The sequence below is a fragment of the Mesocricetus auratus genome, unplaced genomic scaffold, assembly GCF_017639785.1.
Source record: "Mesocricetus auratus isolate SY011 unplaced genomic scaffold, BCM_Maur_2.0 Super-Scaffold_100011, whole genome shotgun sequence".
Lineage (NCBI taxonomy): Eukaryota > Metazoa > Chordata > Mammalia > Rodentia > Cricetidae > Mesocricetus > Mesocricetus auratus.
This window is the reverse complement of record NW_024429195.1, coordinates 83585710-83707605: the sequence shown is the minus strand read 5'-3', so window position 1 is coordinate 83707605 and position 121896 is coordinate 83585710. Positions and strand designations below refer to the sequence as shown.

Genomic DNA, 121896 nt, shown 5'->3' with positions numbered 1-121896 from the left:
TATGAAAAAGCCTGGAAGCACAGAATAGGCTCCAACTCGAAACTTAATTTTAAAACTATGCATTTTTATTTTTTCCAGACTGACCATCTTAAAGTAAAAACAGCAGGGCCGTTCACAGTGGTGTTCAGGAAAACGGACCACCTAGTGAGGTTGAGACTGGCCTTGAAGGCCACTGGAGTCACACTGTATTGGACAATGCTCAGAAACGCACAGGTTCTCAAATGTTTGTTGAATTTCTGAGGAATTAAGCGAACACAGGTAATGTGTGAGTGTCTGGCACTCGGCACACATGCACCTCCGTCATCACCACCGCCTCCCTTGCCGTATGACATTTACGGTGGCCGGAGGGTGGCCTCTACCTAAATTGCTTTATCAGTTGTGGTTCCTTGGGACTCCACAGAGAACTGTGCTCAATTTCCCACATTTCTGCTGCCTTAGTGCACAACACAGCTGCAACCGGGCGAGAATTCCAGACCCTGAAACCGCTAACTGAGCATAGAGGAAGCTCAGCCTGCGCTTGACAGCTCACACCAGGGCCCGGCAGTTTCGCCCTCGCTAGTCAGTCCAACCAGCCACGTCTGGTGCGGGTCAGCAAAGGGGAAAAAAACCTAGCCCGAACACAGTTTAGACCCTCCTACTAACGGTCCCTCCGCCTCTGACCGGGCGGTCTCAGGATTCTGGTTTCCGGCCATCAGTGGACTACAATTTCCAGCATGCCCTTCGTGGGAAGTCTTTCCCGATGGACGACTACCAATCCCGGCAAGCTATTCGGCTCACTAATAACTCAGATGACAGTGTGGGATGACCCCGTTGCCCGCCGGGAATTGTAGTTTTCTAGCCGTGGATTCGCAGATGGGTGGGGAATAGCCCGCCAGTTCTTGTCCGCTAAGGGGAATGATTCATAGAGTGTCAGGAGGGACAGTTCTGCTCGTGAAAGCTCACTACGAAGCTGAACTCTTCTCAAGGCTGGTAGACTGATGAGAGCAGGCAGGGGCTGGGCCTGACCCCGTCTTTGGAGGCTCGTCAGGCCTCCGCCGAGCCCTGGGCCTTGCAGGGGGAGGCCCCAAGGCGCCGGTTGCTGGGGGAGCGGTGACGTCTCGGGGTGAAAGTTGAGGGGCGGTGACGTACGGCCTGCCCGGGCGGAGGCTGGCGGGTTGGAGACTGGAGGGAGGGAGGGAAGGAGGGAAGGAAGGAAGCTGGGAAGGAGCGAGGTAGCGGGGGCGAGAGGCGTTTACCTGGGAGGCAGCGGCTGGGGTGCGCACAGCGGCCGCGGCTCCCCCGCACCTGCGGCCATGGATGAAGAGCGCGCCCTCTACATCGTCCGGGCCGGCGAGGCGGGGGCTATCGAGCGGGTCCTGAGGGATTACAGCGACAAGGTAAAGAGCTCTGGCCCTGGGCGTTCGCTGTCTCGCCCCGGGCCGCCCTCGGGGCTTGCACTTCGCATCCTCCCCACCCCCCTCATTCCGGGGATGCGCTTTGCTCTCCCCCGAAAACGTTTCCGGCTTTGGGCATGCGTGTTTGTGCCCCCAGCCTTTCCCACCCGTGCATCCTGCATCACCCCCACCCCGTACACACTGTAGCGCCCAGCGCCCACTCCTCCGATTCTTGGCCCAGCAGCCTGTCCTGTGGTCTTCTTGCTAAGCGTGCAAGTCACACCCCCAGAATCCGTAGATGCACATCTGTCCAGTGCCTCACTCCTGGATTCATACAATGCATGCGAGGCTTTCTCACCTGCATAATGTAAAAATACATGCTTCTCTGCATAAACACGGCCCTTGACATGCATAAAACATACCAGCAACGACGGCAGTCCTTTTTGTACCAACACCATTGAACGGCTTCTCAGGCATTGATGTCCTATGTGTGCTCTCCCTTGATCCTCAGTGTTTATAGGGTAGATGGTATCATCCTTCCCATTTTATAGATGAGGAAACCGAGATGCAAAGAACTGAAATCATGCCCAAGGTCATGGACATATGTTGTAAGTGGGTGGAAAATCCAACTCCTAATAATACCTGTTATTTGTATCGCATTAACAGCTTTCCTATTCATTATCTCATTTAATCCTGACAGCGGCCCTGTGAGGTATTACCTGTGTTTTGTAATGGAGACTCTAGATGGGCTAAATAACTAGCCCAAGGTCATTCTTGGGAGCCAGAGTCTTCCCACCTAGGTCTTCAAACTATCCATTCATTGTTCTCCCACTTAACAGTGAAATGGTATCTTGTTATAAATACCACTTCCTTCTCTGGAGAGTCTCTCTCTGTCAGGAACCGTTAGCTCTCCCTTTCTTTTCCTTCCAGCAATTTCACGTTCACTTGAGGAAGTGGCCAACCTAGCACCTTTAGTCCTTTAGGAGGCTAAGCTTGTATGAGAATGGTTGATGACTCTCTTCTGTGAAAACACACCCAGCACCAAGGTACACCCTGGATATCACTGATACCTTATTCTTCATAGTTCCCTTCCTGTTTATCTGCCCCATCTGAAAGCCACGTGGCATTGCGCCTGTGTTCACGGTCTCACCTCCTGTAATGTGTCTACTACTGCACTTTGAGAATATGCCATTTCTGCCTTTAGTAGAAAGCACCCCAAGAAGGAGACGTACAATCTTCCCCACAACCTAGTGAGCAAAATAAGAATATTCCTCATTTCACAAATATTATAAGTTGGGATGATAATGAGGTCCCAAATTCATATAGCCTATGGAAGATGGAACTGAGATTTGGGTTTGGCTGTCTATCTCCAAGTCTAGTGCCATTTTGCTGCATTCATTCCTTGGAGCATACATGAGCCCTATTCTGGTCACATCTTAGCCCCTTCACCTTCTAATATGCTTCAGGGTTGAGCGTATCTGCCTAATTTAGGAGAAACTCATTAACATATTTCGTAGATTGTATTATTTCAACTTGATTTATTATTGCTTTCTAGAGAAGAGAAGATGTGGGGGAGCGACAAACTAATTTTCAAAAGGAAGTATAATAATTTGGCTATTGTGTTGAATTAACTAATGTTTATTTAGCACTTACTATATGCCAGATATCCAGCAATAATAGAAACTTTCTTCTACAAGGAAGGGAGGAGGAAAACCTACACTGGGATCTTAGTCCAGTGGTCACTGTTTTGTGTCCTATTCATTTGCTTCCTCCAGCTTATCCCTTCCTCTCCTTGCTCTCCCTTCAGCTTGGTTTCTTCCTATCACTCATGGCCACATCTTGTTTGAACTTAACTCCCTTTCAGATTGTGTTTTCAGTACCATCCTCTCATCGTTTATTGTTTAAGGTGATGTCCTCAAGTGCCTCAGAGGGTTCCCAGACACCTTTGGTGGCCAGGCCAAGACTAAGAATGTTTTGATTTGGGTAAATGGGACCAGATAGCTCTTTTAGGAGAAAGCACTCATGTTTGCATTGGTTACAGTAAAGTAACTAATAGTAATGTAATAGTTATTAGTAGAGGAGCGCTGATTGGAGCACAGAGGGGACAGGTGACCTCCGTGTTGCGCTGCAGCACTGTCCCTCAAAGGGAGGAACTGGTGACATGGATGGGAAGGTGATGTATGATATCCGTAGTCAGTCTGGAAGAATAGATAAGCTATTCAGATTCAGGGTGTATGGGTCTGAAACTCCTAGAAAGCAGATGGATAGCATGCTCTTCAGATTTCTTATCTGGAAAAACGACTTGCAGAATGTTTAGAGGAAGACGTGATTGGGGCATTGAAGGGTCCAGCTGAAAGAGGAATGAGTGATGAGGAGAGAAATTAGTTGTTTGGAAGAGGAGCTGGTTGTTGCTAGTACAGCAGGAAGAAGCTGGGGTCTGGTATCAGATAAACCTTGGTTCTAATCTCACCTCTGCTGTTAATAGCTTCATGACTGTGGATAAGTTATTTCAAGCCTCTGGGTCCTGGTTGCCTTATCTGAAATGGAGGGATTAAACTCCATTGTTTTTACTTATTGTGTGGATTAGATCCATTGAAATATAATGCCAAGCTCTGAGCACAGTGTGTCTATTAAGTCTTCCCCGTTAAGTTATGAGGAGCTAATAGTCCAGATCCTTCCTAAGGTGGTGTGGCCAGAGTACAGGCTCTGGAGCTAGACTCCCTGGATACTGATCCTCAGTTTACAATGCATGTGGCCAAGTCCAAGTTCTTAACTGTGCTGCTCTCTCTGTTCTCTGTCAAATGAGGAGAGTAGCGTCCATATCCTAGGGCTTTGGTCAGGATTGGCTGGGTTCTGTGTGTAAAGCACTTGGAACACGGCCTGCTGCTGAAGAAGCCCATGACTGTTTGCTGTCAACAAAGCCTGTGGCACTGAACTGATGTGGAGAGTGGGGATTTTCCCACTCTTTATCTTAACCTTTGCACCTCCAATGGTATCGTTACCACGGTTTATCTCTTACTGCTTTCAGAGCAGCCAGTAGCTATGTGACTCCAGAATATACCTAATTCTTATGTTGTACAAGGGCTCTTGCTTCATTTGCTGTCCCTTGTTATCTTAGAGAAATATCTGTCCCAGAAAACAGAAAGGAAAAAAAAGTGTCTGTTTGTCAAGGCTAAGTTGCTTCAGAATAGGAAAATAATTCTTTGAATTAAAGTGGTGACGACACAGGCCTCTAATCTTAGCACCTGGTAGGCAGACACAGACAGATCTTAAGTTCGAGGTCAGCTTGAAGTTCTAGGACTACCAGGACTACACAGGGAAAACCTGTCTCGAACACCTCCTGCCTCCCTCCCCAAGAGTGGCTGTTTTTCAGTCTTAAGTTCACCAGCTGACATGCATTGAGCATCTTGTGGGCACCATGACTTTCCTAAGAACTTGTACACACAGTCCCTACATTAACGTTATGAGAGGTGGGAGATGGAGGGTCAGACTGACACGGTGATTGCACACAGGCCTGAGAGCATGTGGCTACAAGTGGCAGAGGTGGCCTTTAGATTCTTCACCAAGTCAGTTTTGCAGGGCTGTGCTGCCTTTCTCTTGTTGACTCTGCTTTTGAGCCCAGGAAGGGCTTATTTTCAGGAGCAGTGTACTACATTCTTTGAAACTGGTGAGCCCTAAGCGCTCTCCTTTAGTTACAGAATGAACTGTTTGTTTTGAGATGTGTTGCTATAGTTTAGGCTATCTAAGCTCTTGGTCTTCCCTCTGGGTCTATTCTGATAACAGGTTTAGTAAAGAGAGGCTGTTAACCATCATTAGCTTCACTGTCATGGGCCCTGAGGTACATCGTAACATTGCAATTTTGTTGTTCTTTTTCAAGACAAGTTTTTTCTATGTAGCCCTGGCTGTCCTAGAACTCCCTCTGTAGACCAGGCTGACCTCAGATGCGGAGATCACCTGTGTTGTCTCCTGAGTGCTGGGACTAAAGGCGTGTTGAAGAGGTACTAGCCTTTGCGCCCAGGGTCTTGCTTGTAAGAAAACACTCTCACTGAGCTGAAAGAACCAAACTTGTCACTTAATAGATGAAGAAACTGAATTGATTAACTGTGACTGGTAGATCCAGAGATTACATAGCATGTTGTAGAGGCAACCTGGACATGTCCTATCCCACAGCCATCTCCATCAGGATTCCATTTTGGAAGCATGGAAACTTATGGTCAGATGAATGATGAAAAAATTACTTAAGATACTGTACCTTAAGTAGGTCTCCAAGAGTTAGTTCCAGGAAAGGTAGCCTTTAGCTCATCATTTATATGTTAGAAGAATGCGACTGGTAGAAAACTAACATGGAAACAGCTGTAGAAATGCAGCCTCTGCATTTGAATGGGAATTTAAATATTCTGGACCATGTAGGAAGATATTTTGCTTTCCATTTTTGAGGTTGAGCTTTGACTTTGGGCTTGCCCTAGGATTTTACATAGAGATATCCTTGTTACAGGTTGTATTTACTTCCAAATTGTTTAACAGTCTGTTTTGAGTTCTAAGATGTAGTCTTTGAGTGTACCTGTAGACATGATTGCACTGACTCTGAATTCTGTAATATGTCAGCATTTAGCCAGACACTAGAACAGAGACCATGCAGTAACAACAGTAGTGGGCATTTAATGAATACCTGCCGTGTGCAAGGTGCCAGCTACAACATATAAAAATCAGGACAACCTTAGGGATCGTAAAGTGCAGCCTGACCAGGGTTGCCCTCAGTGAGCAGCAGAACTGGGCTCATATTTGAGGTTATCTGATGGCTGAGTTTTTTGTGGGGCCTCTCATAGGCGATAAAATCTGCGGTCATGAGTGAGGTGTATCACTGAGAGATTCCAGCTTGCCTGGGCTTCAAGGTGAACAGTGATTTTTCTCTGTGATTTATACTCAGTGTGCCCCTGTTCTGGAAATGAAGTGGATAGAAGGCCATGCTAGTTGGCTAACAGCTCTAGTGAGGCATGTGCACCTGTGCTAGCTCTCCTCCCACCGTTTGAACTACAGGAAGGGGAGTGAGGCAGCAAGACTGGAAAGCTCCATGCCAGCCTGGGACACTAGGAAAGTCCTGACTCAAAACTTAAAAGTATTGCTGAACACTGAACTGAACTCCTGGAACCCAGTGACAGAGAAAGAGGAGTGATGAGCAAAGGGGTCATGACCGTGCTGGTGAAACCCAGAGAAACAGCTGACCTGAACAGGGGGGGAGATCTTGGACCCCATACTGATGGCTGAGAGACCAGCATGGGACTGATCCAGACCCCCTGAATGTGGGAGTCAGTGAGGAGGCCTAGGAAATCTATGGGGCCTTGGGTAGTAGATCAGTGTTTATCCCTGGCATACACATGGGCTTTGGGTGCCCATCCCACAATGAGGGATGCTCTCTCAGCCTGGACACTTGGGGGATGGCCTAGGCCTTGCCCTGAATGAAATGACAGACTCTGGTGATCCCCCATGGAGGGCCTCACCCTCCCTGGGGAACGGAGTGGGGATTGGGTGAGGGGCTGGGGGCACTGGGAGGTGGGTGGGGGAGGAGGGGAGGGAGAGGGACCTGGGATTGACATGTGAAGCAACCTTGTTTCTAATTTAAATAAAAAAATAAAAGCATTTAGAAAGTATTGGAAGGAGAGGTGGGAGAGTCTGTTAAGTCTGGTCTAGCTTGGGTAACTGAGCTAGCCTCGTAGAATCCAGCATCTCTGGATACAGTGATCTTTGGGGTTGGTCCATTCAGAGTTTAATTTCTCATGCCCCCCCATGCTAGTATATTTTCTAATTAAATTAAGCTTTCATGCTGGCTAGATAGGCCCTGAGAAAATTTTTATTATTTTTAAAATGCTGTTTTTATTATTATTTTAAATTATTATTATTATTTTCAATCAAACTTGTTGTGAAAAAGCAACAGAAAAGTAAAAAATTAGCCCTTGGTACTATTCTAAATTCTCACCTAAAAAACAATTCTATTTAGGAAATAGATAGAAGATATTTTTGTAACTTACTGAGTATCTTTTCAAACAAGAATTACTTTTTTCCTGTCCTCTCCTTACAAATGCCAAAAAATTTTGGAGAAGTATTAAGTTTTAACAGCTAGACACATTTATTCCAAATAGCTACAGAATTAATATTTTATATAGAATGACACAGACTAAGCCTTCTTGGTTTCTGATGTAATTATGCCCATTTATAGGGGCCTGTACTGAACTTCCACTCAGAGTCCTGGCCTGCCGCCTCCTTGTCTGCAGTGCTAGATTTCAGTGAACTCTGACTCTGTGAATTCTCAAGTACAGGCTCAGATTCATGGCCTCCTCTTCTGCCCTCTCCCCCTTTCCTCCCTGTTCATTTACTTAGGGTTTTTACTATAAAACAATCCCAGTGATCCACCTTTCTTTCAGTTGCTACACAGTATTTTATCAGATGGATATGATATGTTCTGTAGAACATTGTGACATACATATTTTTTTCAGTATTGTGTATTCAGCTTGCCTCTTTAACTGTATTATAAAACACTGTCATGAATGTGCTTACATAGATACTTTTTCTCTCACTCTAAATGACTTCATTAAAATAAACTCATAGAGTAGGAGCTCTGGGTCAAATGGGGTAAATATTGTTATGGCTTCTAGTATATGTTGCCAAATCACTTTCCCTTTTTAAAGGTTTGTGTCAAATGGAACGAAATATACCGGCTTGTGATGCCCACCTCTCTCTTGGCTTTCTGCCTTCCATCCTGCTCTCCGTGAGCTGGCCTACGGGCTACTGCCCAAAATACTCCGTCCAGAATGTTGTTTATATTCCATCCTAGACTTGTCCAGGTCATGCGTAGCCTGTTGCCATTTCAGATGTAAAGTTTTACTTCTTGCCCTTCTCTCTCATTTCACCTGTTTCCATTGGGTTGATCCATGTTTGAGTAGCCATGTTGAGGTTTTCTTAAATGAACCTTCTCTCTTAACCTCTTGTCTTCCCTTTAACTACTTCTTACACTCAAACTGCCTCCCTCCCAACATTTCTGTAGCTCATTTTGTTTCAAACACTGGTTCTGCAAAGCTATAAAACAGAAGTACCAAAATGATGCTGTCCTTCACACTTAGTGTACTTCATTTGTAGTGGGTTGCAGTCATGTGGGTCAGTATGGACAGCGAGATAAATAGGAGAGGTAGTACAGCACTCAGAGGAATGAGTGGCTTGTTGGTTTGCCTTGGGAAAGCTTCAGCTGGGATTCAGGCAAGCATTTCTGGCTAAAATGTGAGACAATCATACTTGTGTGGTCTTGGTCTTGTGACCACAACTCCTTATGCAGACAGGCTGGTTCTCTCCATTCTCCTGTGCGTCTGCTACAAAATAGAAAGTACACTGTACCAGTCATTTCAGGGGAACCATCACTTCCTTCCTTCCCAGCAGCATCCTAATGTCCAGTTTACTACTGGTCAGGCAGCGAGACGGTGTCTTATGTGCCATGGCCACCGGAACCCTCACAATCACCCTTTAGTTAAGTACTGTCGTCCCTAGAGGAGCCCTGGTACAGTTTACTTGCTTGAAGTCACAACTAGTAAGAGTGAGGAGCCTCCTTTCCACAGTTTTATCTTTCTCTGCAGTTCTCTGCTCATTTCTTTTTTTCTTTCTTTTTTGGTTTTTGGAGACAGGGTTTGTCTGTGTAGCCCCAACTGGCTGTCCTGGAACTGGCTCTGTAGCCCAGGCTGACCTTGAACTCAGAGATCCGCCTGTCTCTGCCTCCGGAGTACTGCCTGTCCTCTGGTGATTTCTTATGGAATAAAAAAAAAGTCCAGCACAATGACAGGCATTTCCAATCCCTGTCCAATGAGAGTTTCAGTCTCATCTTGTGTGTGCCATCCCTGGTGTGCCCCGTTTTTCTCCCAGAGCTGCGGCTTCATGGATGGACGGTTCACACACCCACAGCAAGCACGTGACGCCTCTCAGCGTCCAGCGCACTCAGTTATGCAGTGCCCTGTGCTTGGCATCCCACCTCTGCCGTAGTCTTTCCATGCGGTTTTCATTTGTTTTTATATTATTACGTTTGTCTTTAATGAGAATATTGAGATGAAAAAGCAATATTTTATAAGAAAAATGGTTTATACATTTTGTTTAAAAATCTTTAAAAATGTATGTATTAAAATGACAATGTTTCCTTTTCCCCCTCAGCATAGGGCTACTTTCAAATTTGAATCAACAGATGAAGATAAAAGAAAGGTAAGATTTGATGTGTGTGTGTGTGTGTGTGTTACTCCTGGATGGTTTGAGCACTGAGCTTGTTTTCATCTGGTGGTTGTTGATTAGTTTTTTTCTTTCACTTTAGTTTTTCAGGAATTCTGAGAGGAAAGAGGTAGCAGGTTTAGGATGGTTACACACAACTCGTCCTGTTCATCCCCACAGGATCCCTGGACTTACTTAAGCAGTGGAAAGGTTCAGGTGGGACTGTCACTAGATTTTCTTACTGCTAAAAGTTTTACTTTTCTTGGTGGCAGAATTCCAGGTTGTACACAATGTCAGGCTATTGTAAAGCATGGCTATGATGGGCAGATTTTGGGGAGAGCAGCTTCTCCTGCTATGGTCCCTCAACCTCGTCACGCATTCCTGTCAGCACTATACCTACTGATATTGTCACAGTTGTCTAGGTCATCATAGTCACAGGAATGGAATCAAGAGACTCACACACAAAGGAGTTACTACAAGAAAGGGTGTATCAGATGTATGACTCTTCAGTGTATGGTTGCCTTTCTCAGTGGGTTAAGGCGTGATGTTAATGAGAATAAACCAGTCCTGCCTTGTTGTTTTTCTGGGTTCCATACCTGTATCCCAGCCTCACAGATTCCAGGATCAGATAAGACTATGGCTGAGTCAGTATGCATCTCTTGGTGCTGAAAGGCATGGCTTAGATGCTAGTAGTGGATTGGTGACCTTACATGTGCCGATTTACCTCTCTCTACATACAATACCTGCTTCTCTACCTCCTAAGATTTATCCTATTAATTCTAACCTTAATCTGGATCACTACATTCGTTTATTAGTTTATTCACTGTATTGTTTTTGAGATAATGTTTCTTTGTGTAGCCCTCCCTGCCTGTCCTGGAACTCACTCTGTAGACCAGGCCGGCCTTGAACCCAGAGATCTGTTTGCCTCTGCCTTGAGTGCTGGGATTAAAGGTGTGGGCCGCCACTGCCTGGCACTTCTTGAGCCATCCTCTCACTTTCTGTGACATGTGGTTCTAGCTGCTTGTTCCTAAATCTAAGACAGCAGGCTGGCTGTATCATTCTTAGCACCAATCATGTGTATATCTCTAGACAGTCTTCAGATAAGTCTTCCTACAAAACGGCCCAGTGTCTGTGGAGGAGAAACTGGTAGTTAGCTGTTTAATTAAGAAGACCTTTGCCCTTTGACCAAAATATGTCACTTTTGGGGATGTTTTACATTTAGATTGAACCCAAGTGAACAGTTTTTTTTCATTAAAATGTACATAAACAGCAAAAGATTGGAAACAGCCGTTTAAGGGATGCTGGGAAGAAACAGTGACACGCTGACCGAATACTGTGAAGTAGCAAAAGTTCTATCCTGTGCTTTTGAAAAAGAACAAAGTAAGGCATTTGAGCAAAGCATATTGAATGATGGACTCACACTAGAAATTCAGGTTAGGAAGGCAGCAGCTGTAGGTTTGATTGGGAGAACCATCCTACGTTTGTAACATTAATGCTGTATTAGGGTCAAACTCCAGAGTCTCGATAGTGCTTTACTCGTCATGAAGGGCAGAAGAGGTCACCAAGTCACTGAAGTGTTTGCTTCACAATCAGGACTCAAGTTCACTTCATAGAGCCAATGGAAAAATTCCAGGAGCAGTAACACACGTTTGTGATCCCCAGACTGGAAAGAGAGACTAAAGGAATCCTGAAACACATACATACACCCCTGCAATACATACACGCATATACACATGTGCATAAAAAGCTAAATACTATGTTTTACCAATACAAATATTAGTTAAAAGGGAATTTTCCAATGTTAATTGTATATGCTGTTTGTTTTCTGTACAGTAGTAAAAAAACCCTGATTTTTCTAACCATTCTACCCACTTGCTCTCTACATGGGTTTGATTCCAGCAACATTCCTTTGATACACACACAACTCCCAGATATTCAAGTTTCTCATCTTCCTAGTATTTGCATATAAGTACACATCTTCCCATATACTTTAAATAATCGCTAGAGGCCCATTATGATGTGAATGCTTTGTGAAGTTATAGTGCCTCAGGAGTAATGATAAAATAGTCTTTGTATGTTCAATGCAAAGATGGTGTTTTTTCCTAGTAGTTTTGATCCAAAGGTTGTTTGAATCTGTTGCTGTAACGATTGCCCTCTGATACTTTTAGATCTCTGGAGAGAGTAACTTCTGCACTAGTGTTTATTTCAGTTTGTGTGTAGGTTTCTGCTTCCTGGGAGGTCTGTTATAAACAAGTGTCATTAGGGACCTAGCTAGGTAATCTTCATTAATGGAAAACACTGGCAAACAAATCCATTTCAGTCTCAAGTGGTTAAAACCATTAGTGACTCTTTGATGCCTACAGTGCCTTTCAGACACTGATAGGGAAACTGTGGGGCAGCTCCAAGGCTAACAGTATTAGAAGTTCTCTGTGGAAGCAGTAGTTAGCACTTCTCTACATTGAGTCCAATATGAAAATACAAGGAATCAAATTACTATGTAGTTTCTTTTGCTGTCCTTAGACTACCCTAATTGTGCTTCTAGAGCAGTGGTCCTCAACCTGTGGCTCTCTACCCCTTTGAGGGTCACATATCAGACATTTACATAACAGTAGCAAAATCTGGATACTAAAGTAACAACGAAATAGTGTGATGTTTGGGAGTTACCAAAGCATAAGGAACTGTGTTAAAGGGTTGCAACATCCGGAAGATTGAGAACCACTGCTCTAGAGTCTCTGTCAGTAGCTACTTGGTTACAAAAATTCAAGACCTCCCCTCCTTTTATAAAGTACAGTACTTTGATAAAAACATCAACTAAAAAATCCACCCATAGTAGTAATCTTTCTTATATTAAAAATAAAATTTTCTGACAACCTAGAATAGTGTAAGCAGTGCCCTTCAAAGAAAAAAGAAACTTGATTATATTGATTTTGTGTATGTGATGACAGATGATCTCTAGATCTGGTTCCTGACACTTGTGTCATGGTTTTCAGTTTGCATAGATTTGCTTTTCCTGACTAGTGCCATGGAGCATGGTGAGAATATTACAGTGAGATTCTGAGGTTTATGCTCACACTGCCAGGATGTGGGGAAGCCTCATTTAGAAAGGATGCATGGAGGTCTTCAGTGAGCAGTGCTTGGGAGCTCTTCTCTTCATTACCTTTTGAAGTAGATTCTGAAATACTGGATATTATGATCTTTTTTTTTTTTTTTTGGTTTTTCGAGACAGGGTTTCTCTGTATTGTTTTGGAGGCTATCCTGGAACTAGCTCTGTAGACCAGGCTGGTCTCGAACTCACAGAGATCCGCCTGCCTCTGCCTCCCGAGTGCTGGGATTAAAGGCGTGCGCCACCAACGCCCGGCTGGAAATTATGATCTTTTACCTTGTCTTATCTTATTTTGCCACTGTGGAGATGGCATGTAAGCATGAGTTTGAGTTGGGAGCTAGCAAAGGGACTTAGCAAATGGGGATGTGTATATTTTCTTAAGGAAGAAAGTCAGATGCAACTCTAATGTTTGTGACTAGGATGCAAACTGTGACAGGTCATGTGGATCATTGTGTATTTGGGCAGAAGCACCTGTACTTGCTTTGCATCTTCACCTAAAACGCTGGGCTGTGATTACCTGTCAGTACATAGCAAATGTAGCATGCAAATGTGTGAGACGAGGAAAGGAAATGGGGAATAATTTGGAAACCCACATCGAGACAGTGAAAGCTCTTACTTTGGTTTTAACACAAAACATCCCTCAAAACCCAGAAAAGACTATTGCAGTCACAGTTGAAAAAGATATGTCATCAAATGACTAGCGCTGGATGACAGCTCAGGGACACAGTTTGCCTAGCATGTGTTAGGCTCCACGTTCAGTCCTCAGTACTGGGGAGTGGAGAGAGGAGTAAACACCTGTGATTAGGAACATAGATAGCATTGTCAACTGTGCAAAAGCTCCAGCTGTCTATAATAACTGCGTATAAGATCATTTTCCTCGTGCTCGCTTTGGCAGCACATATACTAAAATTGGAATGATACAGAGAAGATTAGCATGAGCCCTGCACAAGGATGACTTGAAAATTCATGAAATGGTTCATGTAAAAACAAACAAACAAGCAAACCATTTTCCTCAAAAGGATGAGTGTTTCACACCTAAACTGCAAGCATATTTTATAACTGAGACTCATTTCTGTTAAGGCGCCTGGTAGTTGCTGATTTGAAATTGTGAGCTCTTTAAGGGGACAGAAGCCTTTATTACTCGCCTTGTGCTCTCAGCTCCTTCCCCTGAATGCTGCCCTGTAGTGATGTATGCTGGCCTTGAACTCACTGCTGAGATTAAAGGCGTGTGCCACCATGCCCAGCCCTTTCCCTCATTGTGTTGACATCACTGCTGTGCCACAGTGGAATAGCCTGAGGCATGGGTTCTTGTTCTGATAGCTTTTGTCAAACTTAAAAGAAAAAACTCAATATGGCTTGTAAATTTGAATCAGAGTTTACTTGACTCTGTCTAAGGGAACACATCGGTACCTGGTACAAATAGAGTGTTCACTCTGAAACTAGTCTCATCAGAGATAATCTTCAGGCTGGGCACAGAGCTCGGTTGTAGAATGCTCTCCAGTGTAGCCAAGGTTCTCAGCTCCCTCCCTGTCTCCCTCCCTCCCTGTCTCCCTGTTTCCCTGTCTCATAGTTCAGTTGTAGAATGCTTTGTAGCACATCCAAGGTTTTGGATGTCCCTCCACCAACAGAGAGTAACTTTAAGTATTTTTTTTTTTTTTGGTTTTTATGAGACAGGGTTTCTCTGTATTGTTTTGGAGGCTGTCGGTCCAGCCCAGCCTCGAAGTCACAGAGATCCACCTGCCTCTGCCTCCCGAGTGCTGGGATTAAAGGCATGCGCCACCACCACCCGGGGACTTTAAGTATTTTTTTATTCCATTAAAACATGTGCGGGAGGAGGGGGGAGAGGGAACTTGGATTGACAAGCTATTTAAAATTAAAGTAATAAAAAAAAGAAACATGTGCATACAATACAAAATTCACATCTCAAGATTTTGTTTTTAAAGTTCTTATCTAGCAGGAATCTATTGCAGTTTTTGACTGTTAGGCAGAATGAATGTCTAGTAGTAGTTCAAACCAAACAATTTGAGTTTTATTCCAAGCTGTACCTTCCACTGTAGATGTTTGGCCAGAGAAGTGAAGGGATAAATCTAGGGGGAAAGGACAGAAAAGTGCTTCTAAGCTAGGAGATATATAGGTGTGTGTGTGTGTGTGTGTGTGTGTGTGCAAGTGCATACCCATGTGCCTACATGTGCTCATGGGAATGGACATGACACTGTACATGTGGAGATTGGGGACTTGAGAAGTGGACTCTGTCAAGCCCCATCCCTGGTGTGGTGGCGGCTGCACTCCTCCACCTGCTTAAGTCTGTCTGGTTTCTGTTGTGCACTGCATGCTACCCTGGGGTTTTTGCAGATCCTCCTGAGTCTGTCTGCCTGTCCTCTCTGCAGATCCTCCTGAGTCTGTCTGCCTGTCCTCTCTGCAGATCCTCCTGAGTCTGTCTGCCTGTCCTCTCTGCAGATCCTCCTGAGTCTGTCTGCCTGTCCTCTCTGCAGATCCTCCTGAGTCTGTCTGCCTGTCCTCTCTGCAGATCCTCCTATGTCTGTCTGCCTGTCCTCCCTGCAGATCCTCCTGTGTCTGTCTGCCTGTCCTCTCTGCAGATGGAGCAGGGACTCCCCAGTGCTTTCCAGCACACCCTGCTTTCCCAGGCTCCAGCCTGCAGCTCAGCTCAGCAGGCCGCCAGCAGTGCCGGCACTTATCTGTTGAGCCCTCTCCCTGGCCACCCTGTGATCTTTGTGCTTCTTTTTCCAACTTCTGATGGGGTGATAGGAGTAGTGTCCCTAATTGACATTACGGAGTTTGGGGTGTACTTTCTCATCTAAACATGCCAGTGAGTTTGTCTTTCAGTCATGATAGTGTATGGGGCTCTATAAACCCTCATCCAAATGAACCTTTGAAATTTATTTTTTAAAAATTAATCACAAGGGTTTTTTTTTAACTAATCCCAAGAGTATGTAATGAAGAGAACGTATACTGAAAATTTTCTGAACTCAGTAAGAAAAGTAAATGGGTGGATGGCATGTGAACTGATACCTCCACCAAGCAGGTGCAAGCGGAGTGCACTCCGGCTGTTAGTTGGAGGGCTTCTTCTCAGGAGGCATGCAATTTATATTTTTAGTCTTACTTTTCTCCTGCTGCCTTCAAGATTTTCTCCTTTAAGTTTTAGTAGTTGGTTTTCTCCTTCTACCATGGACTCTGGGGATCTGATTCAAGTTGACAGGCTTATTTTCCATGTGGTCCCTTCAGTGATTTTTTAAAGGTATCCGTGTAAAGCAGTGTGTCTGTAATGTGATGGTGAGCTAACAGCATATATAAATACGATGCCTTTGCCAGACTGCCACAAATGTCAGCAAAGCTGTATTGTCCTACAGTGACTCCAGATGGTAGCTGGAGTCCCCAAGGACAAACCAAAAGAAGCAGAAATTATTAATTTTAATTGTTGTATTTGTGACTTTGTAGATACAGTGTATACAAAAATATTTCAAAAGACAAAAGGAGGATTACTGTACAGGAATGATACTTGTATGCCTTCCAGAAATTAATTTAGTCTGGAGCAGATCCGTAAAGCGCATACAGAAAGCCACAAAGCAGTGTTCTCACCTTCCTAACATCCCACCTTTACCACAGCTCCTCATGGTGCTGTATCAAACATAGAATTATTCCATTGCTACCTCATAACTGTAACTTTGCTACTGTTAGAAATTGTAGTATAAATATCTGTGTCTCAGGTGCCCCCCATGAAACAGTCATTTAGTGCCCAAAGGGGTTGAGGCCGCAGGTTGAGAACCACTGCCTTTAAGCAATAAGTATATAGCTCAAAGTTAAACATTAAAGACTATAAGACTTCACTGAGAGTAATTAAAGAAGATCTAAGTAAATAAAAAAACCCATGTTTATAAATTAGAAGGCTTACTATTGCTAGAATGTCAGTCTTCTCACCGATCTACCAATTCAGTGTAATCCCTTCTAGAGTTCTAGGTGGCTTCTCGTTAGAAGTTGACAGATCAGTTCTGAAATTAAAACAGGCACAGAATATCCAGAAGAGTCATGGGAGAGAAAAATGGCAATGGAGATGGTATGGTGGGGTGTGCTTGTGATCCAGGCATATGGGAGGTAGAAGCAGGAAGGTAAGGGGCTCAAAGCCAGCCTTGGCTACTTTGAAAGTTTAGGTGCATCCTGAACAACATGCCTCAAAGAGGGGTGGGGGCAGAGTTAACAGTTTCAAAGTGCACAGAGTGGTGGAGGCCAAGACTGGGAACTAGCATGGACACGGCTGTGGCTGTTAACAAGCGAAGCCGTTCCCAGATAACCATGGGTAATGATATGGTTGGCCCTCACCTAACTCCACTTCTTATTAAAAAATGCAATTGGAGGCTGGAGAGATAGATAGCCCGTCTCTTACAAGCACTGGCTGCTCTTCCTGAGGATCCAGGTTCAATTCCCAGCACCCACATGACAGCTCACAACTGTCTGTAGCTCCAGTTCCAGGATATGACACCCTCACACAGACACATGTGTAGGCAAAACACCAATGCACATAAAAATAAGTAAAAAATTTTAAGAAATGAAAATGGATCAAAGATCTGAATCTAAGAGGTAAAGACTTAAAGCAGGAATTTCCTTGCTTTCAGAAATGATACCAAAAACATAAACAAAAAATAGAAACAGACAAACTAGGCATTGTCAAAGTTAAAAACATTTGTACTTTAAAACATACTACCAGGGAGCAAAAAAAAAAAAAAAAAAAAAGATAATCTGCAAAATATTGGAAAATAATTTATCTGGTAAAAAGTTCACCTAAAATATGTAAGGAACTCTTTAAAACATTTTTTGAAGTTTTATTTAATGTTTTTTTTTATGTGTATGAGTGTTTGCCTGAATGTGTATTTGTATACCATCTACATACTTGGTGCCCATTGGATGCTCTGAAGCTAGTTGCGGATAGTTACAAGCATGTAGGTGCTAGGAACTGAACCCTGGTCCTCTGCAATAGCAACAAATACTCTTTAACAGCTGAGCCATCTCTCCAGCCCTAGGAACCCTTTCTTAATCAGAAGACAACTAAAATGAACAGAGAACTAAAGAGGTAGGTTTCCAAAATAAAAAATTGACATCATTAGCTATCAGGCAAAGGTAAATCAAAACCTCCATAATAAAACAACTGTCCTCTAGTGGGCTAGAACAAGAGATAATAACAAATATTGACAAGAATGCCAAAATATCCAATCCTTCACACGCTACTTGTAGGAAGTGGTACAGCCAGTCTGGAAAATAATCTGGAAGTTACTCACAAAGTTAAGCTAGCTACCATCTAACATACCTGTTGCATCCCTAGGCATCTAGAACGGTTCTCATGAATGTGTTACAAAAAAAAGAAATGTGGACATAGCCCAGGTAAAACCACACACACAGGTTTGATGCTTAATAATCAAACAATAGATTGCCCATCAGCACATCAGTGATGAACAGAATCTTTTTATTCCTACAGCAGAATATTATCAGTTAAAAAAGAAGTAAAGTGACTAGTATATGCTAATGGTGAGTGGACCGTGAAAGTGTGCAACGTGAAAGAGGCCAGACAGATGTTGTGTGATTTCTGTTAGTGTGAAGCGTCTTGGATAACAGATCCTTAGTGACAGAGAATAGATTAGTAGTTGCCAGGGACCCTGAACTAGGGAAAGAGAGGAGCCAGGGCTTCCTGCTAATGGGTATTGAGTTTCTTTTGGGAGAGATGAAAATATTCTAAAATTAGATAGATGGCTGCACAAGTATGAATATGGACTCTAACAGGCTGGCCTTTATGTAAATTATATTTTGGTAAAATTGCATAAAAAGAAGTATTACTAAACTATGCTATATGCCTTTCGTCTTAGAAGCCCCATCTGTCTGTGTGCACATTTAAGCCTTACAACAATGCTTTAAAGTCCATACTACGGTTCTTCTTGTTTTACAGGAGAGGAAACAAAGCATACAGAGAAAATGCTCTGAACTAGTGAAGTGGTCAGACCTCAGCTGCCTGGTTCATAGCCCTGTGTCACAACGTATCAGGCTGGACTACCCATTGTGTGACTTTAACCTCCTTTTTGCCTCTGCTGTCCAGGACTCGAGTTTGCTGTGGAGTGTAGACAGACTGACCCTGAACTGATCACCAGCACTGAAGGGCACAAGAGGGCATGCTTACCATGAGGAGCTGGGTGGATAACTAGAGGACTTGGCCTCTAGAACTTAGGTGTGTTGCAGAGTTTTTCAGATATGTCAGAATTTTGTTGCTGTTATTAAGTGTAAGGCTCTCTTTTCCAGTACTTCATCCATGTCTCAGAACTTTTGCTCATATGTCAAGGAAAGTGGAATGTTTATGTCTGTACTTGATAGAACTCGTAGGGACCAGACATTGCAGTGATCCTTATTACTCCAGTTAAGGATGGAAAACTGAGATAGCTTTTACCTAAGGTCCCAGCTTGGCGGTAGAGCTGGGGCCAGAGCAAGTGCAGTTCCTCTTGCCTTTGGTGATCATCACTGTGTGGTTCATCCTCAGAGAACTCCCGTTGGAGTAAGGAGCATGAGTAGCTTCCCACACAGGGCCCTGAGGTACTTGCACCAAGGACATCACACTCTGAATACTGCTTCAGTCCCAGTTTCCCAGCAGCCATTCTGCATGTGGATGACATCATCAAAAAGGCTTTCACCAAGGTCTGCTCTGGTTAATTCTCTTAGTTGCTCCATGGTCCTCTCTGATTCTGTTCATGTTTCTCCATTCTTCTGTTACCTCCTTCCAGCTACTCAACAGCCTTGTTCTCTTGCCTTAATAACACACCCGCCAAGAAGCTTGTCTGACTAAAACCCTTGGATTATTTTTCAGTATTTTAGCACAGAGCTTAAGTTGTTGTATATTGAAAGATACTTAGCATCTAGTCATTTTACGTATGTTAAATCTCTCTAATATTACAAAATATTTGAGTCCTGTTCTATTATTGCTCAATAACCCCAAAAAGATGTTTCTTCATTTAATATGTCTCTTAAAACTTTTTACTCAATTGGAGAATTCTGGTATACAAGAAATGAAGATACTTCTGTAACTGCCAGTGTTAACTTAAAAACCTAATTTTTTTTAAAGACTAAAATTTTGCATCTGCACTGGATAAAAGGACATTTTAGAAAATGAAGACACTTAAATAGTAAGAGAAACAGTGGTGTTATGTTTGAAGAGAAGACATTTTTACATGTGCTTTTCTACCCTCAGCAAGAAAGGAGGAGCAGCTAAGTGGTTTCTAAGTTTTGTTTACACCCAAGCTGTCTTTGCCATGTGTCAGTAAACGTTTGATGTACAGCACACCATTTGCAGGACTGCTAATTAGCAGGGAAACTTGAACCAAATCATTTTAATGATTGTTTCTCACAACTCTTTTCCATTTTTACGATAGACACTGAACCTAGCCAGTGGGTCTGTATTACTGAAAAATGAACACCCAAGAAGGGAAATAAAACTGCATCTGTTAAATGAATGAGAATTTGTCTTTCATAATATGAATTAGGGACCCCCCAAATTTATAAATAAAACATTGCTATAAATAAACATGAATTAAGATGAGTATTTATTTAGAAAAATGTGTTTGGCTTGTTTTTTTTTAATAAAAAATATTCAAGTTTGACCCCCAGAATCCTTTTCTATAGCCTTTATTAAAAGCATGTTTTACTATTCTAGCAGTAATTTATTAACTGTTTAGTATTTTTAAAATACAGGTTTTGAATAGTTCTTTTACAGAAGGGACAGTTACTAACTTATTTTCCACTACTGATGTAGTAACCCTCCCTCCCTCCTCCCTCCCTCCCTCCCTCCCTCCCTCCCTCCCTCCCTCCCTCCCTCCTCCCTCCCCCTCTCCCTCCTCTTTCTCTCCCTCCTCCCTCTCTCCCTCCCTCCCTCCCTTCCTCCTCCCTCCCTCCCTCCCTCCTTCCTCCCTCCCTCTCTCCTTTCCTCCCCCCTCCCTCTTTCCTCCCTCCCCTTTCCCCCTCCCCCATCACTTCTGTTTTTCTTTCTTTCTTGCTCTTGCTCACTTGCTGTATACAGAGGGCAAACATTTAGAACTATCAGCTTCAGGTGACTGACCTTCAGTTCTGGTTAAGAACTAAAATTAGATCCCTGTGGAATATATATCCATTGATGTCTTGTGGAGAGTATGGGCATAACCTTGAGTGACCAAAAAGACATCATCCAAGGATTTTGGTTTGACTATAAAAATTCCTTGAACATCTCTCTTCTTTAAAAATTCCTGTGACTTTTGTATTGCAATTTGCAATGCATCCCAGTATTTTAGTATCACCATGGTTCAAAGGATCCCCAGATGAATGTACAAAGTTTATTTTAAGGTTAGAGTCCTATCCTATCACTCGAAAGTTACTTGGTTGATTCCAGTGAGTACAGATGAAGTAGCACTGTAGGCAGAATGGGAAAATAGCAAGGGGAAAGTCCATGTTCATTGGAGAAAGTGGCAGGCTGGAAATAGAGCTTATTTAGTACACTACAATAGAAGAGCAAAAATGGTTTTTAAAAAAGATGAAGATTATAGGACTGTGTTTAAGGACTCAGATCTGTTGAAGGAGGGGGAAAATCAGCCACCATTTCTCTTCACTGTCCTAATTTAATGCAGAGTCATGTTTAATGTTAAGAATGGCCACTTGTCTTTATTTCTTATATATGACAAGTAAACAACCCACAAAATAGGTACTCCTGACAGATGAGGAAATTGAAGAAGCTTGCCTTTTTTTTTTTTTTTCCGAGACTGGGTTTCTCTGTATTGTTTTGGACCCTGTCCTGGAACTCACTCGGTAGACCAGGCTGGTCTCGAACTCACAGAGATCCGCCTGCCTCTGCCTCCCAAGTGCTGGGATTAAAGGCATGCGCCACCAACGCCCAGCACCAACACCCAGTGAAGCTTGCAGTTTTATCTGCAGTTGTGAAGCTGGGCGTGAAACCCAGAGCTTTAGCAGCCTGTTAAGTAGTGGGAACGTAGCACTCTGTAGCTCACAGTGCTCGAATAGTAGCGTGTTCTGCTTGTGTATTTGCAGGCAGTGTGTCAGACATACCTAGGGGAGAGCAGAAATACATCACAGAGCTTGCCTCCTTCCAAGTTGATAAGAGAGATGACTCTCCACAAATACAGTTCAAGGTCACAAGTGGTCAGTTCTGAGAGTAGGGATTAAGTACTCTGGACTTAAAATTGTAAGAGACTACTTCCTACTCTGGGATGGTGAAAAAGATGGCATTATTTTGAAGATAGGAATAATTTAGCAAGGTGCAGCTGAGAGGACACTAACTATGGGAAATAAGAAAATGGAGAGCAGAGGGGTTCATAAAGGTATTAGGGAGTTACTGTGCCTGCACCAAGGATATTGTCACACTAAAGCACAGTTATAGGGACTCTGAGCTCTTTCTAGTCATTGAGCTTGCTGCCAACTCCAGGAAAAAGCCCCTCCCTCAGTGAGTACTACTAGCTGAGTTTTCCAGTTGGACATCAGGAAACCTTTCTGACTTTACTTTCTTCTTCGCCCTTTTCAAATCATCCAGTTCTGCTTCAGGAAAATTTCTTTGTCACAGGCCAGGCAGTGGTGGCCACGCCTTTAATCCCAGTACTCGGGAGGCAGAGGCAGGCGGATCTCTGTGAGTCAGAGACCAGCCTGGTTTACAGGGCAAGTTCCAGAACAGCCTCCAAAGCAATACAGAGAGACCTTGTCTCGAAAAAAACAAAAGCGAAAACATCTGTGTCGCTTTACCCAGTTTCACCTCCACGATCTTAGTTAGACCTCTGTCATTCCTCCCTGCGCCCTGCACAACTGGCCCTGCCTCTTTTTGTTGTTGCTGCTTATCTGTGTTCCAGGTTAGGTCAGCATCAGCTGTTCCCAGGGTACAAGAGTAACCATTCTCCTGCTTAGCACTCTCCACAAGTTCCTCACCTCCCTCTGGAGAAAGTCCAGACTTAGCATCCTCTCATCATACAGTCTGGTCTGTCTCCTCTTTACAGAAAGAAAGGAAGACAGCGTCTCTCCACCAGACAGTCCCTCTGCATATCTCCACGTTTCTTTTATGTGTCTTGAGAGCTCTCTACTGTTCACTTTCCCTGCCTCCAGCTATACTTTAGAAAGGTCTTTATGAAGATACTGTGGCCTAGCATTGCCAGCTCCTGCTTTTGAAACACCTGAGCATTCCATCCGTAAAATGCTTTCTTCTGTCTCCCAGAACACCCACACTTTAAATTCCCTCTTAAAAACTAGTCATGGTCTTGGCATTTTCCAAGGCTCTTGTACCTTTCTTTCTGTTTTTCTCTATTCAGTCTAATGCAATCATAAATGAAGTGTTCCTTCTCGTACAGAAAGTATAGCTTCCACGGCTGCTTATGGTTCTACCACATACATTCAGCTTCCTCCTTGACATTTTTATAAGTATTTCAAGCGTATTGTGACCTCACAGAGTTCTCTAAGCCTGTCCTTTCCCTAGTCATCCTTGCTTTGTAAGTGTGTTGGTGAAGCCAGAAATTTTCTCTCACACGGCAAATGCTGTCAGTCTCTTAATGCCACTGCAGCGGGAGCTGGGCTTACTCTCCAGTCTCTTCTCCGTAGACAGCCAGCTTGGTTTACTTGTTTACTCTCCAGCTTCTTCTCCGTAGACAGCCAGCTTGGTTTACTTGTTTACTCTCCAGCTTCTTCTCCGTAGACAGCCAGCTTGGTTTACTTGTTTACTCTCCAGCTTCTTCTCCGTAGACAGCCAGCTTGGTTTGGTTTTTAAATCTTAACTGGGTTTAGCTCTCCTTTGCATCGACTCTTAAGCGACTTTTCCTAGCAGTTGAGCTGTGAGGCTCCACATGGCTGGTTCCTGCTCACGTGGAATTTCTTCCCCCAGCAGCCCACTGCTACGTAGCCTTTCAACTCTGCAGACATCCCTGACTCTGCCTGTGCTGCTCTGCTGCACTCTGTGGTTAGTGTTTCTATAGTCACAACTAACCTGAAGCATCGCCCAAGCTGGTGTTTCTCCAGCTCCTTAGCAAAGCATCCCGCCTCCTTCTTTTACAATGCTTTATCATATTTTAGCTGTTTATATTTATTTCTGCTTTCTCCATTAGCCTGTGATCCTCTTAGCATCAGAATTACACCTTTTCCACCCCGCCCACATCACCTTGAAAATACCACATCCTCAAAATATGTGCTAGGTGGTTGCTCAGTGATGCTCAGTGAGGGGTTGATTGTGTTTCTCAGGAGACTTGACAATTCCCATAGATGTTTTTTATTGTGATGACTTGGTGGCAGTGTTGGTATGTTGTTAACATCCTGTAGAAAGCTAAAATTCCCACAAATGTTGTCCTAAAACACAAAACAGTCTTCCAAACAAAGATTGTCAGTACAAGAAGCTTGTGCTGTAGGTCTGTGAGGAGCACTTGCTACACTAGCATAGCCTGTATCTTCTTGTACCTCTCCACTCCACTCTGCGTTCCTGAGACCTTCACCCTTGTCTGTCCTCATCACCTGGGATTTGTAAAATAGACACTCAGGGAATTCTTGATTGTGGCTAAAGAGAGGAGCAAATGAATGTACAAACTAGCCAAGGTAAAACTAGCCTGCCTTTTGGTATTAACTAGAAAAAGTAGCTGTTAGACTCAGTTGTGTACAAATTGCTGACCTAGAAAGATTGTGGGAAGAGCATGCATGAGACCCATATTTCAAACGTGCATTCTGTTTAGGTGATAACTAAATTGTAACAAAAGAATCAACACATTTAAAATGACAAAGAACAAGATGGACTTGGTTCAGGGAACTACGGTGTTAACTTCTACCTTTTCAAGCAACAGTTCTGAGGTAACATCTAGGCATGCTAATTGCTCTTTCTCTGTGAATTGATTTGGGGGAGCTCATTTCCTTCCAAGTTGTCAAGTCAGAACTCATGCCAAGACTGGGCTGCCATTTCTATGTTGTACTGCAGACAGGAACAAGAAAGAGAAAAAGCCAAAGCCACTGTCAGTGGCATTGTCTCTGAATAACTGGCAAAAGTGGTGTAGCCAAACAGCATGGGTTACTGCTGCTCCGCTGCTGCCTAAGAGAGGGAAGGTGGATTCACTGGTGGGAAGCTCTCCATGTCTACCTCAGTGCTTAGTGATGAAACCCTGGTCAGCGTGCATATGACTCTATCCATTTTAGTCTCTGGATTCCAGTTTTAGTTTGTTGTTACAGACAACTTACCAAAGACAGGATGCTTATCTGTAACAGTGCCTAACCGGTGACTTGTGATAAGGGCTCAGGCTTTATTGTGTTCATTTCCTCCTAAATGCTGGAGCATAGTGCTTTTATGAAATAGTCAAAATTAACCACTAAAATTAATAACCATATTCTTAGTTGTCCCAGCAACATTAACCTACTGTGAAGATTGCTTAGTTGAGCACTCTCAACTTTTGTTTTTGTTTGTTTGTTTGGTTTTTGAGACAGGGTTTCCCTGTGTAGCTTTGGAACCTGTCCTAGAACTTGCTCTGTAGATCAGGCTGGTCTCAAACTCACAGAGATCTGCCTACCTCTGCCTCCCGAGTGCTGGTGTTAAAGGTGTACGCCACCACCCCTCTGCTCAAACACTCAATTTTTATATCTGTTTCAGTTTCTATCTTCATCTCTCTATGGTCTAGTAACAGGCTATGAATGGGCAATTACCCAACCGACATGGTTTCAGAGGTGTTTTCTGAAAGCCTATTTTGGAATCACATGTAGACCGTGATGTCTTGTTTTTAAACAAAGGTGTTTTTTTTATGTTTAAAACTTGAAATTTGCTTTTAAAATAGTTTTAGAAGACACATCCTAGAATCGACTGCATTTCGTGTTAAAGTTGCAGCGACATCAGGAATTGCATTCAGTGTGTTCATATAAGTTACATTTGTGAAGGCCTGGAGAAATGGCTCAGCAATCAAAAGTGCTGCTCTTCTAGAGGACCTAAGTTCAGTTCCTAGTGAGTGTCTGTAACTCCATTCCTAGGGTATCTAATGCTCTTTTCTGCCCCTGAGGGTACCCAGCATGTATGTGGTACACATACATATATGTAGGCAAGATACTTTTAAACATGAAGTAAAATTAAATCTTTTTAAAAATTGCATTTATATAAGGACCCTGTGGCAACTGGGAAAATGAGGTGTTTTTTTAAATGTTTGGAAACAAAATTAGGTATACATGATTATAATTGTTTGTTAAAATAATATGCATGTTATTAAAACTCAAATAACTTGACTCAGGGTAAAACCCTTTGTGTGGCATATAGAACATAGTATGGTTGTGAGGATTGTTTTTATTATTATAGTTTTGAAGAGTTTATACATTCATACAATGTATTTGGTCACACTCATTTCTTCACCTAATTCCTCCTGATCCATACCCCTGCTCAATTTCTTGTTCTTCTTAAAAAGATAGGTGTTTTTCTTTAAATTTATATTTTAAATAACATGTGCATTGGCATAATCTAAGCCCTTCTGGAAAAGTCTCCTATGTGGAAACCTTTTTCACAAGATAGAAGTGGCCTTTCCCTATTTGAAAGAAGTGTTAAAATGATGTCAGGAAGATGCTAATGTTTGCAGCCTGGGAACTTCCATTTGTTTTGTGGATGTTTCTTGTGCTCCACTCGCTCTGGTAACAGTTACAGGAAGATAAAACAATGAAAGTCACCATGAAGGACTGTTTTTATGTCTGTTTCAATGGCATTGCTTATATGACATACTTGGGAAATTATTCCCATTAGACAAGTGGGAAACTGAAGCTCAGAACATAATATGTCTAATTATACAACCAGCCCCCTAAAGTAACCTCATAATGGCAAAAGTCAAATATTAAGGCAGGTCTTCTTGATTGAAACAGCATTACAGTACATTTTCTTCTTTTATAAAAGCAAGTCCTTGTGCTGCCAGACAGCCAGGCAAACCATAGGAAAAATGGGACAGATATACTAAACACAGGATGATAACTAAAAATTGTGGCTGGATATTCCTTGGGAAGGAAGAATGTTTGGGGTTACAGTGGTTATGGAAAACTTAAAGTGAAATTTAAACTTAGTTTAGAAAATGCCTAAACTATAAACAGTAAGATTGATGTACATAGAGGGGCTAAATGTGAGACAATTTATCAAGAACGTCAGTCTCAGAAGGTACCTTTGTGCCTTTGAGAAAACTCAAAAGACGGACTAGGCCAGTCAGAATGCTGTGCAGGTAAAGGCGCTTGTTCCCCAACACTTAACATGTTCACATGTTGGAAGGAAAAAAACACCTCCCAGACTTGTCCTATGACCTCTGCCTGTGTGCATGCACACGCGCACGCGCGCGCACACACACACACACACACAAATAAATGTTTCAAAAATTGTAAAGACAGATCAGAGGGTCTTAAATGCAAAACTGAAGACTTGATGATTTTTTTGTCCTGTGAGTGTGCATACTAGAAACCTGTGCTAAATGTTTATGACATGCCAGGCATTGTCCTAAGTGCTGTGTATGTATGATATTAAAGATAAGTGTAATGTCCAAAGAAAAGAATAACTTACCAAGCTCATACCAGGAGTGAGTACAAGAGGCAAGATTGGAATACAGCTCCTGTTCCCAGTTACACCATCTTATTCTGGTTGTAGGGTCTTTGGTAACATGAACAGGTTTCAAGCCCAGAGTCAACCTTAGACAACTAATGTGCCTCACACATGAATGGTCTCTAACATTTAAGAAAAGACTTTTGATCCAACAACGATACTTATTCCTACCCCTGCTCTGCTTACACATCAACAGCCAAGGCCACTAAAGAAGTTATTGTATTTGTGCCATGGGCCTTCAGCTCTGCTTACTGTTCTATGCTCCATTTGTCTGCATTTCTGCATGCATTTGAGAATGAATGTTAGTTAACCTCCTAACACCTAAAGTGTGTCAGTCTGTGTTAACTATTCTGTGCCTCTCAGAGTGTTTCTGTTCCTGGTCTTATACTTTGACTGTAGACATACAATGTATTTTAAGTGTAAAATAAATTTGAAGAGTACCCATCTTTGACTCAGTGATAGAGCACTTACGTGCCATTCACAAAGCCCTAGGTTCAATCCCCAACACCACCACAAACTTGATAAATACTGGCATGCGGAATGAAAGAAAAACACTAGAGGGCTATTGAAGTCTGTAAGTAGTTCGTGGAGTCAGGCAGAGTCACAGAGAAGGCTGCCTCTTCAGCCCCTTGGCTTGGTTTAAACATAAGCATCCCGTTTTCCTGACTGATCCAAATGCGGTACACAGTTGTTTTCTTCTAAAATCCTTTGAGTAGAATTACTACGTTCAGTAAAATAGTAAGTATATCTTTTAAATACTGCTTGCTTACTTTTATATGTTCTTTTTCATGTGTTTGTGATGTGCATGCTTGTGCGTACATTTGGCATATATGGATTATACTTGTGTGCAAGTTGGGTGTGTGTGTGCCCAAAATTGATGTCAGGTGGCTTCTTAGTCACTTTTCATCTTATTATTGAGGCAGGGTCTCTCATTTGAATCCAGAGCTCACCACTACAACTAGTTCAGATAACCAGGTTGGTCCAGCAATCCGTTTCTGCCTCCTGCCCCTGGAATCCAGGCAGGCTGCCACGCCCACCCAGCATGCATGTAGAGTCTAGGGTTCCAAGCCCTGACCCTCATGGCTTGCATTACAAGCACTTGTATCACAGAGCTAACTACCTTTCCAGTATTACTTTTCAAAAAACAGTAGAAAACTGTCTAAGGGTCATTATATGAGGTGTGTTGGTCACGAGAAGTGACATGGTCGGGAGAAGGAAGGGTTGGCAGCTGCTGGAGAACAGAAACGCATGTCTTTAGATGCTGGGTGACCTGTGGGAGCCTTTAGATGTAAAGTATGAACTCTGTAGGCAGCTCTGACTTCTTGACCTTTCTTCATAGGCTTCAGTTTCCCAGTCCTTTGTCGTTTTGTAGCCTGGGCTATTCTAGTTCCCCTTCATGCTGTCTTCCTTTTTGTGTCTGAAGAAGAAAGGGCCTGTGTAGATTTTTGTTGCTTTTGTTTTGTTTTGGGGTTAGAAGGTAAAGATGTCTGTGTACTATACCATATACACATGTTACGTTTTATATTTATTAATTTCATAGTTATTTTCTTATTCTTTTTATTATGTGTATGAGTGTTTTGTTGGTGTGGATGCCTGTACCATGTGCATGCAATACCCTTGGAGGCCAGAAGACAGTGATGTATCCCTGGAAATGAGTTACTGATTGTTTTAAACCTTCATGTGGTTACTGGGCCTCTGGAAGAGCAGCCAGTGCTCTTAATGGCTGAACCATCTCTCTAGTCCTGTATTCTAGGTTTCTTATGCAGAAAGATAGATCATTTCTTTCTTGAAAAAAAATTGTGTGGTGGTAAAGATAGTTTGTTTTTACTCCAGGATCGTACCATGTGAAAAATAGCATGCACAATGTGTATGTTTGTTTTCGATTTGACAGATCTGAAATGGAATAATTTCTCTGCCCTATATAATTTTAATGACTGCCATACTTACTGTAACTCTAGACAACACCCATTTAAAAGACTGCCTTAGCAGTGTTGTTAAGACTTTAAAAGAAAGCATTGTACCAGGTGAGGCAGGTAGAGTTGACATGGGTACAGGATGTTTTTTTCACCATGTCACGTAAAGCTCCTTTAATTTAGAAGGCATTTACATTAGAATTAGTATTTCTATTAGTTGTGTGAATAGTGTGTATCAGGAAATGGCACATGACCTGGGAGTCTTGGCAAAATCATGTTTGACCCCAGGTAGCTTCTTTTTGAAAAGTTAAAGTCTAATGATAGGCTAATAGAACCTTTATTTTCAAAATCTTGTTGGGGCTAGAGAGATGGCTTAGCAGTTAAGAGCACTGACTGCTCTTCTAGAGGTTGAATTCTCAGCACCCACAGAGCAGCTCACAACTTGTCTGTAACTTCAGTTCCAAGGGACCCGAAACCTATGGCAAAACACTAATGCACATAAAATAAAATTTAAAAAATATAAAAATCTTATTGACCGTGCCTGTTATTTTTAAAAAATGGAATATAGAAACATCTTAATAGAATGATAACAGTTGCTTGGCCTATATATGAGATTAAGTTTGAGAGAGGTAGACATGCGGTTTAAGAAGAAAACTAACATGGAATTTTGAGGCAGTGTCACTAAATTTGGCAGTACAGATACTTTAGAAACATAAGGTAGGGGCTGGAGAGAGACCTCAGCTGTCAGGAGCACTTGCTGCTCTTCCAGAGGACCCGGGTTTGGTCCCAGCACTCACGTGCGGGGGCTCACACCTGCCTGTAACTATCCTCCTCTTGCCTCCATGGGCACCCACACTCAGCTGTGGATCAGGTCTCCAGCTTTAGCCCTGATTCCCCTTTGCTCCGATACTGTGCATCTTAAAGCCCTGTTACTATTAAAGCTTATGGAAGATACTTTATTCTAGTGATTTAAGATAAAATATGTGGTTTTAAGAGAAAAAAACAGTGGACCAAGAAGGCAGTGACTGCACCCTCCAGCTCTTCCTGCGCCACTGACCCGTGCCCAGTGCAAGCCCCTCACCCTCTGCCCTCAATTTCCATGTCTGTAGATGTGAAGGATGTGATGCTTTTGTGATTTATGTAAAATTAAAACCCTTTTATAGCCAGATCTTTAGCCTACACTGGTAGAAAACATTCTGTTTGAAATAATTTCAGCCAAATAATTATTTTTGTATCCTTGCTATTGTTTTTCAGAAACTCTGTGAAGGTATATTTAAAGTCCTTGTAAAGGATGTCCCAACAACATGTCAAGTGTCCTGCCTGGAAGTACTCCGCATTCTCTCCAGAGACAAAAAGATTTTAGTTCCTGTAACAACTAAGGAAAATATGCAAATACTGCTGAGACTAGCCAAGTTGCACGAGTCGGATGATTCTTTGGAGAAGGTGTCAGAGTTCCCGGTTATTGTAGAATCGTTAAAGTGTCTGTGTAACATTGTGTTCAACAGTCAGATGGCCCAGCAGCTCAGCCTGGAACTGAATCTCGCAGCAAAGCTCTGTAACCTCCTGAGAAAGTGCAAGGACCGAAAATTTATCAATGACATCAAGTGCTTTGACTTGCGCCTGCTCTTCCTCTTGTCACTTTTGCACACTGACATCAGGTCACAACTGCGCTATGAGCTCCAGGGACTACCGCTGCTAACCCAGATCTTGGAAAGTGCCTTTAGCATCAAGTGGACCGATGAGTACGAATCGGCCATAGACCATAATGGACCTCCTCTTTCACCTCAGGAGACAGACTGTGCCATTGAGGCCCTCAAAGCTCTCTTCAATGTGACGGTAGACAGTTGGAAGGTGCATAAAGAGGTAAGGTTGGGGAGAACACACACATCTTCCTGGAATTAAGTAACTGGGTTGCTACCCCCAAAAGAGGAATGCTAAGTTGGGAAATAGGAAACATCCCAGTTCCTTCATTAGTTAGTTCTCTAAACTACAAGGTATTTTTAAGTTGTATTCTTTCAAGGGCTGGAGAGAGCTCAGCAGTTAAGAACATTGGCTGCTCTTGCAGAGGACCCGGCTCTGTCTCCAGCACCCACATGGTGGCTCACATCATCTGTAACTCCAGTTCCGAGGGATCTGATGCTCTCTTCTGGCCTTCAGGCATGCACGTGGTGCAGATACACATGCAAGCGAAACACCCATATACATAAATAATATAAAATAAGAGTAGGGTAAAGAAGGACTACCTACCATTTTGTAGGATGGTGGGGAGAGTATTGTGAATTGTATAATCATTTATTTTTTTGAGTGCCCTTCAAGAACGTGGTTTGAGTGACAGACTGGAGAGAAATGGTAGGCTAATGATAGGTACTTGTACTGACTGCCATCTTAAAAGTTAAGATAAACCCAGTCAGTTGAACTTGGCTAACCAAAACTGATGTCTGTTGAGAAGAGACAGACATTTGTCATTACAGTTTCTGAGGTGTTGCTTTGTACTTCTGTGAAGCCTTAAGAGGTCTAAGACCAGCCAGATATTTATGAATACATACAGCCCTTGGAAACAGGCTAATCACACCACACAGGGGACGATGTTGTTTTAAACCACTCACTTATTTCTAGACTAAGAGCCTTCTCTGTGGCCTGGAGCTTCCAACAGCCCCAAGTGAGGTGGACTTGATAGTTTATATTTGAGTTCCCACAAGGAAAGTGTGCCAAACATGAAATTCAGCTTGCAGAAGCCCACAGTGAAGGGGACGTTACCATCCAGCAAGAATCCTAGCATTTCACATTTTCTTTTTCACTAACTTTAAAACCAGGGCAGTTCAGCTCATGCCTTTGAGGTTATCATTTTGCCCTGTCTATTTGAAATAATTCTCACCCATGTTTTTGCCAGCAGCCTACTGGAGAAGGATTATCTCAGTACAGCTATAGTGGGAGCACAGACATCTAGTTGTACAGCGCAAATAGGTCTGTATTTTGAAACCAAATATTTGAAGCTCAGTGCTAACAGCTGTTTCAGATGACTGCAGTGCAGTCAGCTTTACTGAGACTTGGCAGGCAAAGATGTGCAAAGCCCACATGCTCCATTTATCCTTTGAAACCAAATATTTGGAAGTATTTAAAATGTTGTGTCTCGCTTATATGGTGCCTTCTGTGGTTATTTTTCTTACCCTGTTTGTTTTGGTGTTTAAGGTCTCCATTTAGTTGTAAAAGTGCCTCTGAGACTGTTGGTTAGCCATTGCTACTACACTGTGTGGATGCCTAACAAGATGGCGCCGACCTTAGTGGCTGCTGCGCAGTGTTTGTGGGGCAGGGTGGGCATGCGCATTGGGATGAGCTTTTGATAGTGTTTCAGCTGAGTGACTGTGGGACTGGGGAGCTAGAAATGGTGGCGAAGCAGAGCCTCGTTCTGTGTTCCAGAAAACTTGTTCTCTGAAACAGGCTTTCCCCAAAAAGGGTCAGTGGTCCTAGAATAGGCTTATCTGCGTGAGCTATGGGACAGTTAATGCAGCTTTTATGAAGTATGTGTCATGAATGTGACACTAGGCCAGCACTGAAGTCTTCAGAAATATAAACAGTACTGAAAATAGGATCTTTGACAACCTATTTAGAAAAGAATGTCTTAATGTGGCTCAGTATTCCATAGTCGCTCAACACATGTTTATAAACAATTGCTAGACATTGTCCCAGGCTTTGTAGAATGCACTGGCAAATTTAAGCATTGTCTTTGCCTTCATGAAACTTTGGTTTGGTAGGTAGAAACAAGCACTAAGTCAGCAAATAGTTGTGTTTAGTGTTAGATGAGGGAAGTGCCAGGATGGAGACACTTACAAGACACAGAACTGAAAGGCACAGAGTGCCTTCTTCTGGGGCCTCACAACTCAGCTCCAGTGCAGAGAGACGGGGTGGTAGAGCCACTTCCCTGGAATCCAGTGTCTTCTGTTTTTCCATCAGACCAAAGACATTTACTTCAGTTGAGTGAGCCAGTGGAATGGTTAATGCTTTAAATACCAAACAACAAGAAAAAAAGCAATATGAAAAAGCTACTGAAGAATCCACTTTTAAAGTAAATACTATTTTTGTCTTAGGGAAGCGATGCAGATGCATAGGCTGATAAGAAAAAGGCACATAAGGGACAAGAGTGCAGACCACCTGTGAGCTTGGCACACTCCGAGGTCACGCTCCATCACACATGTGACTAGGAAGAAGCATCTGCGTCTCTTCCCACACTGCTCTTGAAGGACAGTGGTCTTCAGGCTGAGGGTGTGACTCAAGAATGCTTCTTAGCATTTGTGAGCTCCACATTTGAGCCTTAGACTTGCCAGAATAAATCGTTTTTAAGAAGAAATCTTTCCAAATGTGTTCTCCTGGCAGAGAGGTCCCTAGGAGTAGCCTCTGAGTAGTCTCCTAGGCTCCTCATCTCTACACTGAAAAGATAAATTTTATTTTTTTATTCTTTTTTAATTTAAATTAGAAACAAGCTTGTTTTACATGTCAATCTCAGTTCCCTCTCCCTCCCCTCCTCCCCTACCCCTCAGCCAACCCCCTCTTCCATCTCCTTTCTGCTGCTCAGGGACGGTGAGGCCTTCCATGGGGGATCTTCAAAGTCTGTCATATCATTTGGAGCAGGGCCTAGACCCTCCCCCGTGTGTCAGGCTGAGAGAGTATCCCCTCTATATGAAATGAGCTCCCAAAGTCCATTTATATACTAGGGATAAATACTGATCCACTACCAGAGGCTCCATAGATTACCCAGGCCTCCTAACTGACACCCATGTTCAGGGGGTTTAGGTCGGTCCTATACTGGTTTCCCAGCTATCAGTCTGGGGTCCATGAGCTGCCCCTTGTTCAGGTTAGCTGTTTCTGTGGGATTGAAAAGAGAAATTTAAAACGAAAAAAGGAGTCTTTAAAATATTAAAACCTTTGGGAAAAGTAGATATTGCTGTTGTCTCTCTAAACTTGTGATGTGACTAAGGTTTTGTTTGGAGATTAAAAGGTTCTGCAGCCAAGTCAAACTTGATGGCTACTTTCTCAGTCAGAAATACCCAAGATGATGACTCTTAGGAAAGAGTACTTGTGAGTTTAAAACACATGTGAGTATAATAATACTGATGAGTATAAATATAAAGATAGAAGTATTTATATTTATCAACTTTTTTCATGCTTGCAAAATCATTTTATGCACTTACATGATCCTTACAAGTGTCATAAATCAAATGCATTAATATCAGAAATATTGGCTTCTTGGGGTCTAATACTTTAAAAAATATCGGACATCCTTGTGTTGAACATTACCTATCTGAAATAAATCAACCAACCTCTGTCAGATAAAATGAGCTTTCTTATAAGATTCTCCATATGCTACCTTTTGAAGTGATATAGCATAAGAGTGCTCTCTAGGTGCCAGCCTTTCTTTCTTTTCTTTTCTTCCTTCCTTCTTTTTCTTTCTTTCTTTCTTTCTTTCTTTCTTTCATTTATTTATTTATTTATTTATTTATTTGTATTTAAGTTAGAAACAAGCTTGTTTCACATGTCAATCCCAGCTCCGTCTCCCTCCCATCCTCCCAACCAGGCCCCCCAGTCCCTGACCCAATCTCCACTCTGATTCCCAAGTAGGGTGACCATGGTGGATCTCCAGAGACTGTCATCCAGGGCAGTGCCTAGGCCCTCCCCCAAGAGTCCAGGCTGAGAGAGCATCCCTCATTATGGGATGGGCACTCAAAGTCTATTTGTACAACTTTTAACAAACATGCTTTCTCATTTAAACATGAATATAATGAATTTTCTTGTCAAATCTCCATTCCTGAAATTGATGGGCCAAAGGATTTCAAAAGTTAAAGAATTTTTTAAAAATATGTATTGTCTGAGTGAGTCCATCTACATTCTTTTAAACCCTTAAACCCTAGACATCTGACTAAGGATTTTTTTGTTTTTGTTTTTTTTTTGAATCAGGTTTCTCTGTGTAGCTTTGACCAGGCTGGCCTCAAACTCACAGAGATCCGCTGCTTCTTCCTCCCTGAGTGCTGGGATTAAAGATGTGCGCCACCACTGCTTGGTTCTGACTAAAGATTTTTATGCCTGTTGTTATACTAACAGTTAAGGAAAAATATATGTGTATCTCCAGGCTATGCAGTGTTTAATTTTTGAAGCTTTCCAACAATGGCTTATTTTGTACTGGTTTGTGCCAGGTCCTCAACAAGGCACAAATGCAAGGGGAAGCATAGCATGCTCTAAGGCTCTAACAACCTAATAGAGAAAGGTACACAGACACAGGTGAATGCAGCTGTCATACTCCACAGAGAAAGGTGCAGACACAGGTGAATGCAGCTGTCATACTCCACAGAGAAATGCGCAGACACAGGTGAATGCAGCTGTCATACTCCACAGAGAAATGCACAGACACAGGTGAATGCAGCTGTCATACTCCACAGAGAAATGCACAGACACAGGTGAATGCAGTTGTCATACTCCACAGAGAAATGCACAGACACAGGTGAATGCAGCTGTCATACTCCACAGAGAAAGGTGCAGACACAGGTGAATGCAGCTGTCATACTCCACAGAGAAATGCACAGACACAGGTGAATGCAGCTGTCATACTCCACAGAGAAATGCACAGACACAGGTGAATGCAGTTGTCATACTCCACAGAGAAATGCACAGACACAGGTGAATGCAGCTGTCATACTCCACAGAGAAATGCACAGACACAGGTGAATGCAGTTGTCATACTCCACAGAGAAAGGTGCAGACACAGGTGAATGCAGCTGTCATACTCCACAGAGAAAGGTGCAGACACAGGTGAATGCAGCTGTCATGCTCCACAGAGAAATGCACAGACACAGGTGAATGCAGCTGTCATACTCCACAGAGAAAGGTGCAGACACAGGTGAATGCAGCTGTCATACTCCACAGAGAAATGCACAGACACAGGTGAATGCAGCTGTCATACTCCACAGAGAAAGGTGCAGACACAGGTGAATGCAGCTGTCATACTCCACAGAGAAATGCACAGACACAGGTGAATGCAGCTGTCATACTCCACAGAGAAAGGTGCAGACACAGGTGAATGCAGTTGTCATACTCCACAGAGAAATGCACAGACACAGGTGAATGCAGCTGTCATACTCCACAGAGAAATGCACAGACACAGGTGAATGCAGCTGTCATACTCCACAGAGAAAGGTGCAGACACAGGTGAATGCAGCTGTCATACTCCACAGAGAAATGCACAGACACAGGTGAATGCAGCTGTCATACTCCACAGAGAAAGGTGCAGACACAGGTGAATGCAGCTGTCATACTCCACAGAGAAATGCGCAGACACAGGTGAATGCAGTTGTCATACTCCACAGAGAAATGCACAGACACAGGTGAATGCAGTTGTCATACTCCACAGAGAAAGGTGCAGACACAGGTGAATGCAGCTGTCATACTCCACAGAGAAATGCACAGACACAGGTGAATGCAGCTGTCATACTCCACAGAGAAAGGTGCAGACACAGGTGAATGCAGCTGTCATACTCCACAGAGAAATGCACAGACACAGGTGAATGCAGCTGTCATACTCCACAGAGAAAGGTGCAGACACAGGTGAATGCAGCTGTCATGCTCCACAGAGAAATGCACAGACACAGGTGAATGCAGCTGTCATACTCCACAGAGAAAGGTGCAGACACAGGTGAATGCAGCTGTCATACTCCACAGAGAAATGCACAGACACAGGTGAATGCAGCTGTCATACTCCACAGAGAAAGGTGCAGACACAGGTGAATGCAGCTGTCATACTCCACAGAGAAATGCACAGACACAGGTGAATGCAGCTGTCATACTCCACAGAGAAAGGTGCAGACACAGGTGAATGCAGTTGTCATACTCCACAGAGAAATGCACAGACACAGGTGAATGCAGCTGTCATACTCCACAGAGAAATGCACAGACACAGGTGAATGCAGCTGTCATACTCCACAGAGAAAGGTGCAGACACAGGTGAATGCAGCTGTCATACTCCACAGAGAAATGCACAGACACAGGTGAATGCAGCTGTCATACTCCACAGAGAAAGGTGCAGACACAGGTGAATGCAGCTGTCATACTCCACAGAGAAATGCGCAGACACAGGTGAATGCAGTTGTCATACTCCACAGAGAAATGCACAGACACAGGTGAATGCAGTTGTCATACTCCACAGAGAAAGGTGCAGACACAGGTGAATGCAGCTGTCATACTCCACAGAGAAATGCACAGACACAGGTGAATGCAGCTGTCATACTCCACAGAGAAAGGTGCAGACACAGGTGAATGCAGCTGTCATACTCCACAGAGAAAGGTGCAGACACAGGTGAATGCAGTTGTCATACTCCACAGAGAAATGCACAGACACAGGTGAATGCAGTTGTCATACTCCACAGAGAAAGGTGCAGACACAGGTGAATGCAGCTGTCATACTCCACAGAGAAATGCACAGACACAGGTGAATGCAGCTGTCATACTCCACAGAGAAAGGTGCAGACACAGGTGAATGCAGTTGTCATACTCCACAGAGAAAGGTGCAGACACAGGTGAATGCAGCTGTCATACTCCACAGAGAAATGCACAGACACAGGTGAATGCAGCTGTCATACTCCACAGAGAAAGGTGCAGACACAGGTGAATGCAGCTGTCATACTCCACAGAGAAAGGTGCAGACACAGGTGAATGCAGTTGTCATACTCCACAGAGAAATGCACAGACACAGGTGAATGCAGCTGTCATACTCCACAGAGAAATGCACAGACACAGGTGAATGCAGCTGTCATACTCCACAGAGAAAGGTGCAGACACAGGTGAATGCAGCTGTCATACTCCACAGAGAAAGGTGCAGACACAGGTGAATGCAGTTGTCATACTCCACAGAGAAATGCACAGACACAGGTGAATGCAGCTGTCATACTCCACAGAGAAATGCACAGACACAGGTGAATGCAGTTGTCATACTCCACAGAGAAAGGTGCAGACACAGGTGAATGCAGCTGTCATACTCCACAGAGAAAGGTGCAGACACACGCAGCTGTCATACTCCACAGAGAAATGCACAGACACAGGTGAATGCAGCTGTCATACTCCACAGAGAAATGCACAGACACAGGTGAATGCAGCTGTCATACTCCACAGAGAAATGCACAGACACAGGTGAATGCAGCTGTCATACTCCCCAGAGAAAGGTGCAGACACAGGTGAATGCAGCTGTCATACTCCACAGAGAAATGCACAGACACAGGTGAATGCAGCTGTCATACTCCACAGAGAAATGCACAGACACAGGTGAATGCAGTTGTCATACTCCACAGAGAAATGCACAGACACAGGTGAATGCAGTTGTCATACTCCACAGAGAAATGCACAGACACAGGTGAATGCAGCTGTCATACTCCACAGAGAAAGGTGCAGACACACGCAGCTGTCATACTCCACAGAGAAATGCACAGACACAGGTGAATGCAGCTGTCATACTCCACAGAGAAAGGTGCAGACACACGCAGCTGTCATACTCCACAGAGAAAGGTGCAGACACAGGTGAATGCAGCTGTCATACTCCACAGAGAAAGGTGCAGACACAGGTGAATGCACAGTTGTGTCTCCATGCACACTCATGTCTCATGTGCACTCCGTGTCTGTAACAGAGCTTTAGTTTTTTTTCTAGAATTCCAAATGAAGGGGTTACATCTGAAGAGGTCCCCTATATTGAATCATGAGGTAGTAGAGAATAGCCTTTGTAACAGAGCATGTGGCTGTGTGAGGGACCCAGAGTTCCTCGGGCAGTATTGAGTGCACACCTCTGGGGACAGCAGTCGCCTGTTCATTGGTGCAGAGCTCCCATGACCTCAAAGACTCCCTCTTTTTCTTTCTTTCTTGTGTTTTTCCGAGACAGGGTTTCTCTGTGTATCCCTGGCTGTTGTGGAACTCACTCTGTAAACCAGGCTGGCCTCCAACTCAGAGATCCACCTGCCTCTGCCTCCTGAGTGCTGGGATTAAAGGCATGCGCCACCACCGCCCACTGATCTTAAACATTTCTTAGGGACCTTGTCACCCATATTCATTACCACTCAAATCAGATTTCAGTGTGGGTGTGAGAGGGACTTTTCAAGCCATCATACACTGTTTGTTATGGGATTTGCTATTTTTCTATATGCTGTGTACTTGAAAATGAAGAAACACTTCAACCATGCGTAGCAGAACCAATGCCATGTAGTCCAGGTCTGTGGGCTTTTTCTCAGGCATGGGCTAGCTAAGACAGCCTGTGGATAAAATGTACGAGACAAATACTTTTTTGTAAATAAGGTGGGGTCTTTTACAGTTTGCATGAGAGTGAAAAGTACTAGGAAATAGTGGCCTCTAATTAAGGAGTGACAACTGTGTGAAGAGCTCTCAAAGAGTTTGCTGTGTCTAATCTCTGTGACCCTGTCACCACTTCAGCCTGCTTGTCTCTCCCTCCTCCCTTGTCTTTGTTCTAGGGGACTTTCGTTCTTCCCTTCCTTGGGATGTAGTATTATTACAGAGGAGAGATGAAAATACTGATGCCCTAAAGACAGCAAACCTGAGTCATAAAGCCAGAAAATAAGACTTGTGTGTACTGTTTAGCTAATGTTTTACAAAGAGAAGTTGCATTTACACCTGGTGTCTGTGAAGTATGAATGTTAGCTCTGCTGGACATAGGAGAACACTGAAGATCAGAGAGCTGAAATTTATGCAACAGTAACTAACAGTAGGAAATTGTGTTCATAATAGCCTTTTTCCTAAAGAATTTTTAAAAAATTTACACATGTATGTGTGTGCTTGTGTGAATTGATACACACCACATCCATGCAGGTACTCTCAGAGGCCAGCAAGCATCTGATCCCCTGAAACTGGAGTTCCAGTGGCTGTAAGTGACCCAGCGTTAGTGCTGGCCACTGAACCTGGTTCCTCTGCAAGAGCATTAAGTACTTTGAACCACTGATCCATCTCTTAAGCCCCTAAACTTATTTTATTTTATTTTTTTTTTTTTTTGCGACAGGATCTCATTGTGTAGCCCTAGCTGGCCTGAAACTCACTGTGTAGCCAGACTATTCTCCTGCCTTTACCTCCCAAGTGCTGGGATTTAAGATGTGTACTATGACACCCAGCAGTAAATTTTATTTTTAAAATTTATCTGTGTGTGTGTGTGTATGTGTGTGTGTGTGTGTGTGTATGTGATGGGGGTGTTGCACACATTATACCATACATATAACAGGTCAGAGGACAACTTCGTAGAATTGCTTCTCCATCTACCTTAGCTTAGGAATAAAACCTAGATTATCAGGTTTGCATGACAAACATTTTTTTACCTGCTGAGCCATCTCTCTGGCCCCACTCACTCTCTTTGTTGGATAAAAGTTGATAATAGCATGCCTCTAAAAAGTATTTGTTGAGATATAAACTGAAAGGAGAATAAGGTGTCCATTGAGAGAGGGTAGATTGGTACATTGTGGTGTGATATATTCAGTGCATTCTTGATAGCAGTGTTGTTTTGAAAAAAATGTATGTGCATGTATGTATGTGGGTTCGCATGTGTGGGCTTGCATGTGTGTGGAGGCATGTGTGTGTCAGCTGCCTCATTCAGTCACTTCCTGCCTTATTTGTCTGAGGCAGGGTCTCTTGCAGAACCTGGTGCTCACTTTATCCACTCACCATCTGCCCAGCCCCAGTGGTGCTCCTGCACCGTCCCCAGTGTTTTCTTGTCTGCTGGGAAGGCCCCAGACATCTCCACTGGAATGGAAGTCTTCTATGGACAGAATCAGCATGATGTCAGACTGTTCAGAGAGTCCCTCCGGCTCACACACTCTTGCTGTGACAGATGATGGTGGGTCAGCTCAGCACTTAGAGCCACTCCAACTACATACAGCGTGGGTCAGACTCAACCAGAGAGAACTGGGAGTCCAGCCATACAACGTTCAGTATTAACAAAACTCACAAATGGGATATTGGAGGTTCGAGCTCTGGAGCATGCTATCTGCAGGCTAGGAGAGTTCTGAGGTTCTTAATGCTGGCATTTACCAGCTGCTCGTTTTGTGAAAAGTTGTTCAGCTATACACTTAGAATTTGGACAGTTTTCTCTCTGTATGTCAGGCCTGACCACTTGGATTAGCATTTATTGTACACCTGTTTACACATGTGCCTTTTGTCTTCATGAAGATAATTAGTGGAGCAAATGAAGTATGTGAAAGTTTAGTTAAATATGTGACATTGCAAATTATTCCACAAAAGAAACTTTAACAGGACACAGTGATACAGATCACTTGCCCAAAGAAGGAGCTTCCTAGGCTAGAGAGATGGTTCAGCAGTTCAGAGTACTGGCTGCTCTTGCAGAGGTTCTGAGTTCAATTACCAGCAACCACATGGTGGCTCACAACCATCTATAGTGGGATCTGATGTCCTCCTTTGTTATAAAGGCATACATGCAGGGTAGAGCATTCATATAAATAAATAAATAAATAAATCTTTAACCCCCCCAAACAAAACATATCTGCTAAAAGTGGGGGTGGGGGTGGGGAGCTTCCTGGAGATAAAAAAGGAATTGACAGCAGGAAATAGAGGTAGGACAGCCGTGTTCAGAAGTTGCTCTGATCAGGGATATACAGACTTAAGTAGATATAGGCAAAGGGGACATTGCGGACAGAAAGTACAGTTTGGGAGTAAGAGGTATGAAGAGAACAGAATGGGGTAGAGAGTGCTGTTTGCAGTTGCACCTTGGGCAGAGACCAGCATGGATAGATTTTTAAGAGGCTTGTCCTGACCATGATGAGCAAGGCTTGTCACCTCCAGAATAAAGGGCTGTCTGGCTTAAAAGGAAACACAGCTGTGTGGTGTACTGCACCCCTGGAATCTCTAGCAGTGAGCAGGAGCAATACAGTGGCATGAGTTCAAGGACAGCCTGGTTTACGTGGTGAGACCTGTCACAATAAAGCAAGGTCTGGAGATGGCGCTCAGTGGCTCAGGCAGAGCCCAGGGTGCTACCCAGTTTCATAGCCAAGCAAGAGAATTTTTCTTCAAGACAGGGCTTCTCTGCATAACAGTCCTGGCTGTCCTGGAACCTGCTTTGAAGACATCTGACTTCAAACTTGCAGAGATCCACCTGCCTCTGCCTCCAGAAAGCTGTGATTAAAGGCGTGTAACCACCACCTGGTATAAATATCTATTAATGTATATTTAATGAATATTAAATATAGGTGATGCATTTAACATATAATCTCTCATAAGAGATACTCTTACCAGTGGTTAAGTAATAGATTAGTTTGACATAGGTTTCATTGCCTCACGTACTTTAGGGAGAATTTTCACTCAAGCATTGGGGTGGGTGGCAACTGGACAGCTGCGTTCCTTGCTTCCCACTGGCCCGTTTTAAGAGCTCTTACTTTGCCAGCTCCTTGCTTCCTTGCCACTTGTTTCATCACTGGCAGTCATATTTCACGTCCTCCCCCCTCCCCTCCCCCCTTCACCTCATAGTCAGGGTTTTAAAGAACTATTATGAGACCATTTCTTGAGTCCTGGCAGGACCCCATGTCTGTGCAAGTGTGTGGGCAGGGACTGAAGATCACAGGCAGATAGGTGGCTGCTGGACTCCAAGTGTGACACTGTCTCCTTTTATGACTGAGGCCTTTCTCTGTCTCAGATCTGTATGTGATGTGCTGTCTAAAGTATTTTCAGCCATATTATGAATAATGAAAGTGTGTCCTATGTTTGTTAGAGTCTGTGGGAAGAGTCTTAGAAAGACTGAATTATATGTGTTTAATAAATTATATATGTTTAATAAATGCACACATATTTCACTTTAGGTGAAGTTAACTATATACTAAGGACCTTTTGAAATTATTGCTTATTAAAAGAAGGCAATGGGGTAAAAAGTGGTGTTTGCAGTTGCAGATTGGGGAAAGACCAACATGGATAGAGACTGACCGTAGCATATCCAGGCTGTTATAATTATCTCTACTTTGCTGTGTCCTCTTCATTGTGTTAAAAAAACAAAAACATATGCCAGGCAGTGGTGGCACATGCCTTTTATCTCAGCATTTGGGGGGCAGAGGCAGGTGGATCTCTGAGTTCGAGGCCAGCCTGATCTATAGTACAAGTTCCAGGACTGGCTCCAAAGCTATAGAGAAACCCTGTCTCAAAAAGCAAACAAAACCCCAGAGAGATATAGAACCTTGATGCAAGTGGTTGAATACATTGTAATTGTGCCAGGGAGATGGTTTGTCAGATAAAGTGCTTGCTGTTCAGGCATGAGGATCAGATTTCTGCTCTGCATAAGATCCAGGTGGGTGTGGCAGCCTGCCTGTCGTCTTTGTGCCCCAGTGGTGGAGCTTGCTCTGTGGAGAAGGCTGGCTCACTAGACTAGCAAATAAGTGAGTTGAGATTCATTGAGAAACTGCCTCACTAAATGCAATAGAGTAATAAAGGAAGACATCTGAAATCAGCCACTGGCTTCTGCACACAAATGTGTACACATGTAGACACACAGCACATATGCATGTACATTGCACACATATACACCAAAAGAAAAAGAAATTATAATGACCCAAGACCTCATTGTAGATACAGAGGTTGCAGAGCTAAAACAATTATTCAGAATTTGGTTTTATTTCTTGTTGTCGGTTTCCTTCTCTCTAGCTCTTTGTCTTTAATTCGCTGATAATGAGTAAGTATTTGGAAAGTAAGGGGATACAGTTCTGACCATTTGTGGTACTGTGTGGACCTGAGAGATTAAAAAGGTGGTCATCCATGGTGGTATAGACATATTGCAAGCTCAGCAGCTGGGGCGCAGAGTGTCACAGGATAGAGACCAGTCTGTGCTACGTAGCAAGATCCTTTGTTGTGCTCATTATTCTTGAATGCTAAGAGGTGAAACAGTCGTTAAAAATGGTCAGCCAGTTATAAAAGAACTGTCTCAGTATAGCTTACATTTGCTGAACTTTTGTAAGGTCTGTGAACTGGAATAGTATGCTACAGTGAACAAAAGAATCCAGACTATCTGGAAATGAAAAATTCTTAAGTGAATTGAGTTTTCAAAAAGATAAAACAGTAGCTAGGCCAACACCTACTGGCATTAGCCATTTCTGCAGGTGGTTGTGGCTATTAATTCATGTGGAATAGCAATGATTTGCTTATTGCTTTGGAAGTTTTGGAATATCTTGCCATCTCCCTCTATGGCAAAGGAGCATTTGGGGAACTGTGATGTGTTATTGTGCCAGACTCCTTTGTTAAGGCTTTCAGCCCCCAACTCTTCCTCTCCTCTTTATTTACCACAGAGTGACTCTCATCAGTTCCGTGTCATGGCAGCTGTCCTTCGCCATTGTTTACTAATCGTAGGTCCAACTGAAGAGAAAACAGAAGAGCTGCACAGGTGGGTAACCTCTGTGGTGATACTCAGTGGAGCACATCATCCATTGTTCTCTCCATGTATCTAGTTTTGATGGTTAATTAGGACCACAGGTGAAAATATTATATTGACTCAGTAGGCCAGAGCCATGCCTTTGTGTTAAATTTGTACGCTGTCCTCTCTGACTGTTACGTTGGACTCCTGTGTAAGATTTCGGCATTTGTTGTAGTCAACACTAACCCTCAGAACAACAGCATCACAGTTACTGAACAGCTTCTGAGTTTCATTTTGCTAAGTACTATAGAGAGAGTGGGACCAGACTGGGAGTGGTAACCTTTTGAGGTAGCTGTTTTTGTTTGTTTTCCAAAGATAAGAAAACGAGGTCTCCTCCTTTTTATTACTACACTTCACTATTTCATTTTAAAGGTATTAGCAAAAAAGAATATTCCATACAATAATAATTAAAATACAAAACAACAAAATAAGAATATAATCATAGTGTCTTCTATTAGAATACGTTAGGTAAGGCTGAGGAGGGTTGGGTCAGTGGTAAATATGCTTGCCATGTGAGAATAAGGATGCGTACAAAAGCGGGGCGCCATAACAAGAGTGTTTGTTATCCCAGTGCTCTTGTAGGGAAGTGATGGGGAGACAGACAGCCAGCCTGGTGTATACAGCAGGGAAACAGGCCCCGCATCAGATCAGGGTGGAAGGCAGGGATCAGGGTGACCTGGGTTGTTCTCTGACATCCTCACATGAGCAGCCACATTCATACTCACAACAGTGTTCACTCACACATACACAGACAGTGAAGTTATAGATATATAGAAAATAAAAATAACTCCAATTAGGTGACTTGTCTGTTAGAGACATTGATGGAGTATTGCTAGAATTCATCATTCTTTGGGGCTAGGTGGGGACAGCTCAGTAGAATGTTAGTCTGCTGTGCACAAATCCCTTGCTTTAATTACCAGCACTGAAAAATAAAAATGATCATTCTGTTAGAACAGCTGGAGAAGAGTTGATCAATTTGCAGTGTTCTTACTTGCTATAGATTAGGTAACAAAACAGTTGACTTCCTTATAAGACTGTAGTGCTATATTCTGGAAGAAACAAATGACTACCAGGCATGGTGGCACACACCTTTAGTCCCTGCATTTGAGAGGCAGAGGCAGGCCGATCTTTGTGAGTTCAAGGCCATCCTGGTCTACAGAGCTAGTGCCAGGACAGCAAGAGCTACACAGAGAAGCCCCATCTTGAAGAAACAACAACAGCAATAATAAACGCCATGTGAAATGATGGAGAGCCACAAAGAAAGGTTGCCATCAGCTCTGCTTTATACAGAGTCAACAAGAGCTGCTTCTAGTCAGTTACCTTGTGGGCACTTAGACTTTCCCAGATGTAACTTAAATACAATTTTATGGCAACACAACTACAGAATAAGTTACATACATGCTAACCCTTTAGCCATTATTTTTCAATCAAGCCTATATTATTTTCATTATGTGGAATAGTATACTTTGCATCATGCTGAGTTTATAGGTAGATTTTTTTTTTTGGTTTTTCAAGACAGGGTTTCTCTTTGTAGTTTTGGAGCCTATCATGGCACTCACTCTGTAGACCAAGCTGGCCTCAAACTCACAGAGATCCACCTGCCTCTGACTCCCAAATGCTGGGATTAAAGGCATGTGCTACCACTCTCGACTAGGTAGATTATTTTTGTGTGTTCTCTGCCCCATAGCCCTTCAGATGTTTTCTCCATGACTGAAAGGTGTAAGCTGTGAGATGGGTGAGGTGGGACACATCTCCAAAAGCAGCACCCCAGAGTGATGGCAGTCAGCCTGGGCTATGTGCTGTGAGACCTGACTCCAAAAGCTGCAAATAGTTCCTTACCACAGATCAAGTGTTCCTTTAACTTTCTGGAGTTGGTAACCACATATCTAAGTAAGTCACATCCTAAATGACTGCATTAAGCATTTTACCCTTTATGATTTCTTTTCCCCATAATCAAGAGACACTAACAGTTTAGGATCAAAATTAAAAGCGTTTTTGGCTAAAATGCTCAGAAGTGAATTGATTTGTGTGTGTGTGTGTGTGTGTGTGTGTGTGTGTGTGTGTGTGTGTGTGTGTGTGTGTGTGTGTGTTTAAGACTCGGATTCCCCAGGCAAGGGGAACACAGGCTGTAGAGAGAGAACCTGGTGAGCACTGCTGTGCTGGCCACAGATGCTCTGCAAGAGGTCTCAGAAGAAAGATTTAGATCTTAGTGTGGTGCTTGCTGTGTGTCAAGGGTGTGAAACTGCAGGGATGGTTCAGATTCTAAACAGTAGTCAGATTCTCTTCCTTCCTTTTAAAATCTTTTCCTTTGTGTGAAAAGTAACCTTGATAAAATGCATTAGCTACACTGTGAACAGAGATGTGTCCCACAGTCGGGACTGTGATACTGAATGTAGAGATGCATCCCACAGTCACAGTCAGGACTGTGACACTGTGGACACAGAGATGGGTCCCAGAGCCACGGTCAGGATCATGGGTATTTCTCGGGCTTTCCTGGGAGATCGAGGTTGCTGCTGACTTAGCTGGAGCTTCGAATGGCCTTAGGTGCCCTTTTAATCAGAAGAAAGTGATTAGCATCAGTTTGGACAATGATGGCTCCAGGCTAATCCTCTTTTAAGTGCAGAGAACTGAACCAAGGTCAGGAGCTCTTTCTGGAGGTGTTAAATTTGTACCTGTGCAGTGTCTGAACACAGCACTGTTTAAAACTACACAGGCGCCAGACACAGGCTAGACACACAGGCTGACATTTAAAAGTCATCTTTCGTTTTTTAGATAAATGTTTAATTTTTTGAGAATTTCATACAAATTATTCACTTCTGTCCCTGTTATATTTTATTCTTTAAAAGTTGTTTTAAAGGTTTTTTTTTTTCTGTTTTTACTCCTTTTCTCAATGCTTTTTCTTTTTCTTTAAAGTAACACTGTAGTGACAGGTAATCCTAGATAGGGTATTTGTGGATGTGTGATGATTACATAATGTATGAGGCCTCCAGGCCCTGTTAGTGGGCTCCTAACAGCAGCTATGTCTGTTAGTGTAGCAAACAAGCAGATTGACTTCTTTTTTAAAAATTTTTTATTTAAATTAAAAACAAGCAGATTGACTTTTATTGGAACACTCAATGTTTGTAGATTGCTTCCCAAATTTTTAATATTTCATTTAGAAACTTGTTTTGTTTTCAGATATTCTAAATTTCTTCCCGAAACCAGAAATTCCATTCATATTAAATGATAAAGATGCTTTAGAAAAGAAAAAAAGAACCAGGCGGTGGTGGCGCACACCTTTAATCCCAGCACTCAGGAGGCAGAAGTAGGCGGATCTCTGTGAGTTCGAGGCCGGACTGGACCGATAGCCTCCAAAACAATACAGAGAAACCCTGTCTCGTAAAACTCAAAAAAAAAAAAAAAAAAAGAGTCTGTCAAATTTCTGGTCAATTTTTCTGTAAGTCAACATCATTGCTTTCTTCAGAGAAGTGAAAACAACATGTTGTGTTGTATGAGTTCTAAGCAGTACTGCTGTTTCTTGTGCTTATTCTTCTCGCTAGGATATAAATGGTATTATCTAGCTTTGTGTTAATGATGTCCTACTTCTATACTGCTTGAAAGTATTTTTAATATTTCTTCCCACAGTTAATAAGCTCACCCATGAATACTTAGGCCACCACACTTTGGATAGTTGTAATTTATTTTGGAAAGGAAATAGACAAGGACAGCCTCCATGCTGCTAAGGAGGGTGAGACCCTCTTGTTTGAGGTGCTCAGTGTCAGTCTCTTCTATACTCCTAGTGCATCAGCGTGTGCCCATCCATGTCTTTGATCCATATTGAATGAATGGTGTGTGTGTGTAAAATCCTCTTCTTTTGTCTGCATGTTGGGTATCTAGCTTCAGCCACCCTTTATTGAATAAGCCTTCCTTTCCCTATTGCTCTTGGCATCTACACGTGTGTGTGTGTGTGTGTGTGTGTGTGTGTGTGTGTGTGTGTGTGTGTGTGTGAGAGAGAGAGAGAGAGAGAGACAGACAGACAGACAGACAGACACACACACACACACACACACACACTAATTCTGGATTCTTTATTCTTTTCCATTGGGTGGAGTGTCTTTAGGCCATTTGAATACCTTTCTGCTTGAAGTAGTATATTGTTTTCAACCAGGAAGTATGATACTCCAAGATTGTTCAGGTTGTTCAGTCTGTTGACAGTCCATATGCATTTAAAGATGAGTTTTTCTATTTCTATAAAAACATCACTGTGATATTGGTAGGACTTATCTTGTATTTGAACTATTAAACTCCTAACAATATCATTTCCTAATTTTATATATCACACTTTAAATATTGGAAAATGAACTGATTTTATTTCTGTTTATATTTATTTGCTAGTGAGCACTTAGTCATGTGTTAGGTACTAATTTGAGCTTCCGGGTTCAAAAACCGATTAAAGCATATAGTCCATTCTCCAAGCTCACCACTTAGTAGAGAAGTGAGTAAATGAGTCACCCCCCCCCACACACCACCACCATCAGCACTGTTTCAGGCATAAGCAAGCTTATATGAGAGTACAGTCGAGGCATTTACTTTGGAGAAGTCAGAAAGGGAGGTGTTTGTTGCTCTTGCTAACTCTCTTGACGCCTTTAAGCTTCCAGCTGAGTGCTGCTCTAAGGTGTCCTACGGGTGTCATGTCACATGTCCTGATAATCAGCACTGACTGAGGAGTCAGGACTTAAGTACTGGGATGGTTCTGAGTAGTTTTCAGTGACTGAGTCCAGAAACAAACAGTTGCTAAAGGACAAGGTGAGTGTGGTCTGAAGTGAGGGTCTTCCTCACAGGTTTATCCTATGCCTTCTTACCCATGTCCCATGTCTAGTAACTGATTTTTCTGTTATTTATTTTGTTTGAATGTTGGTTGTTTGTTGGTTGTTTTGTTTTGAGACGGTTTCTTTGTGTAGCTGTGGCTGTACTGGAACTTGCACTGTAGACCAGGCTGGCCTTGAACTCAGAGATCTGCCTGCCTCTGCCTCCTGGGTGTTGGTATTAAAGGAGTTTTCTTCTTCTTTGGAACACTTGCAGGTTTACTTTCTTGCCTGTCTGCCTCTAAACATCAGTTCGCCATTTCAACCTCCTTCCCCCTCATACCCTGTGAGTCTCAACACACACAACTCCACATCAGACAGGCAACTCCACAGCTGTGTGGGAGATTACCTGACTGACAGACGGTTTCATCTCCACTGCATGCATAGTTGTTTTTCAGAAAACAGACCCTGTATAATGAATTGGACAGTATATTCCCACCACGGCAATGTGCCAGTTACATCAATTTCTTCTGAATGAGAACTGTCTTCCATTGTGTAATATTGGATGAATCCATGGAGTTAGATCTGAGGCATTGCTCTCCTCTTCAGGGAACATTCTGCTTTTGACAGTATCCCTCTTCTATTGTCAAGCAAAACAGTTTCATGGCACCGATCCACTCTTTCCCCTGCCTCTGAAAGCTACCGATTTCTACAAAGCACATGGCTCTGTATTCCGTAGTCTGCCCTTCTTCTTCCCTCTGCACAGTCTGCGCATTTGGGCCTTGCGTTTGCACCATCTGGAAAGGCTGGGATGCTTCTAACCCAGGTATTTTAGGCTCGGCTCCCCCTCGCCCTTTAGAACTTAGTTCAAATGTAACTTGCTGTGTTAGGCCTTCTCCAGCCTCCTAATTTAGACACATAAGTATATCCTGTCCCTATTTCATCTTCTTCATTTTTTCATGGCATTTATCACTGACTAAAATAATATTTTTTTCCTTTATTTTCTTGCATGCTCATTATTTCCCTCCTGAAATAATAAGCTTAAGAAAGATAGATAGGTAGGTAGGTAGGTAGGTTGGTAGATAGATAGATAGATAGATAGATAGATAGATAGATAGATAGATAGATAGATAGATCAGGCTAGAGAGATGACTCGGCAGTTAAGAGCATGTACTGCTCTTACAGAGGGCCTAAAATCAGGTCCCAGCACCAGTGTCGGGCAGCTTACAACTGTATCTAAGTCCACTCCAAAGGATCCAAGGCTCTCTTTTGGCCTCAGAGTACACGTGCACACATGTGCATACCCAGATATAGATACACAGACACACACAAATAGAAGTATTCCTTTTAAAAAGGGATAAGAGAGCCTACCTGTCTTATTCTCTACTATATTCCTGACACCTAGGCAAGTACATGTACATGCATATGAACATACATAGGTACGTACATACATATACATATATACACACAGTAAAAATTAAATGAACAGGAGAGTAAATGGATAAATGATGATTTTGTCAGTACTTAACAGTAATTAGAAACCCAGAAACTTCCTCAAGCCCTCACCCTTGGTGGTACCAATAAATCTGTTGTGGTATCTATCTGTGCCTGTTTCCTGATGTTCTCGGACATTTCAGTGGCTCTCTTCCTGTCTAGGTCTATTTTTATACCTTTTACTTTTGCCTCCGAAGACTTTATTCTAGCATTATCTCCCCTTCTAGATCTTCGGTCTCCTTGAGGGTATTAAGTCTTCAAAATATGAATATGCTAAGAGCTGTCTCATTTGTAGGAAAAAATAAATCCTTATCAAAACTCTTTTCACTGGGCTGGAGGATGACTTGGTGGTTAAGAGCACTTCTGCTCTCTCTAGAGACACCCAATAGTTGTTTAGCCCACAGCCATCTGTAGCTGTGGCTCTGGGAATTCAGTGCCCTCTTCTGGCCTCTGGGGATACCTACAACCACACATACATAACCCTGTGAGTGTGTGCGCACACGCATGTGTGTGTGTGTGTGCGCGCGCACAATAAGATGTAATAATTTTTAAACTTTATATCTCAGAGCTGTTACTGTGTTTGTTTCTGTCCCTTTGCAGAAGTTTTTTGAGTGTTTCCTGTGCCATTAGTCTCCAGAGGTTTAGTCATCTCTAGGCCTAGTAGGAAAGCCTTTTTTTAAATTCTTCTCTCGTATATTACATCCTGACTGCAGTTTCCCCTCCCTCCACTCCTGCAGCCCCTCCCCCTATCTTCTCTGTCCTCCCCTAAAAGAGCAGGTTTCCCAGGGATATCCACCGAACATGGCCTAACAAGATATGATAAGACTGGGCACAAACTTCATATATGGATGGATGTGGCAACCCAGTAGGAAGAAAAGGGTCCCAAATGCACGCAAAAGAGTCAGAGACGTTCCCTATTCCCATTGTTGGGAGCCCCACAAGTAGAAAGACCCTTTAAACACACCTTCAAGTGTGTTTATTTACATGTAAATTATGTTTACATACAGCTGTTTTATGTGTAATCAATTATGAATTATATATAGAAATAAACAGTAAAGGGGATAATAAATTAAACTTTGGAAGTAAATTTTAAAATTAACCTACCACAAACTTACTGTATTCTCAGTTAATAGCCTTTTCTGTCTCAGGGTGTATTGTATGTATCAGACAAAACTGATCAGTAGCAAATGGACGTAAACTCATATTTTATATAACCCACCTTTAAATTTTTAGCTTTCCTATTTATGTTTTATTTGTTAGCTAAGTTCTCACAATATAACCTGGCTACCTTGCCTCAGCTTCTTTAGTGTTGATGCCTGCTTAATTTACAACTAAAAATAAAAAGCGTGTGTATGTGCATGCAAGTGTGTGCATGTGTGCATGTGCATGCATGTGCACGCGTGTGTGTATATGTGAGTGTGTATTAGATGGGGCATGTGTGCTGAGGCACTCGTGTGGAAGTCAACTCCTCCTTACTCTAGGTTACCAGGCTATACAGCAAGCACCTCCACACTCTGGCCCAATTTTCAAAACTTTTTAAGCAAATTTCTGGTGGTGCATTCTGGTAATTCCAGCAGTCAAGAGGCAGAGGCAAGAGAGTCAGGAGTTCAAGGTCACTGTCAGCTACTCAGTGAGCTAAGGCCACTCTGGTGTATGGGGGACTCACTCTCAAAGTTTACATGGTGAATTCAAGACCATCCTGGGTCTCAAAACAGAAACTTGACTCCATGCTGAGGCAGTTGGATTGTCCTGACTTTCTTATGGTACAGCAGACAAAGGATTCTGCTGTTTTCTTGTGAGGAAAAAAGTAGAATGTGCTACTGTTGTAAGTAATGTCTTAAATTTATGTTTCCTTTGCAGGAATCACTTAAAGTGCTTTGCCTGTTTTGTGAGAATTTGCTCAGTTCAAAATTTATGAAGCAAGGCTGAAAATTTTGTGCAGGGATAGCATGTTTAGCAGATGTGAGGACCCAGAGAGCAGCCCTCTTCCCCACAAAAAAGAAGCACAGATCAAACAGTCTCTACCCTACCTAAGCATATGCCAGTTGCACTATGACCAAGTCAGAATGCAAGTGAGTGACTAAGGAAGGGGGATCATGGCCGCCCTGCCTGTGCCCAGAGTTGTCACTCTTCACTGGGGCTGGTGAGTGGGGAGCATCACGTTAAGACTCAGCTGTGGCTGCCAGGGTTAGTGCTCTGGTTCAATAGCAAAGTGAGACTTCTTCTCCACTTTCCAAACAAACAGAGAAGAATGCTATGTTTTCCTTCTGCACCCCAGTCCCAGTGAATCATTTTATGTACCTCTCTGCAGTTGGATGTGCCTATCCTACTTTACAGAACACTGCTTTGACCTTAATGTCTCTGTGGCCTTGCCCTATTCATTTTTGATCACACAAATCAATTAACATGCAATAATCAGAATTGTGCCTCTGCTACTTTGCCTGGACAACTCTAGTTTAATGTCATCAGCAAACCATGTTACTGTAAAGAGAGGCATGACGGTTTGAATGCTGTCATCTTCCTTCCCCCTTGCTACTTATCCTTCCCTCCCTCCCTGCACCACAAAAAGCTCCTAATAGTGGAAGTTACTAAGAGCAAGGCTGCAGAGGCATGTCAGTACCTGATTTCATAAGATATTACAAAGCTCTAGGAATTAAATTACTGTAGTAGTTACATGAAAATAGACATGTAGATCAGTGAAACAGAATAGAGAGCCTGGAAGTAAACCTACATGCTACAAATGTGTAGGTAACTGTACTAACACAAGGGTGTAAGGAATAGCACATTCCTCAAGAAATGGTATTAGGAAAACTGGGTTTCTGTTTGTAAAATAATGAAGTTAAATTGTGACACACCACCACCAAAGAACTGAAAAGGTATCAAAACCTTAAGTATAAAGTCTAACACAGTAAATCTTCGAATACATAGGGTAAATAAGCTTGTAGAACTTGCTTTTAGCAATAAGTTGTAAGTATGACACCAGATCAGAGAACAAAGGCAAGGATTGTTAGGTGAGAATTCATCAAACTGAAAATCCACAGTGAAGATGGAGGTTTCTGTCCTACCTGGTCCCACAGATAATTCACCCCAAATAAACACACGAATGCTGTATTAATTATAAAACTGTTGGCCAATGGCTATGGCTTCTTACTGACTAGATCTCTCTTAATTTTTAACCCATTTCTATTAATCTAAGTATTTCCACATAGTCTTATGTCACCAGAAAAGGGTCCGGACCTGTTACTCCTTCCTTTACTACATGGCGCCTCTTCATGGTGCCTCTCTCCCCAGCATCCTCCTCGTCTCCTAGCCCCATCTATCTTCCTGCCAATCAGTGTTTTATTCATCAACCAGTAAGGGAAACATATACACAGAAGGGCATCACTGCAGTGCATAGGAAACTAAGTGAAACACACCTGGGCAATAGGAAGCTATTTATAGGGTTCCCCTTCTGCTCCTTTGGTAAGGAGCAAGCATCTAAAAAATATATAGGGAACTTTTTTGTTTGGTTTACTTTTGATGCAGCTCAGGCTAGTCTTGAACTGATTATGTATCCTAAACTAGTCTTCAATTGACAATTCCCTGCTTTAGCCTCCTGAATGCCAGGATTACAGGAATGTGCTGTGGATCCAGCACAGGACTCTTAATAGCCAGGAAAAAAGCAAGAGGGGAAGGGGAGGAGAGAAAGAGTGGGGAGGAAAGGAAGGCAAGAAGGACAGACCAAGGATCTGAATAGACATTTCTCCAAAGAAACATGCCTGTGGAAGCATGGTTAGCATTACTAATCTATAAAATACAAATCAGAACCTGAAGGTTCATCTCTCATCTCATATGGTGGCTGCTTAACGAAGACACAAAGCTAGGGTGTCTGAGAGCATGTGGAGAAGGAGAATCTTTGTACGCCGGCAGCGGTGTGAGTTAATATAGCCATTGTGGGAAACAGTGAAGGATCTTCCATCATTGGAAAATAGAAGTGTCATTTGCTCCAGGAGCCACACTGATGGATATGTATCCAAAAAAAAAAAAAAAGTCATTGTCCCAAAGAGATACCTGCATACTCGTGTTCATCACATCACCATTCACAATGGTGACAGGGGTGTGAAGACAGGAGGTGGGGTATTGAGACAGCCTGAAGTCTAACAGCAAATAAGTGGATAAAATGGGACTGTGTGCACGTAATGGGATATTATTGGACCTTTAAGAAGACGAAAATCCTGGCATTTGCAAGAACATGTGTAAGTATAGAAGACACTATAATAAGTTAAATGAACCAGATACAAAAGGACAAACACTACATGATCCCCTTAATAAGGAATCTAAGATAGAGAAACTCTTAGAGCCAAGAAGTATGATAGTGGTAACCAGGGACCAGGGGGAGGGTGTGTGGTTTCAGTCAAAAACTACAGTTTGTGGTTGTGACTTGTATTGGTGCTGTCCAGCAGGGTCTGTAGTTGACAAGACTGTACCATTATATATTTAACATTTGGTAAAAGAGGCAGATCTTAAGCTTAAGTGCCCATGCCACAAAAGGAACAAAAATTAAACTCTTTCTTTTAAATAAAGAGAACAGGGGAATCGTTTGAAGATCTTGAGATTGTTTGGCTGTCTTTCTTTCCAAGCTTGAAAATACACATGTAAGCCTCAAGTATAAAGAAACTATATTTGATCATAAGATTTGTCACTCGCTACTGCTGGTGTGAGCTGTTAGCATGTTCCTCACTGCCATTTGGCATTCTGTTGAGTTCAGCAGTTGATGGAAGACTAGCTGTGGGGCTATCTTCCCCTTCCCACAGCCAGTAAGCTTTTAATCAAGGCACAAGGAGCTGTAAGTAAGCCTTGCTTTTGAGTCTGTGTATGAGGAGGGCTGGGAGCATGAGCAGGGGATGTCATGGCACAGTGATTAATGGTCTCTAGGACCTGAAAAGGAGAGTAATATACACAGTCTTTCTACCCCCTGGAGGAGGAATGCAAACACCATTGTGTCAATGTGGGCATCCTCACCGACTTCCTGGTAGCTGGGGAATCTCATGCACTCTTCTCCCACAAATAAAACTGTCAGAGAAGTGACAGGGCTCAAAGGCTGACCCTTTTCGCTTAAAAAGAATAGCTCAGACACAGTGAGCCAGAAAATTAATTTTGTAGCTGTTTGAGAACTGACTTACTTAATGAGAAATGAGAAAATGGGAACTTGAAAAGCCTTAAACACCAAATATTTGTTGATTCCAGCTCTACATTTGGCTTTTTAAATATGCCAAATTCCTGGAAACCCCCCCCCCTCTAAGTGAATCTAAAGGAGTAGCATCCCTTTGTAATGGAGTGACCATCTCAAAACTCTTCTGGCCAGCCGTCTGTGATAAATTTAGAGTCATATGCCCATGGTTTCCAGAAATGCTTGTCTTGTGTTGCAGGATGCTAGCATTTCAGAATGGCTTGTACTGTTTTAGAAAGTGATTCCTAGCTAAAGTTCTTTCTTCTCTTCAGTGACTGTGGTTCTTAGTAACGTCTCCAAAGGCTTAAGTGAGGAACAAGCCATTTTAAAGTATAAACAACGAACCATGGATGTTTGAAAAAAAATCTAAAGTTTGTGTGAAAAGCGGTGTGTTCTAACTGCCTTTGAGTGTTCACAAATGACAGAGCAGTGGTTTCAATGAGGACAGCAATAACTTACATTTTACCAGTTCAATCATTTTTTACCTACAATTCATAATATTTTTATCCCCACTCATTTTCTGCATTGTCTAATTTGTAATTGATTTTTTTATTTTTATTTTTCTGTAATATAAAAAGAATGAAATATTGATTAATGGAGAAATAAAGCCATACTTCAAAATAAAAGAAAGTAAAACCTCTGTATCATCCTTCTGTTTGTTTTATCTTATTTTTTAGAGTATCACTATAAATTTTAAATTGGTGTGATCTAAATTAAGACAACATCAGCTGGATTAAGCTCCGGCTGCGGTTTCTGAGTGGTTACACTTGTAAACTGTATTTGCAAGAGCTTATTTTTAGTCAGGATGTGGTTATTTTTAGACTCTCTTCTGTGTCACTAGGAAATGCAATGCCTGTCTTTCCATTGTTGTTTATCAGGAAGTGCTAGGGGATAGGCTATTAAAATCCAGTCCACATACGAACACTGCCTCTCCCGGTAGATAAAAGTACAAAATAGTACAGGGAGGAAAGTATGCACACTGAAAACATGCCTAATTCTGAATTTCTACTATCATTTTAACCTCTTGTATACTAAGCAACAGAATAGGTTTTTAGGGAATGCCAAAAATACAAGGTTTGGGTTCCCCCTGCTGGTGTCCATCCTGGGTTTGCCTGGGAGAGAGGCTAGAAACAGCAGTGCTGGCCTCTTAAAGAGACCCGATGAGAGAGGGGGAAAGGGAACCATTTCGTTTTCCCTGAAAATGTCACATAAAAAATAGGATAATTTAAAAATTGTATTTTGTACATTAGAAAAAACTCATCCCACTACTCCTGTGTTTGCTTTTGATGGTGTTGCCTCTGATAAGCTGCTTACAGTGCATTATGTTGTAATCTAAGGGGTGATAAACACCAGTGGACCCACAAAAGGAGTTGAAGCCTCTGAAGGAAATTCAGGACAGCATTGTCATAGTAAATTAAAGAACTAGCATTCCAGCTGGCTAATTCCTGGTTTAGTGTTTCAGAGAGTGACGTGGCATCCTGTGATGATGTTTGTCCACTTAACATCGCTTCTTTTTAATTGGTCATATGTATGTTTGAGACAGTTCTTTATTTTCTCTTAGTAAATGCCTGTAAGATTAATGGCTCATTTTTGAGAAAGAAAAATTTTAATTGACTCATAAAAGTCACCTCCAAACTTGGTATTATGTTTGCATTTTAAAAGCCTATTCAATCAAGCTAAAATATTGTATTTTCCAATTGCCTTTCAGCAATGCTGTCAACCTTTTAAGCAATGTTCCAGTCTCTTGTTTGGATGTTCTCATTTGTCCATTAACCCATGGAGAAACAGCTCAGGAGGCAGCGACTCTAGATGAACTGCCCGGTGATAAAACAACTGAGAAAGACACAGTTTTAAAAAGCAATGCCATGGTATACAATGGCATGAATATGGAGGCCATTCATGTTCTACTCACTTTTATGGAGAAGAGAATTGACAAGGTAAGGCTGCTGGAAGGGCATCTGAAGACCGCTGTGCCCTACACAGAGACAGCCCACGCATGAGCTCACAGCTAAGCCTTCTCTTTACACTTGACATGCTATATAGTTGTCCTTTTAAAAGTGTTTTATCATGATAAACTGGTAGAAATCGTATGAGTTTGTTTATGTTGAAAGTTGTATTTTTATACCATATATATAACTAGGGCCTGAAAACAATGGAAGATGAATAACTGCCCTGCATAGCTACTTTGTCAGCATGAGAAGAACTAACTTACTCTGAAATGACGTCTCAGAAGTGTTCCCTCCTCCGTTGTCTCTAGTCTGTCCCTCGGTTTCTCTGGTGAACGTGTTGAAAGGCAGCCGTGTGGCTTCGATGGCTCTAGGAATCCTTTGCTTCCTTGAAGCACATTAGCTAAGCTGGTGGAAACCCTAGGAAATGTAGGAAAGACCAGAAAAGACCAAGCCAGATAGTGATGTGGAGACAACTTAGGGAAATACTATTTAAAGGAACTTTAAAATTTGCTTGTAAGCTTTGGTATCATAAGATATATCATCCTCCTTTCCCCCTTCTTCCCCTCCAAAAAAACAAAAAATGTCTTCATGTTCTCAGTAGGAGAGCCATACCTTTAGGACCTGAACTAATATGGCGTGCATGGTTTTCTTTATAGGGAAGCAGCTATAGAGAGGGTCTAACTCCGGTTCTCAGCTTATTAACAGAGTGTTCCCGAGCCCATCGGAACATCCGAAAATTTCTCAAAGATCAGGTAATTGCTTACATCTTAAATTTAAAATTTCGTACATATGTTGTTAACGTAGAACTAATGAATTCTAATCGGAAACCTTACAGCCAGGAATGAACGCTCTTGTCCACATCGTCACTCGTCCGGCATTTATCTAGCACGTGTTCACCAAGGTCTGTTACACGCTGCTGTCAAACAGCTCGTGGGCGTTCAGTGCCATGAGTTCTTTATTCCTACAGGCTTTATCTCCTGGGAAATAACAAAGAACAGGTGTAATAGCAGGGCATGGTAAGTGTTCTAAGAAGGGAAAGGAGATTTGAGATGTGGGAGCGCCTCCTGGAAGAGGTGATGGTGAGCAGGAGGGCTGAGAAGTATGGAGTGAATGTGGAGAGGCATCTGTCAGAGAGAAGGGTTAGAGTTCTTAGATGAGAGTCTTTGGTGTGCTTCTGGGCACACATGGCAGCCAGTGAGCCTGGACAGAAGGCAGAAGGAAGAGACGGTCAGTGCAACAGAGTCCAGGGCGGTGACAAGGTTGAATCCCACTTTGGATTCTCTCTGCATGCTGAAAAAACACTGGAATCTTTTCAGACGGCTTGGTATGGCCTTATCTGCACTGAAAAATACTTCAAATGTTATGTGTGAGACAGTGTAATGGAGCATGAGTGGATGGATGTGCCCTACAACATAGTTAGACCAATCCTAGAACAGCTGACAAAGGCTGAGAAAGTGTAGGAGTGGCCAGAGTTCATGCTTTGGGCTGTCTTGAAAGAGCAGCTGATGGATTGAGGTTCACTCTGAGAAGACATAATAAGCTATGAACCTTTCGATTCTGTCTTAAGCTTCAACAGTAATGGACTCCTTAAAAATTCAATGTCAAACACCTTAGTCAGTGCTTTTAGTCCAGTCTTGTCTTGTCCTGTGGGGAATGTGCCATGCTTCTTCCTTCTCTCTTGCCTAGACAAGCTGGTATGCAGTTCATGACTGTAGTCACTGTTTTCCTGACAGCTTTAACTGCACTCTTCCTCAGTCTTCCCATTTTGAAACAAACAAATGGTTGAATAAATGTGGCCTGCTACTGAGCACTTGAACTGACTAGTCTCCTTAAATTTAAAACTACCAATAACAAGTGGCTTCTAAGCACATTCCAATATATTTGACAACTCCCTTTTCTTCAAAGGGAGATGGAGTCCCATGTAGCTCACATTGTCCTCTAATTCACTGTATAGCTGGATGACCTCAAACTTCTGATCCTCATGCTACCACCTCCAAAGTGCTAGGATGACATTTGTGTACACCACACCAAATGCATGCAGTGCTGGAGATCCATCCTAGAATTTGGTGCATACTAGGCACGCCCTCTGTCAACAGAGTACGTGCATGCTTGCCCTCTGGTAGCACTACCTCCTTGAAACACTTACTTCCTTTGGATCTTGGGACACAGTAGAGAACTTTGCTGGTCATCTTCCAAATTCTGAATGTTTGCATGCCTAAGACAAGTGAATCTGTGTCTACCTGTCTCCTCCCTTGTTACCACATCCCAGTGTTCTGATGCTGAACCCATCTATATGCTGATAATTCCCGGGCATGTAAAATACAACCTGAGCCATCCTCCGATCCCTAGACAATCATGATGACATGCTCATTTTAGAGTATTGGTTGTGTAGTGGTTTCCCTTTAGCATAGCCCCAACTGGTACCATAATTTCCCATCCTCCTTTCCTGATGATCTCTCTTCCTTTCCCAGTTCTTCACTGGCTTTTTATACTTGAATCAGGGTCCCTTTCGATACGGGGATAATTAGGTAGACCTTACTGTGTATCAGGCACAGGAAGAGTGCTAATCAACAATGCCAGAAAGCAGGAGCTCTTAAAACATGACCACTCTTTCAGCCAGATAAATGAACAAGCTTAGGCATGAGTTGGATTACTATAAAATACTCTACCTCGACTAGAAGAATTTGGTGAAGAATAATAAATGAAAATATTTTATGGGGCTGGAAAGATGGCTCAGAGCAAGGCTTGTTCTTCCAGAGGTCCCAGGTTCAATTCTCAACACGCACAGTGTAGCTCACATCTGTGTGTAACCCTCTTCCAGGAGGTCCAGTGCCCTTCCTGTCTCCACAGACATCGCATGCACATCTTGTACAGACATGCATTCAGGTAAAATACCCATGGGTATAAAATACATATTTTTCTTTTTCTTAAAAGAAACTTCATTTTCTGTGTTTTTTACTTGTTAATAGAAAAGCAAGGTCAAGGTTCAAGTAAACAAGTAAAAAGCTGCATTTAGTTTTTCTAATATGGACATTTAAAGAAAGATTTTTGTTAGCCATGTACTATATAGATGCACAAGAGTGTAAAACCCTGTGTCTCCTTGGGAAACACTGCAGTGTGGGTGAGGGCTTGAGACAGGACAGATAAAAGATAACTAAAGCTATAGGGTGTGTTATCCTGTGAAGCATACTGCCTTCTCACTGCCATCCCCAAGGAGATGCAGGACATCACATGACATCAGTTGCACTGTTTGTTGCGGGGACAAGCGTCCTGACAGAAGCAGCTGAGGGAGAGAGAATCTATTCTGGCTCAGGGTCCATCATAGTAAGGAGGGCCTGGCAGCAGCAGTTTCTAGCTGTACCATAAGGAGCGTGAAGCTGTTTGTTCCTAGCTCAGCAGACCAGGTAGCAGAGAAACGGAAGCCAGTGTTCAGCTGGCTTGTTCATGTTCGTTGTTCGTGTCCCTACAGTGCAAAAAAGTCACTCCATTTCCAAATAGTCTTAACTCTTTCTAGTATCCCTGAGCTACATAGACCCTGTCTCAAAACAGTAACAGGTGGCTGGGGTCATGGCCCAGTGGGTAAGAACATTTGCTACATAACCAAATCCTTATTACCCACATAAACAAGTTGGACATGGTCATGCATTGCCTGCAACCTCAAACACTGTAGGGGGACACTGACAGAAGGATTGATGAGGATTGCTGGCTGTTAGTGTGGGTCCAGGTACAGTGAGAGACCGTGCTTCAAGGGAATAAGGCGGAGAGTAATAAACGAGACACAGTGTCCTCTGGCCTCCGTGTATGTGCACACAACAGCAACAAAAAGTACAAACTTGGAGACTCAAGGCAAATCCCTTCTATCTGTAAACCAAATGACTTCTGCAGTGGTGGCACAACCACCAGGTATCTATTTCCATTCCCAAAGAAAAGCAAATATGAGGAATTGGCTCAAAGCCCCAGGGAGGGGGCAGTGGGGGAGACACTAAAGGTGAGCATCTTAAGCACCCTGTAGTTTTCTACGGTTCGCTAGCCATTGCCTAGATGACTATGTGCTGGCATCCCTGGCTTTCCTGAGCAGGAGTGACCTGTCGCCAGTCACCCTTTGTTTCTTGGGTCCCTACTGTAGTCCCTACTATAGCGTCTCCGCCGTGCATCATCCCACCACTCATTGCAGGGCTCTGAGCCTGAAGCAGACTCTTCCTGCTTACCCTTCTCTGAAATTGTGACTGACACCATCATGATCTCGAGTCTTACACTATGCACCATGTAGACGGCAAGAAAGTCTGCTCTGATGGGAACTCTGCTATCCGGAGAGGTCTGTTGGCCTGTGGTGGAGGAGGGAGTGGCCTAGGAGATGCAGGAGGTGGCTTCAAGGCTTTATAAAGACCTCATAATTAGCGTTCTTGCCAGTGTCAGCAGTCTCTCAGCACTCCTTCCTAAGTCACACCTTAGTCACATTTCTCAGTATTCCTTCCTAAGTCACACCTTAGTCACATTTCTCAGTACTCCTTCCTAAGTCACACCTTAGTCCCATTTCTCAGCACTCCTTCCTAAGGCATACCTTTAGTCACATTTCTCAGTACTCCTTCCTAAGTCACACCTTAGTCACATTTCGCAGTATTACTTCCTAAGTCATACCTTAGTCACATTTCTCAGCACTCCTTCCTAAGTCACACCTTAGTCACATTTCTCAGTATTCCTTCCTAAGGCATACCTTTAGTCACATTTCTCAGTACTCCTTCCTAAGTCACACCTTAGTCACATTTCTCAGTATTCCTTCCTAAGTCATACCTTAGTCACATTTCTCAGTACTCCTTCCTAAGTCATACCTTAGTCACATTTCTCAGCACTCCTTCCTAAGGCATACCTTTAGTCACATTTCTCAGCACTCCTTCCTAAGTCACACCTTAGTCACATTTCTCAGTATTCCTTCCTAAGGCATACCTTTAGTCACATTTCTCAGCACTCCTTCCTAAGTCACACCTTAGTCACATTTGTCAGTATTCCTTCCTAAGTCACACCTTAGTCACATTTCTCAGCACTCCTTCCTAAGTCACACCTTAGTCACATTTCTCAGCACTCCTTCCTAAGGCATACCTTTAGTCACATTTCTCAGTACTCCTTCCTAAGTCACACCTTAGTCACATTTCTCAGTATTCCTTCCTAAGTCATACCTTAGTCACATTTCTCAGCACTCCTTCCTAAGTCACACCTTAGTCACATTTCTCAGTATTCCTTCCTAAGGCATACCTTTAGTCACATTTCTCAGTATTCCTTCCTAAGTCACACCTTAGTCACATTTCTCAGTATTCCTTCCTAAGTCATACCTTTAGTCACATTTCTTATTCCTTCCTTGGGCAAGCTGCAAGCTTTACAATTCTTTTATTCCATTTCCCTTTGTTTCTAACTCTTACTATAAATCTAACAGCAGCCATAACACTAATATCATAACCCAAACATTTTCTTTTAAAATTTCTCCAGCAAAATAAACTAGTCCATCATTCCTAATTCCAGCCTCTGCAATGTCTTAGGGCATGAATTCATTATGGTCGATGGCTTTGTTTTCTATTTTCCCATCAGATTCTCATTTCCATCTAATACTCATTTCCTGGTTTCTTCCTTTTCTGAGTCCTACCAGAAACTCCAATTAAACCATGTTTACAGCATCTAAACCTCTCTAGTATGTTCCTCCAAATTCTTCCAACCTCTTCTAGTCACCCACTTCCAAAGCTGCCACTCCATTTCAGGTATAGTCACAGCAAACAACTTCTGGTACCAGTTTTCCGTGTGAGTCTGCTCATCATTACTATAATGAAATACCTGGGGCAGCCTAACTGTACAGAGAAAAGAAATTTCTTTAGCCTGGAGATATAAGAGTAAGACCTGGCATTGGTTTGGCTCTGGTGAAGACTGCATGACATGTGTCAGAAGCATGTATGCAGGGAAGAAGGGTCACACCTCAAAGCAAAAGGCCAGAATGAGCTCACTCTAGCATAACACAGCTTGCTGTCCTGCAAGCTCAAGGGTCTGAGCAGAGTTACCTTAACCCTCTGGAAACAACTCCTCCGTGACCTAAGAACCTTGAAGCTGCCTCGGCTCTTACAGGTCAGCTCACCACCTCTTGTCACCCCCACACTAGGGATCATGGTTTAGCATATGAACCTTAGAGAATGCACAGGGAGATATGAATGCTTACCTATCATAGGACCTTCCCTTACTTCCATTGTCTACAGATCTTCACTGCTGAGCCTGCCCACTTTTCTGAATGATAACTCAAAAGCATAACTTTGTCTTCTCTTTTCTGTTCTTTGGCTATTGGCCAAAATCCTGAGTGTATTTGCCCTGACGCTCCCCACCCCTTCTACAACTGCTTACAGACTTCTGGTGCTGATTGTAACTCAGAGGCCATGACTTCCTCTCCCTCTTCGCCACCTTCCTCCTAGCAGATGCCCTGAAGTTTTTCTTTGAAACTCTAATAAAATGGTCCGTGGACTTCAAAGAAAGGAAAGGAAGGGAGGAGAGAGAAGAAGAAAACAAGCTTCTAAAGAGCAGATACTAGATAGCGCTCAAGAAAGGCAGAACTTAATGTAGTGCATGGTCTCGGGGTGTGGCTCATTGGTGGAACTTGCTTTAGCCACAAGCTCAGTCTCTGGGGAAAATAACAGATAATTAGTTTTGACAATACTGGAGTTGAAGTTATGTCTAAATAGTTACTGCATGTAGTAGCAACTACTTTATTAAATCTAACTCGGTCATACCCAAAGGAATCTGGCCTTGGGTGCTCTGTTTGAGCAGTTACATATGAAAGCAGAGGAAATTACTGACCTAGGTTAGGCGCTTGAAGAAGTGATACTGTGGTACAAAGAGAAACTGGATACAACTTAGCAAAAAAATTGTTGAGGGATAATGTGAGGAGAGATGTATTTGGGAGCCACAAAACAAATTGGAGCTGGCTGACCCTTAAATCACTTGCCTCTGTGACACCATCCTCCAGTAAGCCCTCACCCAAAGTAGAATTGGTGGGTAGGATTACCTGATTTTGGGCTCTGAAGCTCCCAAACTGTAAAATTCAACTTAGCATGCCTTGGGCCTCTTCTTACACTAGCAGAATTGGACCAATACACCATGTGATGAAAATTACTTGGATTTATTCATTTCCCCTCTAAATCAACAAATATTTATTGGACACATAATATTCCAGGCACTGAGAAGAGACTAATAAAGAAAGGGGGAAATTGTCTCTATGGAACTTACTTTTGAAGAAGATACTAGGATAAACATTAGGACTAAGAGAGAAATGCTCAGAAACAAAGGCACACCTGGAGCATGCATGCACACTTCTTAAGAGTCACAGGATGTACTTCTGTGGAAAGAGGTGCACAGTCAGCATTTACTATGCCAGGTGTGTGTGTGGGAGACACAGAGAGAAACAGAGGCACACAGAGAGACAGAGACAGAGAGGGAGACAAAGAGACACACAGACAGAGACAGACAGACAGACAGACACACGCAGAGAGAGAGAGAGAGAGAGAGAGAGAGAGAGAGAGAGAGAGAGAGAGAGAGAGAGAGAGAGCACTAATGCAGCTAGCACAGAGAAAAGTCCTTGGTGATGAAAGGTTATCTCTTCCCCAAATGCTGGAGTCTAAAAGTGCTTCAGATTTATAATATTTTGAGATTTGCAGATATCTGCATAGATTACACAGTAAGATATCTTGCAGTGGGACCCAACTGTAAATATGAAATTCTTTCATGTTCTGTATACACCTTGTACCCAGAACTTATCTTCACTTAACCCATCACATGAAGTTCATGTCCCTCATCACATGAAATTTCTACTTATGGTATCATGTCAGCACCCAAAGGTTTCAGACTTTGGAGTTAGGAATATTCAACCTGAAACAGCCATTTTTATTATAAAATTAAACAACTAAAAAGCATAAATACAGATTTTTTTAGAAATTAGATACTAGTGTGCTGCTACACTTAAAAGAGATAATTCAGTGTGGTTTGGGCTGGTAAAGTGTGTGGATGGATGGGAAGCCGTGGGTGTTGCTGCATACAGGAGAGGTGCGTATGGAGTGTTGATCCGTAGACACCATCCACTCCTCTCCTCCCCTTCACTCTTCTCTCTCATTGTCCTGAAACTGTCTCTATTCCCCCCTCCCACCCTGCCGCGCCTGCTGCGCAGCCTGTATCCGAGAATGTGGCGAGGGGGTCGGGATTGATGACACAGAGACCAGTCGGTTGCGTTAAGAAATCTTTATGCTCCCCAAATCGGCTTAGGAGAACTCCCCAAGAAAACGCTTCCCTTCAGAAAAACTTCTGCCATACATACACGCACAAATCTCCAACACATCTCTCTCTGGTTAAATCTCTGACACCAGAATCGGGAACAGCAGAGGGCAGGAAGAAGTAGCTAGCCATTGGGAAGATCAAAGTCAGGGTGTTTCAGTGAGCCGGCCCTTATCGAGCCCTTATCAGGAACTTATGGCACTGGATTGTTTTCAGTAAACATGTTTTCAGTAAACATTGTCTCGCAGCTGCCTGCTCCCAGGCTGATGGAGGAGTGGGTTTCTGGCCAGGGTCTGTGGTCCCCACACCACCCCACTCCCCTCTGCCTGCCCCTCCATGCTGAAATTACCACACCACCACATCTGGATTGTTTCCTACGGTTTCTGAGGGTCCTCAGAACTTGGGTCCTCGTGCTTACACAGAGCTCCACTGACTTTACCCCTCTGGGTTTGCAGACAGTCTTGCTATGCAGCTAAAGCAGGCTGTGTACTCTTAGCCTCCTCGCTCAGCTTCCCATTCCCTTGTGTGCTCTATCATGTCCAGCGAGAAAGGGAGACTTGAGTCTCGTTAGGCACTGGAGGCACAGCAGGTGCTGAGATGGCCGGTACACAGGGAAGACATGGCTCTGTCCAAACAGAACTTTATTATGTGCATGAGATTATCGGAGTCTGGGTGTTGTTGATGATGATGATGATGATAGTAATGTCATTTTATTTGGAAGCTAACATTTATTTTTGACTTTAGTAAAACTAAGTGTAGTTTCTTCTAAGACTGACCAGTTGCATGGTATCCTTCTCACATACCCCAGGACCCTCAATTGACGATGGATCTTTTCATTTATGCCATCAGGTTTTACCACCATTGAGGGATGTGACAAATCGACCTGAAGTTGGCTCAACTGTGAGAAATAAGCTGGTGCGCCTCATGACACATGTTGACCTTGGAGTCAAGCAAATTGCTGCTGAATTTCTTTTTGTCCTTTGCAAAGAGAGAGGTAGGTTAAACTCTGTTTGCCCTATATTTTCTACCTATTGGAGGGAGTTTGAGATTCCCTGTTGTTGTAGTGTGTGATTCCCTCTGCAGAGCTGTAGAGCTGATTGACTGCCTTTTATTACAGAGGCTGTGCAGATGACAGGCAGTGGTAATTGGACAATGCTGTTAAGAGTCCTTAGGGCAGGCATGTAAACTTTGCTTTGTGTGTGCTTATCCCAGACCTCGTAGCATGTTGGACTTGGGAGTCATTGTAAGAGGTCTGCCCCTGTTAATGGCCAGGGACAGTTTTCAGTCGGCTCCTCTCCTTCCTCTTCAGATGGCAGTAAAAGTTTGGTCTCTTCACTGTATAGTCACAGAATGGTGACTATTTGGTGTACTGCATAAAACTTCAAAAGTCTACTGTGGTGTGACTTTACCCTTGTGATAACAGTATTATATTCTTGTTTATTAATATCTTTGTACAGATATCACATCTAAGCAGATGTGATCACTTTTTTGAAAAGCCACAGTTTTGTAAGATAGTTCAGAGATGAAACCCTGTCCTCAAAATATTTATTTATTTGTTCATTTATTTCCTTTTTTAATGCTGGGAATTAAATTTAGGGTTTCATAAATGCTAGGCAATGCCCCACCACTGAGCTATATTCCTGGACCTCAAAATCTTAAATCTTCTGTATTATTAAACCTCATTTCTAACTTTTTAGTTCAATCACTTAAATTCCTATAGGGGTGGAACATTATTAGCAATGTAATTGAAATGTTGTTATAATGTTGATGGCAGCTATTAGAAACAACAGGTGTCCTGTGCCTAAACCCACTCAATCCCACAGGGACACTCTTACGGTAATATTGCTTCCGTTTCATCTTCTTCCATGGTTTGAAAGAAGATCGCTTTGCATCTTGTAATCAGATAGTTACCGTAGTTCTTATATGTGTTATTACAATACTGGCTGATTGTATCTATGTATCTTAGATCACAAATGAGCTGTGTGGAGGCTGGGGAGATGAGTTAGTCAGCAGAATTGGAATAGAGGGAGAAAGGCAGGCAGGCAAACGAGCCAGCTTGTTGGTTCACATGTATAATCCCAGTGGAGAAGCAGAAACAGAACGGTCCCTTGGAGAAGGACCCCTGTGGCTTGTTGGTCAGACAGTCCAGCTTGATTTTCAGACTGCAGGACAGTGAGAGACCCTGCCTCAAAAGGCAGTGAACAGCATTCCAGAGGAATGACGCCTGAAGGTGCCTTCTGGCTTCCACATGCTCATGCACACACATTTGCACCTGTTTTTAAGAGTGTGTGGGGGTGGGTTTGTTTGTGCGTGACTGTGTGCATGCATGTGCATGTGTACATTAATCTAAACCCACATACATGTCACCCATTCACTTATGAATGGATGTCAGAGCTGGGGAGACGTGCAGCAGGAAAGCCTGAGTTCAGATTCTCAGAGCTTGTGTAAAGCTGAGTACAGTGCATAACTGTGGTCCTAGTGCGCCCCAGAAGACGGGAAGTGGAGACAAGACACTCTTGAGGAGGCAGAGGACCAGCCACCTGCCTTACTCAGCTGCAAACGAGACTTTAAACATACCCAAGGTGTGCTCATTGTGCTGTGGCATACTTGCCTACATTTGCACACACAGGTTTTCAGTAGTACTGTATTAGTAGTACTGTTACTACATTCGCACACACAGGTTTTCAGTAGTACTGTATCGGTAGTACTGTTACTACATTCACACACACAGGTTTTCAGTAGTACTGTATTAGTAGTACTGTATCAGTAGTACTGTTACTTTGACTAAGAAGATGGTTAGTTTTTATAGATTTTTGTTTACAATCAACACACATTTCTTGTGTACTTCTAAAGAATTCATAGATGAGCCAAGTGGTAGTGCATGCCTTTCATCCCAGCACTCATGGGGCAGAGGCAAACCAGTCTCTGAGTGCCAGGCCAGCCTGGTCTGTGGGCGAGTTCCAGGCCAGCCAGGCAACACAGAGAAACCTGTCTCAAACAACAAACAAACAAGTAAATACATAAATAAAAGATAGATAGAAACTCATCTATGACTGTGTATCAGCCTCACCTTGCTGATAAGTCAGTGCATGCCTTTGCAAGTGAATTGGTATCTAGTACTTATGGAGTTTTATAATACAACTGAACTCAGACCTAGCCCAGCTCAGCAAAATAATGTTTGTGGTTTTTTCTTTAATTAAATTTTGAAACTTATGTGTGTGGTCTTTTCAAGTACTAGAAATGTATAAATGTGTTGGAATAAAATCCATTCCTTTGAGGCCATGAGATGACTCTCGAGCTTCAGCATCTGAATTGGATCCTGGAATCTACATAGTAGAGGCAGAGACCTGAGGATTGCAGGTTTTCCTCTGACTTCCATGACACACACACATGCAAGCACACACACATGCAAGCACACACGCACACAAAAGCACACACACATGCAAACACACACATGCAAGCACACACGCACACAAAAGCACACACACACATGCAAGCACACACACGCAAGCACACACGCACACAAAAGCACACACACATGCAAACACACACATGCAAGCACACACGCACACAAAAGCACACACACACATGCAAACACACACATGCAAGCACACACGCACACAAAAGCACACACACACATGCAAGCACACACACACGCAAGCACACACCCACACAAAAGCACACACACATGCAAGCACACACACATGCAAGCACACACGCACACAAAAGCACACACACATGCAAACACACATGCAAGCACACACGCACACAAAAGCACACACACATGCAAACACACACATGCAAACACACACATGCAAACACACACATGCAAGCACACACATGCAAGCACATACGCACACAAAAGCACACACACATGCAAACACACACATGCAAGCACACACGCACACAAAGGCACACACGCACATGCAAGCACACATGCACACAAAAGCACACACGCACATGCAAGCACACACACACACACACACAAGCACACACGCAAGCACATGCACACATACGCAAGCAAATACAAGCACACACACACAGAAACTAAGATAAACAAACAAATGTGATGAATATTTTTAGATGCATCCATCCAAGAGTTATTTTTAAGCTAGACATAGAAGTACACTCGACTGTCAGGATTTCCATCCTCATGTTATTATTTACTTATGCAAATACCTACAGCAGCCAGGTTGGTAGTGATGAAAGTAAGTCACTCAGTCTACATGTAAAATGCCAGATAAAAAATGGACACTTTGCAATGGTTGGTTGCTTAGAGAACAGGGCTGGAGGGGCAAGGGGCTGCAGGGGTTGGAGACAAGGCACTGCTGGATAGCTACAACTCAATGCTGCCATTAAGGAACCGTAGACTATCGAATAACTTTCTTTTTTATTGTTGAAAATGAAGTCTTCTCTCATACAGTATATATATCCCGACCATAGTTTTCCCTCTCTCCACTCCTCCCTTTTCTCCCAGATTCACCCCCATCTTCCCATCAGAAAAGAGCATGCCTTGAAGAGACGGCAAAAACAAAACAGTAAAGTAAGACAAGGCAGAAGCCCTCACACTGGAGCTGGACAGGACAGCCCAGCAGGAGGAAGAGCCCCGAGAGCAGGCAGAAGAGTCAGGCACCCCAGTGTCCACAGCTAGGAGCGCACAGGACACCAGGCTAACAGCCACAACACACACAGGACCTGATGCAGACCCTGCAGCCTGTGCTTCTCACTTCAGTCTGTGTGAGCCCTGTTGATTTGGCAGGCCGCGTTTTCCTGGTGTTCCCCATCCCTCTAATTCCATGGGATTCCCTGAGTGGCAAGGGAGGGGGCCTGGTGGAGATCTCTAATTGAGACTCTGCTTGCATAATGTCTGGTTATGGGTCTCTGCATATGCTCCCAACTGCCACCAGAGGAAGCCTCTCTGATGATGACTGAACACGGCACTGATCTGGGAGTACAGCAGAAGGTCATTAGGAGGCATTTATTGATGCCTTTTAGACCAGTCAAGTCCTGTTTGGTTCTGCCCTGGTTAGGTTCCTGGTCCATTCAGGCTCCGGTGCCTGGCCATCACTTTGTTGAACATGGGCTCCCCTCATGGAGTGGGCCTCAAGTTAAATCAGACATTGGTTGGCCACTCTCACAAGTTCTGCAGCACCAGTGCCCAGCACATCTTGCAGGCAGGACAGATGATTGGTCAAAGGTTAGCTTGGTGTCCAGGTTTCTCTTTCTGTAGCCTTCCAGCACCGAAGACACTAGAACATTGGTGTGAAGGCTCCATGCAGGCACTAGCTCAACCTCTCTGTATGCAGTGAGCTGTGTAGATGTTGTCCTTGGCATTGGGCCCCGCTATCAGTTTGTCAAGAATGATCCTCTGTTAGGGCATCAGCCTTGGTTCTGGACTCTCCATGGGAGCCCCAAATACAACCCAGTAGTGCCACTGGCAGCCCTGCCTGCTTACCATAGATGGCCAGCTCAGACTTCACATCCTCCATTACTAGCCCTTATTAGGTCCCCTCATATATTCCAGGAAGTTTCCACTGCATGGGTTTCCATACCACCCTCCAGATGCCCCCCCCCCCAATTCTAGCTGTCTCTCCCCCACAGGTCTTGAACAGTTTTATTCATTTCCTTTAACATTTTTTCTTGGTCTCCTTTAAGGGATTTATTCATTTCCTCCAGTTGTTTGTGTTTTCCTGGCTTTCTTTAAGGGATTTATTAATTTCCTGTTTAAGGACCTCTGTCATCTCATATAGTTGGTTTTAAGCTCTTTTTCTTCTGCTTTAGCTGTATTAGAATATCAGGAGCCTGCTGCGATAGACTAGTAGGACTCTAGTGGGCACATATTGCCCTGGCTGTTATTAATTGTGTTCTTATGCTGGCATCTAGGCATCTCGGTTTGGAGTGATTGTAGGTCTAGGTACTGATTTCTGGATTTGCCTTTGTTGAGTGTATGTTTTGTTCCTTGATCCTGTTTCCTCTCTGGTGTTTCAGAGTGTGTTAGCCCACCCAACTGGTATGTTCACAGGGAATGTCTGCTGGTGCTGGAGGTGGGGGGGGCAGCAAGAAGTCAGGGGAGGACGGTCTGTGGGAATCACAGGAGATGTGGATGGGGTGGGAGGCACAGCTGGTGAACCTTTGCAGTGCTAGGGATGAACCTGAGGGATTGGGTCTGGGAGAACAGAGTGGAGAGTGTTTTACAGGTCAGATAACTTTCAGTTTCTTCTCTTAACAAAGCCAAGTTGAATGTGAAGGTGCTGTGCTCTGTGTTCAAACCACAAAGAGCAGTAAGCGACAGTGGGAAGCAAGATACAAAGGGTGAGGTCCTAGGAGAGACTGGGCATGGAAGGAATACCCAGTTGTCTTAAATACCCATCTGTGCCAGGCCAGCTCACTTCTGCAGCCAGCAGGAGCCAAAATGCTAACTTGTGGTCATGCCACCAACTTGTGTTGAACTGTGACAGAACTAAAATTTTATTGTCTCCTACAAAGTCACAGCTTTCTGGAAATCATGCTAGGCATGTTAGTAGGATAATAGAATCAGGCTTGAATTCCCTCCTAAGGAGTGGGTCTTTGGTCCATTCAGACAGCTGTTTGTTAGCCTCAAGGGGGGCCACTCTTGGACCACTGGGATTATCCTGCAAGACCAGTCATAGGTTTTACAGCTGAGTAGGACTGTTGCTGCCTCTCTTCCTTTGGCAGCTTGAGTAGCACCCTCAGATATGGTGACAGTCCTTAGAGAGGACCCTTCCGCAGCAATTCCAGCTTGAGTTCTCCAAGCCCTGTCTGAAGTGTAGTGTTCTCAGAAGTAGGGTCTTACCTTCAAGTTCTGGGAAGCAACCAAGGGCAATGGCCTGTATTGTTTTGGGGGTCCCTCAAAGGGAGGCTAACCATGCCTGATACTAGGGTTTCTGTTAGACTGTAGCATTTTGTAGGGAGTATTATCATAACTGCATGTGACATTAAGTGCATGTAAACCACACAAACACACACATACTCGTGTGTGTGTGTAAGCATGTAACATATATTTCTCTATGGCTTTTTCAAACATTCTTAGTTTTACTTGTCTCCCTTCCTCCACCTGTGTGACCCTGCATCCCAAGCTGAAGTCCACACACATTCTCCCTTCCTCCTCCTGAGTCCCTATCTGTGCTTCTATGAATTTTTTTAAGCAGTGGTGTTTTTTTTTTGTTTGTTTGTTTGTTTTGAGACAAGGTTTCTCTGTATTGCTTCGGAGCCTTTCCTGGAACTCATTCTGTAGGCTTTGAACGCACAGAGATCGCTTGTCTCTGCCTCCTGAGTGCTGGTGCTGGACACCAGCAATGTCCGGCCCCAGCAGTGGTTTTTGAGGTGAATGGTATGAGAATGCTATTTCAACTGTTGGTTTTATACATGAATAAATAAATGTGTGTTTTTTTTTCTACAGCTGACCTTAGGCTGTCGTTTTATGAACATTCTGCTCAAAGCCTTGAGTAAAATTGGGCAGTTTTTATTCTTGTTATATACATAATTGTGTGCCTTGACAGAAATGAAGTACCCCTCATATAAAGTTGCCAGTAATTGTTCAGTATACTCCTTAAAAATTTCTCTCTCTCTCTCTCTGTCTCTCTCTCTGTCTGTCTGTCTCTCTCTGTCTCTCTCTCTCTGTCTGTCTCTCTCTCTGTCTGTCTCTCTCTCTGTCTGTCTCTCTCTCTGTCTGTCTCTCTCTGTCTCTGTCTCTCTCTGTCTCTCTCTCACACACACACATATATAATATGTACCTCTGCAGTGCAGGGTTCTAGGGTACTCTAGGTACCAGTGCCTCGGGTGTGTGTGTGTGTGTGTGTGTAGGTGCACACGTGTGTACATATGGGCCCGCATTTGATATTGGGTGTCTTCTTCAGTTGTGTGTGTGTGCGCATGTGTGTGTGTGTGTGTGCAGGTGCACACGTGTGTACATATGGGCCTGCATTTGATGCTGGGTGTCTTCTTCAGTTGTGTGTGTGTGTGTGTGTGTGTGTGTGTGTGCAGGTGCACACGTGTGTACATATGGGCCCGCATTTGATGCTGGGTGTCTTCTTCAGTTGTGTGTGTGTGTGTGTGTGTGCAGGTGCACACGTGTGTACATATGGGCCCGCATTTGATGCTGGGTGCCTTCTTCAGTTGCTTTCTACTTTACTTATTGAAGCAGCCTCACAACTGAACCTGGAACTTGCTAGTTCCTAGGAAATGAGTGTCCGTCTTGCAAACACCTCTTCAGCGTTTACAGGGCTCTGACCTTACACCTGTGTCACAAGCACTTTTTCCCTGCACCGTCTCCCCAGCCTGCCCCGCCCCGCTGATGTTGTGTTAGCCCTTACAATTTGCTAATGTCCCTAGGTGTTCATATTTCTTATATATTTTCCTTTGTATCTCTTTAAGGATTAAAAAACTTTTAAATTGTTCATGCCACATGTGCAGAACCTCAGTCTGACCTTCATTGTTTTTAGTTTTGTTTTTAATAAGATTAGTGATCAAAAAGTGATGCATAATTCTTACTAACAGGGGCAGAGAGTAATCTGAGTCCCTGCTATCTAACAACAGGGTCTTGGGCTTCATAGCAAGGAGGATTGTTCGTAGGTAGTTCAGCCTAACTACTCTATGTTTAAAGGCCTCTCAAAGGGTTCTTGCCATTCTGCAAAGTGGGTCGTGACGGTATGTACTGTAGGGCTCCTGTCTAAAACCCTGTTGTGTTTTTGCAGTGGATAGTCTGCTGAAATACACTGGCTATGGGAATGCTGCAGGACTGTTGGCGGCCAGGGGCCTCTTGGCTGGAGGAAGAGGAGATAATTGGTACTCAGAGGACGAGGACACGGACACTGAAGAATACAAAAACGCAAAACCAAAGTATAGTACCAAGCTTCTGTTTATCTAAGCAACTGTTAGTGGTTTGTCTTCCACTTTGGTTTTCATTTCCAGTGCTTTCTCTTGTGAATTTGTAAGTTTTCCATCTACTGGTGTTTGTAAGAGACAGTTTCATGTAGTTAATGACTTCAACTGACTGAAAAAGGATAGTATTTCATGAAATGTGCTGCACTATTCTTTCAACAAGTTCATTACCCTCTGGGGCAGTAATTGTATTTGTTGATCACCAATTTAAAAGAGCATTGTTACTGCTTGCCTTCCCTTACATGAGGCTTTCTAATGAACAGCTAACATACATGCGTCCATAATATAACATACAGCTAACAACATCAAGGGTTGGAGTCGGTTATTTAATGCCTCCGTCATTCTCAGCACACTTACAGGTCAAAAAGTATTGCAGCAAGACGCATAGCTGCAGAACAAAAGACACTCTGCACTGAACAGTCACCAGACACACACTTACGAGCTCGGCCGTTAGCAGGCACCTCAGTGTCTGGGGACAAACCTGAAACATCGCTTAAGTCAGTATGTGCTATTAAGACAGTCTTGTTTTCTTAGGCTGTCACCTTTCTTCCTTTCCTCCTCCTTCCTTCTGTTCCTCCCTGTCCTTCTCATCCTCTCCAACTCTTATCCTTACTTCCCACTTTCTAGCAGTCACCTGAACTGAGTTTTACTGGGCTCCACAACTGGTTGTTAGTAAGGCACCTTCATTTTTAGGCATTGTCAGTGACAGTGACATGCTGTTTTCTATGGCCCTTCTTCCAGAGAATGATATGGTCATAAGTAGGTAACCAAGAATAGAACATCACAGTCTATAAAATCAAGTGTAGATTGTGTTCTGTTGACAGGATAATATTAAATTACCATAAGAAAAAAAATCACCAGTCTGTAATCAGGCAGGAACAACATGGCCTATTTCTTGACAAATAAGGTTTGAGTATGTATGTTATTTTTGGCATCCTAATACCCTGAGCTTCAGCAGGGTCTTACAGAGTATTACCTGAGAAACAAAGACTTTGATGGGGGAGGAGTGCTAGCAGTGACTCTGGAGTGATGGTTTTATAGACTACTGTCACTTAGATACATCTCTGTCAAGTATCTGAAAATAAAGTAGAGAAATTGTACATATTTAAGTCAATATTCTGAATTAGTCTTGCAAGCTCTTGTTCTCATTAATTCCATAAATTATATTTTCATATCACTTTAGCATGTCTTCTCATTTGAGACTTAAAGACATACTAGTTGAAAAAGTGCCCCTTTCTGTTGTTGGTGTGTGTTTGGGGTGGGGGGCATTCACCCCTTTTTGTTGAAAAACTGCCCCTTTCTGTTGTTGGTGTGTGTTTGGGGTGGGGTTGGAGGTCACAGTGCTGCCCAGGCTGATTGCAAAGTCATAGACTCAAGTAGACCCTCCCCCTGAGCTTCCCCAGCAGCTGAGACTTCAAGCACACAGCACCACAGCCACGAAGATGGAGATGGCATTAGCTATTTCTCCAATTCCAGGGCATGTGGGCACCGCCAGATAAGGTAGAAAACCCATAAGTGTTCATAGATAGCTGGTGTCTTTGGTTTCAATATGTGTGCTTGGTTCTGTCTACTGGATAGCCATCATAACGGCCGTGGTAACTAGAAAGTATTGAGTACTCAGGGAAGAAGGCACAGGAACACTGGGTCTCGCCCCATGGTGTAAGAAATGAAGGTTCATTCCATTGCAGGGGTGATGTTAGACCTCAGAAGGCACCTTGCGTGATCAGTGTGATGATATCTTAGCTCTCTGCCATGGGACAAAACCGTGCTTGGGCTTTGCAGCCTTAATGAAACTCTTCTCAGCTCTGAGACTTGGTCAGGGTCACGGCCAGTGTCAAGTCTTGGTCTCTGAAATGTTGCTCATCGTAAGCACAAATATGAATTTTCAAGTATATCACACCCCTTAAAATAGATTATCTGTCCTCTCAAGAGGAAAATCTGGAAGAGTTGTTAATGTCACTTTAAAATATATTCTTCCAGGGGTTCCTGTGGAAATGACAGTAAATAAAATACTTTGTCAACAAAGCAGCCCTCCATGTCTCTGGGGAATGACCCACAGAGCTTGAAGAGCTCCTTAGTAAAACTCTTTGCTAGTGTGATCAAACTTAGAAAGTGGGCATCTGAAGGGATTGCTCGTTTTACTGTCCCCTTTAGTATCAATGTTCCCAGGATCCCACACTCTGCTGCTCTATGACACGTCTATTCACAACAGTTTCTAGTATTAACTAAAGTAATGACTTCTCATTCAGAAATGTAAGTAGATTCTGGTTAATGTACCAAGGATTGCATGGAGCTTCCATCCAGGCGTTGAGACACAGTTAATTTTATAGCAGTCTCTTTTGTATGTCGGCGCAAATGTATTTAATGAGCTGGCAATGGCTCTCTGCAGCTCGGCGCGTTTAACAAAGCACACTCATGGAGCCCGGTTAGACCCACATCGCCATCTAGCTAGTCAGAGGCAGTCCTCTATCAAAGGAAGGAAGCCAACTGGGTAAACTCCTTTTCATGTGCTTTGTAGCCCTCGCTGGCAAGGAACTCGCAATGCAGGTTAGGTCAGGCTGGCTTCAGACTCACAGAGGTCCACCTGCCTCAGCCTCTCAAGCGCTGGGATTAAAGAAGTGTGCCAGCACATCCAACCAGATTTTAATTTTATACTGCTTTCTTTTATGTCTCTGAGCATAGAGCCCCTTGAGAACTCATGTGGTTTACATCATTCTAAGCACTGGCAGAAAGATGTATGTTTTGGCTTACTTTAAGTTTTCAGGCCTTGACTTTCAGGTTAGGTACCTAGGCATCCAGAGGTGTCTTACTGGGCTGCTTTATAGAGAGGCAGGAGGAGGAGCAGAGTCAAATGTGGCCAGATCCTGGGGTGATTTCTGAGTGTCCGCGTGAGAGTATGGGGTTCAGAACCTTAGCACTGTGCTCAGCCCTCTGGGGATAGCTCTGAGAGCATTGGTCTCGCGTCCTATGACTGTGGCGGTGGCTGTCCACATGCACTGTTGACTCAGCAGAAGGCACCATGCTGAGTGCTCTCCCTCTCTGCCAGACTGTCATGCCGCTCTGGTCTGGTCGTAATTGTCTTGTTAATTGTATAAACTGTGTGGTCCTGCTATTTCTTAAAGTGAATGAGCCATGTAGCTTTTCCTCTTTGCCTAATCTGGACTGTGTTTGTACATGCATTCCTTGCTGACTGCCTTTGTCTCTATGAGGGTTTGACAGTGTCATGCATGTACATGTGAATTACAGTTATTCTTACCCCTACCTTTTCTTTTCTCCCTCCTTTCCATGCCACCAACCCTTCCCCACGAATCCCTTGCCCACATCTGTATCGTCTTGTTGTGTGGCCTGCCGTGTCTAACCAGAGCCCTCTATATGACCATGGATTTGGAACTGTTCCTTGCAGTTTGGTGGACTCTCATTGGGTGAACATCTGAAGATACTGACTGCTCCTTCTCCAGAGTCTTTCAGTAGTCAGTAGTTTAGCAACAAAGGTAGGGCCCCTTGAGACCCACTCACGCCTGACTGTTGACAAGGCTGTTCTTATCCCTGAGCAGTGCTGACAGCTGTAAAGTCCGCGGTGGTGACTGCTGAGTCATGCCAAGAAGCTCTCACTTCTGGCCTTCCTGTTTCCACTCTTAACAGTCCGTAAGCCTTAGAGATAGTGATATAATGAGCTCTTCTTTTTCTCAGCACTCGTCACCATGTATTGTAAAGAAGAGCAGTGTATCCTAAGGCAGTGTATCCATGGGTATTAACATTGATGATTAGAAGGAAGTAAGAGGCCTCTCCAGCAGTGCATTTTAAACTTACTCTTCAGTACCAGGCTTGAAGTATCTTGGAGATGGAGCCAGAAATCCAACCCGAGCAGTTTGCCCCCTGTAGGTGCTGCTGCTGTGGCAGGGGTACAGCCCCTCCCTTGCCAGAATTGAGTACAGTTAAGCCAGGTTTTCATGGAGTTCTTTTTGTTAAGTGACACTAACGTTGACTAGAAACAGCAACAGTAAAAGTGAAAAGAACTAAGGCAAGACTCAGCTGTGCTCACACTGTTGTGTGCCACAGCCCTTCTGCTGCCAGGCCAGACCTTGCTAGTTCATGCGATAGTTGTAAAAAAGAAAATCGTGGGCTGGAGAGATGGCTCAGAGGTTAAGAACGCTGACTGTTCTTCCAGAGGTCCTGAGTTCAGTTCCCAGCAACCACATGGTGGCTCACAACCATCTGCAATGAGACCTGGCGCCCTCTTCTGGCCTGCAAGGGATACATTCAGGCAGAGTGCTGTATACATAATAAATAAATAAACCTTAGGAAGGAAGGAAGGAAGGAAGGAAGGAAGGAAGGAAGGAAGGAAGGAAGGAAGGAACTAAGAAAACAACTGTTCTGCCCAACCTAGGAGTCACAGCACCACAGGACTCACCAGTGTGTCCCTGACACTTTCCTGAGGCACATGAGTGCTTGTGTTACTATCATTGTTTTCTGAAAAGTCTACAGGTGTGGTTCTTCAGATCACATCTCTGTCAGTGTGAGACGCCTGCTCTCAGGTGACAGATGAGTAGAACTATAGCTCATGTGTCTACCTCCACTTGTACTCTCCTGAAGGCCTGATCCCTGGCTTGATAGGAACTGTAACTGAAATAGGTACCTTTACCCACCTTGAAGGCTGGCTGTTAGGAGGTAGAAAGAGCCATCTGCTTGTGGAAATAATGACAGGGACACTGCATTTCCATACCTCTCTTATGAGAACCCTTGTTTAGTTCTCTTTGTTCTTAAGTTTGGGAAATACAGTGGCCCATTTAGCGATTCTATGATGGCCTCTAACTAGAGACCTGTTTGTTGCACCTTAAAGGGAGAGTACAGAGCAGTGTCTGAGCAGGCCCAGAGTGAGCCCGGTGTACCAAGGACACCTGGGGAACTTTACATGTTATCTAAGGTAAGGCCAGCTCTGTCTTTAAAGTTTCCCAAGTGATTCTCATGTATAGTCAAGACTAGGAATAAGTGAGCAAGCTGCATGTTTGCAGTGTACCTGAGTTCTGGAAACTGTAGAGGACTACCTGGGAACAAGTGGGCGGAGCCAGCAGAAGGCCCTCTAGGTCCCACTGTCTTCTGCTCACCCTATTCCCACCCTTTTTCCTGAGGAGTTCCGCATCGTCTGTCTTATGCAGTTTACTGGTGGGAACAAGGGGTTTCCTTGGTTTGTTCATTTGCCTTTTTAGTGATGAGGAAGGGGCATGCTAGGAATTTAATGCATGGCCTCACACCTAGTTCCCAGCATATGCTGCGGCCCAGTCCCCTTTAAACCTTGTAAGTTACTCGGGCTGGCTGAATTTATACTCCTCCCTTTGCAGCCCCAAGCAAGAATCTTAGGTATGCACCACTAAGTCCTGCAGAATAGATTTTCCTAAGCACAGTTCTAGTCACAGGCCTTATCTGAGAACAGCGGCTCAGGCACAAATCCAGTTTGCTAAGACTGCGAATGCAGACTCTTCCATAAGTACCTGTGGTCTGTAGCCTTTGAGGAAATAGCAAAAGAAAGGGAAATCTAATTTGTAGTAAGTGATAGTGACCCATGAGCTAACCCTTAAGACAACAGAGCAGTCTCAAATGGGACTGGACACTAACCACCAGTGGAGCCAATTTATTTCAGTGGCTTTAGTTGGCTCATACAATATTTTTTCTTTGGTTTACCCCAGGCTCCAACACCTCACAGTTTGTATTGATTTGCTTATCTTGGCCTAAGGTCTTTATTTAAAGACCTTAGAAAGTCACCTATCACCAGTGTGCTGTCTGAAGGGATGTTTTCATGTAGATCAGTAAAACAACCTATACTTGGCTGGTATAAGATGGTCTAACTGTAGTCGTGTCTTCTCAGCCTATACTTGGCTGGTATAAGATGGTCTAACTGTAGTCGTGTCTTCTCAGCCTATACTTGGCTGGTATAAGATGGTCTAACTGTAGTCGTGTCTTCTCAGCCTATACTTGGCTGGTATAAGATGGTCTAACTGTAGTCGTGTCTTCTCAGCCTATACTTGGCTGGTATAAGATGGTCTAACTGTAGTCGTGTCTTCTCAGCCTATACTTGGCTGGTATAAGATGGTCTAACTGTAGTCGTGTCTTCTCAGCCTATACTTGGCTGGTATAAGATGGTCTAACTGTAGTCATATGTCTTCTCAAGAATGTTTCAAGGTGTTGATATTTAGCAGACATTGGAAGAGCTGTGTTTTATTTCCCCTCCTCAGCAAAAAAGAAAAGACAGAAATGGTGTCAGCACTTAATAGAACGTTTGTGTAAGAAATGCATTGCTGTGAGCACTGTGCTGTGAGCACTGTTCCGGGGCTCTTACAGAAAGCACAGCACTGCACTTGACTTTGGTGGGCTCGTCAGCTCTAATCTAATGTAGCTCTCTTCTGCCTTTCCTTTTGCGTCTGGGTCACTCGTCCCCCTGGGCGGGTCTCACTGATGGGCACTGAGACTGTGGAGCAGATGCTTTCATTGCAGGTGCAGCCTTTGTGGCATCATTTGCCAGTTTTTGTTTTTCCCTCTTTTTTTTGAACATATTTGTTTTATGCTGTATCACAAAATGGATTTTTCTCATCTCACTTCTGAAAGTATTTGTCCCTTACAATTAATGAATAAGATGTGCATCCAAGGATATTTATCCAATGGCACCAACCAAATTTTTCATTTTTAAAAGCAGCCATGCCTTAAAAAATAGTTGGCAAGTCAGTTTTAATTCTTAAAAAGCTCATTTACCAAAGCAAACTAGTAAAATTAATAATAATAATAATAATCCTATAGCAATACTATATAATAAAATTACTATTAAAATTATTGCCAGTTTTTGGCCATTATACTCTTTCTTATATAACTTAAAATTTGGACCAGAAAAGTATAGAAAGAGCATAATTCTAAAACATACAGCATAACTTTTTTTTCTTTTTGTAGCATTAATCTTATCACTGGTCATTTAGAGGAACCAATGCCAAACCCTATAGATGAAATGACAGAAGAACAAAAAGAATATGAAGCCATGAAACTTGTCAACATGCTTGATAAACTTTCCAGGTATTGTATTCCCATCCATTTTTGCTTGGTTTCTAAGAATGTTCTATTTCTTTGTCTCTCTCACTGAGAGTTACCATAGAACAACATGGAATCCATGTCTATCGGAACAGGGAGGCCCAGGCAGCAGCAGCAGCAGCAGCTAGGTGCCGCCCACGGTGTTTCTACACTTGCCGCTCTGGGTGTGCGTCCCTGGAACATGTCAACACTTAGTGCTGAGCAGGAATTAGCTGTGGCTGTGCTATTAACCCACTAACCTCCCTGTCATCAAAAGAGTGCTTTGAGTTAGGGTCAGTCACTTTGCTGCTTCTTGTATTTTTGTTTCAGTCTGTTTTGGTTTTCATTTGAAACCATGGTATGCTTTTTCTCTTTTCCTTTTTGATGTGCAAGTTTGCAATATTGCTTTTTGAGTTGCTGCTGAAACCAAGAATTCTAAGATGCCATATAGTCTTCAGGAAGAAGTGAAAAGAAATGGCATAAATAAAGGACTTTTTTAAAGCAGGCACTTGTACTAATTAGGGGTTCCAAAAACAACCAGCCCCTCCCCTCCTGCTTCACACCTCCTTCCTTTCCAAAATAGCCTGTTTTGTAAATAGTGAAATCAGGGCTTGCTAACCAACAACTCTTTGGGGGCGTTTTTTTAGAAGAAGATGAGTGAGTGTTTCTTTGTGTTGGTGACAGCCACCATGTAAAGGTGAATCTCTTGTGCTCATCTCATTTCACATAACCATAAAGGCTGCTATTCATCCATCAAGAGAAATAACAATCGGAATAGAACAGCTAGAGACTAGCCTTGAGAAGGGAAGGGGCTAACAGGAAAGAATAGGTTCCATTTGTAGCCAGAGGCTTAGCTGAGCAGAGAAATGGATGACTGTGGGTTGACAGAATTATAGCAGATAAGGCTTTAGCTTTCTAGATGACAGTGATCATGTGTAGAATCTGCTTAAAAGTAGCTTCATTATCTACAAAGTATTCTAGAACTTGTTGACTTCTGGCTACTCCTAAATTTTTGTGCTTTCCCAGCATTTGTCCTGTTTGCAAATTACATTTTCCTTAATATTTTATATAACGAGTTTTTTCCAAGAAGGAATTAATAATAGTCACAGAGACTGTTGCTAGAGCAGACCTATTTAAGCAGAATAATAACCTCTATGTGAATACATAAAGATAAAATCTGCCCGCTGGGAAAAGAGTTCCGTGCTAAAGTACAGGCCCCTGGGTTCAGTCCCCAGCACCCTCCCCTCCAGAAAAAGAATATATGTAAGAATAAGTTGTATGTGCATGACAGCATCCAGATGGGTGAAACATGATGGTATAAGTAAATTAGAATGAAATCAGTAGATCCATCTGGTGGAAGCTAGAAAGGAAATTGTTAGCAAGGACTGGGGCAGAACATGTTAATGTTTAACACAGTAGATCACTCAGGTAGTATAAATTTCCTGTTGTGTCCATAGGAGTTGCTGGGAGTTAGCACAGATGCTGTGTAGCTGGTTCACGTAAACCTGCATGAGGAAATGCCCAAGCCTAAAACAAAAAAATGAGGAATAAACTGCCCAAGATAGTACAGTGTAATCTGGATCCTTGGCTTATTTATAGTTGCATCACCAGTTTCATCAAGTGCCCTATTAATTCACATAAAACAATTCTCGTTTGAATCTCAGAGGAATCTACATATTTTATACATATTTTAGAAGCTACTAATAAACAAACACATAAGTATTAACTCTGAAATGCCTAACTTCCACTTAAGCATATCTAAAAGAAAACAAAGATTCACCGAGAAGCACCCGGCAGGTGCCCGGCTCCAGCTGAAGGTGGTCCTGATGCTCACATGTCTAAAACAGAGCCAGTATGTCTGTGTTGACTTTGATGGAACCTATTTTGCCATTAAAGTTGAAACGAAAGTAAATTTGAGAATAGTCTTAAGCGGTGGTGACTCTTTGCATGCAATGTGGTGGGTTTTGCATTGTCTGCCTGTGTGTGCTTTCTAACATTTACTTTCTCTAATAATAGTGGCAGCTGAATGGAGGTCAGCAGTAGGCTTTCCAGAGCAAGAATGCACAGAATGGAACCATTCCTTCATGTGTCTTTACTGTTTGTTGTGCTAAATTATTCATTAGTCTTAAGCTTAATCTCTCTTTTCACTTTTTCTTATTTTTGATAAAATAAGAAAAAATAAGATTCCATACAGCCAAGTAGACTTAGGTTCAGTATCCTACGGGGAGCATTTATTCAGCAGCTCCCATGGGCAGGACACTGAGCTAGGAGGCAAGGGAGATTTGGAGATGAGTAAGGCTTTTTTTTTCTTTTGGAAAACTCATACTCTAGTGGGAGAAATGGCTGTATAATTAATTTCAGAATGCAAAGTAGAAATGGTGACAAGTTATGTGTTGAGCTGTATCCCCCAAGGAAAAGGACCAGTTCTCTCTGTCCAAGTGGTTCAGGGAGTCTTTCCCAGGGAAAGGAAGTAACCTACGGGCTGCTCATGAAGTCTAAGAAGTATTCTAGAGAGAAATGGAAGTGGCCGTTCATTATAGGGAGAGAGACTTAGTCCTTTTAAATCTTTGGACTTCACTTACTGCATCTTTCTTCCAAAGAGCTCAAGTGGCATGCTAACCTCACTGACCAGTGGGAAATACAAGGACCACAGAAATGCCCAAAACATTTCCAAGCAGGTGGCTGCTGATAATCCATTTTCTTTTGACAGTTTACAAAACACTCACCTGTGCGTGCTCTCTCCAGCTCTAAGAGAAAGAGGAAGTAGGAGCTTCATTTTGTAGAACTCCAGGCCTTTTCTCTGTCCACTGTGTTCCTGTGTCTATGTTACAGTGTTTGCTAGAACACTTCTTAGTCATCCTATCGGCAGCTTTTCCTGCACCTCAAAAAGAAAGGCATGTGAGTGAAGGATAGGATTGGAGGTGATGTGGCCAAGGCATGGACACTGGACACTTCCTTTTTTCATCCGTAGGAGAGCAGATGTGAAGGACCAGCCCCACGATGGTGGTTAGCAACAGCGGCCCGTGCCAAAGCACTTACCAAAGTGATTACTAAGGTTGGTCAGCCAAGTACTATTCCTGAGCCTGGTGTAGGCTGTAGATGTCACTCCTGTGAAACTTGAGAGGTCATATTTCCATCTCACCTTCACGCTAGACACAGCTCTGAAGAGTCCATGTCCCCAGCATCTTTATCCCAGCGAGGATAGCGAGGTGGCGAGGAAACTAGTGCTTAGAAGCTTCCCATGGAGAATGGCCGGAGTAGCATCCTCAGTGATGTTAGGTCTGTCTGTGTTAGCTGTTTCTAGTTCTTTGTGCCTCTGGAGGCTTCCAGGGCTAGGAAAGTCATGTCAACCCTGTAACTCCTGTACTGTATACTAGCCAGTGCCTTTTGCCCTGTGGTTTCCCAGTGTGCAAGGCTGGAAAATGGAAGTGGCTGACCCCTCAGGTTGGAAGTTGGTTTTTGGGTTTTTTTTTCTTATTAAAATAACCTGCAGGGTTCAAGGCTTCAAAGTGTAGTTGTCAGTTCCATTTCTTAGCCAGACTTCAGAAATGTGGGCCATGGCTGGCTAATTTAAATAAGTGATAAGCATTTCTTTAATCTAGAATGATAAGTATAATATTCAGCCGTCAAGCCTGAAGTGTAAGATTACAGAAAACTTCATGTGACATTTACAACTTGCCTGCCTCTCCACCTCCTCTCTCCTTAGACTTTGAAAGCAAAAACTAAGCCCTGCACTCAAGCAGGAGACTGGAATGGTGCTTGTGTGGGTAGGAAGTCCAGGGTCCCTAGCACAGCTGCCTGTACCTAGCAGCAACACACTCGCACACTGATGATGCCAAGGGCAAGAGCTTTTTAATTACAGTTTTGGTTCTACTCCTCTAATCCCCTTTATTTCCTTAATTGACACCAGATGGATTGATTTTATACTCCCGTCTCCCTCTAGCACTGTTCATCAAGGCACTTTGTCTATTTGCTTATACCAACAAACACTGTTTTAAATTGTATATAAATAAATGAACAAATAAAGAAGCCTATTCTGCCACCGCTTCCTTCTCTCATCCATTCTCTGCCCACTAACCATGCTTCCCATCCCACCCCATTTTCGCCAGCCATATTGATATATGGGACATGGCTTTCATAATGCTGGTACCAAATATAAGGTTATGGTGATTTACAGCTGGAGAGTAACAGAAAGTAACTTTTTTCCACATAACTAAATTCTACTGCTCATCTTACAAAAATACCAAAGCCTGTAATGCACATGGCTTTGTGTGTAGTCTAGGGTGCGCTTGCTTTTCAGGTACGTTTCAGAAACACAACCCACCCTTTCAAAGCATTTAGGTACCAGAGTTTGAAGACCTTAATGGTTCAGGTCAGGAGACCCTTTGGATCTGCACTGTCCATTGTGGGACCCACTCGTTCATGGCCACTGAACACACTAAGTGTGATTAATCCACATTAGGATGTTCTCTAAACACAAAAAGAGAATGGAAAGTATCTCATTAATTATTTAGTAGATTGTGTGTTTAAAATGACCAGTTTTTCTATGGGACTAAATGCAATATACCATTGAAATCAACTTACCCACTGTACTTTTCTGCCTGGGTCGCTGGACTTGAATTTCAGCATGCAGCTTCCAGGGTAGTGGCTCCAGTTGTGACATGCAGCACTGTCCTCCGTCACTAAGGTTCTGTGAGAAGCCAGTTAAGGGAGCTTAGTACTTTGTATGCCGAGACCACCTTACGAGAGAGAACGGGGATTACTTGGAGAAGCTTGAGTCTACACATCTTTAGGTCATAGAGGGCTATCTCAGTGGCTGAATGCCTGAGTAGGGTGTGATGCACCCTTTTTATTCCTTACTGTAAGTCACTGAATGCTTGCTTAAACCAAGCTGAAAGGGCTTTTGACAATTAGCAAAATGTGAAATGAAAATCGCCTCCCTCCTAGTTGCCTGCCATTTACCGTTCAAATCTTCCTGATTGGAGGTGTATTAGAGCTTCCATTTGTGCTGCTCCTTCAACAGAGTTCACTGGCATGTAAACCTCACTGAATTTTGTTAATTTAGACAACAGGGTAGAAAAGCTTTCTAGTAATGTTACCAAGAACTAATAAGAGTGCCGTTAGTTAGGGCTAAAACTAAATTATGCTCTTTGAGTGCTCTCCCTGATCTCACCCTCTCATGTGCTCTTAGCTGTGCTAACTAACTCGGGGCCACAGCAGATTTTTTTTTGAAGCTTTGCATGTTATCTTCTAACAGAAATGAGAATCATACAAAACTAACTTAGTGTTCCAAAGTGTAAAAAGTGCTTCTATATGTGCTCCCTGGTGATCTTTTAAGACAGTTCTGTGATCTAAATAGCATGAGAAGTGTTTTTATTAAGAAGTGAACTATCAAAGGTTAAGTGGCTGACTCAAGAGCAGTCTCAAAACCCCCAAATATTATGCTATTTTGAAAAATGACCAGCCACTTTGAGAAGTTTGTCAGTCTGATTATTTGTAAATGAGACATAAGTTTTAAATAAATACAAAGCACCGAAAACCAACAGTGAGTGTGTGTACTTAGACAGACTGCAGATTATAGTGGAGATGTATCACACACCCCGATTTCCTACTCCATATCAGATGCTGCATCGTTAGTTAAAGAACTAGTTTTATGAGGGAAACAAAGTTCTAAGATGCCCTGGTAAACTGGGTTCTGATATTATTTGTAAAAGAGAGTGAGTAAGGTGTCCTAACAGACCCTTGCTTGTGATCACATCACTACCTCTTAACTCTCAAATGGCTTTCCTGTTGAAATTGTCAGGCAATTCCCAATCCCATTACAAAGTGCAAGGGTGTGTGATATAAATGGTACACCATGTCCATTTATCTTGGGATTGACATATTTACTTTCCCATCATTGCTCCAACTTAGAATGTAATGTTAAGGTCTGAGGGAAAGGTCTCACAATTATTTACTAAGATGTAATTTGAAGACCTTTTGTTTGCTGTTGAAAAGCCACCATTCCCATTATTCCTTGTCTGTTAATGTCCTGGTGAAAGACCACAATAAGGAGGTGCACTAGGAAGCCATTAGAAGCAGTGTCCACACCCAAAGGCCACTCCACTCACAGTATCCAACACACTTCTGTAACTTTTTAGGTAAGAAGGGTTGTCACCAAGAGCGAGAAACCCTGAACACTTGAGAGGCCTGTGACTACTTGAGTCATGCTCTCCAGACTTGGAGTTCAGCAGGCTCTGCAGCACTACACCGTCTGGACTGCCAGGGGCTCCATCCCCATAGGCATCTTATGTTAATTAAAATACTTCATTTATATATTAATGCCTCGTCCCATCTTTCAAAGGTGAAAGGAATTAAGTATGAAATGGCTAATTTAACATGTCAGGGCTCTTTCTCCAGGCCAACCTCACATTAAGAACAGGAATCCCTGTGCCAAAGTAATGGTTCCCAATTATCCTGTCTCAGGTTTTGTTATACATTGAACAGAAGTCAGCAAAACAAGTATGTAACAGAAGCTGGCTAAATAGCAGCACCCTCATTAAAACAGAGAATTAATCAGGGGTGATAAAGGAAGCAATGCTGCATAGGTTTCCCCTTTTCTTCTTTTCTAATCATAGAACAAGATATGGGACACAAAAGGATCAGAGCTGTTGTGCAGTGCTCAATTAGAGGGAGGTGAATAGGTCTCTAACATGCTGTTTTATCAAAAGAGCAGACTGGTGTTTGCATGATTGTTGTTTCATTACAGACCCTGTCATTAATTCCATGTGTCAATACTGCCCTGTAGTACACAGAGCAGACAAGAAAGAAGAGCCCTTGAAAACAAGGGAATGATTTTTGAGTCGTTATCAAGCTAAGTGGCAAGCGGGAAGCTGAAACTCGTATAGGTAAATTCGAAGGGACTCTTGGGAGATTTGCTAGTGGGAAACAAGGATGTGTTTTACCAACTGCTTGATTATGTCCTGCTTTAACAAGTGCACTTGAATCGAATGCTTTGTTTATATTGCACAAAATGTGTGCTGTGGGCAAGAGTATACTCTTGCTTCCAGGTCAAGTAAGGTGTTACACACATCTGACCTATTCTATAACATGCAATGCTACGTGCAATTAGGCATGTTACTGTCTGAGCCCTAATATTACACCATCACTACTGGGGGTGTCATGTAGGAATTTGAAGCCCTACAACACTGTGACCATCTCTGAGTTCTAAGGAGCTATCACAAAGTGCCATCCCAACAGGAAGATGTTAAAAGATCTGGAAAAAATGTTTAAAACACAGAAAAATTTAAATGTTTGAATTCCCTGAGTCCCCCATTTTTGGTTTCCATTGGCAGTCCCTGGGTTAGGCTGGGGCAAATAGGGTTTCTTTTCTTGGACGTGCACTATCTGTGTCCTCTTGCCTGGCCACACCCTTTCAGACTATGGTTCCTTATCGTCTAGTAAGATCAAATTTCTAAATGATGTTTCGTTCCAGTTGAACATTCTTGGAGGCTTATCTCTTCCCTGGCCAGATGCCTGATCAGATGAGAAGCCCGCCATGATACTGTCACAGTGCCTAGAATGGGCTCTTTATCCAGTAGACATCACTGTACTTTTTGGTGATAACGGGGGCAGTCTTAACTGTGTTAAGGCCTGTGTATAGCATTGAAGGTAAGTATGAAGCAGTTATTGCTATGTGAATATCTTAATACTGATACACATTTCAACCATGATGTTTATTGGACACTTGGCCATCATTGTTTAGAGAGGACCTTCGTAAATTTAGGACCAGTAATAACTCTTTATAAAATGATGCAGTGAGGGCCATGATGCATTCTGGATCCTTTTGAGGTACTTGTCATTTCGTTCTGCTGGCAGATTGCAGAAGGAGTTTTGTGATCATGGTATTTGTCATTGACAGGCAGGTGCTATGTCTGACCATTAGGTTTGGAATACCTTGATTAGGAAAAAAAGGCCTAGGATGGTGATTTTGAGTGTCTTAACACCCCAGGAGCTTTTTATATGATTGAAATTATTTCGTGACTTGATACTTATTCTTAAAAAATCATTATATAGTGGGGTCATCTTGTCCAACTCCTTATTTTATAGCTCACAGAGGCAAATGGCTTGTTCAAGGATTTGTAACAGATTAGCAGAAGATGTGAGGCTAGAATCTAGAACTCCTAATATCTTGGTCATAAGATGTGGAATCTGTACCAGATGGGAGTTGAGAGCAAGAAAGCCTGACTTGTGCTGGGCGGAGAGCATCGTCTGGTGATGTTGACCCATCGAGGGTACCGTCACAACTAGCAAGAGAATGCTCCCTGGCACATTGTCCTCTGCCATTGTCCATTTATGCCATGACCCATGAACTATAGCCTACTGTGTGCTCTGTCCTAGACTAGATATGTGAAAATCACAACTGGGGAAGACATGTACACTGCCTTCCAGTTGAGCAGTCTACTTGAGAGCAATTAAGTCCTTGGACAGCATTCGGCAGGGTTTCCTGTGGATTAATAGTCCTTCCCTGATCCTGTGAGAGAGTTTCCTATGGATTACTAGTCCTTCCTGATCCTGTGAGGGGATTTCCTGTGGATTAGTAATCCTTCCCTGATCCTCTGAGGGGATTTCCTGATCCTGTGAGAGGGTTTCCTGTGGATTACTAGTCCTTCCTGATCCTGTGAGAATCATGTTCTTCTGTGGATTAGTAGTCCTTTCTTGATTCTATAGCAGGGCTTCCTGAGGACTGTCAATCCTTTCCTGAACCCACAAATCTTAATGAAAGCAATCTGTTCACAGATTTATCCTGTGTCCTATTTGTGGCTTAGTTGTGAGGAGCTTATATGAGACGTGACTTACGTAACAAGACCAGCTCACAGGTGCCTAACTGAAGAAGCTGTGCTCTCTGAGGCCCTGTGCCAGAACACAGGAGGACTAAGAACCGACTAAGCACAGCACGGAACACAGTTTCTTCTAATGTGTCAGCATAGTATTGTTTGCAGCTGTCAAACTCTGGAGTCATGGTTTTTGATAACGAATACTCTGAAGTGCCGAGGGTGGCCCTTGAAACAGGAGACAAAAATCCCTTGGTACACAGTCCAGTTCCAGCTTTGGAACCCGGGTTTCTACCCCTTCCATGCCTCGTGGCACTTTTGAACTTCCGTTTCCTTTTTCCTCAGCTGAGCCGACATGCGTGCCAGCCCTGCATGTGACCAACTCTCGCTTGTGTGCCTTTGCTTGACTAACCCTGCTCCTGGGACGTCATGTCTTCACTGCCGTTAGTGTGGCCTCGAGTCTGCCTCCCTCAGGGCCCTGCAGGGACATGCCCCCCCCCCCACGCATGCACTTGGGACAGTGAAAGAGTCCTGCTGTGGTGGTCACGGCACGTCCCATTCTCTGTCCATTTCTTACTGACCTGACACAGATGCCAGTGAAACCCACCAGGATCAGCAGTGAGTCTCAGCAGAGCTCAGCTGTGGTGTTTAGGTTGCCGTACTAGCTTTAGGATAGAGATGAAGAGCAGAAAAGTTGGACTTGAGAGTACGAGAAGCAATCCAGGGCCCATGGATAAAGCAGTCACAAGCTAGTAAATGATCCATTCCTGCTCCCCAAACAGGACAGAAAATCTCTTTGAACACATTTCACAGACAGCAGGGTTGGCTCTGCCTGTCAGTCATCCTAAACTTGTTGATCTGCTGTCCTGTAACCCTTTCGATTGTGTGCGTGCGTGCTTGCGTGTGTGTTATCTTCCAGAGTGACTAAAGCTTCTTGAGGACAGGAGCCATGTCTCTTGCTTCTGCACATCCCCCCGCCACACACTATTTTATCATAAGGGGAAGCCTTCTGTAAACACAAGGAAAAGGCGTACAGCTCGTGCGTTCCAGTTATATCCCAGCCATTCCCCTGCGCACTTTGTGTGTGCAGTCTGTGGTCTGTGCATTCATGATCGCTTAGTGAGGTGCTTGTCTCTGCTCCAGTTCTACAGAGAATGAAATCAAAGCTTAGAGTTTTTGAGGTCTTGCAGTTACTGAGTTCTAGATCTAGAATTAAAACCCAGGTCTGGCTTTGGAACCTGTATATGCTTTTCAGGCCCCACAGTAAACACTCGCATCCTCTCCAGCTCCCAGAGCTCTTTGAGCTAAACTGTTGCTGCTACCACTGCTGTGCTGCGACCTCCGTGTCATCACTGGGAAATAGGCAGAGCTAGTATTGCGATGCACCCATTTTACAGATGGGGAAACTAAGATTTCACTGCTGGTAACTGAAAGAGTGCAGACCTTAGATTTGCTAACTTACAGTCTGTTCGTTCTTCCCACACATCGTGTTGCTGCCTTTAGTTTATTTGCATGAATGCATGACTGTGGCCACGTTGCACCGATTCCTTTTCCACAGAAATATCAGTACAAAGAAACATTGCATGGAGCCGTGTGGAAAAGAAAATAATTCATACCTTCTGAGGGGTTTCCGTTTTAATGGAAGGTGATACAGAGCACCCCCTAAATGCTCGAAAGTAGTTCACAAGTGAGAATGAGACAGTGGGTGCCCTTTGTTCCATAAATTAACTATTGTAAACTGACCATAAAACTCTGTAAGATTCTCAATTATTCCTAGTTGTAAAGTTGGGCTAGAAGTTAGGAATAGAGATAGCAGACTTGATTAGGAAATACTCTTCCTGGGTTTATATAGAAAGTAGCTGAGTCGTTCACATTCTGGCAGCTAGTCCTAGGGCTGACTGTTGTTTTGGAAACGTAGTTGTCAGTGCTGCTGGTGATGGTGCGTCTGTCTCTGGCAGGGCCCCTGGCGGTTCTCCTTCCTCTCCTCCATTCAGTCCCTACCATACCTCCCTGCCCTCCGTTTCCAGCACCTTTAAACCGAGGTCATTAGGGTTTTCAAGTTTTTTGTTTGGTTGGTTGTCGTGGGTGTGGGTTTGGGTGTGGGTTTGGCTTTACAAGCCAGGCATCTGTCCTGTGCTCTGGCTCCTGTAGTAGTGTCATAGCCTTCATACCTGCCCTGGGGCCATAGGGACACTACCACTCCCCTCTCCACACCTACATGAGTGTGAGCCCGCAGACACTGCAGGGTGAATGCCAAGCTCCTTCCTTTGGCCCTGCTACCCCTCCCTTGCCCCGCACTGCCTTAGACCCTGTCTTCCCTAATGCTGCTTCCTTTTCTAGCCATGCAAGAGCACAAAGCGGCAAAAGCGAATTAGCACAGTCACACATGGCAACAGGGCCTTCCACAGGCTCCTTTGCCCAGCACAGGATGTCCCTGTGGTCTGTGGTAGCTTCTCTGCCCCCCCAGCTGGTGTGGCCATGCTTCTTCTCGGGGCCACAGTGTAAAGTCCACAGTTCTCTCAGGACATTGACCCCACGTGTGCCCCAGGTCATCGTGGGTTTGTTTGTCCATCAGCAAGGGCAGCAGCTGCCACTTGTCTTACTCATCTGCCCAGCAGGTGGCGGTCCCTGTCACGTGGTTGTTGAGCAGTGAACTCAGCTGCTTTTCCATGCAGTTAGGGCAGCCAGTTGAGACGGGCTCACAGCAGAGAGCACTGGACTAGGGTTCAGGAGACCTGTCGCACGCCCAGCTCTGCCACTCAGGGGCCCCTTTGCAAGGGGGTCGCACTAAATGATCTGTGAGACCCCTTCCAACTTCAAGCTGCATGACTTCCATCGTGTCCCTGAGTATAACACGCGGGAACCTTGCTTTAGCCAGCAGACAGCCGTCCACACTTCCGGACCCTGGTCTCAGCAGAGCCGCTTGCTGAGGGCCTGCCACTTTAACCCAGTCACCGGGCTGAGCCCACCTCCCAGGGTCCCTGCCAGCTGTGTAGCTGCCCTTTCCCAAGAAGGAGCCCTTCTTTGTGTTGCCTGAAGGGACAGTACCAAGGAGAGAGGCCAACAAGGGTTATTGTTTCCCTCACACCACAGCCCACCAGCACGACAGCTGCTGCTCCATGATCTCAGGCAGTGGCGCCCATTTCCATGGGAAATAGATTTGAAGGCTCCTGGGCCTCTGACACCTGCCCTCTTAAGTGCACTCCTAGCCTGTCGGGAGTGGAAGCATTGGAGTTACCAACTGAATAGGTACATTCGTCACAATCTCTATGTAATATAAATAAGGCCTATGAAAAGATTAAATAAATCTTCCTGGTGCTTTTTGATTGGCTTAATCAATAATTAACCATCTTAGATGAGGCTGTAACTTGTGGAGTGGATACAATTGGATTAGGTGAAGACAGTTGGGGAGCTTTGAAGAGATTAAAAATGGCTGTCAATCCCATAATTAAACTGCCACAAACAAAAGCAATGGTGTTTTAAACAAAAAGAAGGAGAGAGAGAGAAGGAAAGAAAACCTGGAGAAATCCAACTGATTTGAAATGAGTCAACAAGCGTCCATGAGTTAAAGCCGTGGGAGCAAAACCAAATTTGACAAATTGATTCCATTAAATGAAACGTGTGCTTAATTCTAAGTTAGGCAGGTGAAACTCTGGCAGCTTCAACTTCTCTAAAACAAATGAATCCACAAGAGGGGGAAAAAGGTAATTATTCAAACAGAAGAGACCTGCTCCTTGTCCTGAGCCCATTTGGACCTTGACTTTTCATCCTTTAATTGGCTTAGTAGGTTTGGCTGTGTGAATGAAGTCTTTCATCCTCTCTTTCTTCCCATGCCCCTTTCATCTCTGTCACACACACACACAGAGCTGAGAGAAAATACTTTGGTTTTTAAAGACTTCTCTTTTAAAAGGATGTGGATCTAGGTGGGGGAGGGTGTGTGTGTGATGCTGGTGAATACTTTTTTTTTCTTTCTTTTATCTCTTTTTCCAGAGAGGAGTTGCTTAAACCAATGGGACTAAAACCTGACGGGACAATAACGCCTTTGGAGGAAGCACTCAGCCAGTATTCTGTCATCGAAGAGACCAGCTCTGACACAGACTGAAAAGCATCATCACCTGCTCCACTCTCTGTGGCTTTTATCAGCGTCTTTTCTTGGTAGCTCCAGGGGAATCTTTCTCTCTAAAACATTTATGCCCTTGCTTTGGCTAGAAACACATTAGCTGGTTTACTCGTTGAGAACCCAGCGTATTTAAAAGGTGGTCCTGTGTTCTCTGCAACACTGAGACGTCACACAGAGCAGGAGTTAGACAGAGTTGTGGGCTAGCAGCAGAGGCAGTCATTCCATTTCGTGAGGAAGCAGCCCTGGTCCAGGCTGGTAGTCTTGTTGCCAGGATTCCTAGGCGAAGATTCATCCATGTCCTTCCACCCACTTGTGTAAACCATCCCTTCCACGTCTCTCCAGCAACCCCAAGGCACATGAGAGCCCGAGGAGCTGGTAAACAAGGGCTGAGGCCAGTGACTCCTTAGGTCAGCAGTGACTGTGTGGAAGCCAGGCAGCTGCTCCGTGAGCCCAGCCCCACACTTCATTTCAGCTTTCTCTAGACGTGGAAACACACAGAGCCCCAGACTTACAAACCTGTTACACTCGGAGAGTTTGTATGTCACTTAGTTAAAACTTGAGAGTACATCTCTCCTATGAGGAGTTAAAAATGATGGTTTCGTTCCAGGCAGCTACATGTGCCTATTTACCCCCAATGTTCCTGAACACTACATGCACCGTAGGGCTGGACCACCATCTGTACCACTGCATCCAGAGCGTGCATTCTGAGGTCTCACTCAGGGTGCCAAGTACATACTCATCCTCCAGGCAACAGAGAGGATGGGGCTCCCCGAGTAGTGGGAGTTCTTTTGTGGCCTGTGCTGGGGGTAGGGAGCCAACAGCACCCATTTGTACATAAAGGTCATTCGTATGTCACATGTTTTAACAAGGGTCTCTGTGTGTATTTGTGTGTGTGTTCTTTCTACCATATGTGATCAGTTTAATGGTAACCTTATTTATTAAAAAAAGAAACACAAATAGTTACTATTAAACTGATCAAGGCTGTTAATTTTTACTCTTAGAATGATCATATGAAGTAGACGTGCAATCATGTAGACAGCAGGCCAAGTTGATCAGTGGCTAAAGTTGAAAAGGGGTTGGTTCCTTTCATATATGTATGTATGTGTACATACACATACATACACATATGCACACACATAGATTATGTGCTTAACCACTGCCTTTTAAAACTTTAAATTAAATAAAACATTGGGGATGATTCAATTTAGCCATCTGTGTGTGTTTCTTTATGGATCCATGGACTAACGATGCCATTGCACAGTTTATGTTTTAAAGTTTCTCCATCTGTTGCCTCTCTTGTCATCACGTACCCTCTCTAAAAGACAGTGTGCACAGTACTGTGAGAACGCCATTCATCCTAAATTGTTGTTGACAAAACCACACATCAGGAATTGAATTGTAAAAGGCCTTTGAGCTGCCAGAGAGATGTCAGTCAGTTTCTTAAAATTTACCCAGAGGGAACCTTAAAGAACAGTGGCATCACTAAGATTTACGTTCATGTCTAACGTGATTGCTTGGCCTTGCCCCCACCCCACACAAGCAGAAAGGGAGTTTCCCGGAGTTAAAGCCAGCCGCTGAAGGTGAAAGAAGCCAGCTGGGTCTAGCGGGCCTGCAGCACCCATCCATCCATCACGGCTCAGATGGGGCCAGAGTGCCTGCCGCCATGGGAGAGAAGCCCTGCCCAGGAGAGCAAATCTGGGACTCTGCTTACCTAAGAGCACCCAAGCTGACCCAGAAAACAATGACCATAGACATATTTTCCTAATGGTGGCCCTGAGCTGCTGTAACAGAATAAATCAAATTCAGAATGCTTTGTAATCCACTAGGAAGAGTTACGTGTGTTATAGGATTTTTATCCACAGTTGTTGGGAAGAGCTTGTGGTCCATGTTTTAGCCAATGGCATATAAAATTTTCATTTTATTTGGCAATTCATAATTTTAGCTTAAAAAATCAGAAAAAGGGAATTTAATTAACTATTTTGTTATTTCATTCTACAAATGCGTTTTGAAAGTATTTTTGTAATCTGTGGTCAGGTAGCTTTTCCATGAGTATCAGCCTAATAAATCAGGCCATGCCTGCTGAGATGCCCCTGGCTGCGCTGCACCTCGTGCTGCATAGTGCTGCAGTGAGGGTGCTCCTAGGCTCCCGGTGAGCTCTCTCACTGTGCAAATCTCTCTGCTACTGGGCACTTCTTTCTCTTAAGGGGTAGTTCTTAGAAAGAAGATGGAGCAGTTTCACCTTGCACACAAAGACCTCTGAGCACCAAGTTCCGTGTCTCCTCTATAACTTCACCCCATCTCACGGCAACTTCCCCTTAGTTCCCAGCCCGGCAGCCCCCCAGAGTCCAGCTGCAGGCGCGCTTGACTTAGCACCTCCCCCACGAATGCCTGACCACACAGCCAGAGGCTTTGAGATGGAAGCAGCCCCGGCTGCCCAGAGTGGTGGTTCGTAGGCCATTTTAAGCAATAACCTGTAGCAGAAGCAGTCTTGGACTTTCCCATCATGGAGGTGCCGGCATGTGAGTGAGAAGCATGGTCAGTTAGCAGAGTTCCACGAGGACCTGGGCACCCTTAGGTCAGAGACAGTGATGTGGGCCACTCCCTCTGCAGTGACAATGATGGGGCAGTGACCACTGCAGTCTCTAGCCCTCTGCCCACACTGCACTTTGAAAGGATGGGTGAGGAAGTATACCCTACAACAAGGCATTCGAGCTGCTTGAAGGAATAGTTCCCAGGTGGTTGTGACCCTTTCAGGTACCCAGGGGCCCTCAGTGGCAGACATGGCAGATGCCACCCTTCCTTCATGTATGACAGGCCAAAGCTTTGCAAGGGACTAAACGGCGCTTCAGCAAGCACACGCACTTGCTGCCTCCTAGGACTAGGTGTCAGCATGCACCCCCTTGTCTGTCAAAGACATACCTGCTCCTTACATAATGTTTGGAAAGTGCAGGAAACAATAAGACTCATCATCGGCCCAGAGTCGTCCCTCCCTGAGCTTCCGTGTTGATGTTTAGTGTCTCCCCTTCCTGTGTTTTTCTATGCATATATAATTTATTTTACTACAAGATTGGGATCATGCTGTGTTTACAGATTTGTACCCTGCTTTCTTTAACATATTGTGAGCATTTTCCCATACCAATAAATATTCTTCAAATGTTAATGGCTATGACATTCCATTACATGAAGTGTGGCAAACACTGCTGATCACCACAGCAAATATTACAACCTTTAGGTCCCGCCCATTAAAAAGATGTTGCCTTTTGTCTTTTGGGAAGGCAGCCTGGGCCTCTACACAGTAAAGCCACAGCAACTGGAATAGCTGGGGGTTGCAGGCTCACCCAGCTGTGTAGCTCTGTCCAGAAGCCGTGGTAGCATGTCACAGCAGCAGAATTAAGTGCTCAGAAAGTCTTGCAAAGCGGGTAGCAAGGGTGCCCGAGGACTTGGAAATCAAAAGGTGCTAGCCTTGGCTGGCAGGGAGCCTTGGGTACCCACTGTGGTTGCAAGGTGGGGAGTGCTCAGGGGTGGAGAGTGACTGCTCTTCAGGAAACCCAACGTGACACCTGTTGGAGTGTGCCGGGCACACTGGAGGAGGAAGAAAGGAATCGTGTTCGAGGAAAACGTCATGAAGGTGAAGTGTAACAGCTGAGAGACTTGAGAAAGGAGGAGCTCCTGGAAGGACTGGAAGATGTGTTGGCGTGCTGCTGAGCCTGGCGCTGTTTCCACGGCGACCTGAACAGATGCTTTGTAATTGACATTCCAACTTCAGCATGAACTTGACATGCACAGGAATAAGCTTTAATACACGCTCCTATGTATTGTACTTTCCAGAAAGACAGCAGTGCCCAAGCACCCATATACTGCATAACCAGTGCCATGGGTACGTAAGCACTGCATATATACACACTGATGTGAGGGACACATGGAGGTTTGTTTCTGAGCTTTACCGTATTCGTGGTATCTTTTTGCCTGTTTGTTTTCCTGTCAAAATACACAATTCATAGGCATTGTATGGGAAGGAGATGCTGGAAATTCAAGCTTTAAAAAAAGTCTTATAATTAAAGACTTAAAACTTGTGGTAACGAATATCAAAAGAAAATCAAAATTTTGCTTATTTGAAGAGCCTGGAGGTATTCAAGGGAAACATATGAGCCATACTGAGGAAGGGGTGCAAATGTAATGGCTCTCGGTTCGTTGTGGGAGGGGTTATAAAGGGGTTTATGAAAACCCTGTGATGTTGGCTATGGCAGGAGAGTTTACACCGTGGGCATTGGCGGGCATTGGCAGACACTGCACACCATGGCCTTGCCCTACATCTGCAGCAGTCACTAATAGACCCTGCAGGACCTAGAATGGCTTGAGGATCCGAGATGGCAGGTAGGTCTGAGAAGGGCCTTCCCACCAGCCCCTAACGTGCATACATAAAACCATGTGGTTCCTGTTCTGTGTGACCCCAGACCCTGTAATCCAAGAGCTCCCCTAGGAAGGGGATGATTCCAAGGGTTCCAGAGCTTATGCTAGCAGAGAAGCCAGGGAGGTCCCTGCTGAGTAAGTGGGGAGGAGAGGAAGGTAGATGCCTCTCCAGACAACTCCGAGAACCCAAGCATCCAGCAGTTTTCTTGGGGAAGAACTGACCCTAAGGGGCCTGAAGAGACTGAATGCAGGGATCCTTTGAGATGGGAGGGTGGTTCTTGGTATAGTCACCATCCAGTCATGCAGCCACTGGTTCAGAAGACATGAACGTGGGTGAAGTCAAGGCCTGGCCTGGTGCTTTTCTGCTTCTGCAGAAAGGTAGTTAACAGATACACTGTTGGTGAATGCAGAGAGCTTTGCGTCTACCTCCATCCATTCACCCGAAAGCCGCAGCACAGGCGGGAGACTAGTCTGCAGGGAATGCTTTCAGCAGTGCCCCTTGAGCTAAGGCTTGAAAGAAGCCACAAGAGCACAAGGCCTAATCCCTCCAGGGAGAGGGCAGAGCAGCTGCATAGGCCTCTACAGGGACAGTCCTGGCAGAGCAGGGGACTGCAGGAGGCCAGTTCAGCCCCAGCTGAGGGGCTAGCAACCCTTCCCGTGCTGCCTTGCAGCCAGACACCATCCCTGTGTAGGTTTAGACTCAGCCACAATCCACACTGGGTGTTGAGTAGGGGCAGCCGAGCAGCCTCCTGGGAAGAACAGTTTGCTCCACACCAGGATTAGGAGTCACACCATGCTGAAAGACCAAACAAGCCTCCTAGTGTTAGCACTCCTGGGACAGAGACAAAAGGGAAAGTGACCGACCCGACTGTGCCAGAGCCATAGCGTGGCACATGAGCTGACTTTGGACGAGGTGTGGCAAGCCCTCATGGGGGTCCCAAGTCATGTCTCATGACTCCCAGAGCCAAAGGTCACAGGGTCTAAAGAAATTCTCTCACATGAAAAGAGAGCAGAACAGAGAATGTGGGGAGCTTTTCCTCCACAGATTTGTGGCTAATTTTAAGTGTGGGCCTCAGATGTCACCCAAAAAGGAAAGATGGAGTAAATGAAACCCCAAAGTGAGCACAGGACCAAATGAGCAATGAGATGGTGGCCACAGACCCTGGAGCATGGCAGGGGACACATCCAGAGAGGACGCCGGGTCCTCTGAAGAAAGAGACGATGCAAGGGTTAAACACAGACACTGTGAATAAAGACTCTATGGGTAACAGTCAGTACGTGTGTGTGTGTGTGTGTGTGTGTGTGTGTGTGTGTGTGATCGTGCTAAACACAGACACTGTGAATAAAGACTCTACGGGGTAACAGTCAGTACACGTGCGTGCAGGTGTGTGTGTGTGTGTGTGTGTGTGTGAGATAGTGCTAAACACAGACACTGTGAATAAAGACTACGGGTAACAGTCAGTACATGTGTGTGTGTGTGTGTGTGTGTGTGTGTGTGAGATCGTGCTAAACACAGACACTGTAAATAAAGACTCTACGGGTAACAGTCAGTACACGTGTGTGTGTGTGTGTGTGTGTGTGTGTGAGATCGTGCTAAACACAGACACTGTGAATAAAGACTCTACGGGGTAACAGTCAGTACATGTGTGTGTGTGTGTGTGTGTGTGTGTGTGTGTGTGTGTGTGTGAGATCGTGCTAAACACAGACACTGTGAATAAAGACTACGGGTAACAGTCAGTACATGTGTGTGTGTGTGTGTGTGTGTGTGTGTGTGTGTGTGTGTGAGAGATCGTGCTAAACACAGACACTGTAAATAAAGACTCTACGGGTAACAGTCAGTACACGTGTGTGTGTGTGTGTGTGTGTGTGTGTGTGTGTGAGATCGTGCTAAACACAGACACTGTGAATAAAGACTCTACGGGTAACAGTCAGTACACGTGTGTGTGTGTGTGTGTGTGTGTGTGTGTGAGATCGTGCTAAACACAGACACTGTGAATAAAGACTCTACGGGGTAACAGTCAGTACACGTGCGTGCAGGTGTGTGTGTGTGTGTGTGTGTGTGTGTGTGTGTGTGTGTGTGTGATCGTACGTGCACATACCTCACTCCACATTCTTAGGAGTAATGATGAAATACCGTATTTACTCTGTGGCAGGGTCTCTGGCCGGGCTTTTCAAATGTCTAATCATTCAGTCTTCACAAGAAGCTGGGGCACAGCTTCTGCTCTTATACTTCCTTTGCTGGTGGGGAATGGAGGCTGAGCAGGCAGGATGACCTGGCTGGCACAGATGAGTGGACCCCCCACCCAGCTCTCTGCCCACAGGGGTCAGTGGGGGGCTGCATGAAACAGCCTCACCCAATAGGCTTCTTTGTGCCTTTCACTGTAGGGGTTAAAGCCCCTCAGCGCCCTGTCCTCCCAGAAGAGCCAGCCGTCCAGGTGTTTCCATGTATCATGGGGCCTGGTCAAGCAATGACAGAGCCCCATGCCACATGTGTGCTGGGTGGTAGGAGCTCTTCTCGGGATTCTCAGTCCAGTGTCTCAGAGTGGGTGAAGGGCACTGACCAGGTCGAGTCCAGCTCTGTAGCCTCACAGTCCAGGGTCTATGTGCCGCTGAGGCAACTGGCCCACGGGAACTGGTGATCCTGGCCTCACTCCGGCTTCTAGGACACTCTTTCTTATGGCCCCCATCCTCACATCTGTATCCCTTCTCTGAAAGGCAAAGGGGAGGGCACTGGAGGGCAGTTTTCCAGTCCACGTGGGCACCTCTCATTCTGCTGCCTCCACTTACGGAAACCCCGAGACCCACTCTATAAATATGCCAACTTTAACAGGAGGGCCCATCACCCCTCCGGGCTGTGCCTCCCTTACACCTCTGTGTAGCCCTGGAAACAGCCCATAATCACAAACCTAGGAGCCTTTGGCAGATTCCTCTTGGTGGTCTGCAAGGAAGATAACAAGAGCTGCGTCCCCACTAGGGCTGGGCAAGTCACCCCATCCTGGAAGAGCAGACCACAAGCCTCCTGCTCCTCATACTTCCTGGGATGAAAGAAAGAAAAATGGCCCTAATAGTTTGCGGCCACCGGGATTGGCCTGACTGATGCGTTTTACATGCTTTTCTCTGTAAGAAGGGATCACAGGCAGAGTGTGGGGTTGGTTGGAGATTACCACCCCCGCCCCTTTTTCCTTGGTGTCAATTAGCATAATTTAAAAGGCAAAGGCTGAGGGGGAAACTCCCAATATCTTTGGGGCTGTGAACGTTTCCGTCCTTTGGGGCTGATTATGGCCAAGTGACCCATATTTAAAAAGCATTTACAATAAAATGATGCACTTTCTTTTGTGCCGTCAGCTTTCCTGATGAAAAGCAAAAATGTCTTAAAATTGTCCCTTTTTGTCAGCGGTAATGGCTGTGCTATATTTCAGCTCATCCCCCTTGCGGCCATAGAAAGGGAAGGGTAATAAAGGCACAGCTGTAGACACTTTATGGCTGCGTGGGGGACATCGTGGGAGGGACAGGGAGTGGAGGAGGGAAACAGATGGACTGTGTGTCAACAAATGCAGCGGGAGAGAAAAGAAGCCTCTAAAGACCTGGACTGAAGTCCAAGATAAATGATGCTCCTGTTTGGGGAGAAGAAAACATGGAGGTGAAATTCAATAAAGACTGGCTGAAAAGAGAGGGGCTCCCTGGAGAAAAGGGAGAAAGGGGCCACAGTGAGGGGTGCAGACCAGAGGGGCAACAAAGGCCCATCCCTGCCAGTGCTGCCAATGCGCTGCTGCAGCCCAGGCGCAACCCCGCCCACTCAGGAGCCGAGCCAGCTCGGAGGCAGGGATGGTCACTGGGTCAGTCGGTCGGTCAGGAGGATGCCCTGGGAAATGAAGGCAGTCCTACTTCAGGACCGGTGTGAGCTTTGCATTGAGGAGAGGACAGAGAAGCATAATGTGACCCCAGTGGAAAGATGCTGCTGAGTCATCTTAGGATGAACAATACGCCCCCACACCCCACACATCCCGACAGTGACTAGCTGGGCCAGGTGAGCATGTCTGTGAGCCTGGACATCCCTGACAGTTCAAAAATCCTTCCCTTACCCTACCTCATTTGAATCTCCACCTGAAAGACCAGGTGGGGTCCTCATTCCCCAATTAAGGCGTCCAGGTGATCTGCTTTGTGATTGGTGAATGGAGAGATGGGGTCCCCCAAGGGACAGCCATAGGAAGAATGAAGCAAGGATCAAGAGACTTCTAACCTTACCCTAACTGAAACTCCAAGGTAGTTGATTCAGATGTTGAAGGGGGCATTGAGCTGTTGTCTCCAGGGTGAACTTCAAGCCAAGCTCACAGGGAGAAGATGCTCTACAGAGCAGGTGCGTCCAGACACAGCAAGCCTGGAACCAAGAACACTCACTCAAGGCATCCAGACCATGGCTAACTAAAAGAGTGGTAAGAGCACTGGTTGCTCTTCCAGAGGACCCCGGTTCAATTCCCAACACCCACATTGCATCTCACAAGCGTCTGTACTTCCAGTTCCAGGGGATCTAACACCCTTATACCAATGAACATAAAATTAAATTAAATTAAAAAAACAAACATAGAATTTCCCTACCTTAGTTTCTATATATATATATATATATATATATATATATATATGAACCCTGAAATCACACAATCTTGCATGTGAATTATTGTGTCAGCTATTTGCAATGGACAGTGTGTGTGTGTGTGTGTGTGTGTGTGTGTTTGGGGTTTTTTTGTTGCTGTTGTTTTGTTTGGAATAGTGTATCACTCTGTAGTCCAGATTTGGACTTCCTATGTAACCCAGGCTTGCCTGAAACTCTTAATTCTCCTGCCTCAGCTTCCTGAGTGCAGGTATTCCATATGAGCCTCCATACCCAACACGAGTCATGATTCTGAGCAAGTGATTTCACCTCCTTGAACTTTAGTTTTTCATTTTCCAGGCCATTTATAACAGCCATTCCTCAGGGGCTTGACATGAGAATTCATATAAAGTGTCTAGCAGAATTCCAACACCAGGAAGAAAGGCTTTTTTATTATTACCATGAAGAGTCCATGCTTGGGCTGCAGCAGGTCAGGAGGAAATTGCTCTTCAGGAATTCTTAGATTTTTGGGGACACACAAATCCCTGGGATGTGCTTATATAAACATCTAGACTCACTGGCGCTGGGAGGCCTGAGCGCCTATATGTCCAGGTGAAGGGGATGAGGCTTGTCTGCTGTCCCATTAGCTCTCAGGGAAAGCATGGCTGGAGAATGTGAGAAAATTAAGTGGGGGGGGCTTTCATAGATGAAGACAAATCTAGAATGCAACGTCCCCAAATTTCTGTGAAGACCAAGAAGCATAACTTATAAAATAACTAGTTACAACATAATTAGAAAAATCAGTGGAAGCTGAGAACCAATTCCCATAAACGATTCTCTAATGTACATATATGCCACGATCCTCATATGCCAGTACACACACACCACATCAAAAAGTAAATGTAACTTAAAAAACAGTAAAGGGGGCCTGGCAGTGGTGGCGCATGCCTTTAATCCCAGCACTCGGGAGGCAGAGGCAGGCGGATCTCTGTGAGTTCAAGACCAGCCTGGTCTAAGAGTGAGTTCCAGGACAAACTCCAAAAAAAAAAAAAGTGAAGGGAACTGAAGAGATGCCTCAGTGGATAAGAGCACTGACTGCTCTTTCAGAGGACACAGGTTGGGTCCCAGCACCCACATTTCAGTTCACAGCTGCCCATAGCCCCAATTCCAGGGAATCTGATCCACTCTTCTGACTGCCATTGGCTTCTGCATGGTCACAGTGCACAGACATGCACTCAGACACACACACATACACACAGACACACATAGACACATAGACACAGACATGCACTCAGGCCATAGACACATAGACACAGACACACATAGACATAGACATGCACTCAGGCACACACACATACACACAGACATGCACTCAGGCACACACACATACACACAGACATGCACTCAGACACACACACATACATACAGACATGCACTCAGGCACACACACATACACACAGACATGCACTCAGGCACACACACATACACACAGACATGCACTCAGGCACACACACATACACACAGACATGCACTCAGGCACACACACATACACACAGACATGCACTCAGGCCATAGACACATAGACACAGACACACATAGACACAGACATGCACTCAGGCACACACACATAGACACAGACATGCACTCAGGCACACACACATACACACAGACATGCACTCAGGCCATAGACACATAGACACAGACACACATAGACACAGACATGCACTCAGACACACACACATACACACAGACATGCACTCAGGCCATAGACACATAGACACAGACATGCACTCAGGCACATACACATACACACAGACATGCACTCAGGCACACAGGCATACATACAGACATGCACTCAGGCACACACACATACACACAGACATGCACTCAGGCACACAGGCATACATACAGACATGCACTCAGGCACACACACATACACACAGACATGCACTCAGGCACACAGGCATACATACAGACATGCACTCAGGCACACACACATACACACAGACATGCACTCAGACACACAGACATGCACTCAGGCCATAGACACATAGACACAGACACACATAGACACAGACATGCACTCAGGCACACACACACATAGACACAAACATGCACTCAGACACACACACATAGACACAGACATGCACTCAGGCACATACACATACACACAGACATGCACTCAGGCACATACACATACACACAGACATGCACTCAGACACACACACATAGACACAGACATGCACTCAGGCACATACACATACACACAGACATGCACTCAGGCACACAGGCATACACACAGACATGCACTCAGGCACACACACATACATACACACAGACATACACTCAGGCACACACACATAAAATAAAAATAAATTCATATTTAAAATACTTTCTTTACGGGGGCTGGTTAGGTGGCTCAGAGGTTAAGAGCATTAACTGCTTTTTCCAGAGTTCCTGAGTTCAATTCCCAGCAACCACATGATAGCTCACAACCATCTATAATGAGATCTGGTGCCCTCTCCTGGTATGCAGGCAAACATGCAGACTGAACACTGTATGCATAAGGAAATACTCTCTTTCCTTATGAAAGAGAGTACATACTCGGGTGTGGTGGTGCATGCCTTAAATGTACCGAGGAGGCAGAGGCAGGTAAGTCTCTCTGGTTTACATCGTAAATTCAGGCCAGCCAGGATGTACAGTGAGATCCTGTCTAGAACAGAAAGAAAGAATTAGACAAGCCAGGACTCTTCTGTGAAAACATCAATAAACAAATATGCCTGTCATTTTACAATCAGAAGAGTAGTTCCAAATCTGGCATCTTATCAGATTTCTCAGGGAACCTTTAGACACCCACTTAGTGCAGGCGAAACCAGACTGGTTTCCCAACTTGCTTGGGTCTACATTCTTCCTCTGCATCCTCTGGAGATTGGTCAGATCTGGATCCCCTCAGTCTATCTCTTACCTTCTTTTAATCCCATTTGGTAGCAGCTTGAAATTCAACAAAGCCATAAAGTGCGGGAGATCCCAGAGGCAGGCTCGAGAGTTCACCAAAGCTAAGAGACTAATCCGTAAGGTTTCAGCAATGAGTCTGTAAACAACACACACACACACTCCAGTTGCTTTAACAGCAGAGCTTCAGGATGCATGTGTGAACATGGAGTGACAGGTCGCTGGGTGTCTGGGACTCCTGACGCCAGAGCAGGGTGAGATTAAGGTGTCCAGCCCCAGGCTCCAGCAGGCCAGGACGGAACCGTCGTTCAGAATGGGTGCAATGCAAAAACTGAAGCCCTGAGCTGCAGGACACAGCGTGCATGAAGACACCGTGGGGCTGCATCAGCTGTGCTGCCGGCTCAGTTAGCCTGTGAGCCACATTCCTAGAATCCCTGTCCCCTAGGATTCTTCACCGGACCTGGAAAAATGGGATGTCAAGGGAATTGGGGGAGGAGGAATGCAGTGGTTATGTTCTGAGAGGCTTCCTGGTCAGTACAGCAGTGCCCCTGGGTTCCAAACCACACAGATCTCTCCATTCTCCATGTCCCAGGCTGGGCACTGATGTCCCATGCCCGGTTCCTTGACCGCAGGCCAGACACTGATGTCCCATGCCCGGTTCCTTGACCTCAGGCTGGGTACTGAACGCCTAACTGAGCCATTCGGAGGCTTCCTGTTCTCTGTCACCGCTCCAGTGCAGGGCTCAGGCGCTCTCCCTCACTAGCCACTCCCCCTTTGCACCCTCTCTTCCCTACCGACCCCCTCTCCCATCTCCTTTCTGCTGCCCAGGGAGGGTGAAGCCTTCCATGGGGGATGGAGCAGGGCCTAGGCCCTCCCCCATGTGTCAGGCTGAGAGAGCATCCCTCTATGTGAAATGAGCTCCCAAAATCCATTTGAATACTAGGGATAAACACTGATCTACTACCAGAGGCCCCATAGATTGTCCAGGCCTCCTAACTGACACCCACGTGCAGGGGGTTTGGGTCGGTCCTATACTGGTTTCCCAGCTATCAGTCTGGGATCCATGAGCTCCCGCCAGATTTCTCTTTAAACCGATAATGGCTCCCTATATTATGTTGTCTCTTTTCTTGCTCTCCTCTATTTTTCTCCTGACTCGATCTTCCTTCTCTCTCTTATCTTCCTCTCCCCTTCACTTCTCCCCTTCTCTTTCTCCTAACTCCCTCTCCCCTCCCCCATGCTCCCAATTATTTCAGGAGATCTTGTCCCTTTCCCCTTCTACAGGGGAACCATGTATGTCTCTTAGGGTCCTCCTTGTTTCCTAGACTCTCTGGCCATGTGGATTTCAGGCTGGTAATCCTTTGCTCTATGTCTAAAATCCATATATGAGTGAGTACATGCCATTTTTGTCTTTTGTGACTGGGTTAGCTTGCTCAGGATCATTTCTTCTAGTTCCATTCATTTGCCTGCAAATTTCAAGATTTCACTGGTTTTTTTTTCTGCTGAGTAGTACTCCATTGTGTAAATGTACCACATTTTCTCTATCCATTCTTCAGTTGAGGGGCATCTAGGTTGCTTCCAGGTTCTGACTATTACAAATAATGCTGCTATGAACATGGTTGAGCAGATGTCCTTGTTGTATGAATGTTCATCTTTTGAGTATATGTCTAAGAGTGGGATTGCTGGATCTTGTAGTAGACTGATTCCCATTTTCCTGAGGAAGCTCCACACTGATTTCCAAAGTGGCTGTATTAGTTTGCACTCCCTCTAGCAGTGGAGGAGTGTTCACCTTTCTCCAATCCTCCAGGAAAACTGTCATTGGTGTTTTTTATTTTAGACATTCTGACAGAGTAAGATGGTATCTCAGAGTTGTTTTTATTTGCATTTCCCAGATGGCTAGGGATGTTGAGCACTTTCTCAAGTGTCTCTCAGACATTTTAGACTCCTCTAATGAGGATTCTCTATTTGGTTCTGTATCCCACTTTTTAATTGAATTATTTGGTGTTTTGGAGACTAGCTTCTTGAATTCTTTGTATACTTTGGAAATCAGTCCTCTGTCAGATATGGGGTTGGTGAATATCTTTTTCCATTCTGAGGGCTGCTGTTTTGCCTTGTTGACTGTGTCTTTTGCCTTAAAGAAGCTTCTGAGTCTCAGGAGGTCCTATTTATTAATTGTTATCTCAGTATCTGTGCTACCAGTGTTATGTTCAGGAAGCTGTCTCCTGTACCAACTCATTCAAGGGTACCTCCCACATTGTCTTCTAAGAGGTTCAGTGTGGTTGGATTTATGTTGAGGTCTTTGATCCATTTGGACTTAAGTTTTGTGCATGACAATAGACATGGATCTATCTGTAGTCTTCTACATGCTAGCATCGGGTTATGCCAGCATCATTTGTTGAAGATACTGTTTTTTTTCCGTTGTATAATTTTAGCTTCTTTGTCAAAAACCAGGTGTTCCTAGTTCTATGAGTTAATATCAGGGTGTTCAATTCCATTCCATTGGTCTACCTGTCTATTTTTGTGCCATTACTAAGTTGTTTTCAGGACTATAGCTCTATAATAGAGCTTGAAGTCAGGGGTGATGATGCCTCTGGATGTTGCTTTGTTGAGCAGGGTTGTCTTGGCTATCCTGTATCTTTTGTTTTGCCATATAAAGTTGAGAATTGTTCTTTCAAGGTCTGTGAAGAATTGTGCTGAGATTTTGATGGGGATTACATTGAATCTGTAGATTGCTTTTGGCAAGATTGCCATTTTTACTACATTGATCCTACCTATCCAAGAGCATGGGAGATCTTTCCATTTTCTGGTGTCTTCTTTAATTTCTTTCTTTAAACACTCAAAGTTCTTGTGATACAGGTCTTTCACTTGTTATGTTGTTAGGGGCTATTGTAAAGGGCAATGTTTCTCTGATTTCTTTTGCAGCCCTTTTATCGTCTGTATAAAGTAGGGCTACTGAGTTTTTTGAGTTGATCTTGTAGCCTGCCACTTTTCTGAAGATGTTTATCAGTTGTAGGAGTTCCCTGGTAGAGCTTTTCAGATCATTTCTGTAACCTATCATATCATCTGCAAATAGTGAAAGTTTGATTTCTTCTTTTCTAATTTTTATTCCCTTGATTTCCTTTTGTTGTCTTATTGCTCTAGCTAGAACTTCAAGTACAATATTGAAGAGGTATGGGGAGAGTGGACAGCCTTGTCTTGTTCCTGATTTTAGAGGAATTGTGTTGAGTTTCTCTCCATTTAGTTTGATGTTGACTGTTGGTTTGCTGTATATAGCTTTTATTATGTCTAGGTATGTTCCTGTTAGCCCTGATCTCTCCAAGACCTTTATCATGAAGGGATGTTGGATTTTGTCAAAGGCATCTAGTTAAATTATCATGCGATTTTTGTTTCTCATCTTGTTTATATGGTGGATTACACTGATGGATTTTCATATGTTGGACCATCCCTGCATCCCTGAGATGAAGCCTATTTGATCACAGTGGATGATTTGTCTGATGTGTTCTTTGCTACCTCAAAGTTAAGGATTGGGAAAAGATGTTCCAATCAAATGGACCCAAGAAACAAGCAGGGGGGTAGCAATCTAATGAAAGACCCCCGCCACACTCATGTAAACTGCGCCCTTTGGCGCGAAATTTGAATGTAAACCATGCCCTTCTAAGAGCGTGAAATTCAAAAGCTGTGACATCACCAAGACGAGTACCCTATCGGCGGTGCTCTCGCCTTCTACCTCATTTTGCATATCAAGCCTGCCGGACCTGATTGAGAGCAGCTCTTGCAAGGTCTGCAGGACTTAATATGCAAATAAAGCCACTTCTATATAAGCAGTACTAAATCTAGCCCGGTATGCTCAGCCTCCTGAAACCCTGAAGCATCCGCAGGCACCTGTGTGAGTAATAAAAAACCCTCTTGCTTTTGCATCCAGTGGCTCTGTCTCGATTTTTGGGCGAGGGTCTCCTGCCGGGAATATTCCCAGTTTTTCATTGGAGGTCCCACCGAGATTGAAGACCCCTGCCCAACTCGACTAGAAGCCCACCGGGAGGTAAGCTGGCCAGCATCAGTGTTTCCTGTTGGTAACTGTGTCTGTTTATTGTCCATGCGACTTGGATCCGGGTCACTTGGTATCTGGGAGGCTTGAGAAGGAGCTGACGAGCTCGGGACTTCTCCCCCACCACCCTGGAAGACGTTCCAGGGAACGTAGAGGTAGGAGCTTGCCGTTTTCGGAGCCCGTGGCGGATACGCCCCTCTATCGGAGAATCAAGGGCCTCTGGTTCTTGAGTATCCATCTGAACTTTTGTTTTAGGTACCGTGCAGAGTGTCTGGTCGCCGGCTGTCTTGTTGTTCTCGTTGTACTGTGTCTGTCTGTCTTTTGTTTGCTTTTGAAGTCGTCATGGGACAGACCCTAACCACCCCCCTTAAGCCTAACTCTAGGACACTGGTCTGAGGTTCAAGAACGCGCCTGCAGCCAGGCGGTTGAAGTAAAGAAAAAGAAGTGGCAGACCTTTTGCTCTTCGGACTGGCCCACTTTTAACGTGGGTTGGCCGAGGGATGGCACCTTTAATCTTGATACTATTCTGCAGGTCAAAGAGAAGATTTTTTGACAAAGGACCCCATGGGCACCCAGACCAGGTCGCCTGCATCGTAACCTGGGAAAACTTGGCTTATGACCCACCTCCATGGGTCGCTCCCTTTGTCTCTCCGAAACCCGCTCTTTCTTCCCCCGCCCCTCCGGAACCCGCTCCTCCTTCCACCCCCCCGCCCCTCCGGAACCCTCTCCTTCCCTCCCCGCTCCTACAGCACCTCCTCCTTCTGCTCCCCCAGCTCCCTCTTATTTCTCATCCCTGTACCCTACCCTCACCCGGGAACAATCTCCCAAACCCGTCCTTCCCCCAGATCCTAACTCCCCCCTAATGGATTTGCTCTCTGATGACCCCCCTCCCTATCACCTGCCTCCGTTGCAGCCAGTCCTGATAGGAGCTAAACAGACGCCCCCGGTGGGAGACCAGAGGGGCGTCACCTACTCACCTCCTAACTCCCCAGTTGCAGGCCGTCTCCGGGAGCGGAGAGACCAACTGCCCTCGGAGATTACCTCCCAGGCGTTCCCCTTACGACAAGGAGGGAACAGCCAACTACAATACTGGCCGTTCTCTGCCTCTGACCTATACAACTGGAAACAGCACAACTCTCCTTTCCCCAAGGATCCTGTCACCTTGACTAATCTAATAGAATCAATCCTCATTACTCATCAACCCACTTGGGATGATTGCCAGCAGCTCTTGCAGACTCTCCTCACCTCAGAGGAGAGACAGAGGGTTTTTCTAGAAGCAAGGAAGAATGTGCCAGGGGAGAATGGACAGCCAACTCAGCTACCGAACGAGATCGATGCCGCCTTCCCCTTGACCAGACCCTACTGGGATTTTACCACAGATGCAGGTAGGGGATGCCTACGCCTTTATCGCCAGTTACTCATAGCGGGCCTCCGAGGGGCCGGTAAACGCCCCGTCAATTTGGCACAGGTAAAGCAAGTAAGTCAGGGTTCCGAGGAGTCTCCTGCCACCTTTCTAGAGAGACTCAAGGAAGCCTATCGCGTGTACACTCCCTATGACCCGGACGAACCGGGACAGGCTACCGGCGTGGCCATGGTGTTTATATGGCAGTCGGCACCTGACATTAGGAATAAGTTACAGAGACTGGATGGACTACAGGGCTACACCATCCAGGATCTACTAAAGGAAGCAGAACGTATCTATAATAAGAGGGAGACTGTAGAAGAGAGAGAGGACCGTATATGCAGAGAAACTGAAGAAAAGGAAACAGCTAGGGACCGTAAACAAAGTAAGGAGCTAAGCCGCCTCTTGGCCACCATAGTGCAGAACAGCAATAGGTCAGATAGGCAGGGAGACCAGAGGAGGCCCAGGGTGGAGCGGGACCAGTGTGCCTATTGCAAGGAGCGAGGCCACTGGGTGAGAGAATGCCCAAAGTGACCCCAAAAACCAAAGGGTCCGTGGCTGGAAAACTCCCTTCTGGCTTTAGATGAAGACTAGGGGGGTCGAGGCCGGGAGCCCCCCCCCCCGCGCCTAGGCTAACCCTCAGAGTCGGGGGCCAACCAGTCACCTTCCTAGTCGACACCGGAGCTCAGCATTTGGTCCTCACCACCTCCCTGGGCCAACTCAGCGGACGGACAGCCTGGGTGCAAGGGGCCACCGGTGGAAGGCGCTACCATTGGACTACTGAAAGGAAGGTGCATCTGGCTACCGGGATTCAAGAACAGCCCCACTCTCTTCGATGAAGCCTTACATCGGGACCTTGCGGACTTCCAGGTTCAGCACCCATCCCTGATTCTAATCCAGTACGTGGATGATCTCCTACTGGCAGCTCCAACCAAACCGGACTGCCTTAAAGGTACCGGGGCCCTACTACAAACCCTCGGGCATCTTGGGTACAGAGCCTCTGCCAAGAAGGCCCAAATTTGCCAGACGGAAGTGACTTATCTGGGGTACAAATTAAAAGAAGGACAGCGTTGGCTAACGGCCGCGCGCAAGGAAACTATATCCCAGATCCCAGTTCCCTGGGGACACCGGCAGCTGAGAGAATTCTTGGGCACCGCCGGGTTCTGCAGGTTGTGGATCCCCGGATTCGCCGAAATGGCGGCTCCTCTGTATCCCCTAACCAAACAAGGGGCTCCCTTTGAATGGACAGAGGCACAACAACAGGCCTTTAGTAACATCAAACAGGCCCTACTCTCCTCTCCAGTCTTGGGCTTGCCCGACATAACCAAACCTTTCAACCTATTCGTGGACGAGAAGCAAGGCTTTGCTAAGGGGGTCTTGACCCAGAGGTTCCGGCCATGGAAACGACCTATTGCCTACTTGTCCAAGAAATTGGACCCAGTAGCCTCCGGATGGCCCCCTTGCCTGAGAATGGTGGCGGCCATTGAAATCCTCGTCAAGGACGCAACAAAGCTAACTCTGGGACAGCCATTAACTGTACTGGCACCACATGCAGTTGAGTCTATTGTCTGCCAGCCTCCTGATCGTTGGCTATCCAACGCCCACATGACCCATTACCAGTCCCTGCTCCTGGATGCTGATCGGATTCGCTTCGGCCCAGCAGTCGCCCTTAGTCCTGCAACTCTGCTGCCACTGCCAGAGGGCCCTACATCCCACGACTGCCTGCAGATCCTCGAGGAAGCACATGGGACCAGAGTTGACCTGTCCAATCAGCCATTAAAGACTCGGACCACACATGGTACACGGATAGCAGTAGCTACTTGCTGAATGGAGAACGACGAGCAGGAGCAGCAGTGACCACCAAAAACCAGGTAGTCTGGGCCAGCGCCCTTCCTGGAGGAACCTCGACACAGCGGGCGGAGCTCATGGCTCTAACTCAGGCGCTCCAGCTGGCAGAAGGTAAGAGACTCAACGTGTATACCGATAGCCGCTATGTCTTCGCCACCGCCCACATACATGGGGAAATCTACCAGAGGAGGGGACTCCTAACCTCGGAGGGCAAGGAGATTAAAAATAAGACTGAGATCTTGGCCCTGCTCAAGGCCCTATTCCTCCCCAAGAAATTGAGCATCATGCACTGCCCAGGGCACCAAAGAGGAGACAGTGCAGAGGCAAAAGACAATCTTCTAGCAGATGAGACTGCTAAACAGGCCGCTCTGGATTCCCAGCTCCTCACCGTCACGATCCTAACTGAACCAGGACGGACCCAGCTAATGAACTGGGAATATAGTACTGAGGACTTAGATTTGATACAGAAACTAGGAGCAGACTATGATCCAGAGCGAGACAGATGGGTGCACCAAGGAAAAACCATTGTGCCAACTAAACCTACAATGGACCTAATTAATAACCTCCACAAACTAACTCATTTAAGTGCCCGCAAAATGCAATTCCTGGTGGATCGATCGGAGCTGGGAAAACTTTTCCTCAATAGAGATAAGGCCCTACAAAAGGTCACAGAGACTTGTACGGCTTGCGCTCAAGTCAATGCAGTACGAGCCAAGACTGCCCCGGGGTCCGTCTCCGGGGACACCGACCTGGAGTCCAGTGGGAAATAGACTTTACTGAAATTAAACCTGGCATGTATGGCTACAAATATCTTAGTTTTTATAGACACTTTCTCTGGATGGGTAGAGGTCTACCCCACCAAACATGAAACCGCAAAGGTGGTCACCAAGAAACTATTAGAAGAAATCTTTCCCTGATATGGGATGCCTCAGGTAATAGGGTCAGACAATGGGCCGGCCTTTGTCTCCCAGGTAAGTCAGCAGGTGGCCAAGATACTGGGGATTGATTGGAAATTACACTGTGCATATAGACCCCAGAGCTCAGGTCAGGTAGAACCTATGAATAGAACAATTAAGGAGGTCTTATCTAAATTAATGCTAGCAACTGGCTCAAAGGATTGGGTGCAACTCCTACCCCTGGCTCTGTATCGAGCCAGGAACACCCCAGGCCCTCACGGCCTTACCCCTTTTGAAATTCTATATGGGGCTCCACCCCCAGCCATCACTTTCTTTGATTCTGATATTTCAGACTATGCTAATTCCTCCTCTCTCCAAGCACACCCGCAGGCCCTGCAGATCGTGCAGAAAGAAGTTTGGAAGCCCTTAGCAGCTGCATACCAGGACGCCACTGATACACGAACAGTGCCTCACCAGTTCCAAATCGGAGACTCAGTCTGGGTCCGGAGACACCAAACCAAAAACCTCGGGCCTTGCTGGAAGGGACCATATACAGTACTCCTGACAACACCTACAGCACTAAAAGGTGACGGTATCGCCTCCTGGATCCACGCATCTCACGTGAAGGCTGCCCACCCGGATGCTTCCACGTCTCCTGCCCAGGCATGGAGACTCCAACGCTCTCAAAACCCCCTAAAGATAAGACTTATTCACAATTAGTTGTCTTGCTTGCCCTTTTGACTACCCCCATCCTGTCGACCAGCCCCCATACCCTAAAACAATTAACCTGGCAGATAGTCTCCCCAGCAGGAAATGTCTTGTGGTCTCAGTCAGGGAACCATGCCGTGGGAACCTGGTGGCCCTCACTCACCCCGGACTTCTGCCAACTGGTGGCAGGGTCAGACTATTGGGACATACCCGACTATGAGGCAGACACATTGCCAGAAAAACTAAGATCAAACCTTGGCAATAGAAGTGTGCATGGCTATGGTGTCCGGGGAGTCCGGGCCCCAATAGCGTGTGCCACCATCTGTGGGGACACCAGACCTTGAACAGAGACCCACTTCCCCTTTGGCCTGGGAGCAGGCAGCTGTGAGATAATGTTTACTGAAAACAATTCAGTGCTATAAAGCTATTGATAGGGCTCAGATAAGGGCTTGCTCACTGAAACACCATGACTTTGACACCCCCTATGGCTAGATGCTTCTTCCTGTTCCCCCTGCAGTGTCTCCCCGATTCTGGGGCTAGAGATTAAACCACCAGCCAAGAGGGTGAGAAGTCTGGGAGAGCTGTGAGCTCGGTTGGAGAATTGTATGTAGATGGATGACAGAAGTCCTTAAAAAGGGAAGCGTTTTTTCTTGGGGAGTGCTCCTCCTAAGCTGACTGGGGAAGCATAAAGTTTTCTTAAAGCAACCGACCGGTCTCTGTGTCATCTATCCCGACCACCTCGCTACATTCTCGGATGCAGGCCGCACAGCAGGTGCGACAATTGGAGGATCCCACCGAGATCGTGAAAGCGAGGTAAGTGAGCGGGTTCGGCTCTTTTTCTGGCCAGGGACAGATTGGGGAAAAAAGAAAAGAAACCATGGGGAATAGTTCTGGGAAGCTTGAATTACAGTATCAAGTTAAAAAGTTACATGAAGGACATGGGACTACAGTAAAGTCTAAAACCTTAGAAGGCTTTTTAAAATGAATTGAACGTGCGAGTCCATGGTTCATTACTGGGGGGAGCTTAAATGTCCCAGATTGGAAGGATGTTCGCTATGATCTTTAGAGAAGGGTGTTGGTGGCATATGCCTTTAATCCCAACACTCGAGAGACAGAGGTAGGTAGGATGGAGGCCATCCTTGTCTATAGAGCGAGTTCCAGGACAGCCTCCAAAAGGATAGAGAGAAACCCAGTCAAAAAAAAAAAAAAAGAGGAGGGTAAAATAGAAATAAAATAAAAAAATCTCCAGTCTTTCACCTGATCCACTGAGGTCAGGAAAGTAAAGGAAAACTTAGAGATCTAAAAAGATGGCCAACAAGTAAGGCTATAAGTATGTATTAAAAAGGGGGTACCAAGCTAGGGGTACCAAATTAAATGTCTAGGCCTTTGCCTGACAAAGGTCAGGAAAGAAAGGGAACCTAAGAGATCACCCTCAGTTGAAGGGTGGATTGGATTAAATGTCTAGGCCCTCACCTAACAAAGGTCAGGAAAAAAAAGGGGAACCTAAGATAAGAAGTTGCCCTCAGTTGGAGGGTGGATTGGAGGATCATCCTCAATGGGAGGATAGATTAAAGATGGGCAAATTTAAAAAATTGGTAACAGTTAATAAATGAGGTATTAGTATTCAGTAAAGAAAAAGGCAAAGTTATATAAAATAAAAATGTTTAGTTACATTTATACAGAGTAGGTTATTGATACAAATTTAAGGTCAATTTTGTGAGTCATCTCTAAAAACTTTTGACAAAAGCCTGGCCTTTCCACTTTGCATCTACAGAATTGCAAGGAGTGGGTATGGCTGTAGCCCCTGAGTGTAGCTCAAAACTTCTCTAATGAAGAAATGATGAGGGACATTCAGGACTTTTTCAACCTTTTGTTTTAATTCAAAGATTGGCTGGAGTTGTTCTGTTAAAGAAGTTTCAGTTCAACAAACTAATCATAACCTAGGCAAAAGGAGAGATATGTATGCATGGTCTGTGTGTATGGACATGGCCATGTCAGTATGTATGAAGTGTGAAATGTAAATGCGTGAATGTTGACAAAAGCAACTGTTCTAATTGCCTTGGATATGATTAAAGGGATACTTAAATCCCTTCAAACAGTTAAAAACTATATCGATTTAGATATAGCCAAAAGAAACATCCAGTCAGTCGGTTAATATTTTAACAAAAAATTCAAGTTAAGCCCTCAGAGCCAGTCAATTTAAAAAAAAATAAGAGAGAGAGAGAGAGGTTTTCAGGGAACTGCCCTGCCACTTTGGCAGGCCCCACCCCCAAAGGTGTCTGTATAGATGCAAATTAGGCCTTGTCAGCTCAGACGCAAACCAGGCCTTGTCAGCTAGTGAGAGCTACAGGTTAAAAAAAAAAGGGACTATTTGGGACATAGTATAGTTTACAATCCTTAAATGATTCTCAAAGGTACTTAATGGTTATGTCCCTTTTAAAGGACATCTACTAATAATTTAAATAGTGATCCCAATTCACCTAGATAGTTGACTAAGGAAGGTAGACAAATCCTTCTACTGTTATGGTCCAACTTCAACAGTCCATACAAAATTTAAAAATAAAAAAGGGGGAGTAATGTCCCCAGTCCCCACGTGATTCATTGAATAATCCACTCCTCATGTAAGAATTTTTTAAATGTAAATGCCAGTGAGCAATCTACTTCAGACAGATTCTGGCATAATGAAACTTGAGCAACTATTGCTCAGGTCAAATGGAAACATCCATACACTAGACAGTGGAGAAGACCCTAATTTGGGGTCGAGGGCATGTTTGTGTTTTCTTACAGGAAAAGAATAAAGCTTCAGTAGCTGTCACAACATTTGGTGAGATGCATGGAGCAGAGAAAACTGGACCTGAGACCGTGGGAGCCTGCCCAAGTCAGTTCGAGATCTCCTAAATCGGTGTTCCTGACCCTTGATGTAATCAAATCTACAGCCCGAGAAAGAAATAAAACAGTCAGTTCGAGATTTCCAGTTTCTCATCAGGCCTGCTACATCAACCTCCTGGACCCGTGAGTTTTCATCCCAAAGCCAACAAAACTGGAAGATTAGCAGTTTGCCTTTGACACACCTTAAAACAACAGAATTCATTTTGCCTTGGGGGAAAAAAGGACCCATTTAAAACATTTGGACATTGGTATGGACTGTGATGAGTGGCAAAAGCCTCTTTTCAGTATTTAAACAGGACTTAAAATATCAGACTTGGTGGTTCCTGTTTCTAGAATCACACCTATGCCAGTGTGTTCTTCTGGAGAAATGTGGTTTGTTCTGGTGCGACAAAAAGACTTTGACTCGGGTTGTATGTTCGACTGATACTACTGACATTAAATCGGCAGACTACATCACCACAGGAACAAATTGGTACTCTGTAAATAGTGCTATAAGCCTCTTATTCATATTTTTTATAATGCTACATGTGTAACATCAATGATTGTACCTAATGTATCTGTGCAAGTGCACTCTCTAATGCTTTCCTAAGTAGATCTTGAAATGATTGTAAACTTTATCACTGTTTTGACCGTCAAGTTGTAACTATAAATCACCCTTGTAACAAAGAAAGGCTGGTGGTAGAATGCTACGGCCCAGATCGGGGGAAGGGCAGATGACAGAGAGGCGCTATGTCAATGGGGGTCCTAGGAATGGTAACAGTGGCAGTAGGCATTCTGGCTTCACACTGAGTTCAAATGCCTTAGCCCATGGCAATCCCGATAGCCATAAAGCCTTATTACAGATGATTCTAAGGTTGGGGCGCTCTGTTGACGGGCAACCTGTGGGGAAGACCCCTCCCACCTAAGACAGGGGTTCAAGGTCCCCCGAGGACGGGAAAGGGAGGGTGACCCTACTTGACCTAAGCCAGGAGTGCCTCATTTAAAAATAAAAAGGGGTGAATTGTGGGGACACCAGACCTTGAACAGAGACCCACTTCCCCTTTGGCCTGGGAGCAGGCAGCTGTGAGATAATGTTTACTGAAAACAATTCAGTGCTGTAAAGCTCTTGATAGGGCTCAGATAAGGGCGCGCTCACTGAAACACCATGACTTTGACACCCCCTATGGCTAGATGCTTCTTCCTGTTCCCCCTGCTGTTTCTCCCCGATTCTGGGGCCGGAGATTAAACCACCACCCAGGAGGGTGAGAAGTTGGAGAATTGTATGTAGATGGATGACAGAAGTCCTTAAAAAGGGAAGCGTTTTTTCTTGGGGAGTGCTCCTCCTAAGCTGACTTGGGGAGCATAAAGTTTTCTTAAAGCAACCGACCGGTCATCTATCCCGACCACCTCGCTACATTCTCGGATGCAGGCTGCACAGCAGGTGCGACAACCATCGAGAAACGGTGTAAACTGGGTCACCAAGACTTTTACATGTGCCCAAAGGATGGGAGGGACTTCCACACGTCTCGTAAATGTGGATGCTATGACCTTTACTTTTGCGCCACCTGGGGCTGTGAGACCACGGGAGGTACATACTGGAACCCCTCATCTTCCTGGGACAAGATCCCCATATTAGAGGGCTGGGGAAAGGGACATTGTTTCAGCTGTTCTGGAGGACTCTGCCTTCCCCTTAACATCACCTTTACACCGAGTGGTAAAAAGGCTCCAGAATGGAGCAGGGGATATACTTGGGGGCTCCGCTGGTACATAGAAGGAGAAGATCGGGGGTTAACTTTAAAATACAACTTAGAGTGCAACAGGCCTCCCAACCAATCGGTCCCAACCAAGTCCTGGTGGAGCAGAGGCTGGCATCCTCCTCCGGTTTCATACCAACCCCCCTGCCAGTGGGTAACTCAGTTAGAGTTAAAATAACCACACCAACCTTGCCCCCTAACCAGTCCCAGAATAACCGGTCCCAGGAAGACTTCCTGGGGACAGGGGATAGACTTATTAACTTAGTAAAAGGAGCTCACCAGGCCCTTAACTCCTCAGACCCCGCTAGAGCTAGAGACTGTTGGCTATGCCTCAGCGTAGCCCCCCCCCCTACTATGAGGGAATTGCTGTTTCAGGAAATTTCTCTAACTATACCAGAGCCCCGGAATCGTGTTTGGTACTGCCTCACCACAAGCTAACTTTACCCGACGTTTCTGGGCAAGGGACATGTTTGGGTCAGGTTCCGAGGTCGCACCAGCCACTCTGCAATCGGACCGTCCAAACTCTGTCAGCAGGGAACTACTATCTGGCCGCCCCAAATGGTATGTACTAGGCCTGTAACACAGGTCTCACCCCCTGTATATCGGCCCAAGTGTGGAACCAAACCTCAGAGCTCTGTGTGTTGATCCAGCTGTGGCCCAGGATCACCTATCATAGTTCACAGACCGTTTATGAGTTCTTCGAAGACACCCCTAGAAGGCAGAGGAAGGAGCCAGTTACCATGACTCTCGCGATCCTCCTGGGAGTCGGGGACATTGCGGCAGGGATAGGCACTGGAACTCATGCCATGGTACAGACAGGGAGATTCCAAGCCTTGCATGACGCCACGCATTCAGACCTAAAAGCGGTTGAAAAGTCAATCACTGCCCTCGAAAGATCCCTGACCTCTTTATCTGAAGTTGTTTTACAAAATAGACAGGGATTAGATTTACTCTTTTTAAAGGAGGGCAGATTATGTGCTGCCCTTAAAGAAGAATGTTGCTTTTATGCAGACCAGACAGGGGTTGTGAGAGAATCTATGGCCAAATTAAGAGAAAGACTGGCCCTGCGAGAAAGAGAGTTTAGTTCACAACAAGGCTGGTTTGAAGGATGGTATAACAGATCACCCTGGTATGTTACCTTACTTTCTACTCTTATGGGACCTCTAGTTATACTGGTAATTACT

General features: G+C 44.3%; 1 protein-coding gene and 1 non-coding gene across 9 annotated transcripts; both read left to right on the top strand.

Moving 5' to 3' along the window:
- The first annotated feature begins 854 nt into the window (after positions 1 to 854).
- Ric8b (RIC8 guanine nucleotide exchange factor B) lies at positions 855 to 98404 on the top strand. Of its 8 annotated transcripts, XR_002385772.2 has the most exons (13): positions 855 to 1376; positions 9558 to 9605; positions 30463 to 31071; positions 44508 to 44602; positions 57828 to 58056; positions 58725 to 58820; positions 67210 to 67354; positions 75075 to 75219; positions 82198 to 82317; positions 85283 to 85366; positions 89060 to 89198; positions 89786 to 89961; positions 95115 to 98404. XR_002385772.2 is itself a non-coding variant. In XM_021235106.2 (11 exons), exons 1-10 carry the CDS (start codon positions 1293 to 1295, stop codon positions 85320 to 85322), a joined length of 1611 nt encoding a protein of 536 aa, XP_021090765.1. In that variant the 5' UTR covers positions 855 to 1292; the 3' UTR covers positions 85323 to 85366; positions 95115 to 98404. The 8 variants fall into 8 exon arrangements, 4 of the variants coding, with proteins under 4 accessions (XP_021090765.1, XP_005083848.1, XP_005083849.1 ...); XR_001197311.3 differs by lacking the exon at positions 85283 to 85366; XR_002385773.2 differs by lacking the exon at positions 89786 to 89961 and having other exon boundaries at positions 95115 to 95241.
- On the top strand, positions 13591 to 13697 carry LOC121143418. The gene has a single exon (XR_005880607.1). It is a non-coding gene; the product is annotated as a U6 spliceosomal RNA (small nuclear RNA).
- Positions 98405 to 121896: the final 23492 nt, after the last annotated feature.

Excerpts from the sequence above, each read along its gene's own strand:
- Ric8b (XM_005083791.4), top strand. The coding sequence starts at position 1,293 with ATGGATGAAGAGCGCGCCCTCTACATCGTCCGGGCCGGCGAGGCGGGG. Across the intron at positions 1,377-9,557 it reads TGAGGGATTACAGCGACAAG|CATAGGGCTACTTTCAAATT; the intron begins GTAAAGAGCTCT and ends TTTCCCCCTCAG. Across the intron at positions 58,057-58,724 it reads TGGAGAAGAGAATTGACAAG|GGAAGCAGCTATAGAGAGGG; the intron begins GTAAGGCTGCTG and ends TTTTCTTTATAG.